We start from the raw sequence: 143,342 nt of genomic DNA, 5'->3' as shown, positions 1-143,342 counted from the left end.
GGAGGATTTAGGAGTTTTTGGTGTGTGTGTGTGTGTGTGTGTGTGTGTGTGTGTGTGTGTGTGTGTACGTATGCACCCAGCCACTCAACAGTTTAACTTTCCATTGGAGAAAATGCCAAGCTTCCATCAGGGTCAGAGCAATAGTCCATCTGGGAGGACACCTGCCTTGTCACATCACATGCGAGTCCCCCCCCACTACAGGGAGCGCTACAACCCTTGGGAAATCCTCAGTGCTGTGGGGCCCCTTCTTTCTGTCTCTCCCTGCCGTCTCTCTGTCCGTGAGAAAGGTTGATCTGCACCAGTGAAATTGTGCATGATTTTTGTCATCAGCAATGATGACAAACAAAAAAAAATACCAAGCAGGGGACCAGGCAGTGGCACACTTGATTAAGCATTCACATTACAGTGTACAAGGACCCAGGTTCGAGCCTCTGGTTCCCATCTGCAGGGGGAGAGCTTCATGAGTGGTGAATTCAGCAAGGCTGCAGGTGTCTCTGTCTCTCTCCCTCTCTATTTCTCCTCCCTTATGAATTTCTCTCTGCCTCTATCCAGTGATAAACCAACAAACATTTAACAAATGCCAAGCATTCTAGTAGAGTGCACGTGTTACCTTGCACAAAGGGACAGGCTCAAGTCCCCATCTCCACCAGTCGGGGGTTGGCTTCACATGTGATAGAGCAGTGCTGCAGGTGTCTCTCTTTTTCTTCCCCTTTCTATCTCTCTGTCTTTCACCCTTTACCAAAAAAAAAAGTTTTATTTTATTTATTTTATTTATTATTGGATAGAGACAGAGAGAAATTGAGAGGGGAGGGAGAGAGATAGAGAGGGAGAGAGACAAAAAGACACCTGCAGCCTTGATTCACCACTTGTGAAGCCTCCTCTCTGCAGGTGGGGCCAGGGGCTTGAACCTGGCTCCTTGCACATGGTGATGTGTGCGCTTAACCAGGTGTGCCACCACCCGACCCCTAAAAATAAGGTTGTTTTTTTTTCTCTGCCTCTTCAAATATCAAACACTTACAGGAACAGAAAGAATCATGTGATCAGCACACACTCAGCACCTAAATTTGACAATGATCCAATTCATGAGCGATTTTATTTCTTTTTTTAAAAATATTTATTTATTATTTATTCCCTTCTGTTTCCCTTGTTGTTTTATTGTTGTAGTTATTATTGATGTCGTTGTTGTTGGATAGGACAGAGAGAAATGGAGAGAGAAGGGGAAGACAGAGAGGGGGAGAGAAAGACAGACACCTGCAGACCTGCTTCACCACCTGTGAAGCGACTCCCCTGCAGGTGGGGAGCCGGGGGCTTGAACTGGGATCCTTACGCTGGTCCTTTGCACCACGTATGCTTAACCCACTGCGCTGCCACCCGACTCCCGATTTTATTTCTTTTAAAGTCCCAACCATTGCATACTAGGTTACACTATACTCTATTTTACTATGGAAAGTGTCAAACATACCCTCGTTGAGACAAGCAGTACAGAAAGCCCCCACAGAGTGGCCTCTCAGCCTTATAGTGACCGCACAAGGCCAGTGTCCTGGTGTCTTTGTCCCTCCAGCTCCAGCTGTCCCTGTGTTATTGGCCAACTCTCCTCAGGCATCCAGCCATCATCTGTTGGTCTGCTTCTAAATTCTGCTTCTAAAACCCCTTCTGTTTCATTGGTTTAATCCCCCCTGTTTAACACTCTATTCTATTTACATAACCACTGTTAACGAAGCACCGCCCTGCCTCCAGGGCATTGGTTTAATCCTCACTGTTTTGCTCGCTTTTTCCTTCTCCCCACCCCCTATCCTACATACATCCTTTTCAGACCTGACACTTCCACCTCAGGATATAGAAGGACAAGATTGTGATTAGAGTTAGCTTAGATTGCACTGTGTTCCACATGAATAAAGACTGAACTGCGTACCACTCAGCCATGAGTCCCTGGTCATTTCTCTCTCCCGCCTGCGAAGCTAGCCCGACAATCATCTCCTCTGCAAAGACTCTGCTGTCGCAAGAGGTAAGGACTTTATTCTTTAAACACAGCCACCAGACCATGCTCACACCCCCAAGAAAACTGACACTTCCCAAATATCGCTAGGTACCCAGTTTGTTCTGACTTCCATTGGTGTTGTCAGTGACCAAAAAAATTAATCAATTAATTAAAATGCATTTTAAAGAGTTTGTTTGAGTCAGGATCCAATAAAGTCTCACACATCGCTGTTTGTTGTTATTTGTGTCTCTTGAGTTTCTTTTTCTTATTTCTTTAATCTGCAGGCTCCCCATCCCACTCCACCCCCACCCCTCTCTCATTTTTCCCTTATCGCTTCTTTGCTGAAGAAACCAGGTCACTTGTCTGTATAGCTTTTCACCGTCAAGTATTTACAACACTATTTTAAAATAACAAACCACTGGAACCAGTTAGCTAGCCTGTTGGTAACTGGCCCTGAGCGTCCAGCTGACCCCTCGGAAGCGCCTGGCTTGAAATAATCAGAAAAATGACCCGTCTCCTGTCCTGTTTTGACATAAAGGCTCTTCTCCCTTATTGTCTGGAGGATCAAGAAGACATGACAGTTCACACTGAGGGCAAACCCTGCTAGGGCAGGGTTAAAAGGGGTGAAAGGTGTGAGAAACAGCCCAGTTGGTTGTAGCCTTTTCATTGATGTCTATCAATCGAGTCCGACTGCAGACCCCGGACTTTTACATGTCTTCGTGACTACAACCATGCCTTGTTTTTCTTCCAAATTAGCTTAGGCTTCCCAGCCCCCTCCTCACACTTCCTTTCCCATTATAGCCACATTGTCCCGGCCAAAATCCCCTTCCTCACACTTCCTTTCCCACTATAGTAGACCCCTGGCTCCCTCCTAATATCTGCTCCCATCCCCTTTTCCTGAACGTGGTTAGATTGTGAGCCAATTCACTCTTGCCAAAGGGGAAGAGGGCAGGTTGTTCCCATGTCCAGTAATGTATAAAAAGGCTCTGAAGATTGTCTTTGGTGTGCTTGCTGGCTTACACCCTTGCATATGTGTGTGTGTGTGTGTGTGTGTGAAACTTTTGCTTTGCTCATGACTCTCGGTGTCTTAATCCTTATTTTAAGGCATAGACAAAGTGTGTTTTGCACTGTTTGCCACAAAGGAAAGGTACGGTTGCTAGAACACTATGAGGGACAGAGAGAGTCTCAGGGACGCCCTCCAATCAGGAAGTGGTCTCCCACCAACAGGAAGTGGCCTCCCCATAAAAGATTGTGAATAGCATGGGCCCCTGGTGGCAAGGGAGTTCCTAGAGGCCACAGTCCCAGCACTGGATGCTCTGAGGAGTCACCTGACTCCACCGGCACCTGAGTTGGGACATTCATCAGAGCAGTTGAGGGAGCCTCTTGCTGTGTCTGGGTCCTGAAAAGGGGTGGGGTGTCATCCATAGCTACAGAGGTCCACACAGAGATAGCAGGGGCCACAGAATGAGTCCTAATAGGGTCACTTTCAAGTGTGAGAGGAGATGCTATTAATCATGATGCTGGACAGACTGGGCCTGTCTCTGGCAAACTGGATGGATCGGGGATGACTGTCTACCCAGGACAAGAGCTGACAGCAGAGAAACAGAGAAACTGGGCTTCTCTGAAACTTTTTTTTTCTAATATATTGTTTAAAATAGACATTTTTTCCCCCCTGCCAGGTCTTTACTGTGGCTTTGTACTTATGCAATTCCAACACTCTCAGCACTTTTTTTTTTGTCCTGTTTTTCTCCTTCTTCTCCTTCTCCTTCTCCTCCTTCTTCTTCTTCTTCTCCTTCTTCTTCTTCTTCTTCTTCTTCTTCTTCTTCTTCTTCTTCTTCTTCTTCTTCTTCTTCTTCTTCTTCTTCTTCTTCTTCTTTCCAGATAGAGCAGATAGAGGGTGAGCGATAGAGAGAGGGAAAGGAAATAGAAAGGAAAGCTAGAACAGCACCACTCCACGGGTCATAGGGCTTCCCTTCCCCATGGTGCTCCCAAGCCATGAGAGGGACTTGAACTTGGGTTCTTGTCCATGGTAAGGAGTCAACAGTTGTCCAGTCCCAATACAGACTTCAGATTTTAAAGCAGTTTTGTTTGTTTGTTTGTTTGTTTGTTTTAACCCGAGCACTGTTCAGCTCTGGCTTATGGTGGTGCGGGGGATTGAACCTGGGACTTTGTAGCCTCAGGTATGAGAGTCTGTTTGCATAACCATTATGCTATCTACCCTCCGCTAAAGCAGTTTTAAGTTCTCAGCAAAACAGAGTAGAAAGCATAGTAAGCTCCATGGCCCCCACCCTTGCATAGCCTCCCCCACTTGCCACACCGCCCCCCTACCCCAGAATGGGACATTGGGCAACTTATCTGTGCTGACACACCATTCTCACACAAGTTTATCCTTTTAGAATAGTCTCCCTGTTTTCTAAATCCTCTGTCCACTTCCTCATCATCTTTCCCTCTCCTGGAATCTGTATAACCCCTGATCTTTGCCACCATGGTTTGCTTGCTCCAGGATGTCATGTCATTGGAATCCAACCTCAGGAAACCTTTCAGATGAGCTCCAGTAGCTCAGTGATAGGCAAGTGTCAACTCGGCTTTGACCTAGCACGTTATGATTGGGCCCTCCTCAATCGCTATCGAACAGGCCATGGCCGGTGCGCCGCTATGTTCCATCGCTGGGGAGCCAGAGACGACCCGAACTGCCCCTGCGGCTCCAGACAGACTATGACCCACATAGTCAACGACTGCCACCTCTCCAGATTCAAAGGAGGTCTCGAAACTTTACATCAGGCTCAACCTGACGCTGTTGACTGGCTACGGAAGAAGGGCAAACGCTAGAAGAAGAAGTGATAGGCACATAAGTTTCCTCCGTGTCTTGTCATGGCTTGAAAGTTCATTTGTTACTTTAATTATTCTGTTGCTCTCCCCAGGGTTTCATTGCTCCGAGCTGATTTTTCCAGACTGAGAGATAAAGATAGAGAGAAAGAGATAAAGACAGACATCATAGCAGCAAAATTTCTCCCAGTGTGATGGGGCCTGGGCTCGAACCTGAGTCATGCACAAAGGAGGTGTACCACCTGAGTCAGCTATCACGCCAGCCCAGTTCATTTCCTTTCATTTCTGAGTAACAGCCCACTGTATGGATGTAGCACCATTTATTAATCCATCCAGTCACTGAAAGACACCCTGAGAGCCTCCAAGTCTTGGAAATTCTGGATAAGATCATCCTACATGAGTGTGCCCATTTTTTGTGTGGATTTGAGATTTGGACACAAAGGAAAATACCCAGAACTCAATCAGTTTTTTAAATTTGAAACAATTTCGGATTTTAAATCAGAAGTGCTTTAGAGTTTCAAGAAGTATTCCATTGAAACTGGAAAATCTTCAAAGGTGTCCTGTCGTCAGCATCTGTCATCACCGTATGCACTGACTACGGCTAAACAGCCAAGGCTGGTGCTCACCTGCCAGTTACGCTCCCAATTTCTTGCTTTTCACATTTCCAGTTCCAGGAACCCACAAACGGCACTTCCGGTTCCAGAAACCCCCATACTAACCTGGTATCCTTGGTCACTTCCGGTTCCGGGAGCCGACATTCTATCTTGGCGTCCATCTCTCTAGGTTCCCCCAGTCTATGATGGTTTCTCAGTCCTTTGTTTCTTAAGGTATGGAGGGCTCTGTTGGGTACTGGTTGGGCATTTTATAGTGTCCCTTTATGGGACCTTCCCCCCCCCCTTTTTTTTCCTCATGACTAGACTGGAATTATGGGTTGGGGGAGGGACCACTTGTTTTTTCCAGATCATCACAGCAAAGGGGCGTATGGCATCAAGACGACACTGGTGAACCTTCCTCGGGTTAATATACAACTTGCCGGACGTCTCCCCTTTGGGTCACCTTGTGTTTTTGTTTTGTTTTTGATGAGTCAGAGTCTCCTGCACTGAACCTCTTTTCCATTCAACCAGAGACAGACAGACAGATACCACAGCACCAGTTTCTCCTGGTGTCATGCGGTGCTGGGACTTTAACCTGGGCTGCAGACATGACAAAGCAAACACTCTAGCTGGTGAGCTATTTCTCTAGACTTAAGCAACATTAGCTCCCTCCTCTGGCCTTCGCACACACACTCCTTTACATACTCCAGTCTTTGGAAGCTGGAAGCAAGTTGCCAAGTCCAGCACATACACAAAAGAGAAGTAAGTAAATGCCACAGTCCAGATAATGGTAGATTTCAGCCTTGGAGCCATCATATCTGAAGCCAAACATTCCCAAGTCTTTTCAGTTACATGAATCAATGTGTTTGTTTTTTTTTTTAATCTTTTTAAAAAATCATTTATTTTTATATTGAAGAGACAGAGATATATGAGTATGGAAGGGGAAGAAGACAAAGAGAGAGCAAGAGACTCCTACAGCACTGCTTCACCACTCATAAAGTATCCCCCTGCGGGTGGGGACCAGAGCCTTGAACCTGGGTCTTGAACATTATAGCATGTGTGCTCTACCAGGTGTGCCACCACTCAGTCCCCTGTCAATGTGTTCTTCTACTGCTGGAACCCATCTGAGGTTACACTTCTCTCATACGGGTTCTATTTCTCTCCTCTATAAATGAAGAACTTTGAGTGGATGCCTTATACCAGGCCTCTCCTCATCCTTCCAACCGACCATCCATGTAGAAGTCAGCAGGATACTTTAAGTGACCTGAAATTCCTAGAACCACTACCGGGTCATGGTGTAGAGTGGTGTCCATCTGGGTGATGAACATCCTTGCAGCTCCTAGAGCGATAAATCGCCACTGCTTCGACCCCATCTCCCTCTTTGGGAGAATCCACTCTGTTGTCCCAATCCCCTGAGAGAAAGCAGCCTATTAGACCTGCTGTTCTACCACCACCAGAAGTATTTCTAGACCCCGTCTCCATTACAACGGGGGCATAGGAGCCCTTTGCCAACATCAGTGGCCCAGATAGGAGGTTAATGATCTTGCTGAGCCTGTTACATTCAATCTTGTTATTCCGTATATTTCAAAGTACTAAGGGGAGCCCTGAAATACTGGAAAGGTCAGTTCCTTGATCCATGAATTTACTCATTTAATCTGTCAATCAGTTCGTGACAACCCACTGAGTTGGTTACCTGTTAGGTTCTGAGTCAGGCTCAGAGGATACGATGGTAAGCGAGGGCATATCCATGTCCTTGGAGAGTTTAGTGTATAAGCACCATGAAGACATAAATGGAGAAAGCAACCAGGTAACTTCAGATAAAAGTACCACAAGGGGAAGCCAGGCGGTGGTGCAGCAGGTTAAGCACATGTGGCGCAAAGCACAAAGACTGGCATAAGAACCCCGGTTCGAGCCCCTGGCTCCCCACCTGCATGGGAGTCACTTCACAGGCAGTGGAGCAGGTCTGCCGGTGTCTATCTTTCTCTCCTCCTCTCTGTCTTCCCCTCCTCTCTCCATTTCTCTCTGTCCCATCCAACAACAACGACAGCAGCAACAACAACGATGATAAACAAGGGCAAGAAAAGGTGAAAAATAAAAATAAAAAGTACCACAAGGAACATAAAACAGAGACCTGGTACAAGAGGATCTGAAGGCAGGAGAGGCCAGGAGGAATTGGCACGGTGTCATACGGGAAGATGGCTCTAAAAGCCAAAAGGAGAAAAACACCCAGGAGAGAGCTCCCTAGGCAGAGGGGAGAACAGCGTAAGGTCTGGAAGGGGAGAAAGGGTTCCAGTGTTCCCGAAGGAAGAGTACAGGCAGCGGAATGATGGGGCGGGGAGAGATCAGATCCGACAAGTACACTGGGACCAGCGAGGAGGAACTCCGTAGCCATGGAGATGGGGAGTAGCGAAAAAAGGAAGCAATCAGTTTCTGATTTGTGTTTTTTAAAGACTGTCCTGGTGGCTGAGGAAAGGGATTATGGGGGGTGGGGGTGGGAAGACAGCTCCAGCCTGCCAAAAGTCAGGCAAGAGATGGAGGTGGTGACTAGATCCAAGACGTTGGCTGTAGGCTCAATGCTGGGGACAAGTTAGATTCCTTTCTGGACAACAGGACTTGCTGGTGAATTAGTAGTGAGGGGAGAATTCAAGCCACTTCTGGGTTTTGAGTTTGATGATGGCACCTGGATAGAACTGACTGGGAAGTGGTAGGTTCATTCCCTTTGGAGCCACGATGGCCAAGATGATTTTCAAGGCATCTATCTGTCGAGAGGGTGGGCTGGGGGAAAGGAGGCGGGTTTGAGAAAAGGAATATTTGAACTTGGAGTCTCAGAGAGCTACGGAGAAGGGACATATGATGGGCTTCTTCCACTGGGTTATATATCCAGCTGACCTATGTGCTCCTGAAACTAAGGTGACGCCAGGCAGCCCTGCAGTATGGTGCGTCTCCTGGAGCAGGGCAATTGCTTGAGTTTAGACGGCTGGTTCATGATGAACAATGATGAGTCAATGATGACCTGGATGTGTAGACTAGAGAAGAGTGGCAGACATGTGAAACACTGTGATGATAGTGATGAAAACTCTGAGGAGAGGAATGGGGATAGGAAAGGATGAGAGGTGGCCTGGGAAGTGGCACAGTGGATTAAGTGCTGAATCTAAGTTCTATCCACAGTATCGCCTAAGTCAGTGATTTTATGGTTCTCTGCCCCTCCTCCTCCTATCTCTCCTCCTCCTTCTATCTCTAAGAAAGGAGAGAGAGAGAGAGAGAGAGAGAGAGGGAGAGAGAGAGGTAGAGAGAGATTCTAAGGCTGCTCTTAAGAGGTTGGATGGAAGCTTAATTAGGTCAATGAATGAGAGTTGCTCTGTCCAAAATGGTGGACACTGGCAATTGGTTTCCATGGCTATGGAGTTCTTGGTTGGTCTGGATTGAGATGCACTCTAAGGGGCAAGGGTTGATAGCATAATGGGTATGCAAATAAACTCTCATGTTTCAGGCTCCAAAGTCCCAGGTTCAATCCCCTGCACCACCATGAGCCAGAGCTGAGCAGTGCAATGGTATTAGAAAAGAGAGAGAAATGGAGATTCACTCTAAGTATAAAATGCACACACTATGTCCAAAGATAGAGTGAAAAGCAAAATGTGGAAACTGCCATTCATGTTTTATACCGGTTAAAAACAAAATCTCTAATTTGAGAATAGTATCCTGGGTTCATTGAATTAAATAAAATTATAATTCACATTAATTTCAGGGTCCAGTAAGCTCACTCATTCATCAGGGAGGCTGCCTGCTTTCTCATGCATGCAACACTGGTTCAAGTCCCCAGCACACCACGTGGGAATACTTATGGCACTGGGGCAAAAGACTTCGGTGCCTTGGTGCATGTATCTCTCTCTCTCTCTCTCTCTCTCTCTCTCTGTCTGGGAGCAATGAAAAAGAAAATTAATTTCAGCTCCTTATGTTTATTGTGACTGAGAGAAAATTATAAATGACCTGTGTGACTGGTGTTATATTTCTATAGCACAGAGCTGAGCTAAAGGTCTCCCTGAGTTGAGGAAATAATGCAGTGGAGGGATTAGCAGAAACAGTGAGCAGAGAGTAGGAAGCTGGAAGTCCCCACGTATGAGTCTGAATGGTTCTTGTCAGTGAGAAGGCACCAGCCTGGTGTGTCCAGCTCAGCACAGGCAAGTTTTCTTTTAAATACTTTATCTGTTGATATGTATTTATTTAGTTTGGATAGAAACAGAAATTAAAAGGGAAAGTAGAGAAAGAAGGAAGGAGGGAGGGAAAGAGAGAGATACTTGCTGACCTGCTTCACTACTCATGAAGCTTCCTTTCCCCTGCAGGTGGGGACCAGGGACTTGAACCTGGGTCCTTATAGATTTCAACAAGTCTACTCAACCAGCTGCACCACTGCCTGGCCCCTCATGAGCACGTCCAAAGCAGGACTCCAGGTGGAGAGCCTCGAGGGGCGGAGGGTTCTGGCAATTTCAGAAGCTACTGATGGAGCGCGATGAACACCCTCTTCACTTAGGTACCCTGTTGTTTTTGTTGTCGTTTGACCTCCACAGCTATTGCCTGGGCTCAATATGAACCCACTGCTCCTGGAGGCCATCTTTTTTCCCATTGTTGTTGCTACTGCTGCTGTGTTGTTTAGGAGAGGAGGGGAAGACAGAGAGGGGGAGAGAAAGATAAGACACCTGCAGACCTGCTTCACCGCTTATGAAGCAGAAACCCCTACCCCCTGCAGCTAGGGAGCCAGGGGCTCAAACTGGGGTCCTTGTATAGGTCCTTGTGTTCTGTACTATGTGCGCCTAACCTGGTGTGCTTCCACCCAGCCCCTAGGTCCCCTTTCTAAAGGAGGCGATCCTTTAGAAATCACTTAACTCTTCAGTTCCTTACACCTTTTTGGATCTTCCCCCCACCCCCCATGCCACAATCAGCCGCAGCTAGAACTGGTGACCTTTCAGCACAGGTCTGCTAAGACCCCACCACTGCCGTTGCCCTGACACTGGGGTCCCACTTGCCCTCTGTGTGTTCCCACCCATTCACTTTTGTTGATTCACAGGCTCCTGCCATGCTGGGCCTCCTACATGGGAGCAACCCCCAGGATAAACTCATAAACTAAGCTCAGCGTGGCCATGGGGAGCTCAGGATACTCCAGGGACTTAGCTTCCTGCACACCAGCTGATAAGAATTTGAGCTCCACCCTCACAGAAGATGGGCCCTTCCCGTCCCTTCCTGCAAAGCTGCAAAGCTTTACCTCAAATCTATGTCAATCCACGCCTTCTTCACCCACACCCTGGCCTCATTTTCAACACCACTGAACCCCACTCTTCTCTTTGGGGAACCGTCACGAGCTTTAATATCTGCCAACCCTCCCATCTGCAGACCAGCATCTCCACGAGGGCATCTGTTCATCCCCCTGCCAGGTCCCAGGGGCCTCAAGCTTAAGGTTCTCAGGACCCATGGCTAGATGAGTGACATCTACCCTTCATCCAAGACCCACCATGCTTCCGACTCTTAATCCCGCCCCCAGCCCCCGCAAGCATTGTTGGACACCTGGCTACAGTGAGGTCCTCCCCAAAACACAACATTAAGAGCTCACTTATGCCGCTCCCCCACCCTAAGGTGAAGGTTTGAACACGCTAAGCATCATGTAGACATGGAGAAGGATTCCAAGATGGCCCTGTGACTTCTTACTCTAATCCCCAGGATGGTGACTAGAAGCAAAGCTGCACCTGTGAGCCCAAGTCCACAGGCAGCAAGCGGGACTTGGCAGTTGGAATTCGGTTCCTTATTGTTTGGTTGACTTTCAGGTAACCAAAGGGGATATCGGCTGCAGGGCCTAATGCAGTTGTGTGAAGCCTTTAAAAGTGCAGGGTTTCCTCAGACTGATAAGAATACATCAAAGGGAGTTGGGTGGTAGCACAGCGGGTTAAGTGCACATGGCTCAAAACACAAAGACCGGCCTTGGGATCCTGGTTCAAGCCCTCGGCTCCCTGCCTGCAGGGGAGTCACTTCACAGGTGGTGAAGCAGGTCTGCAGGTGTCTGTCTTTCTCTCCCTCTCTCTGTCTTCCCCTCCTGTTTCCATTTCTGTCAGGTTGCATCCTGGGGAGAGAGAAGAGACCAGATACTTGTGGCGGAGTGGGAACGCAAATCTTTATTCACGTGGACGCCCCAGAATTGGATGTGAGCACAGCGGTTCAGGCCACACAGAGCTAGGAAAATGGCCACCTCCCACTATGCCCACCAGCCCTTTTCAGGGTTGGGTCACGGAAGAGAAAAGAGCAAAGAGAGCCAAAGAGGCAACAGGAGAGGCTTTTATAGGAGAATTCCGGAAGTGGCAAGTCGGGATGGGATTGGCTAGGAAAGGGGTGGAGAGAGGCAAAAGGCTGTTGGGAAGGTGGAAGTGTCCTTAGCAACTGTTGCAATGGTTTTAACTGAATTAGCAATACCCTGAGGGGATAACATGGTAGAGATCTGTAAATAATACTTGCATGGAAATATAGTGGTTTGTGGGCCCTGCCAGTGTTCGACCACATCTGCACAATTTCCCAACAATTTCTCTCTCTGTCCTACCCAACAATGACAACACCAACAATAATAATAACTAAAACAACAAGGACAACAAAAAGGAAATAAATATTTTTAAAAATCAAAAAAAAAAAAGAAGAATAAATCAGAGACTCAAAGGATGAACAGCAGCCATCACTGGCTTTGAATGTGAAGGAGGTGATGCATAAGGACCAAGGAGTGGTACTGGGGAGGTAACAGTGACCCGTGGTGACAGCTGGTAAGGAAACTGGGACTCAGTCCCACACCCTCAAGGAACTGGATACTGGCCCCACTCTGCAGGTGATGAATTTTCTCCCTGGGTTCTCCAGATGAGAGTCCACACTGATATTTTGGCCTTGGGAGACTTGAAATAGAGAACCCAGACAAGTTTTGGAAGTCACCACCCCAAGTTTCAGAAGCAGTTCAGGGGGTGCTATTTCATGTGCACTTGAACACCATGTGGGTACCCAGGCCCCTAAGCACAGGCTTTGCCCACTGTGAGATGATGAGATGGACAGAGAAGGCAGTGATCTGACCACAGGGTGCCCCCCCATCCCCACATAGCCCTGCACTTGGGGGATGCTGTGGGCTGAGATATCTCTAAGCAGAGACACAGAGAGGAGGAAGAGAGGGGATCCCCAGGAGAAGGCTGGCAGAGGAGAGGATTGGGAGGAGAGCCAGGGCTGATTATCACCATGGCAACCAGGACTCAGCCCCACTGCCCACACACAGAGAAACTGCCTTCCTCTGCCCCCTCCCCCCACAAGGGCCTGGGGCATTTATCCACCACTTCCTACTGGTTGAGGGCAGAGAAACAGAGCTGGGGGGGGGGGGGGTTGGACTCTGGAAGGCTTCAGTTTCAAGCCTGAGAACTGTCCAGCACAGCCACGGCTGAAAAATGACTGAGAACTGTCCAGCAAGGCCACTGCTGAAAATGACTAAGGCTGTGGATGCCGTGTGGGCTGGCCTGGAAACCCCCACTAATATGTCTTCATTGTGATCACCTTGCCCTCGAGCATATAACACGGGGCAGGGGGGCTAGTGGATATGGGGTGTTAGGCTCCTGGGTCGAGACCCAGCTAACCGTCAGCTCAGATCACTCGCAAATATCATCCATCAACAGCTCTGCCTTCTGGAGCTGAAATAAATGCATCAGAGCTTTGCCTGGCCCTCAGCACAGCAGTTCTCGCTAGCTGGAGGGGTTATGAGCAGCCCAGCTCCCATGAAGCAGGCTCCACGAAGAGCCATACAGAAGCTAACATGACTGGGCCCCGGGTGTACATGCTATCATGTGCCAGGACTTGGGTTCAAGCCTCTGGTCCCCACCTTGAGGAGTCAGGGAGGGAAGGGAGGCTGTGGTGAAACAGTGCTGCAGTGTCTTTCTTTCCCTCTTCTCTCTCTCTCTCTCTCTCTCTCTCTCCTTTTTTCCCTCCAGGGTTATCGCTGGGACTCAATGCCGGTATTATGAATCCACTGCTACTGGTGGAATTTCTTCTTTTCTTTCTTTCTTTCTTTCTTTCTTTCTTTCTTTCTTTCTTTCTTTCTTCCTTCCTTCCTTCCTTCCTTCCTTCCTTCCTTTCTTTCTCTCTCTCGTCTTATTTTATTCAATAGAATAGAGAGAAATTGAGAGGGGAGAGGGTAGACAGGGAGAGAAAGACAGTGAGTGACCTGCAGAACTGTTTCACCATTCATGAAGTGTCCCCACTGCATCTGGGGAGGTGGGGCTTGAACCTGGGTCCCTGAGTGGTTTTCTTTCCACACAGTACTATGTGCGCTTAACCAGGTGTACCACCGTCAGGCCCCTTTCCCCTCTTCTCTGTCTCCTGCTCCCCTCTCAGTTTCAGTCTGTCTCTATGTGATAAATAAAATATTTAAAAAGCCTTTAAAAATAACAAAATGAGGGGTCGGGCGGCAGCGCAGTGGGTTAAGCGCACGTGGCGCAAAGTACAAGGACCGGTGGAAGAATCCTGGTTCAAGCCCCTGGCTCCCCACCTGCAGGGGAGTTGCTTCACAGGCAGTGAAGCAGGTCTGCAGGTGTCTGTCTTTCTCTCCCTCTCTGTCTTCCCCTCCTCTCTCCATTTCTCTCTGTCCTATCCAACAACAATGACATCAATAACAATGATAATAATAACCACAACAATGGTAAAACAACCAGGGTAACAAAAGGGAAAAAAATGGCCTCTGAAGTAGTGGATTCATGGTGCAGGCACCGAGCCCCGGCAATAACTCTGGAGGCAGAATAAAATAAAATAACAAAATGAAATAAGCAACAGAAATAAGAGTGTGATTGTCTTCATGGTCCTGCAGAGAAAACAGAAGTTGCTCAGACCCTGACCAAGTTGGTATAGCCATTAAGTGGCAGAAGCTGAGTTCAGACACAGATATCTCTCCTAAAAAGAAGTGCCCACTCCCCAAGCTGGCACTGGTGACATTGGACCCCACATGTCCCAAAGATGGGTCTCCAGATGGCCTGTCCCTTTCCTGGGGATCATCTGGCTTTCAAACCTTTGAACCTCTGGAACCCTTCTGGGAAGATCTTCCAAACACAGGCCAAACGGGCTTCCCTCACTTTCTCATTTGTGGGCAAGGGATGTGAATACAACTGAGTCACCTGCATTAAAGCAGACAGTTTTGACCTTTGATTCCAGCTCCCTGTCCCCCTCAGCGCCCACCCCTGCCTCTCCCCCTCCCATCTCTGACGCACTCGGGCCCCCGAGGCTCAGCTCAGCTCAGCAGCTGTAATTGGTTTGTAACTTCCCAGAATGTCAAAGCCGAGATGGAAATCTCACGTATTACTCCATCACTTTCATCTCGGCTTTAATAATCAGTTGGCAGAAGGGAGAGGCAGATTTACAGCGGGAGAGAAACGTAATCACATTTGGAGGTGAATGCAATAAGTACAAATGCTAGTTTTCATTTGGAAGCGTCCCGGATAAATGTGACCTCAGCCAACTCCCCAGCACAGTCTCTTGTTTTGCTTCATGAAGCACCAGAGAGATCTGGGGGAGTGCAAACCCACAAAGGGGGCGCTGGGATCTGGGATCCCTCACACCACAGCCCCAACGCCAGGACTCTGGTAGATTGAGAGGTGAAGGAGAGAGAGGGAAGGAGTCAGAGAGCTAAGGCTTCACAGGGATTTTCAATAAAGTGAGCACTGGAGGGGAGAACAGAGCTAAATACTTGCTAGACACATGTTAAGTGTCTTTTTATTTTATTTATTTATTTGTTTATTTATTTTACTGCCTCCATGGTTATCACTGGGGCTCGGTGCCAACACTACAAATTCACTGTTCCTGGCAGCCATTTTCCCCCTTTTTTAAAATTAAAAAAAAAATCAATCATGTTTATTATTTTTTAATTATTTTTTTCAATCATGTTTATTTATTATTGGATAGAGACAGCCAGAAATCAAGAGGGGAGAGGGACATAGAGAAGGAGAGAGACAGAGAGACACCTGCAGCCCTGCTTCACCACTCGTGAAGCTTCCTCCCTGCAGGTGGGGACCAGGGGCTTGAACCCAGGTCCTGGCACACTGTAACATGTGCACTCAGTCAGGTGCGCTACCATCCATCCTTATGCCACTCCTTGTGCTTTGTGCCACGTATGCTTAACCTGCTGTGCTACCGCCCGACTCCCAGGAAAGTCTTTTTTGCAGAACCATTATTTGACTACCCAAGCCCACTAAAATAAATCTTTAAAAAAATTCTAAAGTGCAAGAGAAGGCACTTATTTATTTATTTATGTATTTATTTTGCCACCCTTTATCATTGGAACTTGGTGTCTGCAGGACAGATCCACTGCTCCTGGGGGCATTATTATTGTTGTTGTTGTTATTATTATTATTTGATAGAACAGAGAGAAATTGAGAGTGGAGGGGGTGACAGAGAGGGAAAGAGACAGAGAGACACCAACAGCCCAGCTTCTTCACTTAGGAAGCTTTTCCCCTGCAGGTGGGGACCCAAGGCTTGAACCTGGATCTTTCTGCTTGTTAAGGTGTGTGTTCAACCTGCTGTGCCACTGCCCAGACCCCAGGTACAGTATTTTCGAGAAGCTAGGTCAGCATGGACAGGAAGTGGGGATAAGAGAGAGTGCTCAAGGGGACAGGTGTTGAGTGGAGAGGAGCCAACTGGGGGGTGGGGAGCAGGGTGGTGGCAATGACCTCTGTCCTCCTGCCCTCTCTCTCTCTCTCTCTTGCTCTCTCACAAAGAGGCAGGCTGGAAGGCGAGGAGATGGGGCCTCCCCAGTGCCTTTCTCATCCTCCTCATGATGCCCTGGCCAGGGGGGTCAGAGAACAGGCACACCCCCCTCCCCAGGGAAAACCCCCAAATGAAGTCACAGTGTATGCAGATGGAAGCTTAGCTGAGGGGAGGAAGAGGAGGGGAAGGGGAGGAAGAGGGTGAAAAGGAGGAGAAAGAAAGGAGAAACGGGAGGAAAGGGAGAAGGAGGAGGAGAGGAGGGGAAAGAAGCAGGGAGGTGGCAACAGCAGGCAGGAGGCAGTACCCTTTTTACGCAGTAGCGAGATCCGGTTCCCAGGAACACCTGCCCTTTCAGTCCAGAGCACGTGACACAGTCCTTGAATCCAGGATGCCAGCATCCGGGGGGGGGGGGCGCAGAGACCCCACAAGCACCGCAGGCAGGAGCTGCCCAGCTGGCCCAGCCTCCTCCTGGCAGCCTCTGCTGGTGAGGTCCCTGCTCCCAGGTCTGCCTTCTACCTGAGGGGTCAGGTGGAGGGTTGGGGAGTCAAAAGCCCCCCCCCAGGTCCACCCTCTGACGTCCACCCGGGCCTCTCTGTCTCTGACTGGACTGCTCACAGCCCCGGACTACGCCAGCTTTGAAAGTTTTCACATTTCTCTCAAGACGGGTGGTCTTGGGTGCATCGCCTGACTAGAAATGCCAAGGCTGGGCTGGGTGGTGGTGCACTCAGTTGAGAACACACGTCACCATGCACAAAGACCAGGGTTCAAGCCCCCAACCCCACCTGCTGGGGAGAAGCTTCACTGGTGGTGAGGTGGTGTTGCAGGTGTGTCTCTCTCCTCCTCTCTATCTCCCCCTTCCCTCTAAAAATGGGGAGAAAAATGGCTGCCTGGAGCAGTGGATTCACTGTGCAGACAGCCGAGCCTCAGTGATAATTCTAGTGGAAATGAAAACAAAAATGGAAAAGAAAGAGAGAAGGAAAGAGAGAGAGAAAGAGGGACTGGATGGTAGCACACCAGGTTAAGTGCACATGGTGCGAAGAACAAGGACTGGTGTAAAGATCCTAGTTTGAGCCCCCGGCTCCCCACCTGCAGGGGAGTTGTTTCACAGGCAGTGAAGCAGGTCTGCAGGTGTCTGTCTTTCTCTCCCCCTCTCTGTCTTCCCCTCCTCTCTCCATTTCTCTCTGTCCTATCCAACAACAATGATAAACAACAAGGACAACAAAAGGAGGGAAATAGCAGGCACCGAGCCCCAGTGATAACTCTAAAGGCGAAAGGAGGAGAGGAGGAGTGAGAAGAAGAAGAATGGAAGGAAGGGGAAGAAAAGGAAAAGAAATGCCAAAGTTCTGGGGGCTCAGGGGTGCACAGTGGTTGGAACACTGGACTTACAAGCATGAGGCCCCCAAGCTCTTTCCCCAGCCTCATTGCATGCCAGAGTGACACTCTGCTTCTCTCCCTTGTTAATCAGCACATATGTTTCAGAAAGAGATGCAAAGACTCGGCCTCCTGTCCAGACCTGCTGAAACAGCACCTGCTCAGACATGCCAGGCTCCTCAGTCTCTTATAACTTCAGGTTCAGGAGAGTGAACCACAAGCAGACCTCCTCAGAGGTGGCACAGAGAGTATTCCTGCCACCAGGCATCGGAGTGCCTTCCGCTGTCTTCCCACTAGAACTAAGCTCTCCCAAGGTTTCCATTTTCTCTGCTAGCTTGAGAGGCTCCATTTAAATCACACCCCCCACACTGCGTGCGCACACACACACACACACACACACACACACACACACACACCAGGGTTAGGTGCCTGTAAAATGAGTACACTGTTCCTAGAGGCTTTCCTCCTCGTTTTTACTTGATAGAAGGTGAGAACTGACAGAAGTTCTTGGTTCTGCTTGAATCTCTGAGGTCCCAGGTTCAATCCCTAGCCCTACCATAAGCCAGAGTCAATCAGTGCTCTGATTTACTTTTCTGTCTCTCTCATTAAAATTACATATATATATATACACAAAAACACACACACACAGTGACTGAAGGTTACTCTCCTGTGTTGGGGCTGGGAGTCTGTCAGGCCAGTGGCCCAGCGAGTGAGCTCAGGCTTGGTGACAAATGCCACCCAACCGGGCCTGTGACCACTCTCCAGGTGGGAGGAACTCGCGCTGGGAGATGCTCCCCCTCGTGGTCACGCCTGGTATGGCGTCTGGGCTGCAGGGCCCTGAGCACCCTTTGAGCCTGGATGTAAGACCCTCCCCACACTCTCCCCCCAGGTCTTGCTCCCCACACAGGGCGAACCGAAGCAGGTATTCTCCCAGAAAGAGCTGCCCCTTACCCCCCCTGGCCACGGGGCAGCGTCCACACAGAGCAGCCCTGTGTTATACCCACTACCCACAGATCTCTGAGTCTCTCAGACTCACACGCTGGGAGGCCCCAGTGAGGCACAGTGCAGAGGCTGCTTCTGGTTCAAGGCCCCTTCACCCTACCTGGCCCTGTGTGCTGATGGGGGAACAGGAGACCCGAGAGGGGCTGATCTTTGGGATGGGCAGGATGACAACCCTCCCAGCATCCACCTACCCCACCCTCCATTCAGCAGAGAAGAGGAGATGGTAGTAAGTGCTCAATACTCAGTTCACCCTGCACCCCAAGGAGAGGTGACCTAATATGTTCTGAGAGAATTAAAACTCTCTGAAGAAAGAGAAAAATAGAGATAAGGAAAAAGGGATGAAGAGCCCAGGACGTGCATGCATGAGGTCCCAGGTTCAATCCCTGGCACCCCTTCTGCCACGGCCATGGGGGTCTCTCTCCCTTTCTTTCTCTCTTTCTCTCTCTGGGAATTCACAGAGATGAAACTTTTAAACAAAGTCCAACCTGAATGAATTATCCTGGGGGAAGGAGAGCTGCTATCAATTTAGTTGAACTGCTAAGTAGATAAAGAGCCAAGCGGGGATAAAAAAAAAAAAAAAAAAAAAAGCACATCCGCTCAGAGGCTGCAGACACACCCCACCCCCTCTGTCCAAGGCGCAGGCTCATCTGTCATGGCCAAGGTGACACCTTGCTCCCTCAAGAGCCTGTACACACGTTCAATCTTAGAAATTGGGCCTGGATGGTGGCACACCCCGGGACACGTGTAAGGACTTGGGTTCGAGCTCCCACGCCACCCCTGTGCTGGGGGTGGGGGACTTTACAAGCAGTGGAGCAGGACTGCAGGTATCTTTCTTTTTCTCTCTCCTTCTCTTCTCTCAATTTCTCTCTGTACTATCCAATAAAATAGAAAGAGGGAAAGAAGAAGAAGGAAAGAAGAAGGAGGAGGAGGTGGAGGAGAAGGAGAAAGGAAAAATGGCCTCTGGGAACAGTGGATTTGCAGTGGGTCACTGAGCACCAGTGACAACCCTGGTGGCAGTAATAATCCGATTCCATGTGTCTGCGTAGGGTCATCTGCCTGTGTGTTGCCCTCATTCTAGAGCAGAAGGTATGTGGTGATAGGTCCTTTTACATCCTGTGAGATGTGAGGATTGTCAGGACCTGCTCACCCCCAAATGGCCTAAAATCTTTGTAAGGTGCAGAGAGAGACCAGAGAGGAGTTTGTGAGCTGTGGGGGGATGCTAGGAAGACAGCTTTCCTCACGCAGTGCCATTCACTTGGGAGCATTTCTGAGGTATCTCCCTCAGTTCCCCGTTCATTCCGCTGAAATGCCATCCAGGCTCTGACAGTGGAGTCACTGCCCTGAGGTGACCATCAGGAAGAAGACAACACCAGTTCACACCTCAGGGTTTCTGCTGACCCCGTGAGGAATGCCGGAATTCCATCCAGCCGGGGGCCTACCCAGCACACGAGGTGCTGCAGAGAGAGCCACGGGGAGGCAGGGCCACAAGCTAAGGTGTGTCCCTTGAAAAGACCACAACGAGAGGGAATGTGCCGCATTAACCTGTCCCACGGCAGAGCTGAGTCCGGTCTGGCCCCAGTGCCTCTGGCTCCTCCACCAGCTGCCGAAAATCCCCACAGATTCTCAAGAGAAAGAAAGTCCCAGCCAGGCAAAACAGATAAGCAAACAAATATCGCCCTTTGTACTGAAGGACTTTTGTCTCGAACCTAAATCTTTTGCCGCAGTCTACAGATGGGTCCACCTGTCCCCCCCACCACCACCCCCTGCAGCCAATGTATCTTCATTTGTGGTCCTAGCTCCTGAAATTTTTTTTTTCAGACAAAGACAGAAAGAGACCACGGCATCGAAGCTCCCTCCAACATAGTGGGGACCAGGGCTTGAACCTGGGTGGCACACATGGCAAAGCATCGCATTGCATTTTTTTAGAAAAAGGATTTATTTTTTAAATTCATTATGAGAGAGAGAGAGAGACAGAGAGAGGAGCCAGAGCACCACTCTGACACATGCGGGGCTGGAGACTGAGCTGGGAATCACAGGCAGGTAAGTCTGAGGCTCTAACAGTTGAGCTGTCTCCCGGCTTCTGTATTTACCGCCTGGTCCTGGGGCCCGTGGGAGTAAAGTGGCCACAGGAGGACCTGGCCTGCTCTGTAGGATCCTCAATGCCCTTGAAGGCAGGCTGCCTCCAGGGCGCCCTCCAGGGCTGGCAGAGGCCAGCTGAGGTGAGCTCCTAGGCTCCATCAGCCTCCTTCTCCTGGTCTCTGGTCACAGGTGACTATGATAGACAGAAGACAGAAAGCCCTTCTCTGGAAGCCCTTCACACTCCACTCCATCACAGCATCCTGAGGAGTCCCTACTGGGTGCACCCCAAGGCCCTGTACTGGGTGTCTGCAGCGGGGGTCTCTCCAGTCTGGGAGAACCGCATTTCTCGGTGCGACACTCTGAAGGGAGTTTAGATCCTCAAAACTGAGCAGCCAGGGGTCCTTCCAAGACCCCTCACCCCACAAGACTTCTAGAACTTTATTTCAAGTCGCCTCTCCTCCCTCCCGGGCACAGCCTTCCATGTTGCTTCTCGGACCAGAAAAACAAGATGAAAAGGCCTCTGTTGTGCAGGTTCCAATGTCATGCAGGTTCCAACCAGGCTGTTGGCTCTCAGACACACAACACACAACACACACACACACACACACACACACACACACACACACGACTGAATCCCTGAGGCCTGGTTTCCACCTGCTGTGGCCACACTGTTCACAGGGGAGGCTCCACCAGGCTGGGCCACAGTCCCCAAGGACTCATTTTCCATTTTCATTGCTAGCAGGCCTTCCTAAGGAGTCTTGCTGATCTGCAGCTTAAATGGCTTAAGACTGGCTGTGATTCCACATGGAATTATTCGCTTGTCCGGCTCACCAGGCCCTAATTAAATAGCACTTGCAGCAGCTTACACAGTGATGCTACTATCTATCTATCTACCTATCTATCTATCTATCTATCTCCCTCCCTCTCCCTCTCCCTCTCCCTCCCCCTCCCCCTCCCCCTCTCCCTCTCTGGAACTGAGGCAGAATTCAGATGAGTCCCTGTCTTGCTCCCCTCTGGTCCTCATTATTTTCTTTCCTTTTTTTCCCATTTTGTTGCCCTTGTTGTCGTGCTTGTTGTAGCTGTTATTTTTGTCATAGCTGTTGTTGCTGTTGGATAGGACAGAGAGACATGGAGAGAGAAGAGGAAGACAGAAAGGAGGAGAGACAGACACCAGACCTGCTTCACCGCTTGCGAAGCGACTCCCCTGTGGGTGGGGAGCCAAGGGCTCCCTCATTGTTTTCTGTTCAAGCCGAGAGCAGAGCCCTCTGGAGAGACAAGTGGAGTTGAAGGTCTTTGGAGATGGTCTCAGGCCCAGAGGAAGGCAGTAAGAGATGATTTACGCGGCCCGGGAGCTGGTGCAGCGTGTTAAGCACTGGGCTCTCACGCTCGAGGTCTCAATTCAATCCCCGGCAGCTCATGTCTTAGAGTGATATCTTCTGCTCATGGCCACCTCAGCAAGATGGTGGAGGCATGGTCCATGAGCTGGACCATGCAAGAAGTTTCTCATCAAAGCACCCTGCCCAGAGCTGCTCAGCCAGCAGAAGCCTAGACTCAGCAATGACCAACAATACCATCCCGTGGAGGACTCAGCCAGAGCACAGTGAGAGAGAGGGAGCAAACGCTAAGGTCATTCACTTTATTTCTGCAATCCAGGGACCCATGGGACCAAGGTCACACCGCCCATCTCCAGGGCCCAAACGAGCGCACATGTTGGCATGCACAAAAACCCAGGTTCAAACCCTCAGTTTGAAGCAGTGCTGTGGGTGTCTCACTTCCTCTTTATCTCCCTCTCCATCTCAATTCTCAATCCAATAAATTAATTAATTAATATTAAAATGTTTTTAAAAGGCTCTTGGATGGGATGGGGAGATAACTCAAAGGAGAGCCCAAGATGCATGAAGCCCCAGGTTCAATCCCTGGCACCAAACACGCCAGAACTGAGTGGCACTCTCTGCTATTATATGAAAACAAGTAAGCGCACATGGTGCAAAGTGCGAGGACCGGCGCAGGTACCCCAGTTCGAGCCCCCAGCTCCCCACCTGCAGGGGAGTCGCTTTACAGGCAGTGAAGCAGGTCTGCAGGTGTCTGTCTTTCTCTCCCCTTCTCTGTCTTCCCCTCCTCTCTCCACTTCTCTCTGTCCTATCCAACAACAGCAACAGCAATAACAACAATGATAAACAACAAGAGCAACAACAACAACAAAAGGAGGACAATGGCCTCCAGGAGCAGAGGATTTGTAGTGCAGGCACCGAGCCCCAGCAATCACCCTGGAGGCAATAAAATGAATGAATAAATAAAGTAATAAGTAAATAAACACTCCAGGTGAAAAATGATCACTTATTTTCAGAGACTCTTAGAGAAGGGGTCCCACTTGAGTCCATGCATCAGGTCCTGGTTCCCAGAATTCCTCCCAATAGTCATTTGAGAACCTCGTTCAGTTCCATCCAGCATTTATTTGTTGCCTCCATTCTCAAGGTGGGCACATCTGACGCTTTTGACAGCTGTGTCAAGCTGGAAATGATCTGCCAGTTTGTCCTACCCCTCCATCACACCCAACACTGAGAATCTGCCTTGCTGTTCACTTGCTTCCAAGGGGAGTCACATTTGCCCGAGATTTGTCTATTTGATCCAAGAGTTTTGGTTCTTGGTTTGATTAATCAGTTCTGCTGGCTTTTTGTTTCATGATGAATGTTTGCTCTTATCTTTATTTTCCCCCTGCTGTTTTCAGTCTACTTTCAGTTTAAAATTTTTTAGTTTGGGGAGCTGGACAGTGGCGCGGCGGGTTAAGCGCACGTGGTGCAAAGCCTTCCAAGCACCGGCGGAAGGATCCCGGTTCCAGCCCCCGGCTCCCCAGCTGCGGGGGGGGGGGGGGGGGGTCGCTTCACAGGCAGTGAAGCAGGTCTGCAGGTGTCTGTCTTTCTCTCCCTCTCTCCATTTCTCTCTGTCCTATCCAACGACGACGACGACAGCAATAACAACAATGATGATAAATCACAAGGGCAACAAAAGGGAAAAAATAAATACATAAAGTTTAAAAAAATTAAAAAACCTTTTTAGTTTGAGTTCACTCAGTTCGTGTCTTCTCATAATTCAGCATATGACCTTTCATGATACTAGCTTTCAAATGTGGCTTTTTCAAATAATTACTTTGGTCACACCCCTCCGTGTGTTTTATACATTGTCTTCAATGTCAAAACAGTCTACCCTTCCACTATTGACTGTCATTTTGCTAGAAGTTGTTTTTCATTTTGTTTAATTTCCAAGTGGCCATCATTTACCTTAATTTAGATACACCCTTTCTACTAATGTACTCAGGAAGTATATAGTCCAGGAAACTTTGATTTGGGCATTTCTGGTGAATTCTTCAACCTGACACATCGCATCAGTCAAAACACGTGACTCTAAGTCAAGCAAGTCTCTTGGTGTTTTCTTTAAAAAAATTTTTTTTGTTAATATTTATTTATTCCTTTTTGTTGCCCTTGTTGTTCCATTGTTGTAGTTATTGTTGTTGTTGTTGTTATTAATGTCGTTGTTGTTGGATAGGACAGAGAGAAGTGGAGAGAGGAGGGGAAGACAGAGAGGGGGAGAGAAAGACAGACACCTGCAGACCTGCTTCACCGCCTGGGAAGCGACTCCCCTGCAGGTGGGGAGCCGGGGACTTAAACCAGGATCCTTACGCTGCTCCTTGCGAGTAGTTTTTTTTTTCTAGGACTTGGTTCTTTTGGTCTTCTTTATCGACTTTGCTGGGTACTTGCTTATATCTTTTTATTTCCATAATATTAGTAGTCACTTTGTAAGGAGAAAAAAAATCCCACTTCTTCTCTCAACATTCTGCTACTACTTTTAAGACTTCACTCAGTTATGAAACCTAAAATATGAGGGTTTTTTTTTCCTCCAGGGTTATCACTGGGGCTCGGTGCCTGCACCATGAATCCACTGCTCCTGGAGGCCTTCCCCCACCCTTTTGTTGCCCTTGTTGTAGCCTTGTTGTGTTTATTATTGTTGTTGTTGATGTCGTTCATTATTGGATAGGACAGAGAAATCGAGAGAGGAGGGGAAGACAGAGGGGGGAGAGAAAGACAGACACCTGCAGACCTGCTTCACCGCCTTTGAAGTGACTCCCCTGCAGGTGGGGAGCCGGGGGCTCGAACCGGGATCCTTATGCCGGTCCTTTGTGCCACATGTGCTTAACCCGCTGTGCTACCGCCAACTCCCAATACGAAGTTTTTGTTCCCCACACCAAACAATTCTCTATTTATTTCTGGACACCAGTGGGTGCCTTACTATTCAAATATTATTCTTCTGAGGTTGACACAAGCAAAGGTTCAACCACTCAAGACTCAGCCTCCTCATACCAAACAGCTGAGTCGAGTTCAGTTGGTTACTTACACTCCTGGTCAGCTAGCTATTAAGTCAGTTTCTTTTCTTTTCTTTCTTTCTTTTCTTTTTCTTTCTTTTTTTTTTTTGCCTCCAGGGTTATCACTGGGGCTTGGTACCAGCACTACAAATCCACTGCTCCTGGAGGCCATTTTTTCTCCCATTTTATTAAATAGGACAGAGAGAAATTGAGAGAGGAGAGAGAGATAGGGAAAGAGAAAGATACATGAAGACTTTCCTTGCCACTTGTGAAGCATCTCCCATGCAGGTGGGGAGCTTGGGGCTTGAACCTGAGTCCTTGAGCAGGTCCTTGTGCTTAGTACGATATGTGCTTAATCAGGTGTGCCACCACCCGGCCCCCATCCTAACATTTTATTTACACTTATAATTCTCTTTATAAAAATGCACAAAGCAGGTCCAAGTGCAGACTTTTTTTTTTTTTTTGCCAGTAAATTCTGGGTCCTTTTGATATGGACATATAAGTGTTTAAGACAAGTACATTTTCTTCTTGGATTAGTTCTTCTGCTGAACTATGTATTTCTGCGATTCCTTTTACATGAATATTAAACCACTTGGCTTAGTCTCACATCTTATTTCTTTCATTCGTCTTCTTTCTTTGTCTTGGATAGCTGAGTTCTAGAGGAGGCTTCTTGGCAAAAGCCTTTTAAGTCGTTCATTTGCTCGAGCTAGTCCATTTTCTTCAGTCATGCCCCCAATTCCTGTGCTTCTCAGGTAATAGCTTTTTCCCAGCAGCCTGCATTCACTTAGAATGTTGCTTCACCCTCTGAAATCTCTCCACACTCCTTTAGCTTCACAACGTGTCACTTGTTCAAAGTCCTCAGGGTGATGTCCCTCTCTCGCTCTGGGTGAATGGACGTCCTTCTCAGAAATAAGGTGGCGGGAATTCCGTGCTGGTAGCCAGGAGTGAGCCTCACTCCCAGTCTCTTCTGTGGATGGATTGGATGAAGAAGCTTCTCTGTGATTAAGGCTGGTGATCAGAGGCACCTCACTTGCAGAAAGCTAAACGTACTTGTCTATCTAAGGCATGTGACCGACCGTCAGTCTGTGAAGAGCCTCCTCTTGTTTTCCTAGATGCAGGTTGAAGTTATTTATCCTTCATGGCTTCTTAGCAGGGGCCTTTCTGACTCCCCCTACAGGTTGAGAATGAAGGTTCTGGGCACCCCTGTTACTCTCCACTCATGGCAGCTGTCAGAGAATGTGTCCCTCCGTTCTGCACTTACTAGTCCTTGTTAGTCTCCTGACTCAACAGATGCTACAGGACTTGGGGAGGAGATTGGAGGTGAGGTGGGGGAATCCTTCTGGAACTTTCCTGGAAAATACCTTCTCAGGAGTCAGTGGGCTGTGCTCCCTACCCCCCACTCCCAGTGAGATTCCACTTCTTAGGGTTTAAGGGACAGAGTGGCTCCAGCTGTGTTCCTTGGGTGGCTCAGAGCCTCCCTGTTAGCTAGTACGTTTCTGTGGATATGAGAAGACAGGCTCAGACACCTGCTTTTCAACTGCCATTTGGTCTGTAGAAACCCCTTCTTCAAGTTTATTTCTTTGCTATCTCAGCAGAGGGGAAAAATTAACGAGAATCAAAACTGTTAGTTATTTACATAATCACTGTTTTGTCTGAGACCCACCCTGTCTGCAGAGCATTGGTTTAATCCCCACTGGTTTGCACTCTCTTTTCACTCCGCCCCCTCTCCTAGTCACACCCTGTTTTTCACCCTACCACTTCCTTCCTGGAAACTATAAATGCAGATTCTTTTCTCAATAAACATTGAATTGCTTCCCAGCTCAGCCATGAGTCCCTGGTCGTCTGTCTCCTACCTGCGAAGTTAGCCCGGCAAAAACAACCCTGGAGAGCTTCCCTACTTCCAAGAGGGAGGCTACCGATGGTTAACAGTACTCTCTCGTTTTTCTGACCAGTTCCTGAGTGGAATCTCCTGTGAAAATCTCCAGGCTCCAGCTGGACCTGTAGTTCTATGTTTTGACATCAAGAATATGGAGCCTGGCTGCAGGTTAACTGCTTCCCCATAATGGAGGGGCAAAGGGACCCAAGCGTTCCCCCTGCCCTGGCCGACTTTGGACAAGACCTTGAAGCTGAGCCAACCCCAGTTGAGAGCGTGAAGCTGAAACCAAGTCAGAAGGAGCCTGTGAAGCTGAAACTGTGGTGAATGCGATGAATGGGCCTGGATGGAACCAGAGGGGCATCTGGGAGCGGTGCTGGAGGGCTGGACCCAGCCACGGAGTCTGGGAGGACTGAGAGGGAACAATCCTCATCTTTGGACTCTGTCTGCTCTGTCCTCTTCCTAGAATCTTGAGTGTGCCAGCATCAGTACCGAGGAAGCGACTCTCAGTTCAGAACCAGGTTCAGAAACAGAGGCTTCTTGTGGTGAATACAAGGAGACCACACTTTTGACTTTCCACAGAGGGTAGAAGCATTTTGCTCTTTTGTTGTTGTTGTTTTTCTGTTGTCGCCAGAGTTTCACCATTCCAGGTTGACTCTTTTATCAGAGTGAGACAGAAAAAGAGAGGCAAAGACACCACACGACTGAAGGCAGAGAAAAAGAAGGAAGAAGGTCTGGGGAGACAGCATAATGGTTATGCAAATGACTTTCATACCTAAGATTCTGAAGTCCAAGATTCAATCCCCAGCATCACCATAAACCAGAGAAAAGGAAGGAAAGAAGGAAGGAAGGAAGGAAGGAAGGAAGGAAGGAAGGAAGGAAGCAAGCAAGCAAGCAAAGAGAGGAGAAAGAAGGAAGCAGTGTGCTTGCCCTGGCTTGGTTTGCCCTGCACACCAAACATCAGCTTTGTGCTCCAGCCTGGAGGAATAGGAAGGTACCAGAACTTTGTCTTTGCAGGGGGTCTGCCAGATGGAAGAGGATGTGCGTTTTCCAAAGCCCACTCTGCAAGTCAGCGAGCCCCTAACGCCACATTACAAATGCCAGCCTTGTGACTTTTTGCTTGTTTGTTTGTTTGTTTGTTTTTATCAGAGTACTGCTCAGCTCTGGTTTAGGATGGTGCTGGGGATTGAACCAGGGGCCCTGGAGAGTCAGGCATGAGTTTCTTTGTAAAAAAACATTGTGCTATCTCCCCAGTCCTGTGAACATTTATTTATTTTCTGCTGCCACTTTTTTTGTTTGTTTGTTTGGTTGGTTTTGCTGGGGTTTCGCACCTGCATGATCCCACCACTGCTAGTGGACTCTTTTTTTTTTCTCTCTCCCTTTGGAAAAAAAGGGAGAGGGACACCACAGTACCACTCCAACACTTGTGAAGTTTCCCCTTTTCGGGGCCAGGCGGTGACGCACCTGGCTAAGCGCACACACTACAGTGTGCAAGGACCTGGGTTCAAGTCCCTGGTCCCCACCTGCAGGGGGAAAGCTTCACAAGTTTCGAAGCAGAGCTGCAGGTGTCTCCATCTTCCTCCCTCTATTTCCCACTCCCCTCTCAATTTCTCTCTATCCTATAATAAAAATAAAGTTTCCCTTTTGCAAGGTGTTCCCATGTTGTGGCTGGGGGCTTGAGGGCCCCTGGATAAGCCATCTCCCAGGCCCCCATGACCTCTTCAATAGAGGTCAAAGCTAGGGCAGAGAAGCAACCCAGGTGTCCAACAACAACTGAGTGGCTGAGGAAGCAGTGGTCTATATACACAGTGGAATACTATCAGTTATTAAAAATGGTGATTTCAGCTTCTTCACCCCATCTTGAATGGAGCTTGAAGAAATCATGTTAAGTGAGATAAGTCAGAAGCAAAAGGATGACTATGGGATGACCTCACTCACAGACAGAAGTTGAAAACAAGATCAGAAGAGAAAACACTAAGCAGAACTTGGACTGGAGCTGGTGTATTGCTCCAAAGTAAAAGACTTTGGGGTGGGGAGTCAGATGGTAGCGCAGCGGGTTAAGCGCACCTGGTACAAAGCGCAAGGACCGGCCTAAGGATCCCAGTTTGAGCCCCCAGCTCCCACCTGCAGGGGGTCACTTCACAGGCGGTGAAGCAGGTCTGCAGGTGTCCTGTCTTTCTCTCCCCTTCTCTGTCTTCTCCTCCTCTCTCCGTTTCTCTCTGTCCTGTCCAACAACAAATGACATCAACAACAACAATAATAACCACAACAAGGGCAACAAAAGGGAATAAATAAATATTAAAAAAAAAAAAAAAGACTTTGTGATGGGTGGAGGAGGGTTCAGGTCCTGGAACAGGATGGCAGAGGAGGACCTAGTGGGGGTTGAACTGTTATGTGGAAAACTGGGAAATGTTATGCATGCACTAACAATTGTATTTTACCGTCAACTGTAAATCATTAACCCCCCAATAAAGAAAAGAAAAACTAAGGCAGAGTTCCATAGCCCCTTTGTCACCATTTTGGATGAAAAATCTAAGAAATAACATAGCTTCTATTCTACCTCTTGGAGGATCCTGGTTCGAGCCCCTGGGCTCCCCACCTGCAGGGGAGTCGCTTCACAGGCAGTGAAGCAGGTCTGCAGGTGTCTTTCTCTCTTCCCCTCTGTCTTCCCCTCCTCTCTCTATTTCTCTCTGTCCTATCCAACAACGATATCAATAACAACAACAATAACTACAATAAAAAACAACAACAACAAGGGCAACAAAAGGGAATAAGAAAATAAATATTTAAAAATGTATTTTTAAAAAAATTCTTTCTAGAACATTCCACTCTTGGTGGCTGCTCTGAGAACTTCCAGGACGCTGCATTTCTCCTCCTCCAAGTCCAGACAGCTCAGCAAAAGCTGGTCAAAAAACTGGTTTCCCAGCTCTGCCCACAGTCGCTCCTCCTACCCCATCGGGGGTTGGAGGGTCCCAGCGTGGTGCCAGTTCACCAGGGCTGCTGACACATGGCAGGGGCCACAGCCTGAGCCAGGCTTGCTGTCCTCGCCCCTGGGGAGGTGCTGGCATGGTGGCTGGGAGGAGGCTTGCAGGGAGCTTGAGAGGGAGCATCTGCTAAGAGAGAAGCACTGGCCTATTGCCCCTCTGTCCTTCCCTTTCTGCACCGTCACTGAGGGGCTGAGCCTGACACAGGTTCATTTCTCAGGCCACCCCTGGCCTGCCTCAGATGCACAGATCTGTTTGGCTTGATGATAAATGAGATGCAAATGTGGCTGAGGGCTGAGGAACGGGTCACTCCCCACCCTCGCCAGGCCCCCCCAGGATTCCACTCCCTCACCCCGAAGTCTCATCTCTTGTCTTCATCCAAACCCTCCTGGGCGGACATGTCCTTGCTGCCAGCCAGCCAGCCAGCCAGCTACCAACATTCTGCCCTCCTCCCCAGAAAGCCAGCAGGGCATAAATTAGAAAATAAATAAATGATTAAGAAACATCTCGTTACAGTGATTCTTTTCTCACTGGCAGGGACTTGCGAGTGGCCTCTTATTAAAGTCATTTATCAGGCGGCCTTCCTGGAGGGCCAGCGCCCAGGACTGGGCGGGACGCGGGCAGCCCTGACGCTTAATAAACACGGTGGGCATGGATGGCAGCTCCTCCCGCGGCCCAGATCCTGACTTGATGGATAGACGCTTCCCCGAGGCCACCAGTCCCTCTTTGGCCGCCATTCATCAGCCCCGCCACCAAGGCAGGGGTGGGGGGTAGGGGGGTTTGGCAGCCTCACCCTCGGGGGGGGGGGGGCCCTCGGTGCCTCCCCCAGCGCCCACATGGAGAACAGCCCCGTTTGCTGCACCGGGCCCTCATTCATTTTTCATGGGCCGCAGTCCCTTGACTTATTAAATATTTATAGCAATGTCATTATTTACCAAACAAGTCGCCAGGCTGTGGAGGAGGCCCCCAGAGCCTGGCAGCCCCCCACCCCTGGGTGTGGGGAAAACAGCCTCCCTAGGGACTCCCACTGTCTCTGGGAGCCTTGGTGGCTCAAGGTGGGGGGGACAGTCTGTCTCCTTCCCAGCCCCCCCACCCCCACCAAGAAGGCTCTCTCTGTCACTTCTCTCCAGGTTTTGGGTGAGGGGACCACAGGAGTGATGCCTCGGGCCACGGGCGAGGGGATCACGGGAGTGAAGCTCGGGGATACTGTCCCCACTGACCCTCAGAGCCACTCCTCAAGCCACTCTGCTCTCAGATGCCTCAGCCAAGGCCCAGGACAGAGCAACAGCCCTGCAACCCCCCACCACAATCTGCTGAGCTCCTATAATGATGGCTACATTGTGTCAGACATGGGGGGCAGGGGTCTTCCCCCCCCAAGATCATTCACCTCTTACCCCCCTGCCTCCCACACTGGCAGGAAATGTCACGTGCATACTTCCTTCTTGTTCCTTGCAGCCCAGGTCCCGCTCGGTGGCATCTGGGGGAAGTTTGCAGAGAGCAAAGAGGAGCCGGGGAATGTCCTCCCGACCTGCTGGGGGACAAAGGCAGAGAAAGGGCCCACCTTCTCTGAGTTGTCAGGACCTGTGACAGGTCCTGCAGGTCACATGTGAGGACAAGGACTGACACTGAGGTTGGAGAGGAGGAAGAGGAGCCCTGCACCCTGACCTCTTTGCTTCCATCATTCTCGCTAAGTAAGGTTGGAAGACAATTAAAAAAAAAAAAAGGGAGTTGGGCGGTAGTGCAGTGGGTTAAGCGCACAGACTGGCATAAGGATCCTGGTTCGAGCCCCTAGCTCCCCACCTGCAGGGGAGTCGCTGCATGGGTGGTGAAGCAGGTCTGCAGGTGTCTGTCTTTCTCTTCCCCTCTCTGTCTTCCCTTCCTCTCTCCTATTTCTCTCTGTCCTATCTAACAATGACAACAACAATAATAATTACAACAACAGTAAAAACAAGGGCAAAAGGGAAAATAAATAAAATTAAATTTTAAAAAATTACTTATTTTGTGAGTGAGAGAGACCAGAGTAGCTCTCTGACCACACACAATGCCACAGACTGAACCTGGGTGTCAGGCTTGCAAAGCATGAGCCACCTGCCCTGACAATAGGTCTTTCTTGTACCATCAGAAGACCACAGAAATAAAACAGCAAGGTCAATTAACTGGCAGATCCTGACATCAGTGGGCCAGAGTGTGAGAAGAAGTGGGGTGTTTGTACCACCTAATAGCATTTCTTTTAATGCTGGGGGTGAGCTAGAAACTAGTGGAGAAGCCCAGAAAACACCACCTGGACCAAAGGGCCAAGGTTCTAACATCACCGGTGATTAAGACGTATTAAGGTCCCCTCTTCCCCGTGATGGGGGAGAAGGGGATAAGGCTTTGGGGATTCTTGTCTCCCAAACGCAGAACTCCAGGCTACTCATGACAAGGCCTGAGACAAACTCAGACTGAGGGACATTCTATACAAGGTCTGGGCACCACTCTCTAAAAACACCAACACTGTGAAAGACTATTAGAGAGCCATCACAGGCTGGAGGAACCAGGAGACAAGACAGAGGCATCATGGGATCTGGGATTGACCACTACAGAGGGGAAAGAAAGAAAGAAAGAAAGAAAGAAAGAAAGAAAGAAAGAAAGAAAGGAGAAAAGAAAAAAAACACTAGTGTGATCCAGGTGAAGTCTGTGCACTAGTCCATGTGAATCTCAGAGCCTGAGAACGATACTCTAATCAACTTGATCAACTTGTTCACGTTATTAGGGAGGCTGGGTGAAGTGTGTGTGAGGTAGATATGCTATGTACTTCTTCCTTTTTACATTTTTTTTACACATCTCATTTTTTAATGATATTTCTTTCTCAAAAAAAAATGAGTTATGATTTCCTCACTTCCTGAATTTGCTGTAATAAAAATTACTCAGAGGTGACAAACAGCAGGATTTTATATATTCTAAAGGATCCTCCTTCTACCAACTGCACTTAATATAGATTAACTGTAGGTATTAATTTTTCAATTCACTATATTATTCAATATAGTGAAGGGGACAGGGATCATAACGTAAAAAACACTCACTAGGTGAGCTATTTGCCCTCTCTGAGCCTTAGTACACACGTTAGACTGATGGAGCCCACTTTGGTTGGATATTTTCTTACACACATGATATACTAGTGAGGAAATCAGGACTTCCAAGGCTGAGGTGCTATGGCGGTTAAACAGGATGATGAGATAAAGAATGACTGTGGGGGTGGTCCCTGGAAGACTTCCTGGAACTCCACTTGAGAGGAGGAAGGAGGAATACCCGACAGGAAGAGCATTCCTGGCAGAGGAAGCAGCAAGTGCCCTCTGGTCAACAGGCCAGAAAGTGGGCATATTAAGAGACTGATACAGAAGTCTTGTCGAGAGACTACAGAGACTTGGACTCAGGCTTGGCAGTGGAGGAAAAAAAAAAAAAAAGTAGGTTGCTTCAAGACACAGGTATGGAAGCAGAGCTGCACAGGCTTTTGAGTTGTGATGTGTGGAGATGGGGGTTGGGGGAAGACTCCCCAAGGATGGCTCCTTTGTTTAGGGCTTGAGCAAAGGGAGTCTGTAGATAGTGATGCTATTTAACTGGTCCCATCATGATAAAATTCCTGGAAAAAAAAAAAACATAAGGAGAAGCCACTTCAAAGCTCTTGGAAGGAAACTATGTACAAAGGAAGGGCTCTAAGATTAATTTGTGATTCATCAACAGGAATAGAAAGGAAAGAAAATGACCTTCAACCCAGAGTTCTATCCCCAGTGAAAATACCCTTTAAAAGAGAAGAAGGTGAGGCAGTTTTTACTAGGACGATGTGCCATTAGCACAAGCTTAAAAAAAAAAAAAAAGCAAATGTTAAAGGGACTTCTTCAGGTAGAAGTATCATTACTGCACAAGCAGCACTGACTGCAGGAAGAAAGAGTGGTGGAAATTAAATATGTCGGTGAGTCAAATATTGACTTGCAACACCACTATATGTAAAATACACGTAGGATTTGTGCCTACGTGTAATGAGATTAGATAAACCTTGGAATTCGCAGGAGTTGGGGAGACAGTATAATAGTTAGGCAAAAGACTTTCATGCCTGAGGCTCTGAGGTTCCAGGTTCAATCTCCATCCAGCACCACCATAAGCCAGAGCTGAGCCGTGCTCTTGTCTCTTTCTCCATCTCTCGTGCATTAAAAATGAATGAGATAATAATAATAATAATAATATGGAACTCATAGCTGACACGCGCGCGCACGCACGCGCGCGCGCGCGCACACACACACACGGAATGCATGGCGACAAGTAACAAAACAGTGGAAAGGGAGAAAGTATTTCAGAGCTCAGGAGCAGTAAAAGATCACTAATAGTAAAGAGTGCATGCAGAAATCATAGGGGAAACCTATGAAAAGATTCAAAGAATGAATGTGTGAACCCTGCAAATGAACGATTAGCTCAGGGGAGGAGTTCTGAACATAGTACAGTCATTTCTGTCTTTAAAAAGAAGGAACTGGGGGTTGGGAAGTAGTGCAGTGGGTTCGGCGCATGTGACGCAAAGCGCAAGGACCAGCGTAAGGATCCCGGTTTGAGCCCCCGGCTCCCCACCTGCAGGGGAGTCGCTTCACAAGCCGTGAAGCAGGTCTGCCTGCAGGTGCCTATCTCTCCCCCTCTCTGTCTTCCCCTCCTCTCTCCATTTCTCTCTGTCCTATCCAACAACGACGACATTAATAACAATGATGATAACCACAACAATGGTAAAGCCACCAGGATAACAAAAGGGAAAAAAATTGGCCTCCAGGAGCAGTGGATTCGTGGTGCAGGCACTGAGCCCCAGCAATAACCCTGGCGGCCAAAAAAAAAAAAAAAAAAAAAAGGAATTACAAACAACCTAACAAGAGGTGAAAAAAAAAGTTTTGTTTTGTTTTTAAGTGCTAGACTGATCTGAAAGAAAGGCAAGAGGAAAAAAAAACGGGGGTGGAATAAATAACAAGGAAACAGATGACAGATAAAAACTAACCAAGGAAGGCATCAGTGATTGAATGTAGATAAACCAACCATCCCAAGTAAGTTTCCCCAGGAGAGGCACAGAGAGGTGGAGTAACCTTGCCTGAGGGTGCTGGCTGGCTAGGCTCAGCATGAGCTTTTGAAACTTGCAGCCTGCCACCAGGGTCTTAGAACGTCACCTCTTCAGTCCCCCTCCTCTGCGTCCACGCAGCCCTTCTCCAGAGGACACTCTGATCCCTGAAATGAGTTCCCGTCGTTGCCATGGTGACTGTCCTCAGGCACAAACTGGACCTCATCTCTCTTTCTCTCTGAAATTAAAACCGTCTGCTGGATTCTCACTGACTTTAGACTAGAAGTAGCGGTTCATGCGGGGTCTGTCTAGAGGAGGTTTCTCCCTGTGCTGCTGCCTCCTCATCCACTACTTCCTGTCCCGTGTTCTCAGACCGTGTCCCCCAGGACCCCCTTCTCTGCACAGCTCCCACTCCTACTGTTAGCATCAGGCTAACAGGAGTAGCAGTAGTAGCAGGCTCTACTGAATGGTACATGTACATGCCCTGTTGGAGCCCCCAAACACGGCGCAGGGGATGCTCTCTCTCTATCATCTTGATCTATTTACTGTGCAGAGACAGCCAGAAATCCAGAGGGAAGGGGGAAATAGAGAGGGAGATAGACAGAAAGACACCTGCAGCCCTGCTTCGTCACTCATAAAACTTTCCCCCTGCAGGTAGGAACCAGGGGCTTGAACCCAGATCCTTGCATGTGTGCTCAACCAGCTGCACCACCACTTAGCCCCAGGGCTGCTCTCTTCCTCTCTCCCTCTCTCTCTCTCTCTCTCTCTCTCTCTCTCAGCAAAGGAGCAATGAATTCTCTAGGCAGATCTGCTCATTCTGTTTTATTTTTTAAATACATTTCTGTTGCTTTTGGTTTTTAGTTATTGGATAGGACAGAAATTGAGAGGGAAGAGGGAGATACAGAAGGAGGGAAACACCTGCAGCACTGCTTCACTGCTCGTGAAGCTTCCCCGTCCCTGCAGGTGGGGACTGCAGGTTTGAACCCAGGTCCCGGCACACAGTACCATGAGGGCTCAACCAGGTGCGGCACTGCCCAGCCCCTGCTCACTCGGTTAATACACATCAACCAGTAACTGCCCTGCACCTGGCTGTCTCTGGGCCAACAGCCCTGCCCTCCTGTGGGCTCGCACAGACGGTGGCAGCTGGCGATCCGTGACAGGGGACGTCATAGGAGAAGGCAGGTGAAGAACGGGAAGCAGCTGCCAGGCTTTAGGGAGCGGGCAGGCAAGGCCTTGTGGAGTCGCAGGCACTGGAGCGAAAACCTGTAGGTGATTAGGAGATGGGCCCTGCAGACAGAGCACTAGGAACTGGAGGTGGAGGGTAGGTTGAGGGGCGGGGTGTCTTGAGAGAGACCATGAGTCCCTGTGAACCAACCCGACCCCCTGGCTAGGGGGTATGCTCCCGGAGGGAGGGGTGTGAGGTGGGGCACCAGCACTTCTGCACAAATGGACCTGGACTTCAGTTCTGAGCAGTGCAGTTAAAGGGGTACTATCCCCTCCACAATCCCCTTCTAGATTTGGAACCCAGAACGCCCCGGGTCCCCAACCACTGCACCACCTTCCCGCCCCTGTGCCTTCCCTTCCCAGCTTTGTGGGGGATCTGACACGCTGGCCCCGACTCTTGGGAAACTGGGTCTGTATCCTGACTCCTCTTCCCACACCAATGCTGTATCCCTGAATTCGGGAACAAACGGGTGGCAAAGATTGTGTTGTGGGCAGTCTCAACAGAGTCTGAGCTTCAGAAGGAACAACAGGAGGCATGCCCACCCCACCCCACCCCACCCCAGAAAGGTGGAGATGCAACCAAGCAAGCTGGGACACCTCTCCGGGAAGATTAAGGACACACTGTGGCCTGGACGGGCTCACTGGACACACAGGGACGTGTGGGGCTCAGGACGAGGGGCCTTAGCATGCCTCTGCAGCTCCAGAGGAGGGAAGAGTCAAGTGCCAACAGGAAGTCACCATGATCCTTAAATATGTGCGTGGATACGGTGCAGCCTCATGAGCGGTTAAGTGTACGGCATGGCTCAGCTCTCCAGGGAAACCAAAGCCGAAACTCGCCACTTGAAATGAGACTTGGTTAAGGGCTGGAACTTGGGCCTTATGGGACAGGGTTCACACCTGTCCTGGCCCCAACCTGGCCGAGGGTTGCTGCTGGGCTCCAGGGAAAGATGATTTCTGGGGGTACGTACAGAAAGCCCCCTCCCCCTCACACACACACACACACACACACACACACACACTGATGAAGCAGCATACACACACACACACACACACACACACACACACACACACACACACTGATGAAGCAGCGTCCACCCAGACCCAACAAGCCTCTCGACAGAGAGGCCAAGAGCTCACACTAGACTTTTTAAAAATACATTCAACAATGGCAATCTCTAGTGCCCCCAAGTGGTCAAAAGAGATATGACATCCTCGACAGGGAGTCTTGTCCTGTTAATTCTCGTTAAATCTGGCGAGTAAATAAATATCCTCAGGACAGGATGGTTAGTAACAAAGCTTTTTTTTTTTTTTTTTTGGTTGTTTTCTTTCTTTTTTTTCCCCCTATTTCTGGAATTTTGTTTTTATTTCATTTGTCTGTCAAAAGAAAAATCTTCCCTTAAGACTATCAGTCATGGCTTTACATTAACATTTGCGTTTAGCTCTTTTTGATGTTAAAACTGGCTCTTGAAGGAGTGTTTATTTACTAGATATTGGGACTTGGGGAAACTGGAATAAATACTTGAAAAAGCAAACAGAAAAAAAAAAGGAACCAGAAAAAAAAAAAAAGGTCTTTTTCTACTGTTTCCTCCCATCAAGAGCTTATGGGGCAAGTAATATAGAATAGAGTCAGAAGGGGAATTCTAGTCCCTGACCTGAGGAGAATTTGCCTTCTGGAGGAAAAGAAACTTAAATAAGCACGGACGTGACAGTTATTCAATTTTAAGTTTTACAGATAGAGTACTTGCTTATCCTTCTGAAACTTGGTTTTGCATGCCACCCACAATTTAAAAAGCATTTTGTATAGATCAGAGCAGCACAGACACCATTTCTGCTTAATTCCCAAGGTTAGGCATAAAAAAAGGGGTGGGTGGGTGGGTGGGGGGTATAGGCTGGCAAAGGAGAGAAAGAGGAATTGGCTTGAAGAGGGCATCATGTAATAAATTTATTATATTTTGTTACAGTTTCCACTTTTCTCCATTGCAATGGCATACTCATATCAGCTGCGGTTCCAGAAATAAAGTGTCATAAACATAAAAAATATAAATTCTGCTTCTTAGAAAGTGCATACAACCTTGAATAATAAAACATACAAATAAGTAACAGGAGCCAGTGACATCCCATGCATTTGTTCTGTAATAACTTCAAGAGGTGGTGATACAGCTTCCTCCCTGCCTCAGGGGAAGGCCTCCCGAGCTCCGTATCACCACACAGCACAAAAGCCCGAGACAGGGGTCGCTAGGAACGGTGGCGCGAGCAACACCAAAGCATTGTGGGTCCAGTGATGTGACATGCAGCTTCTTCTGAGACAGCTGTTAGAAACCGCAGTATGGAACCGCTGAGGGTAGCACCTAGGAAATGTCATGGTGCCTTTTACACAATGACAATCGCACGGTGACCTTGCCCTGGGGTGGCCTTTTCCAATGTGGAGTTTTTATTTCTATCACTGTTCCCTGGGAGGACTGAAAACACCCAGGGTTTCCTCCCCCCGCCCCTTTTATTGCTTGTAGGTGGTGTGACGGACAGCTCAGAAGGATGAAGACATACCCAAGAGCAGGGCAGATGATTCTGAAGCTGTTACAGTGCGTGTGGTTCGACCACAGGCTAAAACCCAACGTCAGCTGCCTCCACAGGCAACGTGCTATCAAATGTGTGGGCAGTATGGACTTCTAGCGACATGAGAAATCACTGAACTAACAGGTGTGTGTGCGTGTGTGTGTTCCCAAGAAAAATGCTTCCTGGTCATTTAGAAAGTCAGCATCAGTCCAGCAACTACATCCTAAGAAGAGAAGCAGCGAAGAAGGGAATCCAGCAGCGGCTTGCGGCTTTTCTGAGAGTCGCTAGAGAGAGAAAGTCGTTCTATCCGAAGCAGGGACAGGATTCCCAAGGCTGTGGAAGGCCTTCCTTCAGCATTTTTATGACTCAGGGACTTCCTGATTTCCCCCAGGAGGACCCTGAGAAAGGACACAAACCCACCCCCACCCTATCATGTGATCCAGCAATGTGCAGACCACCCATTCCCACCAGACCACCGAGTGCTAGCCCACCTCCCACAGGAAGCCCTCCAGCCTCCCCAGTCAGGTCCCCTGATTTCAAACTGGAGGTGATGGTATGCTCAAGCCTTTTTCTTCCCCTACACAATAGAGGGCCAAGTCAGTCACTCCTGAGTACTTTGTATGGCAGTGATTCTCACCACAGTTCTTAGCAAGGGGAGGGTAACAGTCTTCATCACAGTGGTTCTTGATTCTGTCAGGTGGAACCTTCCAGAAGACCTCAAGTAGCTTGGGAATTCCCAGGGCCTCCCCCTCATAGTTAGGTCAAAAGCTTGGGAGTAGAGCCTAGGCATGTTTATAAGTGCCCCAGTGGATGCTGGGAACAGTCTTGAGTGAGTCACTAGAAGAGGTTGGACGAACTTTGTAGGATCTTAGAATCTTGGGGAGAGTGGGCATGTGAGTCTTTAAAGACTCCCGAGTCTGTGTGGATGCCCCCTTCTCCCCCACAATGGAAACCACCAGTTCTAACTGAACGTGAGGTGACCTAGAACTTAACCCACAGTGTGACCTCCTCCTCTATCCCATGAGCCTAGTCTTACTGTGACCTGTGGTTAGAAGCTACAAAGCTGTCCAAAGACAGCTCTAAGTCTCTATAAAAGCATTTTAAAATTGTTAGCACTATGAGAAGCCGCATTCTCTCCCTGTGACCACAACAGAACCCTGGAAGATATATATATATTAAAAAATTGAAATCTATAGAAAATGGCAGGTTGTTTGTAGAACAAAACACTTTTAAGAAAGTCTTCGGGCTAAATACAGTATATAAATAAATCAGTGTGTGTTCAACGTGGCCAACTACACTCCCTGCTTGCAAGACACTCAGTTTCCACGCGATCTTGCCAAGTAAGAAAGAAATCAGTGTCAACACGTGAAGGCAAATCAAGAAAATCACACTCATGCTCTTCTACACGAATATGACTGAGCCAGAGTTACAAAACTACAGGTTCAAAAACAGAGCTCTGGAAAATCGAAGAGTTGCCTTGTGTTTTACTTTTTTTTTTTTCTTAAATGAGTTGCCTGCATAGGTGGCTAAGAGCGTGCTTTCTGGGTTAGCCAGAGGCCATGCAACATCGCTTTTGTAACTGAAAGGGGGGAGGGGGGCTGCGCAAGATACAGCTGCAAAGACAAGACACTTTGATAGCTGATCAAAGACAGACAAGAGTAAGACACCGAGTGTCCGCTTAGACCAAAGCTGGGAATCTCCTCAGAATATACCTGGTCAGGTTTGGTGTTTACGCACGTGCCTTTGCTGCCATGACAACGGAGTCTACTCTGTTGTGACGGCTGCTTTTGTGTGTTTGTGGTGACAGAACAGGCACCAGCCTCACAGCAAATGTTATTCCTCTTGGTTTCAAACGGCACATAGTTCAATCAACGAGCCCCAGAGAATATGCTTTGTGGAAGCTGTGCTTATGATTTGCATACTCTCTCAAACTGCAACCCAGAAACGCTAGCTTTCCTTTCTTCCTTTCTTTCTTCTTTTTTTTTTTTTTTGGGTAGCCAAATCATTTTCATAACCTACATGGGAAACAATGACTTGAACTGCTTGGTTCCTATCAGAATGAAATGTAAATCCAGATAGCAATCTACTTTTAAAAACGTTTATTGGAAATAAATGAGCTTTGCTCACAGCCTCGCCCTGCTCCATTTCCCCCCTAGAGGCTGCCTCTGCTGTTCCCTTGATGGCGCTGTGCTGTGCCAAGTTGTCACGACCGTTATTTTTGAGGGATGACCATTTTTTTTCTCCTCCCCACTCCCCCACAAAGGAGCCCCCCCCCACGCATCCATCTCGCAGACGTGGAGGACCAAGCAGTTAAGTATCAACAGTAAGACGAGCTCAGCCTAGGAAAGTGGATGGAAAGAGTCACGTCTCCAAAGATGAAGAAGGGCACTTTTGGTTTCCAGAACAGGACAGAGTTGCTCAAGCGCACCATGGGCCTCAGCCGATTCCCCAGAATCTACTGCACCTTTCGGTCTGGGAGGACTGTCACACCTTTTAGGACAGCACTGTCACCACCTGTGTCATAGGCCAGATTCCCCAGACTCCTCAGCTACAGTGAATTCCTGACATTTTCCAGGCAAGGCAGGCCCTCAGGGAACATTTGCAGAACGAACGAACGAATGAATGAATGAATGAATGAACGGATAACAAAAGGGCCAGAGAAATACACTATTTCACCAGACGGCAAATCTCCCTAGCATCTAATTTCTATTGCTCCAGCACTGAATGCGTTCACTTCCGGTGAGGCTGCATTTGGGGTGAGGAAACACAAGAGTCGGAGAGGTGAGACGGGACGGGGGTGCTCCCACGTCACCTAGGGCATTGACGAGGGGAGGCGGCAGGCTGCCTTAGGGAGCAAGTGCCCCAGGCTCAGTGCACAGCATGAGAAATAATCCAGGCTGAGCAGTTCGTCTACAAGCAAACACGTCTTGTAGCCACAACAGTTATTACCAGTATTTTGCGCCCACCAGGAGCTGGCTGTTCTATTCGGGCTTCCTTAGCTGTCACAGAAAAACCCCACCCCACCATCTGCAGCAGAGGTTTTTAGCCAAAAACAGGGACTGATGTGTAGTACCAAGTATCACCAAAAAAAAAAAAAAGAAAAAGAAAAAAAAAAAGAAAAAAATTGTTTTGAGCCCAGGAGTAATTTTCCTAAAAAGGTCTTTAAACCTCTTGACAGCACCTCCCAACTTTTGGAGAGAACATTCTTTTCTGCGGCTTCACACCGGACCAAGCGATGAAGAGGTGAAATGTTCACTGTCTACCAAGCACAGAAGTCTCACAGCTGAAAGACGTCTGAGCAGGAACCCGATACTTCCCTTTCCACTGCAAACAGGACTAAACGCTAGGGCCAAAGAGATGGGAGTTTTCTTGCCTAGCTCTCCTGGGGAAGGAAAGGGGTCTGCAGAGTTATGTCTTGTTTCTGTCTGTTTGCTTGCTTAGTAGACACCGGACATAATCAAAGAACCATTTTGGGAGAGTTAAGAAAAAAACCGCCATGGAGGATCAAAACCAGCTTTTGAGAATACCATCCTGAATCCGTCATTTACAGCTGTGCTCTGATTCTGAGACTGCTTCAGCTAAGAAGGAGATTTCCCTTGAAAGTGAGATGATGGGATGAACTATCGGAAACCTGAGGGACACGGAACATTCTAGAATCGGGAACGACCCAGGAAGGGGGGAAGCCACAGCCAGTCACACAGCAGCAGCAGAGATGGTGCAGCTTTGGGAAACCACAGGGTAGAGGGACAGGAGGACATACGGGGCAGGGGACAGGAGGACACCCAGTGCTGAGGGGCGTGCCTGGCTGTGTATAAGAGGCCCACAGGCTTGTGAGAAATGTACTTCCTGTGGCCCTTTCTCCTGCAAGGCTGAGTATGTCAGTGTCACGTTCAGCAAGGGTCTAAAATTCCAGCTGTCCTCCATCAGTGGCCAGTTACCTGCTCGTGCTCTAACTAGCAGCAAGTAAAGTTAAGAAACCTACTGGAAATGCTGCCCAAGAGGTATTCAAGGGGGAAAGAAATGGTAAAGGCAGCACATGTACATTCTTCAAGTTCTTCCCCACCCAGCAATACATCTGAGGCAGATTATAAATACGTCTGCACACCAATTCAGGAAGAACTAGAATAGTCTCGAAGAAGGAGAAGGAGGAGGAGGAGGAGAGTCGGGCGGTAGTGCAGCGGGTTAAGCGCAGGTGGCGCAAAGCCCAAGGACCAGTGTTAAGGAACCCAGTTCGAGTCCCCGGCTCCCCACCTGCAGGGAAGTCTCTTCACAGGCAGTGAAGCAGGTCTGCAGGTGTCTGTCTTTCTCTCCCCCTTTCTGTCTTCCCCTCCTCTCTCCATTTCTCTCTGTCCTATCCAGCAACAACAACATCAATAATAACTACAACAATAAAACAAGAACAACAAAAGAGGATAAATAAATAAAAAGATCAGGACCATGACTCTCTACTTAAAAAAAAAAAAAAAAGTGGGAAAGGGAAAAAAAAATAAAGCTTAAAGTCAGGAAAACCATCTTCCTAATCTGTTGAGTTTTTCTGTGAAGTCTTTCCCCCCCCACCCTTTTTTCCCCTCTAGAACAAACAATGCAATTTGCACTTGACAGATCTTGATGAGCCTTGCTCCAGCCTTGCTTGTGAGTTCTGGGTAGAAGATTAAATCTTAAGCACAAAGAAGATCGGCAAGACTGCCAGGCACGACGCTGGAAGTGCCCGTGGAACAAAGCGTTGCCACACGTCACTTGAGCATGACCATTCCCCCACCCTGACTTTTGCTGACTTCTGGCATTAGGCAGCCCGGCTGCTTTCCATGTGACAAGGCATGCGCCCCGGGGCAGCAAGGCAAGGGCCTCTACCTCTGAAGCAGAAAAACAGCAACAACAGAGAAGGAAGTGGTGCAGAAACCGGTGTCGGCTTTACAATCCACCGTTTTCCAGAACGCCTTTCCGAGGCATTAGCTGCTTGACTGCAGTTCATAAATACCAAGAACCTTAGCCAGCATGTTCAGGAGGGAAGGGGAAAAAAAAAAAAAAATCCCCAGTGACTGGCTTTCTGGCTGTCTGTTTCACAGCCTGCTAGGACAGAGCTCGAGTTCAGGAGCTCATAGTATGCACATTTCTGCAAAGGCGAAGGTCGTGAGAGATTCCACCTCTAAAAAAACGTCTTATCTGTGGTGCTAGGAGGAATGGGTTACCCACCGGCCACCTTCCGGTTTCTTCCTTCCTCTTCCTGGTGCACAAGCCCCGTCAACTAACTGAGTATATACCTGAGAAACATTTTAGTGTGGACGTACTGCCCTTGACGAAGACTGGCAGATGGGGCCCAAGTGCAGAAAGCAAGGTTTCCCTCGGTTGTCCGCCTGTTAGTGTCACATACTGGTGCCGAGTGACAGTCTGCAAAGAGGACATGTCCTGCTTACGTGAAGCCCCTCCCACCCCCGTCGGATGATTCCCCCTTGTCCAGCGCACACGAGTGACAGCATAACTGGTTCAGTGTCCAACGACAGTTGTTAGAGTTCCCTACAAAGAAATACATATAAGGGACTGTCCAGGGTATTGTCTACGATTCCAGTTAGCTTGGTGTCAATATTTTGCCTATGGCTGTTATTTGGTTCAACGGCAGAATAAGGCGACGCTTTTTTAACGATTTGCAATTAAACTCTCCTCTCGCGCGCGCACACACTCACACACACACACATGCACACGCTCGCGTCAGACATGTAACCCAGAGAGTACAAAAGCAAAGAGGGCTTTGGTGGGAGGAGGGGAGGGAGGGAGGGAGGGAGGGAGGGGCTCTAAATAAATAAACAAACGTCTTTACAGAGAAAAACACTCAGCCTGCAGGGGGCGGTCACTGAGGTTTCTGAGAAGGCCGTGCAGAGGTTGGCATGCTAGACGGTAACTTTTTCGAGGGTTTCTCAGCAGGCTGCCTGCCACCAGGGGGAGAGGACACCCCAAATTCCAGCGGGGAAGACTTAGATCTGCGAGAGGACAGCAGGGAATGTTTAGCGGCAGGGTCCCTGGAGATGAGCTGCTCTTTGCCCAGCACAGTCGAGTTTGGCTGCTGGGGCCCTGGAGGCTGGTGGGCCTTCTCCGCCCTGTCATCTGTGGCGTTCCTGCAGACCGACTTGACGGAGCCCCCACCTGCCTTCTTGGAGAGCAGGGTGGTCTTGCCGAGGTCGGTCGACCGCCGTGTCTCCTTCTGCCTCAGGGCCGACTTGAAGAAGGACAGCCCCTTGTCCTCCAACTTGCCGTCCCGCTTCAGGCCCGACTTGAGGCTCGTGCTGGGGGAGCGCAGGCTGGCCACGGAGGAGCTTCGGATGTGCCTGCCGTCCCCCCGGCCCTCCCCGGCCCTGGCCTGGCTCCCCCGGGGGGAGCTGGGTTTGGAGCTGGAGGTGACGCTGGCTCTGTCGGAGACCAGGCTCTGTCGGGAGCCCTCCCGACTCAGGTTCTGGTCTGAAGTCCTGCTCCTCCCGACAGGGAAGGGGCCCCGCGGGGTGGGGCCGGAGGCTTTTTTGGCAGGTGTGGCGGAAGTGGACCTGGCGGAGGAAGAGGCTGACTTCTGCTTCTGCGGTGAAGGAGAGGATGCGGAGTCCTGGGACCTGGGGGAGCTCTCCTTCTTGGGCTGGGAGGGGGCAGGGGACGAGTGCCGCCCACCGGCCCTGGAGGAAGCTTCTGCTTTGCTTCCGGATCGGGAGGACTTGAGAGAAACTTTCACGGGGACAGGAGAGGACGGGGACGTACTGGAGAGAGAGGACTCCTGGCTGGCCAAGACTGGCCTCCCCTTCCGCAGGCTTCTGTCTGCCTCAGAAGCACCTTTGGAGGCGTGGGGTTTCTTGGCTGTGCTCTCGGGCTTCTTTGTGAGGGAGCCTGGGTGGCTCGGGGGCTTCGCCTCCTTGACGGGAGAGCTGTCGACAGAGTCGCTCTGATCCACGTACGCGATCTGGTTGTTGTTATCAAACGGGTCTGAGGTGGGGGGCAGGCACTCCCCTTGTGCTGGGTTTCTGCTCTGCGTGTCTGCAGCCCCAGGGTTCGACTTGCGGGCATCGGGGTCGTCTCTGAACACGCCTTCCATCACCGCCAGGGGGGCCCGGCCGGTGGTCTTGTGCTCGCGGCGAGTGTGGCTGCCCCCGGACTCCTGGTAGCTGCTGGAGAGGTTCCGCAAGCTCCCGAAGCACGAGATGGACACCTTGTCGTCCGCGGCCTCCCCGATCTTCTCCAGGGTGGAGGCGGAGCTGTGGATGGGGGAGTCCCCCGAGAAGCGGGAGGGAGAGTTGGAGCGGATCTGCAGCTTGGCAGACAGGGACCAGGAGGGCCGCATGCAGTTCTCGTTCACGACCAGGGGGCTGGTGACGGAGGATCTGCAGGACAGGCTCTGCCGCTGGACACTTCTCACGAACGGCCGAGTTGAGAAGCCGCCTGGACACAGCAAAAAGAACGTCGTTAGGCCCGGCTGATGGCACACTACAGGGCCAGCCTCAGAGACGGGGAGCGGTGAGGGAGCGGGGCGCTGAGAGCTAGCACATCTGGGCTCAAGGGTGACTTCAACTTTCCTGCGCCCACTTCCTTTCTGTAGAAAACAGGGACTTTCTTTTCCTTCCTTCCTTCTTCCCTTCCCTTCCTTTCTCTTTGCTTCTTCCTTCTCTTTTTCTTTCCTTCCTTTCTTTCTCTCTTCCCTCCCTCCCTTCTTTCCCCCAGAGCACTGATCAGTTCTGGCTTATGGTGGTGCTGGGGATTGAACCTGAGGCCTGGGAGCAGAAAGTCTTTTTGCTGCACCACTATGCTGTCTCCCCAGGCTCACAGGGGCCTTCTACCTCAGGAATCAGCCAGCATATTTCCCTTTACCTTCTTGTTCCCATTCTGAGACTTTCCCCCTTAAAGACACAACAGTGGACATGTTTGGTTTTAAGGGATGGCCACACTTCCACTGTCACACGAGAGCAGCAGCAGGACAGGAGCCAGTGGGCACGGCCGTGTGTCAGTAAAGACCAGGAAAGGCAGGGCCCGGCCCGTTTGGCCGGTGGGGGTGGGGTGGGGAGGCATTTGCTGTTCTCTGGACTTACTGCTCTACCACAGAACGAGACCAACTCTGAACAGGCCTGTGGCAGCCAGGCCCCCGGCAGACCAGACGCTCTTTAACAAGAGCGCTCAGCTTCCTCACGTCACTACATGCCGACGGAAGTACAATCCTTGCCCCAAATCACACAAAGGACTGAGGGCAGAGCTGACGCATGGCCGCAGCCCCTCTCCCTAGCCCCCCCCCCACCACCACCACATGCGGGTCTCTTAACAGCTGACTCCAAGTACGAACCAGGGGAACAGCTGAAGAGAGGGAGTGCGCATGCCCAGAGACAATCACTACGCGGGGAACACCCCAGACCCTGCACGCACACCTGGCAGCCCAGCTGTGTGCTCACCAGACGCCAGGTGAGACCCTAAGAGCTTCTGCTCTGTGGACCACTGCGTGATGGTGCTTTGGGGCTACTGGCCTGGTCTGCAGTGAGCGCGGTTTAAAAACACATGGGGGCAAAGCACGTCAGACTCATCGAGATGACAGTGAGCCCTGCAGTGAAAACAACCTTCGTGTAAACGGGCAAAGATTCGCCGGCCGGTTCTTTGTAAACTAGTCAGGAGACTTAGTAAACCAATACTTTGTGCTAAGGGAGAGGCCGCAAGGCAGAAGTTGGTGGGTGGGGCCGGGCGGTAGTGAAGTGGGCTTAGCGCATGTGGCGCAAGGATCCCGGTTCAAGCTCCCGGCTCCCCACCTGCAGGGAGGTCGCTCCACAAGCGGTGAAGCAGGGCTGCGGGTGTCTGTCTGTCCTTCTCCCTCTCTATCTCCCCCTTCCCTCTTGATTTCAGACTGTTTCTATCCAATAAATAAAGATAATAAAAAAATAATAATTATAAAAAGTTGGGGGGGGTGGGGAGCAGAACTGCAGCCTAGGGTAGGGGTTGGTACTCTTCGTCCGACCTGCTGCCTTTCCCTCTACTTCGGAACAAGCTGTCAGTAGGAGCAGCAGATCACAGGGTCGGGAACACTGGCCCGGGACTGCCACTTGCTGGGAGATGCGTCACCGCGCTCATTATAGAAGCTGAGCTCACTCTCCTCCCCTTCCAGCTCCCAGCCCCTTGGAACCAGGAGGCGGTGCTCCCACGCTCAGGTAGAGACGCAGGGCCTCGCTCCCCCTCAGAACTCTATACAGCGGCTCTCTTCAGGGACCCTAAAAGCTACCTTTACGCAGAGACAGCAGTTTTGTCTGGACACACCCGCACCTCAAAGAGCACATCCCAGACTCCCCTAAGGGAGGCGCTCAGAGCGCAGGGGCACAGACACGCCTCACAACAGGCCCTGGCCTCACGTCCAGCTACTCTGAGGATTAGTAAAAGCACCTTGAGGGAAAACAAAAGAAGGGGGGAATGCATTATTAGAGTTAAAGATTCAGCCTGCAGAGCAGACCTGGGGGGGGGGGGGGTAAGGGAGCTGAAGGGAGAAGCAAACCCTGGGGCTCCACAGCCCCGCCTGTGTGACTGTTTCTTCACTCTCCCATGAGCCTCTGGGGACTCAGGTCCAAAATATCAGGGCCTCTGTGCTGTGTCCCCGAGCTGCCAATTTTGGAAGCCTGTCACCAAAACGCAAAACCCACCGTCATCTTCACTCCTTTCGCCGGTCATTTCCACAGACTCAGAGAGTGAAGCCAGGGAGGTGCGTCTGGAGGAAGCCGCAGACGTCCCGCTGGCCTGCTTGCTCCCCGGAAGCCGGCTCACCCAGTGTTCACACAGGGAGGAGCTTGTGGAGCCTGCGGAAAAGGAAGGAGACGCTCTGGTGAGCACCATGGCCCCTGCCTGAGGTCAACTCTGCTAAGATGGAGGAGAAGGCGCACTGCCTCCCGCGCACAAGCAGAAACACCTGGCGGATCTGAAGCCCACAGGGACCCCAGGAGGCAGCTCTTTACACCCACGTCAGGGTGATAGGCACACGGCTCGATGAACACACAACTCAGCCCAACCAAAACATGGAAAACTGAGTCTCGGTCTTACTTCCAAACCCATCAGTTGTAGAGTAACAAGCGGGGCTGCTTTTTATTCGTTCGTCCATTCGTTCATTCGTTCATTCATTCATTCCACAAGCAGACATCATGAGCTTACTTTGCACCAGGTACCACTCCCCCTCCGCGAGACTCTGTGCCGGTTCACCTCACCTCCATTTGCTCCATCACAAGCATCATGGTGTCCAGGTAAGAGGCAAATGTGAGATTTCACCCCATCAGACAGACGGACTCAGGAGGCCTTCTAGAGAAGCCCTCTCTGTACCGCCCACTACTCTCTTCCGCTCCGGGAACCACCCAGCGTGAAGCCGTCCTTACCCGCCACGGAGCTGTTGGCCGACCAAGATGGGATAGCCGTGCGCCGCTGGTAGAAGAGGATGTAGGCTGTCTGCGTGCAGACCTCATCTTCCGAAAGCGGCTGCACATCACTGTCGTCGAAGCAGTACCAGAGCCCGTCCACGGAGTTCTTACAGAAGGCTGCCGACGAGAGCCAGCGTCAGTCCCGGCGAGGGTGGAGCCAGTCACCCAGCTGCCCCAGATACCAAGCATCCCCAAGTTACACAGAAAGAGGCTAGCAAGGTTATGTCCAAAATCCCAGATGGCACAGGCCAGATGTTCCAAGAACTCCCCGACTATTCCAGACAGGTGAAATGCTGGGACGATTCCTCTTAGAAAAATGCACACACAGGGACCCGTCTCCACCACCAGGTCTACAGCGGTGTCTGACAATGAGTGGAGACTTGATTGTCATAACGGGGGTGGGAGGCCGCTAGTGGTGCCTGAAGGGGACAGACCGGGGGTGCTGCTGAACACGCCGCATGGCTCAGGACAGACCCTGTGACAGAAGTGAGGTGTGAACAGTGCTGGGGCTGAGAAAACCCGGTTTAAACAACTCGGGACCTTGTCTATTAGGGAAAAACAACGGCACTGATATGACAGTCAGCAGCAGCAGCAGCAGCTAATATCTGCTCGGCATTTTTTTTTTTTTTTGCCTTCAGGGTCACTGCTGGGGCTCGGTGCCTGCACCATGAATCCACTGCTCCCGGAGGCCTTTTTTTTTTTTCCCCTTTTGTTGCCCTTGTTGTTGTAGCCTTGTTGTGGTTATTATTGTTATTGTTGATGTCTCTCATTGTTGGATAGGACAGAGAGAAACGGAGAGAGGAGGGGAAGACAGAGAGGGGGAAAGACAGACACCTGCAGACCTGCTTCACTGCCTGTGAAGCGACTCCCCTGCAGGTGGGGATCTGGGGGCTCGAACCGGGATCCTTACACCGATCCTTGCACTTTGCACCACGTGCGCTTAACCCGCTGCGCTACCGCCCAACACCCAGTTCGGCACTTTTTATGTGTGCCAGGTATTTCATTCAGCCCTATGAGGTTTGTCCAGCTTTCTGCCCAGTCTGCAGAGAAAGGTTCAGAGACATGAACCAGCTCTCGAACCCCTTCACTCACACCGGCACCCGAGCCCACCCAGCTCCCCTCAGCAGCAGCCCCCACAGTGCCCCACGGACATATCCCCCAGCCAGCTGAGAACACCGAGCTCATGGGTGCATGGCGCCTTCTCCCCAGGTCAAACGCTAAGCCTGAGAGAAATGAAAGCACTCAGGTAGCAAGCAGCAAGGAAGGACACGAGCTCATCTTGTAAGGATGTATCGCCGCAGGGGTGTGACAAGCTTGCTCCAGAAAGGCAAATTCTTCTCACACTTTGTAATAATAGCCATTTGACTGGGGTGAGGAGACAGGAGTGCGAGGACTTTTAGCTGACTTCTGGCACAGGGGCAGGGCACCAGGAGCTACAGTCCCTGTGGAGGAAGGAACCCCAAGAGGCACAAAGGACCCAGGCAAGGAAGGGCTCCCCCCGCCCCAAACAAAGAAAGAAAGACAGATCGATGGTTGCGGGGAGGGAGCTCATTTCCAGCAATGGACTCATCAGAAGGAAAGCCAGATGGTGGGAGGAGACAGAGAGAGAGAGAGAGAGGCAGGGGACACACAGGACTACACGTTTTCTCAGCCTGGTTCTCTTCAGGATGAAGACCTGTTCTGGTGTCAAGGGAAACTGGCTGCACGGTCATGAGTCATTAGTGGATTAGCGATGTGCGTAATCAAGTTATCCTATCTGCTCATCTTCCTACTACTATTTCTCTCATCCTCTCTCCCATTGCCCCTCCTCTCTTCTTTTCTCTCCTTTTCTTTCTTGGGGCAGAGAGGGAAAGAGGCAGAAGAAGACAGTGAAAGAGACCACAGCATCGAAGCTTCCTTCAGAGGGGTGAGGGCCAGGCTTGAACCTGGGTCTCAGACACGGCAAAGGAGTGCACTATCCAAGTGAGCTATTTCGTCAGACTACTGCTCTTTCTTCTAAGCGTTTTCTAGACCAGTGCCACTCACATTTGGGGTTCGCAGACTGGATGCCGGCCCTCAAGACAGCCACCGAAGCCGAGTGAAACGTGTGGAAAGTTGTCCAGCCCCCTGGTAGTGCCATGGCGGTGTGAAGGAATCACTTGTTTTCTATGGGATGGAGGCCACAGCATTGCTCAGCTCTGACTGATGGGCTTGAACCTGGGTTTTAGGCACGCAAGCCTGGGGCTCTAACACAGAGATATCTCTCTGGACCTGTCATGTGTTTTCATTATATTTTTGCAAAAAATACCAGTTGATGAAGGAATGGAAAAAAAATCTGTTAATATAATTTTTCTGTTTGCTTTTTTTCCCCCTTCCCTTTTTTTCTTTTTACCAGAGCACTGCTCAGCTCTGGCTTATGGTGGTGTGGGGACTGAACCTGAGACTATGAAAACACAGGCATGAGTTGTGCTATCTTGCCCAACTGAAAAAAGGAAAAAAAAATTATAAAGGCTCTACCTTCTAGGTAGTTTGAAAAGCATGGCTCTGGGATCCTGATACAAGTCCACTACACAACCTACAGTAACTAGCTGTAGCTAGCGTAAAATGAAAGGGCACGGCAAAACAATCACTCCGAGTGAGAACTTAGAAGGACCATCAACATGGAACCTTGAGGTATTTCAAAATCTTCTGCAGTTGAGACTGGAAGCGAGCTGTGCGGGGCGTCAGGCTCCCAATGCAGCGCTGGGGCCCGAGAGCTAGAGAGATGTGTCTCCACGTCTAGCCCCAGCTTTGCACTGAAGAGAGCTCCAAGGTAGCTGTGGGCCTTCAGGCATTTTCCACCATCCTTTCTACACAAAGACCCGCACCCTCACTGGAATCTAGCACGTCCTTGTTTTCCTCAATGACTTCCTGTTGGAAACTGCGAAGCGTGCCAGCCTGGGTTTTCCTGAGAAGCAGCGTTAGCAACAGGAGACGCCTTCTTCCCCGAAGTGGAAGCGGCAAGGCCACCAGCCGGGGCTGCCGGCAAGGACAGGATGGCACCAGGCGACGGGCGACACTGAGTCGCCTGAAAGACCCTTTCCATTCTCAAGGTCCCTCCCTGTCCGTCGTGTTTATGTTGGAGTGCCAAGGGAAGAGAAGACTAGTGATGCCACAGAGGCCAACATCCAATTATCTGTGGCTCTCATCAAACGCAAAATACAGAATCTGCAGGACGCAGCGTCAAGTACTGTCAGAACTTACTGGGTCCAAAACAAACTGCAAGGGAGAAGGTCTTTAGTGACGGCCTGTGAGGACGATGTCCGCTCTGCAGGCGTGAGGCCCCAGGCTGGAGTCCTGGCTCCACGTGACAGTCATGACTGAGTCGGGCTCCAGAGTCTACCTCATAACTCAGTCGATCTGAACACGCACACACATCTATGCATATATATTTAAAGATCTGACTAAAATTGATTCTTTCTTCTATGGTCACGGGACCCCTTTGAGAACTTCTGCCTCCATTTTCCCCTTCAGAGTGTCTCCTGGAGCAAAGCAGAGGCGACACAAGCCACTCGGTCATGAGATACACCCGCAGCTGAGGTCGCTCCTCTCGCCAAGAGCTGCTGCCTACAACGTCCGACTACTGGAAGACCTTGACCCAAAAGGGTTTCAAGCATAAAAGGGTCCTGCACTCTGGACTGTATCCAGTTACTTCCCCCTCCTCCAGGTCCGGGAGGCAAGCGCAGGGTGAGAGAGTGAGTGTGCAGAGTGCTGGGGGATGGGGGTCCAGCAGACTCCTTGGCCTTGTTGGGGTCTCAGGGCTATGAAAGGAAGGGCCTCAGGCTTCGTTCTCCTCCACTCTCCCCGAACCGAGGTCCTGGTGTGGGGCCCGCTAACCTGGCCTCCCTGAGAAGACTGAGTGTCCAATCTGCAAACACCCCCGTCCCACCACCCCTGCACACAGAATTAACAACAGTGCCTGCTGGTCTGCTTCTAGACCTGCTTCTTTTTTTTTTTTTTTTCCTCCTCCAGAGTTATTGCTGGGCTCGGTGCCTGCACCATGAATCCACTGCTCCTGGAGGCCATTTTTCCCCCCTTTTGTTGCCCTTGTTGTAGCTTCATTGTGGTTACTATTATTGTCCTTGTTGACGCAATTCGTTGTTGGATAGGACAGAGAGAAATGGAGAGAGGAGGGGAAGACAGAGAAGGGGAGAGAAAGACAGACACCTGCACACCTGCTTCACTGCCTGTGAAGCGACTCCCCTGCAGGTGGGGAGCTGGGGGCTCGAACCGGGATCCTTACGCCGGTCCCTGCGCTTTGCACCACATGCGCTTAACCCACTGCGCCACCACCCGACCCCCCCAGTCCTGCTTCTAAGACCCCTTCTGTTTTGATCATCCCATTAGGTTCGCTTGCATTGCTCAACGCTGTGGTCTATTTACATAATCGTTGTTTTGTTTGAGACCCGCACTGGTTTAATCCCCACTGGTCCGCGCTCTTTTTCCACTCTGCCCCCTCTCCTAGTCACAGCCTGTTTTCCACCATTTAATCCCCACTGGTTCGCACGCTTTTTCCTTCTCCCCACCCCCTACTCTACCTACTTCCTCCTCTGACCTGACACTTGCGCCTCAGGAGATATAAGGACAGGATTGTGATTAGAGATATATAGCTTGCACTGCATTCCTCATCAATAAAGATTGAACTGTGTTCCCAGCTCAGCCGTGAGTCCCTGGTCGTCTGTCTCCCACCCGCGAAGCCAGCCCGGCATTTGGCATCTGAACAGCGACCTGCAGGTGCCGGCACACCTGCTCAGACAGCTGCAAAATCTCCCTGCCTAGAATGTTCCTGCAAGTTCTCAGTCCAGTAAGTCCACCTCTGAGCCTCAAGGAAATACAGAAAAGGCAAAATGTGCACAGAGATGTTCACCAGGGTTAAGACTCAAAAACCAGGGGCCAGGCGGTGGCATACCAGGTTAAGCGCACACATTACAGTGCGCAAGGACCTGGGTTCAAGCACCTGGTCCCCACCTACAGGGGAAAAGCTTTTCAAGTGGTGAAGCAGGGCTGCAGGTGTCGCTCTGTCTCTCTCCCTCTCTATCTCCCCCTCCTCTCTCAATTTTGGTCTCTATCCAATAATAAATTAAATATTTTTTTAAAAAAGGCTCAAAAACCAGAGTCAACATCTGTGCTCAGCCGTCAGGGTGTGGGATGGGGTGGCCACAGATAAAATTAAGAGTTCTAGCGACACGTTGTCCCCGGGTGGTGAAGATGGGCGTTTCAACAGCAGCAGCATCGATACTCTCACGGTACAATGCCAGGTGTGAGGGTGAGGATTCCACCCTGTGTGTACACACCCAGTCCGTCCCTCAGCACTCCTGGGTGGGGAGCCTTGACCTTCGTGACCGACACCAGCACCCCATCCACCCCTCCTCCCGCAAAGGTCCTGAGTGTGCCTGTGACAGGTTACTGGTCCCAACAGCGCCTCCTGTCTCCCCTCAGCTTCCCGCCCACCGGAGATCCTGCACGCTACTATTTCATGCCGGGTGCTGGCACCCTGAGCCCCACGCTTGAGATACTGAGGCTGGGGCTCACATTTCTGAAGGGCCTCTACTGAGGTGTGACGCCGGGACAAGCTGTGTGGAGGGTGTTCCACAAACGGCTGTCTGAGGAGAGCACACCAGGACCGTCACAAGTGTATCAGAAGGTGGCCCAAGCTGACAGAGCAGACAGGGAGTGAAATGTCACCTGCACATGCAGGACACTCCTCTGCCTGAACTGGGAAGGACACGTGGACACATGCAATGACATGGGTGAGTCTTAAACGAGCATGCACTACCTCAATTCAGAGAACGGATGATTATCAAAGGGAGGAGGGAGGGGTGCATGGTGAGTCCGTACTTAATGGTATGGAATTCCGCCTTATAGAGATGGAGGGGGTGGTGATGGCTGCATCACAGTGTGGAGGTGCTTAGTGCCACTAAGAATGGTCACAGCGGGGCAGAGGGTAGATAGCACAATGGTTATGCAAACAGACTCTCATATCTGAGGCTCCAACGTCCCAGGTTCAATCCCCCGTACCACTATAAGCCAGAACTGAACAGTGTTCTAGTTAAAAAAATAATAATAATAACGGTCACAGCACTGACTTGTTAGGTGTGTTTCACCATAAAAACGTTTGTTACTAGTGGCCGTTCTGAAGTGGGGAGCTTTTGGGTGATGCCACTGTTCTACACTCTCTGGAGTCTCCAAGTCTCCTATGATGGGTGTAGTCACGTTTACCTATGAAAAAGTGAATTTAACCTTAGGACAAAAAAGGGAAAAACTTTTCTATGTTGCCTGGAGGACATTAGAAAAGTGATTTTACGGTCGCTCCGAATCAGCGAGCAGCCAGGGCCTCTAGGGTGTTACTCGAGACCTTGAACAGGAGGGGGGAGGCAGGGGAGGTGGACCCGGGAAGCCTCGGTGAGTGAATGATGCCATCTGTCCGTCTGTGCACACCACCCCCTCTCGGCCCGACAACCTCTGAGTGGCGCACCCCAGGGAGAGGAGGGAGAGCTTTCCTTCTTTGGCTCTTGGGTGGAGACCCAGAGCTCCACATCAAGCGCCCCTGCCCAGCAACACACGCCTGGAGGGAGCATCCGCCCAGACCCCCAGCCCCGCGCACTGCAGACCTGTGTAGTGCCCCCCTTGCATGGTGCCATGGTGATTGCACACAGCATACAGGTCATAGACGTAGTCCTCAGGGTCCCTCCCGAGTCCATAGGGCCGGCGCCACGGAGACCAGTGGGATGGCAAGCTCCAGCTGCTCTGGCTCCTCTTCACCACGTGCGGGGTCATGTCCAGGCCAGTCAAGGGGAACTTGACCATGTTCTGAAGCTTCATGCGCCTGTCTCCTTCCTGTGGTAAGAAGAGAAGGAGCTCTAGTGATCAGTTTAATGTGGATTTGGCGCCCGTGTTGGTGGAAGGGGGTCGAGCTACTGGCCTGACGTCTCTAAGACGTGTGAGGAACAGGGGACAGGCTGACAGTTTGAATGATCTGGAGGGGGACGGTTTTCCGGTCGCTGAAAGTGGAACCTACCCTCGTCCACATGAGGTGTAATGAATGGGTCGCTCAGAGTCTTCATTTCTTTATGTGATAAGGGATTGGGGGGGGCCAGTATTGGGAGGTGGGGGAGGCAATCTGGGGAGGTTTCACGCCTCTCACAGAGGCATGAAAAGCAAAGGGGTAGCGGCATCTGTGCAGGGCCAAGCACAGAACGGCCACTCAGTGAGCAGCGCCTCTTCTCCCAGCTCCCCCAGCAAAGACATGAAACATCAGCACTGAGTTAACGTGGCCTAGTCCCGCGGTCAGCGGTCCCGGGCCGGCAGTCGGCATGTTCCAAATTAAGCCCATAGGGAAATCCTCTGAGAGCCAACCTTGCGCTAAACAGTCATGCACTGCATGTTCGCTGCACCTATGGAGACCTGAAAGCTGGGGGTGGAGGGAACAGCCGCCCCAAGAAGCTATAAGTCTACTGGGAGGGGAGGTGGTGGTTACAAGAGTGAGGTAGGATGGATCTTCGATGCTCAGGAAGGTCTGGCTGTCACCTGGACCTTGTTCTGTAGCCGAGGGGAGATGCACGGAGGCTGAGGGAGGCCTAAAACCCCGGCGCTGTGGGTGAGGAGTCGCGCGTGTGCACAACACGGCGTGAAGGGAAGAGGCGTGTGGGGCAGAAGTCAGCTTAAAGGTGGTGCAGCTGAAAAGTACAGGAATCTGAACTGCCAGGGTGGCCGCAGGCATGGGGACAAGGGGATACAGACAGGAGGCGAGGGAAAAACACCAGTGCAGCAAGAGGCGCCTGCCTGGGGGGAGAGACGTGGAAGAGGCCAGGAGTATGGGGTGCTAGGAGGGGTGACCCGCTTCTAGGACAAAGAGAAAGCAGGCCGGGGAGGAGGCTCGGTGGGTAGAGAACACAGTGTGCGTGCCTGAGGTTCCCAGTTCAATTCCCAGTGCTGCAGGCATGGGAGTGGGGCTCTAGCTTCTCCATCCCATGTGAAACTCCTATATATATATAACATAATTAAGATTGGGGCCAGTGGTGGCATCCTGGTTGAGCGCACACATTACAATGCACAAGGACCCAGGTTCAAGCCCCCAGTCCTGACCTGCAGGAGGAAAGCTTTGCAAGTGGTGAAACAGTGCTGTAGGTCTCTCTCTCTCTTCCTCTCTATCTCCTCCTTTTCTCTTGCTTTCTGACGGGCTCTACCCAATAAATAAATAAAGATAATAAAAACTAAACAAAATTAACATCATATATGAAGAGAGCCAGAGAGAGAAATAAAAAGCAGAGGTGTGTCTGTCACCATACAGGCAGGTGCACAGGATGCAGCCAAGGGCCCTAAAGAGGCCCCACAAGCACAGTCACAGCTCCCCTGGGGCAGGGGCCAGGGGCCAGGGGGCAGGGGGTGGAGGGCAGAGGGCATGCTCACCTGCCGGAAGCGCTTCAAGTGGATAATGAGCACGTCAGGCAGAGTCCAGAGGCTCAGGGTGATGCTACCCTGCTGCAGCTGCTTGCAGTGTGGGCAGCGCCAGGCGTCGTCCGGAGCGAGCTTCCAACAGGGAGCACAGCGTCTGTTAGGTGCCTCTGAAGGCAACACTTTCCTTCTTCCCTCCCTCCCTCCCTTCCTTTCTTGCTACCAGGGCTACCGATGAGGCTTGGTGCTGGCTCTACAAAGCCACTGCTCCCGGTGGCTATTTTTCCTTTTATTTATCTTCTTTTTTTATTAGATGGGACAGAGAGAAATTGAGAGGAGAGGGGAAGGAAGAGAGGGAGAGAGAAAGAAAGGTACCTGCTGATCTGAAGCATCCGCCCTGCAGGTGGGGAGCCAGGGTTTGAACCCAGGTCCTCCTGCATGGTACTGTACGTGTTCAACCAGGTGTGCCACCACCTGGCTCCATAAGTCATGACGTTCTACAAGAACAGCTGGACTTGTTTCTGAATGTACCTACTGTAACTGAGGAACCGCCAACTAACAGGATTGTTGAATTTTAGCTAAAGTTTTCATTTAAATAGGTCCTGGCACCTATGTTCCTAGGCCCAAGGAGCTGAGAAGCCCTGTTGTAACTACTATGAATAATAACTGAGAATTCTGAAATTGAAATGAAGAAATTAAATTTACCTCTAACCATTTTTTCTTTTATTTTCCCTTTTGTTGCCCTTGTTATTTTATTGTTGTTGTTATTGGATAGGACAGAGAAATGGAGACAGATGGGGAAGACAGAGAGGGGGAGAGAAAGATAGGCACCTGCAGACCTGCTTCACTGCCTGTGAAGTGACTCCCCTGCAGGTGGGAAGCCAGGGGCTCAAACTGGGATCCTTACGTGGGTCCTGCTGCACTACCGCCCGGCCTCCTCTAACCATTTTTTTTTTTAACATTTGGATGACTCTTATTTTTTAAAATATTTTTAATTTTTTAAACTATTATTATTGGATAGAGACAGACAGAAGTTGAGGGGAAAAGATAGAGAGGGAGGCAGAGAGATACCTACAGTCCTGCTTCACCTGCTCTCAAGCCCCCCCCCACAAATATTTATTATAAAGTTAACTAGGGCTGGCTGGTGGCACACCTGGTAGAGCATACACATCCCTGTGCATAAGGACTTGGGTTCAAGCCCCCGGTCCCCTCCTGCAGGGGCAAAGCTTTATGAGGAGCAAAGGAGTGTTGCAGGTCTCTCTCTCTCCCTCTAAAATTTTTTCCATGTCTTCATGTCTCTCTCCCTTTATCTCTCTCTCTTTTCTCTCCCTTTCCACCACCTCCCTCTTTCTCCTCAATTTTTGTCTCTATCCAAAATAAATAAATAGATAAATACAATATTTTTTAAAAGTCATCAAGCTCTTCTAGGGACTTGAGCTCTTTTTGGTCAAAGGCATTAGAGGGGTGACATCAAGAAGCTTATTACACGAGCAGAACTCTGTAAAGGCAAACTTCCTCAGGAGTGTGCCACAGGCGTGTGATCTGCTTCTCCGCCACCATCTTGCCGGGCCCATCCCCGACCACACTCACCACCCAAAAACCCACCCTCCGACCTCACCCGCTCCTCTTTGGTGTACAGCTGGAAACACTGGGATAAAGTGCAAGTCTGAGGCTGATGGTGCCGCTCCTTCTGCAGGCGCACGCTCTCCGAGTCAGGGATGTACTCGTCTTCCGTGTTGACGAACAGGCTGCGTCGGGAGAGAAGGATGTCGGTCAAAGAAGCGTCTTCCACACTGACAGGAAAATGCGATTACGCTTTGATGGTGCGGGCACAGCTCACTGCCCAGAAAAGATGAAGGTGTAAGACAGCGGAAGTGACCCTCCAAAGCTTCCATGCTGCAGAACGTTATGACAAGGTCTCCAGCAATGGATTTGCTTTCAGGGGATAAGCCGGAGTTGGGGGTTTCTGAGTTCAGCTGTCAACTCTACTGGTTGATCTACACGTTCTTGTCTTTTGCTCCTGAGGGCACACATTCGACGAGACTCACTAGAGCTAGTGGGCCTGTCCTAAAAATCAAGCTGCTCTACCTAGGCGGTGGCTAATGAACATACAGCTTCTGTCACACTGGCGGCAAATGCTCTAAGGTCTCAGACTCTGCATGTCGGGGTGTGGGGGGGGGGATAATAACCAGCTGAAATAAAGAAATGGCATCAGACCTGATTACTTCCGGAAAAAGAGGAGCTGTCTGAGTGGATTTCAAAGATCAGAGGCATGCCACAGAAATGCTAATTAGAATGGTGATTCTACCAAGATCGAGGGCAGGAGTACTCACAAATCTTTCGTTTCCTTGTCCCATTCGACCACCAGTTTCACATGAGCTGTGCCACCTGGTCCACAAGACTTTAATGCCCTACAGGACAGAGAGGGTGGGGGAGAATTCACACGTGATTTTCTAAATCATTTATTTCAATATGATTATGTCTGCAATAGAAATGTGACTACTGGGAGGCTTCATCACAATCTCCCATCAGCCAAGTCCTAGCAAGCTCACCATAAATAACTTCCTGTTTAATAGATGGGTTACAGACTAGCAGGAAAAACAAAAAAAACTTTAATTAAAAAAAAACAACATACAGAATAAGACAGTGAACAGTGAAAGAAAGGTAGTGCAAGCAATCTCAGAGGTTCTTTATGACCTCTCGAACTTTTTGTCTGATTTCCTGTCAGCCCAATTGAGGAGGGTCCAGAGTCCCCTAGATTGAAGCCTGCACCTCTCCGGTGGCCACATCCGCCATGCCTAGAGGCCCTTCCAAATCACTGCCATCTCCTGAACAAACTTAGTAGTGACAGTCAGTACTGTGCATCTAGAACTTTCAGAATTGTGCTCTGCATCTTCCTGGAATCCTGGGATGCAGGCACCACATCCCTTGTTGAAAAATAGCTTTTATAATGAGAATGGAATGTTAAGACACTACAATTATGTAACCAAATATGCACAGTGTGCTTTTGAATGTGTTTATCCACTTCTAGTAACACAGAAGAGTGCTGGATTACAGTACAAGTCTGGAGGGAAAACAGAGGAGATGGACTAACTCTACAGTGTCAAGAAAGGCTTGAAAAAGAGTTATCAGCAAAGGACACCACACGTCCACGGGGAGTGGGGGGAATACATAAAAGGTACTGTAAACTCAAACGTTCTTAAGTCCTTTGAAACTACTAGAGGTTTAAGAAGGCCTGGCTAGTGGATAGTTGTCAATCAGTGTTCAGACTGTAGCAATTTGTACAATTTGGGCTTTTTTTTTTAGGGGGGGACAGAAGAGGGGGGCAGAACATGTACTGCAGACATTAAAGGGACTCAAGTAGATGCAGAAAGGTAAGCCACACTTTTCTGTACCTCACGCAACACAAGTAGGGCTTCATCTTTTAGGTCAGATGTTGACATACAAAGATCTCAAGGAGAAAAGTAGACAATTCAAATTCTACTTGGGAAAAGCCCCATTCTGGAGAATATAAAGATATGACGTGTCCCTAGACCTGGGACATATACCAATCCACTTTTCGAGCATTAAGTACCCCCAGGCTTTTCTGATCTCAAAAGAGAAAAGAAGATCATAAAACACATCACGCTCTCTATTCCTGCTTTCTGGTTCCTGTTTATTATTAAACAATTTGTCTCAACTCATATCTTAACTGCCTTTCAGACAGCAAGCTGCAGACACTATAAAGATTCCATCCTGACTTCCCTGGGCAGACGACCTCACCAGTGCATCCTGGTGCCCCACCTCTCCACAGTCCTGCCCCACTAGAGAAAGACAGAAACAGGCCAGGAGTATGGCTCCACCTGCCAACACTCATGTCCAGTGGAGAAGCAACTACAGAAGCCATAGCTCCCACCTTCTGCAACCCCCCAAAATAATTTTGGTCTGTATTCCCAGAGGAGGAGATATGTTAGCGGAAGATGACTAGAGGGCTCTGAGACCAAATTCCATCAGGATCCAGAGAGAGGAGAAAAAAGTTAAGACATTAGGAAGTAGTAGTAAATGTATGTCTAACTTAGAAAGGAAGAGAAGGCAGGACCATGGGGGGGGGAATGGGCAAAAATAGAGATGCATAGACAGGTAGATCATTAAAGAAGTAACAGTCAACCCCTACCTGTGACCTTGGGAGCATGAAGGTCATACCAAGCATAACTAGAAGTGACATATGAGCATCAACAAAAAGCCGGCAGTGACTTTTTCTCTATTACCTTTTTTTTAAAAAAATATTTATTTAAATATTTATTCCCTTTTGTTGCCCTTGTTCTATTGTTGTACTTATTAGTGTTGTTGTCGTTGTTGGCTAGGACAGAGAGAAATGGAGAGAGGAGGGGAAGACAGAGAGGGGGGAGAGAAAGACAGACACCTGCAGCAGACCTGCTTCACCGCCTGTGAAGCGACACCCCTGCAGGTGGGGAGTCAGGGGCTTCTCTTACCTTTCTACTGTCGGGTGGCAGAGCGGTTGCTCCTCCTGGGGCAGCAAGTATGTGATCCCCACAACGCTGACCACACGCAGACTGAAGGGACACACCTGCAGCAGGAGGGGAAGAGTATCAGCTGAATCCCCTCCAGGGCGCCAGCAGAATCAGGGAGAGAAAACTGGTTTGCCATGTTCCCTCAGAATATTCTATTAGGTTGCGCAGCCATCCCAACAGACTTTGAATATGACATATCCGAGGGCGTTTTACATATCAAATATGCTGGAAGCTGAACATCTGCTTAATGTAAGCCTCCCGAGGACACTTTAACATAGTGAATGATTTGAACATATGCAGATAAGAAGGTCTGTAAGACCTTTCCCGACGGATCACGTGCTAAAGCTTATGAAACAAATGTCAGTAAGGACCACACAGTAGTGTAAGGAAAAGCTTGCGGGCGCCAGCACCCTTCATCAAGCGAGGGCTAGGTCCTCACTGAATGGCGAACTCTTCACCGGGGCCTCCAAGCACCCAGCTCAGGGACGAGGCTCCCCCAGTGCCCAGGGCTGGGTTTCAGTTTCCTGCTGCTGCTCTGCCAGAGACAAAAAGACCTGCCCTGCTGGCACAGCAAGATGTCACACACCTGAATGCAAACTGTGGGCCTCAAGAAGTACTTCATCTTCTCCAAGATTTCCTTCTGCAGAAGGTCCCACGCTACTGTCTTCTCCAAGTGCAGCACAAAGGGCAGTCCAAACCTGAGACACAGAAACGCTGTGATCACTTAAGGGTATGGCCTTTAATGCTGTAATTCTGTCTCCACCATTTTTCAAAATGGAATCATTTGTGTGACTAGTTTTTAGGACAGTTCTCAAAATAAACAGAAAATTTAATAGGAACTCCTTTAAGTGGATGAGCAAGTCAGAAGGGAAGCTTAGCTTTCTAAATTAAATTTATAGCCCAGACAACAGAATGGCTTCTAGGAAAGTACGGTGCTTGGCAGACAGCCAGGGGTCAGAGTTGGTGGCGGGAGTAAGGAAGGAAGGCAAAAGGGGCCACGAGACTGGCACAAAGCAGGGGTCAGCTACACGAGGGGCCAGAGGAAGGACAGGCTGGAAGCCTGACAGGCAGAGGACACTCATCTCGGCGGGAAGCCATGTGCCCCTGCCAGGTCTCCAGTGCCTGCACCGGGCTCACAGGTGACATTTCCAGGCAGGACGGTAGCCCTGATCGCACACTGAAATCACCGAGCACAGCCCACCAAGAGTGGGCCAGAGGGGTTCTGGTGTGCGGCTGAAGCACTCTGAGATTTTTTTTTTTTTAGGAACAGGGGGCTCTTCGCTAGGTGAGACCCTGCGGTTTGCTCCCAGTGCTCTCCCACCCCAGCAGCAACGGCCCAAGTCTGTCTGTGTTCCTCCACTCCAATAGGCCGGGAGCGACGACGCCAGGAGCTGCCACGTCTCTGTCAGCAGCCCGAATCGCCAATGCCAGGAGCACAGTAACACTTAATACTATGAAATAAAACTACAGGAGGTCAGGCGGTAGCACAGCAGGTTAAGCGCACACGGTGCAAAGTTCACGGGCTGGCATAAGGATCCCGGTTCGATCCCCCGGCTCCCCACCTACAGGGAGGTCGCTTCACGGACAGTGGAGCAGGTCTGCTGGTGTGTCTGTCTTTCTCTGCCCCTCTGTCTCATCTCCTCTCTCCATTTCTCTCTGTCCTATCCAACAACAATAACAGCAATGACAACAATAGTAACAATGACAACAAGGGCAACAAAAATGGGAAAACAGCCTCCAGGAGCAGAGGATTCATAGTGCAGGCACCAAGCTGCAGCAATATCTCTGGAGGCAAAAAATAAATAAATAAAATAAAAACCGCGAGGAGCAGACAGGTAAACCCCGACTCAGGCTCAAAGAGAAGTGCTGAGAAGGCCAGTGAGCGCATTCCTGGCTCCTAGAAGTGGCCCAGCAGACGCAGCGTGTGCCTTGTGCCTTGCCCCAGCACTGCAAACACGACGGAGTGGTGCTCTGTCCTCTAGTTCTCTCATTTCAAAAAATCTGATGAAAAAAAAATGAGAGCCGCGGGGCCGGGTGGTGGTGCTCCTGGTTGAGTGTATGTAGTACAGTGCGCAAAGACCCAGGTTCGAGCCCCCAGTCCCCACCTACAGGGGGAAAGCTTTACAAGTGGTAAAGCAGGGCTGCAGGTGTCTCTCTGTCTCTCTCCCTCTCTACCACCCCCTGCTTCTTGATTTCTGGCTGTCTCTACCCAATATAAGACAATAATAAAATTAAAAAAAATTAAAAACAAATAAATAAATAAATGAGGGCCGGGAGGTAGCTCCCCCGGGGAAATACACACTTTACACGCACAAGGAGCCCAGTTCAAGCCTCTGGACATAACAGAGGAGCCACGAGAAGGCTAAGCTTCACGAGCGGCGGTGGAGTAGTGAGTGCTATCTCTCCTTCTCTCAATGCATCTTTTCTCCCTTTCTGTCTCTCGCCCCATAGCTTATATTAAAGAGAGAGAGAGAGAGAGAGAAAGAGAGAGAGAGAAAGAAAGAAAGAAAAGAAAAAGCATTTAAAAGGAAATCTGTCCTAACAGCCCTGAGCCACAAGGAGGGCAACACTTCCAGTGAAAGTCTCAGACTTTTAATGTCCCCAGAGGGCAAGCTGCTCTTACCTCTTCCCCTGCTGCCCGGTGCTGGCCCGGTTACACACCAGCAAGACGATCTTGTCGGCCCCTGCTCTTGTGGGGGCTGAGTCCGCCTTTCCCTGCTTGGCTGCTGTGTGTGCGGGAGAAGACAGTCGATGGGGATCCAAGCCGAATTTCATGTGGTTTAGGTTGTCGCTCAGGTAGATTCCTGAAACGGAATAGACACACCATTTTCTCATTCATTGGTTGTGAAGAAACGGACTCAACGAGAGAAGTTAAGAATTCCTCTTTCTGGGAGCCGGGCGGTGGTGCAGCGGGTTAAGCTCACATGGCGCAAAGTGCAAGGACTAGCATCAGGATCCTGGTTCGAGCCCCCGGCTCCCCACCTGCAGTGGAGTCACTTCACAGGCGGTGAAGCAGGTCTGCAGGTATCTATCTTTCTCTCCCCCTCTCTGTCTTCCCCTCCTCTCTCCATTTCTCTCTGTCCTATCCAACAACAGCAGCAGCAATAATAACAACAACAAACAAGGGCAACACAAGAAAAACATAAATAAATTTTTAAAAAATTTAAAACAGAATTCCTCTTTCTGCAACTTAAACCCTAATCCACAAAAGGCGGGGATGGTCTACTTGAGATCATTCATTGACCAGTAGCGTGCTCCCTTTAAGAGCCATGATTTCCTTTGAGCTGATGATATTTAGCTGGCTTAAAAAGCTCACAATTAGAACTGCAGACTTCAGTGAATATTGGTCACAGTTCAAGAAGGGCAAATTTGCTCCAACAAGACAGAATTGGCTGCTAGGGCCCTTGTCTTCAACAGCCCCTCTCGTCCCCCCGCCCCCCATCCTTTTTTTTTTTTAAAGACAGAGAGGCAGAGAGAGGGAAAGAGAATGCAGCATCAAAGCTCATTGCAATGTAGTAGGTATGGGGCTTAAATCCAGTGGCAATCGTGGCAAAGCAGCACAGTATCCAGGTGAGCTATTCTGCTGCCCACCACTCCCTCTTCCTGGATCCTTTTCCCCAGGGACTCACTGCTCGGGCTGCTTCCTGGGTGAGTTCCCACCTCCCTTTCTAAAAGCAGGGCTGCCAGCCCTCGCCAACACACTCTGGCGCACTGGCCTGTTTTTAACATCTCCAAAATGACTGACTGAATCCTAATAGGCTCACTGATTGAGAGTTGTTCTGTCCTAAGCAGGATAGAACTATATAAATACATAAAACTTAAAAAAAAAAAAAAAAGAAAAGAAAAGAAAAGAAGAGATAAAAAGAAAGATAACTACATGTGGAGTGCCCCTCAATATTCCAACGAGACATATAAACTGTATTTACTAGGCTCGGGCTCCGACACAGCCCATTCACATTAGTCCGAGGAGCCTGACTGCAGTAGGCTACTGAGTTAAAACAAGGTCCATGCTGTGTGAGTCTCACTTTCGTTCACTTACTAAAACGCAAATGCCGAGAGATCACTTCTGACATGCTGCGGCCAAAATACTGGCCCTCTCACCTCCACAAGGACAAAGATGTGGGTGGTGAAGTGTTGTATGCTCTACATTGGGTTGTTCTAGCTCTCCCCCTGCCAAGAAAATTGGTTCAGTCCTGCTAGTTTCGTGGGCCTGCTTGTCCCCTCCCCAAGGAACCCCGAGAGAGTTCCAGAGTTGCAGAGTTCGAGAGTTCTTGGCGCCGCCGCGGGGGAAAGAGGCAGCAGAGTTCTGTTTGGTGATTAGTTTGGTTTAGTTTATGAATCGTTGTTCCTGAATAAAGAAATACAGCTTCCCTGCCCAGCCGTATGTCTCTGGTCGTCTCTGTTACCCGCCCGTGAAGCTAGCCCAGCCAGCTGGAGCCTCCGAATTTTAACAACAGTGAAGTTCAGTGCAGGTGAAAGTGGTGGGTTCTCGGCCCTCTCCCTCACTGGGCGCTCAGGCTGCCACAACCAGGCCGCCAACAAAAAGCAGAGTCTCTCCGGGTCCCTGCGCTGCCCGGGGATGAACGAGCTGGCAGAGCTGGCCGGGCGGGTTCAGCCAGAGCATCCTGCGCTACAGCTTCTGGTCAAGGAGTCCACCGGGCTCTCAGTCCAGTTTCCATTCAACTCCTCAGGCTCCACATGTAAACAGAAAGCAGACAGCAGAGACCCAGCTTGTTTAAGAAGTGAGGAATGCTCCCAACAGGAATGACAGGTCAATGCAAAGAGGCGAGAGAAAGTGGGGTAGGTGGACTTAGTGGGAACAAACAGATGAAAGCACCCCTAACATCCTTAGAACCTTGGACCAGAAACAAACCAGTATTTAAAAGCCAAACTGCCGCTCTCCACTGTAACAGAGACGTTCTCAGAATTGCAAATATGAGAGCAAACAATGAAATCTCAGGGGTAAAGTTAGGAAACCAAGTGAAGAAATTTCTAATAGAGTACGCAAATGAAAGAAGTGGAAGATACAAGAGAACAGACAGAACAAGAGATTGATAGGTCAATGCATCAATCCCATCATCCAAGTGACAGGAGTTTCAGAGGGAGGAACCAGAGGAAAGAGAGAGAAAAATCCTCAATTGAGAGGCACAAGCAATGCACCAGTGTTTAAGTCTCTCCCCTGAGCTTCCAGGGCTGAAGGTTCACAGAGAAATCAGTAAAGCAGAAGGAAGAACTCTCACTCCCATGCACATTATCACACAATTTCAAAACATTTGGAATAAGGAGGTCTTCAAAAAGCATCCAAAGAGAAAAGAAACAGACACCACAAAAATGAATAGGGGTGAACTGATCTTACAGTTCTTACCTGGGAAGCAGAAGATGACAGAGAAACAGCTCTGAAATCCTCAAGAGAAATCACACACGACCTTGGCCATTACTCTTAATCCTACTGCCACTCCAGTCAGAGGCAGACGAGAGATATTTTCAAATTCTCAAATGATTTACCTCACTTGCCCCCCTTTCCCCAACGACTGTTCAGGTGGTGTGATCTCCCAAAATAAGTGAGAATATGAAACTTACAGGTAACAAAGAAATAGCACAAGAGAGAGGAGTCTCTTCAATGCTGGCTAAAAATCAGGCACAGAAAGCAGACAGTGCAGACCATACATCTCATGAAGCGATCACAGACAAATGCATAATGCCCCTGACTCTCCTTAGACAACATGTCTGACTGAGGCTGGGCAAGAGGTTTAGGGATGACTTGGCGGATAAAGCTTCTAAAACTGAACCAGGTCAACAATCTGGACCAGAGTGGTATTAACTGCAGGAGAAGAGTAAGGCAGGAAATTAAAGTCCTTAAGAAAATCATACTAATGTAAACACTAAGCACTACACCGATCAGAATCATGTCGGAACTATGCTGGGCAGATAGAGGGATAAGAATACGCAGCACAGGGAGGGCAGGGAGCACGGGAGCTAATCCACGCCTTCTTCAGTGGAAAGTCAACAGGTAACGCCTAAAGCCAAACACCGAAACCGAACAAACCAAACCCAAAAAAGCAGCCATGTTATCTTAAGACCTGGCGGCAAATACACCCAGAAGCAGCTTAGGAAGGGGAGTGGTTGCCTCCTGAGCCGCCAGTTTCCTCAGCCAGTGGCAGCAGAAGTCATGGGTTTGCCGCTCTTTGTGACAATCTTGGGCGGCTGTGCTCATGGAACTTGGAATGTGAAGATACAAATACCCTAAGTATTTAACGTGGGTTTCTAGCTGGGTGTATAAGAAACAGTTGCTGTGTCAAAGGGAGTAATCAGGGAGCAGGACAGCCTTCGAAATGAACCTAATTGCTCAAGTGAACATTCATCAAGCTTCTACTGAACAGGAGGGACCAACTGGGAGAACCAACTGGGAAACATAAAAGATCAACTTGGGATGTTCTCCCAGAATATATTTTTCACAAACATGTGACCAAATTGTCTCCTTTGAATTATCTTATCACTCCTATCTTCTGTGTCCCGGGATTTTTTTCCCCCCCCCAAAACCACGCTATGTGGTGCCTGGAAAACAGCTGTGTGTTCAGTTCCGGTATTGCTGCCCCTGGGTATAGAGACAGCTTCCGGTTTCTATCGCTGCATGGCAGGCGGCCAGTCTGTGCGGGGATCCTCACGTGTGTCTTGGCCACTTCCCAGAAGGGGGCTGAAGGCCTCAGACGTGCCTGTGGTGCCTGCCTTGTGTCATCAAGACTGTGCTGATTCTCGCTCCCAGAAGCAATGAACCACAGTGCCCTTCTCTCAGTAGTCCTGCCCACATACTAAGAACTGGTTCAGGAGAAGGGCAAATATCACAAAATCAGCAGTTGGCAGCCATCTCGCTAGGTGACGCAGGCAAGATGGTCCAGCAAGTGCTGACCTAGAGGGAGAAAGCTTGGGGGAAGAGAGGCCGTCTACATCCTCCCAGAGCAGAGCCTCTGGCCACGAGGTGTCTGAAAGCCACTGAGTGTACGGCGACTTCTCGGTGGGGAAGCCTGGCAGCCACCTAAATTCATGGGAATGGCAGGCACGGCACCTTGCGCTTCCTCATGTGATGCCCTGGGAAGGGCACCGCCGACTCTCCCAGTGTTCCCGGAATAAGCACAGATCCTGGATGCAGCCATGTAAGGTCCTGCACAGCTGCATGGCAGATCCCAGCTGAGGCTTGAGTCATGTAAGGGCCCAGGCGAAGACAAGCAGATGCAACGAGGAGTGTGAAAGCAGAGCTGTGGCAGTGGCAGCAGACCGGAGAGGAAAATGCAGAGTCAGCCCTGAGGATCTGTGAGGGGCCAGTCAAAACTCGAGGGAAAAGGGCTGGGGTAAGGGAAAGGGAGTCTCCACAGAGACTCCGGGAGAGAGCTGGAAGCCGGGTAACAGAGCCAGAAGACTAGTGGGGGCTGCAGCGGGGACCTGGCTCAAAAGTCTTCTGGAGTAGAAAATACTGATAAAACACCAAGTAGAGCAGCAGGTCACCAAGCTGTAGCACAATAGTTCTGCAAAAGGCTTTCATGTCTGAAGTTCTGAATGCCCAGGTTCAATCCCCAGCACCTCCATAAGCCAGAGCTGAGCAAGGCTCTGGTAAATAAAATAAAATAAAATAAAATAAAATAAAATAAAATAAAATAAAATAGCTGGGTCCCACACTAAAGAGTGTCTCATCAGGCAATTCTAGGGTCAGGTAAAGAGTGTCCCTCCAGCGGCAGACATGTACTGACAATGGTTGGAGTGAAACAAAAAGAAAGAACAGAAGCTCCAGCACTTGGAAGAACACTAAGGTCAGGAACAAAGTTCAAGTCCCTGGCTATGCTCAAGACTGAAGACAGTCTCCAAGTCATGCAAGCGCCGTGAGAGGCTGAACTCCAAACCACAGTGCCAACAGCAGACACGGCGCCACTGTTCAGAGTATTACTCTTGTTTCTTGCCTCTCAGTGAGGTGAAACATACCAATTTCTCGGGAGCAAGTTAAGAAAGTGTTCTCCCCAATTCTCATCTGCTCTGTTCTTACCTCTAGGTTCCTGGTTATTAAACATTTTGTTCTGCTTTATATCTTAAATGTTTTTCAGTCACCAAGTTGCAGGTGTTACCATGACACAAATCTGACTTCCCTGGGCAGATGACCTCACCCGTGTCCTGGAACCCCACCTCCCCAGAGCCCTGCCCCACTAGGGAAAGACAGAAACAGGCTGGGGGTGTGGATGGACCTGTCAACGCCCATGTCCAGTGGGAAAGCAATGGCAGGAATCAGACCTCCTGCACCTTATAGAGGTCTTTGTTCCATGCTACCAGAGGAATAAAGAATAGGGGACTTCCAATGGAGGGACGGGATAAGAACTCTGGTGCTGGGAATTGTATGGAATTGTACTCTTTTTTTTTTAAGTTTTTTTAAAAAATTTATTTCTTCCCTTTTGTTGCCCTTGTTGTTTTTTATTGTTGTAGTTATCATTGCTGTTATTGATGTCGTCGTTGTTGGATAGGACAGAGAGAAATGGAGAGAAGAGGGGAAGACAGAGAGGGGGAGAGAAAGACAGACACCTGCAGACCTGCTTCACCGCCTGTGAAGCGACTCCCTTGCAGGGGGGAAAGCCGGGGGATCAAACCGGGATCCTCACGCTGGTCCTTGCGCTTTGCGCCACCTGCGCTTAATTAACCTGCCGTGCCACCGCCGGACTCCCAGAATTGTACTCTTATTCCATAACCTTGTTGATCATGATGAAATCACTAATTAAAAGAGAGGAGGAGGAGGGGGAGGGGGAGGGGGAGGGGGAGGGGGAGGAGGAGGAGGAGGAGGAGGAGGAGGAGGAGGAGGAGGAGGAGGAGAAGAAGAAGAAGAAGAAGAAGAAGAAGAAGAAGAAGAAGAAGAAGAAGAAGAAGAAGAAGAAGAAAGTGTTCTACAGCCATGCTTTTGAAATTCAGAAATAAAGCACCAGAGTCAGTAGTCACGCACAGTCCACCTTCCCAGGGTACTAGAAGCCACCTTGGGGGAGACATAATCTAGTCCGGCATCACAGAAGGGGGCGTCCCTGACTGGAAATGTGGGTGCTTGTTACCTCTTTGGCTGAGAATTCCTTCAGGCCTGAATATTTCTGGAGTCTCAAAGGCAAAAATGCAGTCGCTTTCATGGACTGTTTCCAGGTCATCGGTGTCACAGAAGGAACGGTGGAAGCCATCATAGTACATTTCCGTTAACACGATCTAAAAATATGAAAAGAATAAATGTTGATAGTCGGGTGGCTGAAAAGTCAATGCGAACTGATCTCCCAATTCTACCCTGAGCTTCTCCAGGCCACCAGGACCTGCAGGGAGCCTTGAGGGTTCTGACACAGCTCGCAGAGACCATGTTCCTGCCTTCAAAAGAGATTCTTGGTAGCACAGTGTCCTTGGGTCACTCGGTAAGAACATACTCTAATTTCAGGGTCCTCTGACACAAGATTCAGAGTGCTTTGGTTCTCTCTCTAAAAAAAATAAATCTTAGAAAAAAAAGATATTTTACAGGATGAAGGAACAAAAGAGACTTGAAATGCCTTGGTTAAAATTATACAACTATTCTAAGTCTCCATAGATGATTTCAAAATCCAAGACTGTCCTACATTCTTAACTTTTCACCGTTTCAGGTTAAGGAAAAGAAAACTGTCAAACAGGGCCCGGGAGGTAGTGGAGTGAAGGCAGCTAAACTCTCAGACATGAAGCCCTGAGCCTGACCCCCAACTCCCCATGTGCCAGAGTGATACTCTGCTGTTCTCTCCCCCACCCCACACACACCCCCGGTTCTCTTTAACAAATAAATAAATCTCACAAAAAAAAAAATCAAATCATCATGAATATTTATATAAAAAAATAGGAGCTAGTCAAGTATAGCCCTGCTGGCATTGTAAGTTATTACAAAGCATGGACTACATCTATCTGCACTGACATGGAAAAACCCAAGGAGATGCGCATCAGCAATTCCATTCTTGGAAAGTAATTAATACAGTATTATGCACAGGGGAAAAGGAGACATGAACATATAACACGGGGATAGAGCTAGTAACCAGGCCCTCAGTACAAAGATATTTTTGCTTTCTCACTTGCTTCTGAAATGGCTGAGTACTTCACAATGAGAGAGAAAGACAAGAGGGAGGGGACAATGGCGGCATTTAGCGACTTCATTACATGCTGAGCAGCACAGTCCAGGGAGATAGCACTGGCCTGGGCAGAAAGAAGCAGGTTCCAGTCCCAGCCTGCCACCAACCAGCCCTGGGGTGACCTCGAGGAAGTCACATGGTTTCGCTGGGCCACTTTCAAATGAGGGGGTTGGACTGAAGGCTGACTGTCCTCTCTACTTATGCAAACATGCTATTTAGTCTGATGCGGAAGGATCCAGTGGCTTATTCCATAGAAAGTCCAAGAAAAATATTTTTGGCCTACTTTCCTTCTCATGATTGTAATATTAACAACCACATTCTCCTTCTGCAGGTAAGTAAGGTTCATTTTTTTCTCCAGCCAAGCTGAGGTAAATAGCAAGCCTGTCATTACATGGCCCATTCCAATCAATCACAGGCTAAAGGTCCCAGACAACTCTGCAAACTTTATAGGTGCAAGCCAGTTTGACTTGGACGCACACTTAAGCCTCCCTCCTTCTCTTTCTGGCTTTTCCTCCCATCCTGAGGGGGAAAATAATAATTATCAATGAGTTCTTCAGAGTAAGGAAGAATATGATTATTTTATCAATGTGCTAGTACTCGGCCTACAAAAATATGAAATATTTGCTATATTTAGGGCGACACTGCTGGTTGTATTTGTCTTAGTGTGGTGGCTTCCCAAGTGAGGCCACAGGAGGACTAAGTACAAAGCACCTTTATTATCTGAGTAATTACACAGCAGCTTCCAGAAGCTACCCAGGGAAAAGCATCTTTGGCCATTGGGTCCTCTTGCATTAGGTAAGTCTTAACCAGGAAATGTTTTCTTCAGATGTGACCATGGGAATGAACTGAACAGAAAACATATTCAGGAACAGGTTAAGTCACAAACAGGTCCAAAGTGTTTGGGGTCAATTTAAACAGAACTGCTCATAAAGATCTTACTCTGGGTAGAGAGGGTTGAGGTGGGGAGACATAGCTAATTTACTTTTCTCTGGCCTCCATGAGATGAGGGAAGAGACTCCAGCTTGAGTTAGAGGGGGGAAAAAAAGATCTGGCTGGAGATGTGGCACAGAAGAAGAGTTGATTTTTGCAGGAAAAGGGTCCTCAGCGCACCACAATCAAGCCATCAATAAACAAAAAGAAACATGAAAGAAAGAAAAACAACTTGACATCTACCGCAGACTGCTCGATGCTCACCTTCGTCACCATAATGGGAAACGGTTTTGAAGAACTACTGAGTGGATTTCTTCTTCTTTTTTTAATTGTATTATTTATTTATTTTTAGCATTTTTGTTCTGTTGCGTTTTACAGAGACAGAGGAACACTGAGAGAAGGGAGCAATGGTATTGGGGGGTGGGGGGAGGAACACCTGCAGAGCACTGCCTCACTACCAGCGAAGGTTCTCCCCTGCAGGCGAGAATGGGGGCTTGAACCTGGGTCCTCGCACAGGATCATCAGGTGTGCCACAGCCCAGGCCCCAGCAGGTGAATTCTTTTGAGTCTCTTTCAACGTCAAACCCCACTGGCTGCTCTTCCTACCGCCCACGTCAGCATTCAGAAGAACGACTTAAGAGGGGCTAAGTCGTAATCACAGCTTCCCATTTTGAACATAAACATAATGAAATGAGGCATGAAAAGGCTTTCTCTTTGGGGTCTTGATTTCTTTCTCTCTCTCTCTCTCTTTTCTTAATACTCGATGCCGACTGGCTTTCTATTTCTACCAAACCATATTTGGCAGAGCGCTTGTCTAAAGGATCCGAGAGGAGAGGAGCACGGTTGTGGCTGGTGTGTCACCGGTCTGAGCCGGCTTCTTACCTGATCAGTGGGGATTTTTGTTTCCATGGACACTGCTTCCCGGAGTCTGGCGACAGTCCCAGACAGAGGCACGGCCACGCCGATCCTCATGCAGTGCGAACATTTCCCTTGATACACTACAGTGACATAGAGAGGCCTGTACAGACCAAAGCCACATCTTCTCATTAGTCACAGAGTTCAACTAGAGTACAGCAAACCTGCTCTGAGGCCAACACGGGACTGCACTGCGCTGGGGCGGCACAGGGAGAAGCTTCTTTTGGGTCTGACTGGAACAGCCAATAATCGAGAGAGCCTGTGGAAAGGCCGTCTTCACAAAGCAGAGATCTATCGCTAGCTACCAGGCGCTGTGCTCTCTGCCTCCTTTCAGACAGCGTTAACTCCGACATTTGGAAGGAGACTTCGAGTCAAGCACCTAACTGACATCCAGCCTAAGTAATCTAGACACAACCCGGCCAGCTCAACAGAACTGCTTGCCTCAGACTCCCGCTCAGCAAACGTTTAGACATTTCGGTGAGGTGGACACAGTGCCCGTGGGATGCTGAGAGTCTCACTGACCCCATTACTGGCCTAAGTAAGTAAGGCACCCCAGCAGCAGCAGCCTGCGGAGGGGACACTACAGAGACTGTCAGTCTGAATTTCATTACGTCTGTTCTTACCTGGTGTGGGGCAGAGGAATTGGCAAAGAAATGCAGAGGAAAGGGTCAAAGGTGTTGCTCTGCTTCTGACAATGAGGGCATGTCAAAGAAGATCTTCGGAAAGAAATAAAAAAGGAAGGTGCTCGAGTTCAGATCACCCCGAGCCACGTTAAGCCAGTAACGTCAGGGGAGGGATGATGTGCTTCATACCTGTACTGGGCTTGAAAAAGTTCTTGTACAAAAGTGCTACAGACAGGAAAAGATGGTCCCTCGGGCATCATGTCAGTCTCTGACGGTGGCTGAAAAGACAAAACAGACAAACAGAAACGCTACGCTTTCCGTCCGACCAGAATCCCAGTTCTCACTTGAGGAGAAACCCAGAAGAGTTATCTGTCACTACTTTCCAAGCTACAGGTCAGGGCCAGAGTTCCAGGCGTCTGCTAAAGGAGCCAGGACACAAGTTTCTGATTGTGAGTCGCATGAACCCATCTCCGCACAGACTCTCCCTCTGGGCCGAAGGACAGTTCTTCTCCAAGCTGCTCCGATCTCCCTCCAACTCTGAACCCCCACCCAACCTCTCCCAGGAACTAATTCCCCAGGCACTGAAAGTGACAGTCCCATCCATGCCCAGATTCCCCGGTGCCTAGAAGCTCTGCTGTTCATCCTGGTGCCTAATGTCTCTACTACGCTTTTTACTCAGCCTCTTCACATCCACACAACCCCCACACACATACACACACATAAAAAAAATACTACTCGGCATGTGTTCTCAAAGATAAAAAGACACAGTGCCTGACCTTGAGTATGTCTCAATCTTTGGGGACAGTGAGTCACAAGCACACAGTTGTATAATAATACAGTGTTCAGGCACAAAGGGCTCTTGAATCAGAATGACTGCAAAACTTACCAAGATGAGACATTTAAATTTTGTGGTACAGAGTGGGGAGGACAGCACAATGATTACACAAAACAAAAACCAGACAAACAACAACAACAAAACACCTTTCTTGCCTGAGGTACCAAAGTAGAGCTGAGCAGTGCTCTGGTAATAAAGTAAAATAAAAATAAACAAATAATAACTTAAATGTGTGGTACAGAGCAGATCTATCAAAAGCTGTAAAGGTAGCAAAGGTCTCCCTCCAAAGAGATCTGTGTTCTACGTGTTCATAGCAGCGCCGTGTGTAATAGCCACCTGGAAGCAACCCAGGTGTCCAACAACAGACAAGCGGCTGAGAAAGTTGTGGTCTAGATACACTGTGGAATACTACTCAGCTATTAAAAATGATGAATGCACCTTCTTCACCTCCGCTTGGCTGGAGCTTGAAGGAACCACGCTAAGTGAGATAAGCCAAAAAGAGAAGGATGAATATGGGATGATCCCACTCATAAACCAAAGTCAGGAAATAAGAACACAACGGGGAAACACAAAGCAGAACTTGACCTTGATTTTGGTGTATCGCACCAAAACAAAGGACCTAGGGGCAAGGGGGGGGCTTTCAGGTCCTGGGGCATGGTGGTGGAGGGGGACCCAGGCTGGGGGCTCTTGAGAGTGTTTTGCAGAAAACTGAGCAATTTTACACATGCACAACAACTGTATTTACCATGAACCACTCACCCCCCAATAAAAATCACATAAAAATAAAATTAGCAAAGGGAACCAACTTCCTAGTCCTGGTTACTTCTGTTAAGTAAGCCATTTCAGTCATAGTTCTAAGGCTATATGCATAACAATTGAAGGTAAAACCCTGTTTCACGGTAAGAATATTTACTAGGGTCTGTGCCCATACTCAGAGCTGATCCTAAGAGCAGAGATATGTTTCCTTTTTTGATTGTGGCTTTAACCCTGCATTCTGTGGATCACATGGCCCGCACGATGTCTAGTGGTATGGACTTTGTCTTAATATAAAGCTAGTCACATGTGCAAAGTATGTCCCCTCTCCTGAGACGGGCTCTCTTGCTCCATATGCTGCAGGCACGGAAGTAAGTATCTGCTGGGAAATACCCATAAGCGCCTGTGAGCTTTCTGCCTGCCCAGAGCTTGGTCGACATCACTCGATGAGCTAAATGCAAACAGAGATGCCTGGGTGAGGCTGGAGAGAAGACTCCCCACTGTCCTGCACCTGCTCACCGAGCAGCCGCCGAGCGAGTGCAGGGGGCTCACCTTCAGAGGGGGCTGGCCGCTCTGCTTCACGGCGTGATTGAGGTCTTCGTGAACTCGGTCTAAAAGCCACAGCAGGAACTCCTGGGCATCGTGCTGGGAATTTCCCCGATACTGCAGCGCGTTCTTGGACACGATACTCTGTAGAGGGAAAGAAAATAGCCCGAATGACTCTGTGTTCACAAGCTTTTGTCACAACAAAACACTGTCATAATGTGAACATCTTGAAAGTTAAGAGTGGACTGGGAAAATAAACCAATGGACAGTAAAAATGAACTAAGGGAAGGGAAGGAAGGAGGAGGAGAAGGGAGCACAGGGCATGCAGGGAGGTAACACAGTGGGTAGATTGCCTGACTTGCAGGCATGAGGTTCTGCGCTTGGCACTGCTTGTGCCAAAATAATGCTCTGGTGCTCTCTCTCTCTCTCTCTCTCTCTTCCCCTCAATAATCAATATTTGAAAAGTGAGATAGCAGGGAGTCGGGCAGTAGCGCAGCAGGTTAAGCGCACGTGGCACAAAGCACAAAGGCTGGCATAAGGATCCCAGTTCGAGCCCCCGGCTCCCCACCTGCAGGGGAGTCGCTTCACAGGCGGTGAAGCAGGTCTGCAGGAGTCTGTCTTTCTCTCCCCTTCTCTGTCTTCCCCTCCTCTCTCCATTTCTCTCTGTCCTATCCAACAACAACAGCAATAATAAGAAAAGAAAAAGGAAAGTGAGATAGCAAATAGTTAAAAAATAACAGTATCAGATTATGAACCAAAGTATAAGAGAAAGAAGTCTACACTGAAGGTAGCTGAGTGGTAGGTGAGTGAGTCAGTAGGGTGAGACAGAACTTCTGTAAGGAGGAATTGCAGACCATTTCTGTCAACCGTCCCGCAGCCCCAGCCCAGAGCAGGCCTTCAGCCTCCAGGAGCAGGGCACGTGGAAGGCTGGAAGAGCACGGGCTGGTTCAGATCACCAGGGGGCTCTGGACAGACATTCAGACTCTACTCCCACCTGTCCCACCTCCGACCCTTGGTGAGACCTGAGCCTGCTTTGCTCCGAGGAAAAAAAGAATTACAATGATTTAGTGTGCCGGAGAAATGGAAACAGATGCAAAACACTTCACATGTAAATGACATCCAGATTTGGAAGTAGGGGAGCCAGCTACAGAGAGAGAGAGAGAGAGAGAGAGAGACTGAGACTGGGAGACAAGTGGAATGAGGAGGCAAGAGATAAAGAGGCTGTGAGAAATAAAGATACTGAAGGCTGTGCGAGCAGGAATGAGGGCGAGTTAAGTGTCCAGACAGCTGGCTCAGTAGACGTGTAGCCCAGTGAACGCGGAGAGGGAGGGAGGAGGCACCGATGTCACTGAGGTGACAGACAACTGGCGATGTCCTTCATCCAGACAGAAGGCAGCAGAAGCAGCTTGGGAGAGAGGGTGATGACAGCCCTGCTGAATGCGGCGCGCCTGAAGTTCTGCTGAAGTGTCGAGGGGAGGCGGCCGGTGGATAAGTGAGCAACAGATGAGGGGCCAGGTGGAAGTGGCAAAGGCTGGGGGTCAAGAGTGGCCCCCGGGACCATGGGCGCGGCTGACGCTGTCCAGACACAGCCTTGCAAAATCAGGTCAGGGGACCCCGCGATGTGGAGAATCTTCCCAAGCGGCCAGACAGAGGTCAGCAGAGACGTGGGAGTAGCCGCCGGACACCGAAGTCCCCGGAGGGAAGCAGAGGCGAGCGGACTGCTGAGCTGCAGAGTGAACGACCCGGTCGGCCAGAGCACTGAACACTGCTCACTGTGTCTTCACATCCAGACAGCACTGGGCTCCTTCCCTTTCTTTCTTTCTTCCTTTCTTTCCTTTTCTTTTCTTTCTAACTTTATTTCATGTGATAGGACGGGGAAGAAATTGAAAGGGAGAAGAGGGTGGAGAGACACTGCTTCATCACTCGTGAAGCTGTCCCCCTACAGGCAGGGACTTGAACCTGGGTCCTTGAGGATGGGAACACTTACTTCGTCAGGTGCGCCACTACCTGGCCGCAACCACCGTTACTTTCCAGAGACGGAGAGGAGGGCTGGACTGACAAGCGGGTGTGAGGCAGGACCATCACAGCCTGGTGAGTCAGGCCAGGAAGGGAGCGGATGGAGGGCTCCAAGCGACTGGAGGGACGCCCCCTGCACACGGCTCGGGCGCAGGAGCAGCCGTGGGGCCTCACTAGGAAGCCCTCCCACGCGGCAGGTGCCGCCTCATCACCCGCTCCGTGTCTTCTTCCTCAGGACGGACCTTACTCGACCTCCCCGTTGCCATCTTACTCCAGCCTGAAGGGCTTTGGCGTGGGAACACCTGTTCTCCTTTAGGAGAATCTGAGCCAGGCTCACTGGGTGTGCAGTGAAGAGACAGGCCTCCTTGCAAAGGAAATTGGTTGGAGGGACGAAAGAGAGAGAGAGAGAGGAGACACTCATCAGGGAGAGTACATGCCTTGCCTCCCACCTATGGCCCAGGTCTGAGCCCCCACACCACATGGGAAAACCACTGGAACTGGGAGCAGGGGGGCTGCTGCTATGGTGTCTCTCCTTTCCTCTCCATCTAAATAAAATAAGTAAATCAGGCCAGGAGCAGAGAAATGAAGTTCTTAGCAGACCTCAGTTATACACACACACACACACACACACACACACACACACACACACACACACACACACACACACATCAGCATAGCTGATGGCATGGCCAACTTAGGAAAGAAGGGAAACAGGTGACTGGAATACTACTGACGGATAAAGGAGAACCAGGAGCAGAGGCAGAGGTTGGGGACACTGTTGGGGACACAGTGTGAGGTGCCCCAGGGGCCCTGACTGAGACTGAGACTGAGCCTGGTGCCCAGCAAACGTGGAGCAGGAAGGTCCAGTCAGAGCAAGACCCCTATCACCTGACACAGAGGGAGCAGCCCGGGAGACGACGGGCGAAAAGAAGGGGGCGGCAGGGAGGAGCTTGAGGGGGCCGGCAGAGAAGGGACAAGTCAGAGGAGAGAAGCAAGTGCCAGGAAGAGGATGGGGGGGTGGCCTTGAGAAAGACAGGAATGTCGCAAAAGCTGAAGCCCGGAGCCTGCAGGAGGGCGAGTAGACGGAGAGGTTGACTGCGCCGCTTCAGGGAGGAGAATATTAACCCGAGGGGGAAAAGGGGGAAAAGGAGGGAAGGAGACAGAGTGACTGCCAGAAGACAGCTTTTCATAACCGAGAAGCCTCCATAGAACGAGAAGGGGGTGGGGGGCTACGACAGTCCAGAGAGGGGAAACCTCCCCGGGAAGGACACGCCTGAGGAAGGATGGTTTGCCAGTGAGGGAAGGAGGAAGGACTCAGAAGACACAGGACTCAGAAGACACAGGCTCCACAGGAGGTGGGGCAGACAGGAGGGAAGCAGAGTCAGGAATCCTGACAAGTTGGATGAATGACACGGCGAGGGAGATGTCTTGGTCATTTGTCCTGCGCCGTTTGTTTGATGGCGGCAGCAAAGGCCAACCGCCAAGCCAAATTCTCAGGGGCCGCATGCACTCGGGGTGCACAAAGTGTCCACACACAGTGAGCTTCCGTCCATGGCCTTCTCATCACAGCGCCGATGGGGGAAAAGACAAATTCTGGGCCTACACGTGGCAGCACCCAAATGAGCTGGCATCAGGGGCATCGTTCTGTGCCCAGGCACGCGCCACAGCGCAGGGCGAGAAGCTCCCCGCCTTTGTCAGGACTGCATCCAGTCGAGAGCGTGCTTCCGGCCGCTCCAACACTTACCAGGCCATCGCTGTGCACAGGTGACCCGGTGCTGGCAAGGTTGCTCAACCAGATTCTGTTGGGCATGACTAGACAGGCCGCAGGAATTCCAAAGGCCTCCGGAACGGGGGCACAGGGTGCTCTGGGTCAACTGCACCGTAAATCACTATACCAGAGATGGGGGGAGGCTGTGCACAAGAAACCTCACAGAGCCCCACTTCCTGCCTTTCTATCCCTTCCCAACAGTGAGCACCGCAGACACCACAGAAAATATTGCTTTCACCTCTTCCCCAGATAAAATGCAGAATAACTGGATGACCATCGTCAGTGTGTGGTACAGAAGAAAGAAAAATACATAAATAAATAACAGGGGTTAAGAAACCTGGTTCAAGCCCTGACTGGGCCCTAAACTGGGATTCTCTTAGGCAGCACCTGGATTCTGTGGCTCTTGCTTTACAAAATCCATGGCTGGGCTGGGCCAACGAGACGGCTGGCGTCGAGAATCTTCACCAAAACTCTCCTCCGGAATCCCACCAAGAAATGTGGTTTCATTTGGAGCCACATCTGACATTACTTTGATTTCCTTTACGATCTTTTTCATAAACAAACCTTAAAGATTTGTTTACTATGAGAGAGAGAGGGAGATCCCAGAGTACCACTTCAGCAAACCCGGACCTCATGCAGGCAAATAATAAGCTGTATCCTCTGAGCTGCCTCCCTGGTTACCAGTCTTAGTTTATTTGAGGTCCCCAAACCAATAAGTCCACATTTTTGTAGTTGTTGTTGATTATCACTGGTGCACGTTGTCTCAAAGTAAAAAATACTGCCACAACCTGAAAACTGATTTAGATTTGCTGCCAGAAAAATACTAAGCTGGGTCTGCTGACTTAAACGTGACACAGCCTGCTGTCCTACCATCTCCCAGCTCCAAGGGCTGGTGTCTCGTGTATTCAAGTTCTCGTAGTAAAATGTCTGAAGTCTGACCATTATGCCAACAGCCTCCTCACAGTGATTCTTAACATCCGGTTACAAAACGAGAGCAAATGTCAAAACATGTTTGCAGGGGGTAGGTAGTGGCGCACCCAGCTGAAACACACTTGTTACCATGTTCAAGGATCCGGGTTCAAGCCCCTGGTCGCCGCCTGCAAGAGGAAGCTTCACGAGTGTTAAAGCAGTGCTGCAGACAGCTCTCTTTTCCAATCTATGGCCCCTCCCCTCTCAATTTCTCTCTGCTCTATCGAATACAGTAAAATGAAAGTAAATTGGAAAAAATGGCCTCTGGCAGCAGTGGGTTTATTGTGCAGGTACTACGCCCCAGCAATAACCCTGGTGGCAATGTAAAAAATAAATAATAGCGATAACAGATTTGCAGGACTTTCAGGTTTCATAAAGCTTCTACTTGCCCTTCAAATAAAATCTTAAGGCTAGAACTACAAATAGAGAACTTTGTTTTCTCTTAAAGAGAACAAGAAGAAAGGAATTGAAGGCATGGCCTATAAAAGTAAGTTGAATTGTTAAGGAATTATGTTAAGTGAGCTAAGTCAGAAAGACAAAGACGAGTATGGGATGATCCCACTCATAAACAGAAGTTGAGAAAGAAGAACAGAAAGGGAAACTCAAAGCAGGATTTGACTGAATTTGGAGTAGGGCACCAAAGTAAAAAAAAATCTCTGGGTTGAAGGTGAGGGTGGACGTTCAGCCTCATGGTGGGGGAGTGGGACATGGGACACAGTCTTCTGGTGGTGAGAATGGTCTTTATGTACACTCCTATTAATCTGCAGTCAGATAACTCACTACTTAATTAATATGAGGGGAAGACTGATTGAATGTCTCAAACTTTTTAATGCACAGACCATAGGCTGAGTCTCTGATATGTTGACTCTCTTAAAAGCTTAGACCAGGGAGAACAGAAGCAACGGTGGCACAGCTATATACAAATAATGTCAAAGGACATAAATTATGGTGATGTTGTATATGATACAACAAATCTTCACAAAGGGATTTTTCAAAGTTAACCCAATTGCCAAATAATTTTGATTAAAACAATATCTATTGCCTTCTTAAGCCCTAAGACAGCAGGGACCTCCCGCTTCCTCTACAGCCTATATTTCCCCAGTCCTGGAACCTCTAGGGTGGGGCGCACTTTCCCGCATGCTTCTCTCAATTCATACAAATGATATTGCATCCGCCGATCCCAACCTAATCAATGCAACAAGTACCACCTCAGCATGCTTCGCTTCAGACTGTGTCCAGAGACATCAGGTGTGGAATGACAACCCTTCAGCTTCATTACTCAGGAGAGACCTTTCCTTTCACAGGATTTTCTAATTCCAATCCAGGTGGTTCACTTTCTAACAAAGTCCCAAAACCCAGATGTAGACCAGGTCCCATGAGATAGGGCATACGTTCACATGTATCCATAAGTTAGGGCAAAATATATACCTGAAAGCAAAAGTACACAATAGTCTGCAGTGAGTCAGTATGAAGTTCATAATGAAATAGTGTCTACTTGGACTTAGATACCCCCTCACCTACTTCCTATTACACTTCCCTCACTCAATAAAGCAAAATAAAAGTAAGTTGAGGCCTACCCACCTGAGCTTCTTTCTTCCCAGGGGACCTTACTAAGGAAGCGGCAGTGTCCTGGCCTCCAGGGAAAAGACAGCAACTGTTTCGAGACACCTTCTGCCTCAACCCAGTAAGACAACAGCAGAGCACTGGCCACTGGTGAGTCCCGCCCGTGGCAGTGGAGACGGCAGCACTGGTCTGGAGCTGGCTTAGGGGCACGCGGTTTGCCAAGACTCCCACAGCCAATCACAGCCCCCTTTCCCTAATTCCATGCCGAGAGAAACGCAGAATTTATTTTCAGTGCTTCTGGGTAAGAAGCAGAAGAGCTGGGCTGGGGAAATAGCACAGTACTTGTGTAGAAAGACTTTTCATACCCAAAAGGCTCAGAGGCCCTAGGTTCAATCCCCAGCACCACCTTAATAAGGCAGAGCTGAGCAGTGCTGGGGGAGGGGAGGGCAAGGCTTGGGAGTCCAGCTACAGCTTTTTTTATTTCACAGCAAGATGAAATGTGAGCTGCTGGGGACAATAGATGGTAGTGAAATTGGTTTCCAGAATGTGCCACAAAGAACAGAATGATAAGCATTTGTCTTGAGGAAAGTTCCATCTTCTGAACCGGTGGAGAATGAGCACCCAGGTGGTCGAGCTGGTGTGAAAGGAGGGGTGCTGGAGTACAGGTAGAGCCGTGAGGAAGCGTGGACGAGTCCTCAGGACGTTCATCCTTCCATGCCAGGGTCTGGAGCACAGCCAGGGCTTATCTCTGTGCCCGTCATCCACCTCCCTCCTCACGGCTGCCCTGACCGGGAGCTCTCATCACTCACGGTCCTGCCAACAACGGGAACCTGAAAGCAGCAGCCCAGGCTTCCGAGCATCTGCCCTCCTTTCACAGCATCCTCTGCTTCCACCCCACCCAGCAGGGCAGAGCTGGGACTTGGGGGGGGGGGGGGGGGAGAAGAGAGGAAAAAAACAGGAAGGAGGCAAGGGAGAGGAAGCTCTGTCCAGGATGCAGAGACAGCCCCACACAAGCTGCCCCGGTGTTGGTATCTGGCCACAGGAAGTGTGAGTCATTCCTGGCACAGAGCCCTTGGATCAGAGGAGAGACTAGCACAGGGCGGGGGTGGGGGGTGGGGGGTGGGGACAGGTGTCCCTATGAACACACAGTCTCCCAGTCCCAACCCAGGAGTGAGACAGACATGGGAGACTAGAGACCCTGGCGTGGTTCTAAGCTTAGCTGTGGTTATTAGAAGGAGCACAGAGATCTGAGGGTCAGGACACACTGCAGAAATAAAGACTAGGAGAGGATCTTTTTTTAAAAAAAATATTTATTTATTTTCCCTTTTGTTGCCCTTGTTGTTTTGTTGTAGTTATTATTGTTGTTACTGATGTCGTTGTAGTTGGATAGGACAGAGAGAAATGGAGAGAGGAGGGGAAGACAGAGAGGGAGACAGAAAGATAGACATCTGCAGAGCTGCTTCACCACATGTGAAGCAACTCCCCTGCAGGTGGGGAGCCGGGGGCTCGAACCGGGATCCTTCCGCAGGTCCTCGCACTTTGCGCCACGTGCGCTTAACCCGCTGCACTACCGCCCAACTCCCGAGAGGGTCTTTTCTTATCTAAAAGCCAAGGCTGCAACGAAAGAGTGGAGGAACGTTACTTTCAGTAATCAGTCAATTCAAGAAGTTACAACTAAGGGTGGAAATATGGTCAAGAGCCTTGTAGTCTAAACAAAACGGGAAAATATAAAAAGGGGTACAGCGACCTGGTGAGACCAGACCAAGAATCAGCAAAGATTCCCCAACAGATCAAAGAGCGAGGCAGGCAGAAATGCAACAGGAAGAGATCTCTGCGTGGCGGCTCCAAGTCTGCTGAAAAAGGCCACGAAACAAGAAGCACAGATCCCAAGGGCCTTGGTTCAAGGCCTCTTACCACCACCTTTCTACTTAATGTATGTTTTCTCTGCCCAGTTATCTTTTTGGGGGAGGGGGGGGAAATGAGGATGATAATGGTTTTCTTAAAAGGATTAGTAAAGAGAATTTAATGAGATCATAAAAGCTCTTAGTTTTTTTTTCTCTTCTCTTCTTTTTGTCATCACTGGGACCTCACCACTCTGAGTCAACTTTTTCTAGGTAGACAGAGATAGAGACAGAGTGGCAGAGAAGAGAAGGAAAAATATCACGGCACCAAAGCTCACACCAGTGTGTGTGTGTGTGTGGGGGGGGGCAGGCTGCAGCTGACGGCACTTATACAAGACAGGTGCGCTGTGTAGGTGAGCTGCCTGGCCAAAGCCTTACCTAGATGTTACAAAAATGAACAAAAAGCCAGAAAGAAATTATCCTGTGGTATTGAATAATCCTTAAAAAAAAAAAAAAAAAAGAAAGAAAAAAAAATGCCAGGACCAGGTAGTGGCGCACCTGGTTAAGCACTCACATTACAGTGCACAAGGATCCAGGTTCAAGCCCCTGATCCCCACCTGCTGGGGCAAAGCTTCATGAATAGTGAGGCAGGGCTGCAGGGGTCTGTCTTTGCCCTCTCTATCTCTCTATCCCTCTCAATTTCTCTGTCTCTGTCCAATAATAAATAAATAAAATATTTTTTAAATTGCCAAAACGGGGAAATCCTGGCTACATATTTGAATCACCTAGGCAATGTTGTGTGTTTGTGGGGTGTGTGTGTGTGTGTGTGTGTGTGTGTGTGTGTGTGTTTTAACGGTTTATTTTATTTTAATGAGAAAGCAAGAGGCCAGAGCTCTGCTCAGCTCTGCATGTGGTGGTGCCAAGGGACTGTTCCCTGAAACTTCCGGGCCTCAGGCAGCAAGCCTGGTGTGTCATTGTGCTATCTCCTGTTCCTCACCTGGAAAGTTAAGGTAAAAAAATGCAATAAAAAGGCAAGTCCTGGCAGTGGCCCAGGGGTGCTGATATCATCAGTCTAATGTGGGGTTTGCCTGGGGCTAATTCTTTCCAAGTGTGATTTCCTCTTAATGGTTTTGTTTCTAACGTGAGGACAAGACAGGAAAGGCGCTCGGACACACGAGGTAAGCTCTAGGCCTCACTTCCAAAAGCATGAGCAGCCATGGGAGGTGCTTTTCTCACTCACGATGTCATCTCCCTGACGACACTGTTATTGGTGTCACCTGTCTCCACCCTAGGCAGTGATCAGGAAAGTCTTTTTATTTTATTTTTGTATCATCTTTATTGGATAGAGACAGCTAGAAATCGACAGGGGAGGAGGAGACAGAAAGGGAGAGACAGACAGACACCTGCAGACCTGTTTCACCACTTGGAAAGCTTGTCCCCTGCGGGTGGGGGCTTGAACCCTGGTCCTTGCACACTGTGACATGTACGCTAACCAGGTGCACCACCACCACCCAGCCCCAGGAAAAGTCTTACTGGAGATTCCTTCTCAAGCACCTGGCCAATGCAGTTTTGGGACACAGAATAAAGTTAATATTTGAACACCTATAATAGATCATGTGTTGTGCAGTTCGCAGGTGTTGATCCCTAGTGGCCCGGGAGGTGGCTCAGTAGCTCTGGGTTCAATCCCCAGCACCAGTAATCAAAGTGCTCTGGTGTCTCTCTCAAGAAGTAAGTATTTTGAAATAAATTCTGTTTAGTTCCTAGAAAGTTCCTTATTCTGGAAGTATGCTTATTATTAGTTACAGATTTTAAAACTTGGGCTCTAGAGCCAACAGACAGCTCATCCAATAAAACTCACTTTACCAACATGACGGGGCCCCGGGTGCGAGCCCCTGGCAGCACCTAGGCATAGCTGCTTCAAGCACAGTGTAGCAGTGCTGTGACGTCTCTCTCCTGCCTGTGTCTCTCTCTGAACTTGAAGGAAAGAGTCCCAGGAAGGGCAGAACAGGCAGGTGTGACATCCCAGCCACAGAAGCCAAAAACCTGGAGCTCACGTAAGAGAAGTAACCTGAAGTTCCTCCTCTTCTTCAGTCTCGCCTGGTTAATACCCCTCAGGTCATCCTCGCCCACAATCCTCCAGTGACTGTTTCTCCCCTGCCACAGCTCTGAGTCACACCGGGCTGGAGTCGCCTCCTGAGTGTCAAGAGTTCTGCATGAGACAGAAAACGTGCTGGAGGCTGAACCGCAGCTGTATGGAGCCTTGGGCTCCCGAGAGTTTGTTTGCTTTTAAATGAATCCTTGTTAATCACTGTTGGTTCTGTTGTGACGTTCATTTCTTCCTGTGAGTGAGAGGCAGTTATCTGAGAAGCCACTAGCTGAGAGGCAAGGAGGAATGTGGGTGATGTCAGGGGGTCAAGTGGCAGCATGTGAAAAGCCAGGTCCTGCCAGTGTGCCGGGGTGTGGAGACAGCAGAGGAGGCAGCCAGGCTCTGCAAAGCTACCTCTGCTCCCAGCAGCTCAGCTCAGAGAGGGAGGGGAGCTGGCCCTCTCCACCGCATCCAGGAACACTACACCCTCTGCTGCTGGGCCTGGCTTCTCATCCCCCCACCCTGTCTTCCCCACCCAACCCGAGTTCAAGGTCAGCTCTGCTCACAGAAATGTGTTTATGTATCTGCCAAATACCTCTGCTGTGTGTTCTTTCGGGCCACCTTGTTATTTCCAACACAGTAAGACTCTTGCCAACTGTCAGAGTAAGATACAAGTGCCTCCCTATCCCCACCCCACCCCCACACAGAGAGGCAGTGTGTGAGAGAGGGCAAAATACACACTACCCATGTGAGCTATCTTGCTGGCCCTAGAGTAGAATATGCTTTCAAAGGCCTTTTTTCTTAAGGAAGATTGGGGGATGGGCTCCTTGACTAAATAAGAAAAGGAAAAATAATCTTCAAGAAAGTCACCCAAGACACTTCCATATAATCCTATCATAGAATGTTATAACTAGGGCCGGGCGGTGGCACATCTGGTTAAGTGCACATAGTACTATGAGGAAGGACCTGTACAAGGATCCGGGTTTGAGCCCCCACTCCCCACCTACACGAGGTACGTTTCACTAGCGGTGAAGCAGGTCTGCAGGTGCTGATCTTTCTCTCTCCGTCTCTCTCCACTCCCCCCTCAATTTCTCTGTCCTATCCAATTAAAAAAAAAATGGAGGGGCCGGCAGTGGTGCACTCAGTTGAGCGCACATGTCACAATGCACAAGGATCTGGGCCCCCCAGTCCTCACCCGCAATAGGAAGGCTTTGCAAGCGGTGAAGCAGTGTTGCAGGTGTCTGTCTCTCTCCCTATCACCCTCTTCCCTCTTGATCTCTGGCTGTTTCTATTCACTAAATAAAGATAATTTTAAAAAAGAAGATTCTAATCATAAAAAAAAAGGAAAAAATGGCCACCTCGAGCAGTGGATTTTTAGTGCTGGCCAAGTTATAACTAGAAGCATTAGAAAACACAGAGAAATTAAATGGAAATATGATATATAAACACACACACAGAGCACAGATAAAGAATTAAGACTCTTAAAATAGAGTCCCAAGTTCGATCCCCAGCATCGCATGTGCCAGAGTTATACTCTGGTTCTACTTTTTTTTTTCATTAAAAAGTTTTTTTAGGGAGTCGGGCGGTGGCGCAGTGGGTTAAGCGCACGTGGCGCAAAGCGCAGGGACTGGCGTAAGGATCCCGGTTCGAGCCCCCGGCTCCCCACCTGCAGGGGAGTCGCTTCACGGGCAGTGAAGCAGGTCTGCAGGTGTCTATCTTTCTCTCCCCCTCTCTGTCTTCCCCTCCTCTCTCCATTTCTCTCTGTCCTATCCAACAACAAAGCAACGTCAACAATGGCAATAATAACTGCAACGAGGCTGCAACAACTAGGGCAACAAAAAGGGGGAAAAATGGCCTCCAGGAGCGGTGGATTCATGGTGCAGGCACCGAGCCCAGCAATAACCCTGGAGGGAAAAAAAATTTTTTTTTTAATTTTTCATTAAAAAAAAGCTGAAGAGTGTAAAACTACTGTCCTAAAAGCTCCTGATTTTGTAAATTGCAATTCCTTCCAGAGGAGGGAAGCGAAGGAGAAACAAGGGCTCAGCCTCTCTCTCCTATGACCTCTCTCTCTCTCTCACACAAGGGGAACATGCACCCTCTTGATTTTGACTGTACCGATATGTGAGACACTATCTAAAATGTTTTCCAAAGTTTTAGAAAGAGCTGCCAGGTGCTCTGCAGATCATCGTGCTTTGAGCCATTACACCATTACTGCTCTTCTGATAACTAAAACATCGACCCATAGTGACAGAGAGAGATTACTCACAAGCAGAGAGAGATCCAGCAAGTCTCACTATAAATTATGCATCTGGACGGACTGCCATTGAGCCCAGAGTGCTCCTGAGAAGTTTTGAGCATTTCAAGTCACGGATCTGCCAAGCTCACTCTTCACGCTGAGCCAAGCTGATGCAGCAAGGCCCCACGCAGATGCGTCTCCAGACCACTCACCCCTCCGACTCAGCGGGCCTCAGGCCAGGACAGGTGCTGGCTTCCGGCTCACCCTGGCTCCGGGCCTTCCCAGCAAAGCCCAAGTCAGCACCACTGAGGCCTGGGCTGACCTGCCCCAATCCTGACCCACTGGCCAGCCCAGGCCTCACGCAGTCATTTGCCTGCGGTAGGAGGAGAAATTCCGTGTGGGATCTCTGAGATGGCAAAGAGCAGTGTGGAATTCCGTAGGCCATGCAAACATTAGTAATGTCTAGGCTCCCGTTTCAAAGAAGAGACGAAGCTGTCCTATCGCGCTTGTAATCACAGAAAGGCAAAATAAAACAGAAATGCTATTCCCCACTTAACGAACTCAAGATTTCTGCTTTCTTTCTGTCCTTCCTTCCTTCTTTCTTTTTTTTGCACAGCATGACATTCTTACACCTACTAGTAGCACAGTACTTCTGTGAAATAAGGAAAAAGTATGATTTAAGAACTTCCAAAACAGACAGTCACTGACCCAGGAATTTCACTTTCATGTATCCTAAAGAAACAGTCAAACGGGGGCCAGGTGGTGACGCACCTGGTTGAGCGCACGTTAGTGTGCAAGGAGCCAGGTTCGAGCCCCTAGTTCCCACCTGTGGGGGAAGCTTCACGAGTGGTGAAGCAGTGCTACAAGGGTCTCTCTTTCTCTCCCTCTATCACCCCCTTCCCTTTTGATTTCTGGCTGTCTCTATCCAACAAATAAAGATAGTACCAAAAAAATTTTAAAAATAGTCAAACATGACTATAGTCCTCTTGCTAATAGCCTATTTGTATGATTCATGATAAAAACATTTTATGCTCGTAAAAACATGCATGCAAAAAAGCATGTTCACTGCAACCAGAAACCACTCAAAATGAGGTTACAGTACTATCAACTGAAGGATTTCTGTGACAGAAATTACTAATACATGGGAGTCGGGCGGTAGCGCAGCGGCTTAAGCACATGTGGAGCGAAGTGCAAGGACCGGTGTAAGGATCCTGGTTCAAGCCCCGGCCTCCCCATCTGCAGAGGAGTCACTTCACAGGCGGTGAAGCAGGTCTGCAGGTGTCTATCTTTCTCTCCCCGTCTTCCCCATCTCTCTCCATTTCTCTCTGTCCTATCTAACAACGACGACAGCAACGACTACGATAACAATAAAAAACAACAACAAAAATGGCAACCAACAAAAGGGAAAATAAATAAATATTAAAAAAGAAATTACTAATACGTTATAAATCTAAACAGTCGGGTGGTGCAAAATGAGTCACACAATTTCATCCCACCTGTGGGAAAACACACAGAGGAGGGGAAAAAAGCAAGAATGTGAACACAGTCAGTGTTCCTCTCCTTCAAGCTGTATTTCACACAGAGCCAGAGCGAGCTGAGTGCTCCCGGGGTAGTGTGCTGCCTAGCCGCGCACGCGGCCCACATCTGCACCCAGCTCCCGCCGCAGGGCTGTGGGGTCTTTCCCTCTCTCTTTCCCAAGGCCTTTTGCATTGCGTCTATGTCTTTCCCCCAATATATACTGGCATGTCTAAAAACGTCGGCTCACAGCAGTGAGTACCCCCCAAGCCCCCCAAAAGTGTTGAGTTTGAAAAACTCTAAAGTTTCTTAACTGAGCTGACTCTCTCATGCTAAATTCTACTTTAGTCTTAGATTTGGTTCCATATCTGGTTACTGAATTAGGAGCAGGCTAGAAGCCCCTAAATTATAGGAATGAGGAAGTTGGGGGTGGGGGGAGGAGATGGGACAAGAGAAAGCTAAGTAAAGGCTGTGCAGGAGTGCAGTAAAAAGCAAGGTAAAAAGAGGTCTTATAGAAAAAACAGAAATGTTGCTCAACAATTTGTTTGCCTTTGTATGTTAACTCTCTTTTCAGTCACCAGGTTCCAGATGCCATCAGGATGCCGGCCAGGCTTCCCTGGACTGAAGACCCTACAATGTGCCCTGGAGCTCCGCTTCCCCAGAGACACACCCTACTAGGGAAAGAGAGAGGCAGACTGAGAGTATGGACCGACCAGTCAACGTCCATGTTCAGCGGGGAAGCAATTACAGAAGCCAGACCTTCCACCTTCTGCAACTCACAATGGCCCTGGGTCCATGCTCCCAGAGGGATAGAGAATGGGAAAGCTATCAGGGGAGGGGGTGGGACATGGAGATTGGGTGGTGGGAATTGTGTGGAGTTGTACCCCTCCTACCCTATGGATTTGTTAATTTACCCTTTCTTAAATAAAAAATAAATAAAAAAAAAAAAACAGAAATAAGAATTCAAACAACAGTGGTCTGGGAGGTGGCACAGTGGATAAAGCTTTGGACTTTCAAGCATGAGGTCCTGAGTTCAATCCCGGCAGCACATGTACCAGAGTGATGTCTGGCTCTTTCTCTCTCCTCCTATGTTTCTCATTAATAAATAAAATCTTAAAAAAAAGAGGGCAGGGGTAGATAGCATAATAGTTATGCAAACAGACTGTCATGCCTAAGGCTTTGAAGTCCCAGGTTCAATCCCCTGCACCACCGTAAACCAGAGCTGATCAGTGCTCTGGTTAAAAAAAAGAATTCAAACAACATAGCATTCCAGATCCACTCACTAGGTCCTGTACAGTCCCAGCAGGCCTAGAGAAATCTGTTGGAGAACACAGGGACAGTGCGGATGGTACTCTAGATTATTAAAGCAGGTATGTCCAGGAGTCTCTCCCTTGCAAAGTGGGTGTGTGAAATATACTATCAAAACTAAATAAATAATAACAGAAAAAAAAATCTCCCACAAGGGCCAGATGAGTGGGTTATTGCTGTGTTATTTTGAAACAGCTCGTGATGTGGTCCGGGAGGTGGCACAGTGGATAAAGCTTTGGATTCTCAAGCATGAGGTCCTGAGTTCGATCCCTGGACAGCACATATACCAGAGTGATGTCTGGCTCTTTCACTCCTCCTATCTTTCTCATTAATAAATAAATAAAATCTTGAAAGAAAGAAAGAAAGAAAGAGAGAGAGAGAGAGAGAAAGAAGCAGCTAGTGACAACACTGGCACAGTGAGAATCCTCTCCAGGGGGAGAGATTGCTCCTTGGTGAGTCACTTGGCACGGTGACACTCCAAAGGTCAAATCCTAGCAGGCACAGGCCTGGGGTGGACATCACCTCTCTCTAGCACTCTAAGCTTCCTACAGGGCCCCTTTCTTATGCCCAGTCTACTGGGCAGATGGGCTGGTAGGCTGGCAGGCTGGTTCACTCCCACCCAAGTGTCCTCAGCACGCCAGTGGAGGGGGAGCTCTGTGACCCAGAGGGCAGTGAAAAGGCAAGTAGGCAAACAAGGCTCCAGGACCCATCTACCAGCTCCCTCCTGCACCATGATTCTGCTTCAAGTTCAAATTCCTGGGTTAGAAGGTCTTCAAAAAAGAGAACAGTGTGGCCTGGGAGGTGGCACAGAGGTAGAGCTCCAGACTGGCAAGCATGTACCAAGTTCGATTCCCGGTACCTCATGTGCCAGAGTACTACTGCTCTGGCCTCTCTCTCTCGCTTACTCTCTCTATCTCTCATAAAATAAATCTTTAAAAAGCAAAGAAAGAGCACAAAGTGCAAGGACCAGCGTCAGGATCCTGGTTCGAGCCCCCGGCTACCCACCTGCAGGGGAGTCGCTTCACAGGTGGTGAAGCAGGTCTACAGGTGTCTATCTTTCTCTCCCCCTCTCTGTCTTCCCCTCCTCTCTCCTTTTCTCTCTAAAAAAAACCAAAATAAAATAAAATAAAATAAGCAAAGAAAGAAAGGAGCAGCCCTGGATGCTGGCGGGCCCATCCTGCCCCAAGCAGGATGCTCTGAAGCCAACAGCCCACAGCCTGCAGCCCCAGAGAATCCGGGCTCCTCCCAGCAGCCCCTGAAAGTCTCACAGCTGCCAAGCCCCACACTGCTCTCAAAGGGAAACAACCAGCAGGGCTCCAACCTGCTCGGCCCCCTCCTCCCACTGGAAATCAGAGAAAACCCTGCCAGGGCTCCATTCCCTTCCCCAGGAGTGAGGCGACGGTCCCCTCTCCTCCTGCCTGCCACTAGCCAGACCCTCCTGAAACCACTGACCACTACCTGCCAGGGCCTGTTGCTTTGAAAGCAGTTTGTCTCTCCTTTAGCTTCCCTGGCTTAGTATGACTTTGATGAAAGAAGGATGTTACATGAAGGAGACTTACTAAGTTGCCACTTGCATTGCTCAAGAAAAAGAGAGAAACAGAGACAGAGACTGTTACTTCAGGATACGACTAAAGGATATTCCAAGTCAATACAGCTTTATAATTACTGTGCTGGGAAGACAGCATAGTGGTTCTGCAAAAAGCCTTTCATGCCTGAGGCTCCAAAGGTCCCAGGTTCAATCCCCAGCACCATCATAAGCCAGAACTGAGCAGTGCTCTAGAAAAAAAGTAAAATAAAATACACACAGGCACATGCACACACACAGACACACACACACACACAAACACAGACACACACACACACAGACACACACACAAAGACACACGCACACACACACAGACACACACACAGACACACGCACACACACAGACACACACACACAAACACACAGACACACGCACACACTGACACACACACACAGACACATACAGACACACACACACAGACACACGCACACAGACACACACACACACAGACACACACACACACACACACGCACACACACACACAGACACACACACACAATTACTGGGAGCACTTCCAGTCAGCAAAGTTCTTCCTTTGATGCTTCTCCAACTTCAGAGAGCTATGGACGTCAAACAGAAGATCGAATTTCCCTCTCTCGACTTTCAAGGCAGCCTTTCTCTGCCCTCTCATTGTCCCAAAGCCAAAGAGAAGTCAGAGCCTCACTTAAATTCACTCAGACCGTGCTCTCAGAGGACAAGACACAGAATTAAAGGTCCACAGGAATGCCTCTGCTTCTCCCTCTGAAGGGCAAATGTACTGATGTGCGCCGGCCTGATGGTGGGTGTTGTCCTAAGCAGAGCACAAGGCGAACTCTCCTAAGTTTGCTGCTGGACCAGAACCTGGGAGGAAGTTACACAGTGTGCTACCATTCATCTAGAGTAGAGGGAAAGCAAAGAACATGCACACAATCACAGGCTTCCTCATATTAAGGCAGTGAAGTGATAAATGATCAAATTTAGGGAGAAACAAATGAAGTATGGACACCAGACACAGAAACTAGACTTCTCTGAATAGGCCTGACTTTATAGACTTGACTCCAGGCCCTATGTACATATTTCTACATAAGGATGCAGTAGAACTAAATTTTAGAAAGCAGACCCTCAAAATCAAAAGCAAGCAGCAGCCTGATTTTGATGACATACCCAGCTGGTAACAAAACCACACTTGGGACTATCCCAAGCGACTTCAAAACAAAGTAATCGGACAATCCTTTCTTCCTAGTGGACAAATCCTAAGTGCAAAAAGGCAAATGCCAAGAGGCTGGGCACCTGGTTAAGCACTCACATTACAGTGCCCACCTGCAGGGGCAGATCTTCATAAGCAGAGAAGCAGGTCTGCAGGTGTCTATCTATCTATCTATCTATCTATCTCCCCCTTCCCTCTTGATTTCTCTGTCTCTATCCAATAAATAAATAAGCGATATTTTTTAAAGAGACTACTTAAAAAAAATCCCCAAATCTCCTGAAATTTGTTTTCTGCAGTGCCAGGTCACTGCCCCTGAGAGCCAAGACCTACTTTTCCTTTTTCCATTCCAGAGTGGGAACAGGAGAACCACCAGGGCGGTCCCCTCCACCTGTACAGCTTCCCCCAGCATCAGACACCCTCATGGGGTACCACGACTTGAACTCGGGGCCCATGTGGTGAGGTGTTTGCTCTACCAGCTGAGCTATCTCCTAGCTTCCCCTAAACAAGTCTTAAGTCTATTGCAGAAACTTCATAAGGTCCTAAGTAGTGCTGGCGTTGACATACTGAGACTTGCAGGTGTGCTCCAAGATGATGCAAATAAGAATTTACACTGACATCAAGAAAAGAATTTGCAGGGGCCAGCAAGACAGCCCAGGTAGATAGGGTGCCTGCTTTGCCAGGAGCACAGCCCAGGTTCGAGGCCAGTCCCCTCAGCAATGGAGGGAGCCTGGGGGTGTGTGGCCTCTTTCCCTCCACCTACGGAGACAGAAAAACACTTTGATTGAAACGGCAACAGAAAAACCCAGGCTGTGGGAAGCTCGACGGCAGTCCCTGCAATGTGTGACAGGCAGACAGGTGTCCTCAGTCCCTGCAATGTGTGACAGGCAGACAGGTGTCCTCAGTCCCTGCAATGTGTGACAGGCAGACAGGTGTCCTCAGTCCCTGCAATGTGTGACAGGCAGACAGGTGTCCTCAGTCCCTGCAATGCGTGACAGGCAGACAGGTGTCCTCAGTCCCTGCAATGTGTGACAGGCAGACAGGTGCCCTCTGTGAAGCACTCAGCCAGCATCCTGGAGGAGGGGAGTGCAGAAGCTGATTGGATTAGATACTGGATGGAGACAAAAAGACACTGAGATGGAAGGAGTGAGGGAGGGAGTGAGGGAGTGAGGGAGGGAGGGAGGGAGGGGGAGAGAGAGAGAGAGAGAGAGAGAGAGAGAGAGGGGAGCTGCTTCAGCACTCATGAGGCTTTTCCCCGTGCCCTCTGTGAAGCACTCTGCCAGCATCCCGGAGGACGGGAGTGCAGTAGCTGATTGGATTAGATACTGGATGGAGACAAAAAGACACTGAGATGGAAGGAGTGAGGGAGGGAGTGAGGGAGGGAGGGAGGGAGAGAGAGAGAGAGAGAGACAGAGGGAGAGGAGCTGCTTCAGCACTCATGAGGCTTTCCCCCTGCAGGTGGGGACAGGGGGCTTGAACCTGAGCCCTTGAGCATGGTGACATGCACTCAACTGCGAGCCACCACCAGCCTCCCCCAACAGTTTGTTGTTGTTGCTTTGTTGTATTTTAATGAAGCTGACTTTCTATTGTCTTGCCACCAGAGTTATCACTGGGACTCAGTGGCTGTATGATTCTACCACTCCGGGCATTTCTTCTTTTCTTTCCTTTGGATAGAGGGTAAGAGACAGAAGGACAGACACCATGGTACTGCTCTTGAAGCTTCCCTCCCGTGGGTACTCCATATGGTGGCCTGGAGTTTGAACCCAGGTTCTCAGGCCAGGTGACAAATGCTCTCTGCTGAGTGCTCACCTGCTGGCCCCCACATATGGGTATTGGGGTGTTTTGTTGTTGTTGTTTTCAAAGACTCGTTTTCCTATAAATTCTTACAAGCCAAGAAATGTATGCTGAGATTTTTAATATATATTTAAAAAAAAAAAAGAAAAGGAAAATCAACTTATGGGAAGGGAAACAATGCATATACTGAAACTTTCAGAAGAGCCACCTGATGGTACCGGGCGGGAAGGTGGATCAGGCGGCCCCAGGCGGAGAACAAGCACTTCGCACCTCCTATACACTCGGATGCTTAGCATGCAAATTGCTCTGGCAAGCCCTTAGGTAAAGCTTCTCACTGAATGGTCCTAAAAACCGGCAATGGGGCTCTTGAAATACCTCAGCTGGATGGAGCACCTGCTACTCTGCTCTGGGTGTGAAACAGGTTCGAGCCCAGCTCCCACCAAACCAGAGAAGTGTCTGTGCTGTGCCTGTGCTTTCTGTCTTTCCCTCTCTGTTGAAGTCAGCCTGGGCCAGTGACGCCCCAGTGATGACAGAACAAACAGACAAGCAAAAACAGGGAAGGCTGGATGGAGTCTTGCTTGTGCGCGAGTCTTAATATCCAAATTTTTTAAATAGAGTGAGAATGCCTCATTCACAGACAAAGACGGAGTGAGCAGTACAGCAGAGGGATGCATTTTCCTGTCAAAGTGCTGGAGTGTTTTCATTATGTGATCACTGCTATCCCTTAAGTCTCTTGAGACCCAGACAGCTCAGACCTCATTGTAGAAACTGGAAGGGCAGAGCTATGACCCCAAGGTTACTGAGCTGGCAATGTGCTTACAAGAAGGTTCCTTGCAGCAGAAGCGGACAGACCCAGAGGCACTTTCTGACCAGCCCTACGCAGCCTTCTAGAGCGTGGGCTCAGTGCTTGCTGCCATCCAAGCTCAACAGCTGGAGGGGAACAGCAGCAGATGCCGGGTGGCTGGCCAGTTCCTCTAGGAACTGCCACGGCTGGGGCGTGAACAATCGTTTCTACACAGAGAAAGATTACAAACAAGTGGGAGGCAAGACCTCCCCCTGCCCTGATGTGCCCCACTGCAAGAATGCTGTTTGTTCAACAGAAAAGGTCATTTGAGAAAGAGCGCAGTGAGTGATGAATTGGCAGAACAAACAAGAATACTTTTGAAGGGAGAAGTGAGAGGACAGAACTTGAAATTGCTCCGCTTTCAGCCATTGCTTTCCCACTATTCTATACCAAAGGGTCTTTTTGTGCTTTTTGTTTGTTTGTTTGATTTTTTTTTTGGAAACTATGAGGTCATTGTTTTCCAGAGTCTTTACTACAGGAAACAGCTGTGGGGAACTAGACAAACAGAGAACACTGCCCTACTTAGTGGCCCCTTAGTGTGACAAGTGTAGGGATGGGGGACAGGAAAAATCCATCAGGCCACTGGCACTAGGAACAAAAGGGGCAGGGCAGACTAAAAACTTGAAGCCACAGAAAAGATGTAAAGCAACCGAGCAGGGCAGGCACTGGTGCTATTCCAACAGGCGCCTCGTTGTCGGGACCAGACCAGCTCCACGCGGGGTACACAGGGAGCCTGACTGATCCATTTCGCACAAGTTTTCTCAGGATTCTCATATTTCAATACTATGTGAAAAGTCTATAAGTGAACTCATCTTAACACCTGCAGAACCATTCCCCATTCTGGACTTCCAGCTTCCTCCCAAGACACCCTGTTTCAAAACCTTAAAATTATTTGCACTGGAGGCCAGGCGGCGGTTTGCCTGCTAGCATGCGTGTAACCATAGACAAGGACCTGGGTTCAAGCCCCCGGTCTCCATCTGCAGGGGAGGAAGCTTCAGGAGTGGTGAAGCAGGGCTGCATAATGTATGTCTCTTCTCTCAATCTCCCCTTTCCTTTTCTATTCCTGGCTCTTAAAAGGGGGGGGGGGAGGGCCACCAGGAGCAGAGCAGTGGATTCAGCATGCAGGCACTGAGTGCCAGCGATAATCCTGATGGCAATAAAAAAAATCAATTAATTAAAATTAAATAAAAATTATTTGGATCCCCTCCTTACTGACCTTCCACACACCCAGAAAGCTGCCAAGCACTGTCAAGTCTGCTTCCAGTCCCGAATGTGTTTATGTTACCAGATCACAGCGGAGGAGCAAAGGAGAGAAGTCAATGAGTCCAGCCCACCTGACTTCAGAGCAGCGGCACCCATGACGTTGCTGAAACGTGTGCCCAGTGACACACAGACTGCTACATGCGGCAGCTCACCCAGTTTGCTTTCAGACAACCTGGTCTGGCCCAGAACTGGCCCAGCAGCTGAGGCTTACGTCTCCCCCTTCGGTTCAGACTGGCCAGCCACTGGTGGCCACCTACCAGTCAATGCAGACGCAGACAGACTGGCTCCCTGCCCTGCCCGGGACTCTCAGTGAAAAGAGACAGGCCCAGTGGGCTCAGGGATCTGGAAAGTCACACTGCATGGGGACTGTCCGATGCTGGCAAGATGCATGAAGGAAGTCATCCACTCCCAAGAATTAAAAAAAAAAGTCATCCACTCCTATTACCTTGGGGTGAGAAGAGGGAGATCTGGCAATTCTTTATTTGAAAGGACAGACAGAAATTGAGAGAGCAAGGGGAGATAGATTAGATAGATAGATAGATAGATAGACAGACAGATAGATAGAAAGACAGACACTGCTTCACTGCTTGTGAAGCCCCGCCAGAGACGGGGGCCAGGGGTTTGAACCCGGGTCCTTCGGCATGGTGATATGTGCTCCACTGCCTGCCCCCCCCCCCGCCCCCAGCAGCTCTTTATGACCTCGTTCAGTTTCTTCCTCAGTGACCGGCTGGCTCAGGCTTCCACATCCTAACACCACTGTTAAGCTTTTCTGCAAAGCTACTGATTTGTAGCAGGGTGGCATTCAGGAAAGAAGGCTGTTAGACCCTGACCAATCTAGATATTTAGTGCGAAAACCCACCCTAAATCATGCTGTATCTTGATACCTGACTACGTGACTCTAAACACTGCAGAGACACCTCAAGAGAGCTCGCCTCTAATCCCAAGCACTTAGCGCTTTTCTGCACAGCTATTACTCACACTTAACACTGCAAAACAAAAATAAGTGCTTCACGTAGGAGAAAGACAAGAACATCATGAAAAGAATCAGCAACAAGGCCAGGAGGCACCAGTAAAGATAGTGATAAAAAGAGAACACAAAGCTCAGAGATGGCCCACAGAAATCTAAATCTGGAGGAGCATTTTATAAACATGCGGACACACACACACACACACACACACCAGCAGTTCATACTTGCTGCCATGCTAAGCTCTTGATCTCACTTTCTCCCTCTCTCTCACTCATCTCTGCCACCAGGATTACCACTGGGGCTCAGTACCTGCATGATGATTCCCAGCAGTCTCTTTTTTTTCTTCCCCCCTCTTCTGATCAAGACAAAGAACAAGAAAGATGCATGTAGCACTATAATCCAGTGTGTGAGCTTCCTCCCTGCAGGGGGAATCAGGAGCTTAAACCTGGGTCCTCACTCATGGTACTGTGTACATGATACCAGGGTACCACCACTTGGCCCCTCTCTTATTTGTTTAAGTATTTATTATTATTTGATAGGATGGAGGGAAATTGAGAGATGAGTGGGAGAGAAAGAAAGAGAGAGAGAGAGAGACCTGTAGCACTGCTCCACTACTCAAGAAGCTTCCGCCCTGCAACTGGGGACCGGGGGCTTGAACCCAGGTCCCTGCATCTGGTAACAGTGCACTCAACCAGATGTGCCCCTGCCCGGCCCCCTTTCATTTGTTTTTAAAGCAATAAAGGAGGCAGGGTTATTTTCTCACCGTCCACTTCACAGATGAGGAAACAAGTCCGGAGAGTTCAGGGACCCATCCCCTCCCGGCCTAATCAGAGGCACAGCCAGGATTTGAACTTGGGCTGACTGGCTTCCCAGCCCTGGCTCTCTCTACACCTCTCAAACCTTAAAATAAATCCCCACTTTACACATGCACCCAAAATTAGTGTCAAACAACTGGAGAGAAATACTTTGAGACCTTAGCAGAAAATAACTAATAAAAATGACCCCGTGTACAAGAATAACTCCCTCAGCAGCTCAGTGGGGATGATCACAATTACAAACTGAAACCGCCCACAGTGTGAAACGTCGGAGAACAACAGCAGCAAAAGACTGAGGGCGATACATACAAATGTCACATGGGTCAAGGACTGAGTTAAGTTAGCTATACCAGGGTGAGTGACTGGACGTTACGTCAAGTGAAATAAGCCTCAAAAGGAGTGCATTTTATATTGTATAATTCCACTCGTGCAAAAATATCTAAAATAAGCAAATCCACAAGAGACCAAAATAAAAGAGGTTAGCACCGAACTCAGAGGAGTCACTGCTTAATGCACAGTTTCTGTTTGGGGGTGGCGGCGAGTTCCTGAAAATGAACAGTGCGGGTGGGGGCACAGCAGTGTGAATGCACTTACTGACAAAGACTCGTAGCTAAAATTGGTTAGAATAACAAATAGCGTGTCATTTTACCATGGTAAAGAAAAGAAAGAGAAAAACTGGGGGAAATGAAAATAGACAAAGTTGTAAAACAAGAATATAGTTGGCAGTAACAAATTAAATTACTAAGCCCAACTCATGCTACCTCTGGCCTGGAACACCCAGCATGCACCGTTCACAAGGCAGGGTCAAGTTCATAATCAATCTAGCAGCAACATGATTTGCCTTTCTAAAAGCAATGCTATAACATACGTAATGCCTGGGAGGTGGCGTAGTGGATAAGGCACTAGACGCTCGGACACAAGGTCTGAGTTCGATCCCTGGTAGCAGATGTGCAGGAACAATGCTCTGGTTCTCTCTCTCTCTCTCTCTCTCTCTCTCTCTCGTAAATAGAAGGCCAGGGAGGGGCTCATCAGGTAGAGCACAGGACTTGCCTAAGTAAGGCCAGACCCCGAGTTCAGGAGCTGGCACCACATGGAGTGCTCTGGTCTCTTTCTCTCATAGAAAATACATTCTAGGGGGTCGGGCGGTAGCACAGTGGGTTAAGCACAAGTGGCGCAAAGCACAAGGACTGGCATAAGGATCCCGGTTCAAGCTCCCAGTTCCCCACCTGCAGGGGAGTTGCTTCACAGGCGGTGAAGCAGGTCTGCAGGTGTCTGTCTTTCTCTCCCCCTCTCTGTATTCCCCTCCTCTCTCCATTTCTCTCTGTCCTATACAAGGATGACATCAATAATGACAACAATAATAATACAATAATAAAAAAACAGCAAGGGCAACAAAATGGAATAAATAAAAAAAAGAAAATATAAAAAGAAAATACATTATTTAAAAGCCAAAGTCCATCAGCTGCTGATGCTCAAAGAGACATGTCTGAAAGTTCTACTAAACAGACAACAAAGCAAAAAGCTATACACATGATTCATGTTCCAACAGTAGTAAGGAGTTATGACAGAGGGCTGGATGAGTAGTTACCAAGGGCAGTATGATGTCATATAAAGCAGTAACCAATGGGGCCAGGTGGTGGTGCATCTGGTTAAGTGCACACAGTGCACAAGAACCCAGGTTCAAATCCCTGTTCCCCACCTGCAGGGAGAAAGCTTCACAATCTCTCCCTCCCCCTCCCCTCTCAATTTCTCTGTCTCAAATAAATAAATAAATCACTAGACAGTATAATGAGTAATATTTAGAAACACAGGTGTTTTAGAAGTAACATAAAATAATAATAATAACAATAAATCACAGGGGCCAGGCAGTGGCACACCGAGTTAGGCACATGCTGTACCATGCATAAGGACCAGGGTTTGAGCCCTACTCCCCACCTGTAAGGGGAAAGCTTCATGAGCAATAAAGCAGATCTGCAGGTGCCTCTCTCTCTCTCTCTCTCTCTCTCTCTCTCTCTCTCCTCTTCCAGTTTCTCTGTCCTATCCAATAAAATAAAAAGAAAAAAGGAAAAAATAACCACCAGAAGCAGTGAATTCACAGTGCCAGCAACAAGCCCCAAGGACAGACCTGGTGGCAATAGTAAAGAAGTAACCAGACATCACAATGCAGAGCCCAGGAGATGGCTCAGCAGGCCAAGTGCCCACATCCAGGCCTGAGGCTCTCTGGTCAGAGCCCTGCTCAGTGTGAAAGCGCCACGGGCAGCACCAGGGGAGCTCGGGGTGGTGAGGCAGTGCTTTGGTTGGTGTCTCTCCTTTCTCTCCCTGTCTCTGCCTCACCCCACCCCCCAACAACACATACCAAATGGAGAATAAAAAGTGGGAGGTAGCTTAGCGCTCTACACATTCAAGGCTATGGGTTCACTCCCCAGCATGCAACTTGAAGCCGAGCCCTGCGAATCCCAGCTCAGATCTAAGTAGCACCTTTACTGCTGCTGCTGCTGCTGCTGCTGCAGAGACGAGATCAAGTCCCAGAGCAGCGTCTTCAACAGACGCAACACTTGAGGCCAAACGCCTGCCTAACCTACTGAATGTTACCACAGGCCAACAAGTGTTGATAAAACGGAATTGAGCGGTGTTTTTGGTAAAGTTCTGAGCTTGCTGTGCTCCAGCTGTGACCAGCCTCACCTTCTCCAGGGCCTTTCTCGACATCACCACCCACCCTCCAGGTCCCCAGCCTCCGAATGGCCCCCTAGTTCACTCGCCCCAGCACCAGCCCAGCTCCCTGCCCCCACTACCCCAGACCCAGAGGCTTCCCAGAAAAGCCAAGCTGCTCTTTGTACTGCTCCATGTCCAGCAGTGTGCCCCAGCCTGGCCCTTGCATCCCTCGAGGTCTCTGGGGCTCCTCTTCAGCCCATGCCCCTGACCGGCCTCTCCCAAGCTCGATGCCTCCTCCCCAAGCTCGGCTTGGCTCCCCAACACGTCCTTGGCACCCAGTCAGTACCAGCACAGCTCCAGGAGCACCGGCTTAGTGGTGTGACAGCCTCGCAGGGCTGCCTGTCATTAGGCCCCCTCGTTGCACTGGCCCCTACATTTCCGTCACCCTCTCTCCACACCAGGGGCAGGTCTGCACCCCAGGGTACACTGCGCAATGTCCAGAGACGTTTTTGATCATCCCCCTCTGCCTCAGGGGGACACCAGACCACAAACCCCGCAGGAGTCATTCTTAGCAAATCCTGTGATGTCGGCTGCCTGCAGGGAGATCTCCAATCTCTTCGTGTCTCGGTCTACCGCTCTGTCACCTGCTGTCACAAAAGCTACCTCTCTGGTCTCTCTCTACTTCTGGTCTACACACTGCTCGGCTCTCAGGAGACTCATTCCACATTTCAGCAGGAGAGTCCCAGAACTTTAGAACCTGCACCAGGTGCCCACAGTGCTTAAACTCAAATCTGAATTCCTTATTTGACCTCCAAGGGCCCGAGTCGGCCTACCTGGCCCCCTCTGCCGCCGGCCTGATCTCAGCCCCCTCTCCTAGCTCTCTGAACCACTAGCAAGCCCTGCCAGGTCTGCCCCCAGTTCCTGCCTTTTACCCTTGAAAGGCCACACCGTAATTCCTTCTTAGGTCTCAATCTCAAGTTTCTGCTCAGCGGGACCTACTCGCGAAGCTCTGCCTGCCCTGTGACAGTGAGGTCCCACGCCAGATGGGACCACACCACCTTGCACTGTCTCCTCGGTGACTCCCACAGCAAGCGGCACGCAGGCTGAAGTCTACGAACTTGTAGCAGCTTAACTGAGATGATGACTGGACCTCCCCTCCCCTTAGCTCCCCTAGTCAGCCTCCCCATAAGCAGGTTAGGTGCTCTGAGGACAAGAATCTTGTCCTACAATCCTGCTTCCTCCCTCAACTAAGGCTCTCTGCCCACAGTACTTGCTCAGCAGATGTGGTTTAAGTCAGCACACAAAAAGTTCCACAGATTTCCTGTGTGTTTTAGAAAATTTGAGAAACAGCTCCCTTGGAAGGGAGGCTTTTGGGATTTCCCTAAGCAGCTGGTAAGAGACCAACATGCACATCTGGAGTGGTGTAGACATAGCCCCAGGAAATAACACTGACCTGTGTAAGGGAAAGAGGGTTTGAGTCTGAATAAAGAAAGGGAGAGCCATGTCAGGGGCTAGGCCCAAGCATGTGCATGGATGGTTGAGAACCTTCCCCTAGAAAATGTTTAGCTGGGGGGGGGGGGTGTGCAGGAGGTAGCGCAGTTTGTTAAGCGCACATGGCGAAGCGCAAGGACCAGTATAAGGATCCCAGTTCAAGCCCCCGGCTCCCCACCTGCAGGGGAGTCGCTTCACAAGTGGTGAAGCAAGTCTGCAGGTGTCTATCTTTCTCCCCTGGCCCCTGTCTTCCCCTCCTCTCTCTATTTCTCTCTGTCCTATCCAACAACGACAGCAATAACAACATCAATAATAACAATAACAACAATAAACAACAAGGGCAACAAAAGGGGAAAGATGGCCTCCAGGAGCAGTGGATTTGTAGTGCAGGTATCGAGCCCCAGCAATAACCCTGAAGGCAAAAAAAGAGAGAGAGAGAGAGAAGAAAAGAAAAGAAAATTTAACTGGATGATCTGATGCAGGATCTTAAACACTCCCTTTGGCTGACAAGTGCCACTGCTAAGACTCATTCTTTGCTTTTTCTTTCTTTCTTTTCTTTTCTTTTTTTTTTCTTTTTTACCAAAGTGTTGCTCAGATTAAAAAGACAAAACAGAAAAGGAGACTTGCTATATATGCTGCAGAACTGGCTCTAATCACTAAGGCCTTGTACAAGCTAAGCATCTGTGTTAAAAGGAACGGGCAGTTGTGCCCCTCTTATCCTATGGTCTTGTCAATATTTCCATTTTATAAATAATTTTTAAAAATAATAGAACAGGCGGCCTTGGGTGTTGCCACCAAATAAACAAATGGGTAAGAGCACAAACAAGGGACTTTTCCTGAGCTGTGAGGGCAGATTGTCTGCAGCCGCAGTGGGGTCAGGGCTGGAGGGAAGCTCCCTAAGTGAAAGGAGCTGCCTGCAGGGAGAAAGAGAAACACCAGCTGAGTTGATCTCGCAGGAGCGGGACTCAAGAAACAAGAGCAAAGAAAAGGTTGGGTGAGATATTGATAAGTGCTTGGTCTTTACCAAAAGATCTGAGGACAATAATGAGGGGAGGGTCAGATTAGGGAGGGTGGGGGGGAAGGGGCTTGGGGCGGTTCCTGCGGAGGAGGGAGGGGGGAGGGAGGGAGGCGGCACTTTGGTGAGTGTGAGGTGTGTTGGCTGGTTACTTTAGGTGTGTTACTTTAGGAAGATGGGAAATGACCCTTGAGATAACAACTGTTCTTCCCAACTGGGAAGAAAGAAAGAAAAAAAAATCAAAAGAAAAAGAAAGAAAGCTCTGTGGTCCACAACATACTGTAAAGTCCAGGGCAGGGCGATGGGAAAAGCTCGCCACAGAGATACAGAGCACCTTGAGGCCAACAGAGGCAGAGCTCCCAAGGCTGGCTCTTGAAGTCCCACCGAATAAGAAAGCCAAGGCTCAACTAAAACTGTGTGCTCCTCTCACCTCTCTTCTCCTTCTCAGAGGGTCCCAAGAGTACCTGACAGGGGAGGGAATGGTCAGAAAGCCAGCTACTCTCTCCAGTAGCCTCTGCCACAGGTCTAAATGGGGCCTAGATGACTCCTGGTGGGCTCTCGCTTCCATTCGCATGAACTCGGAGGCGACACTGACAGACAGACAGAGCGCTTCTCTCGAACCAACCGGGACCTACTCTTTCTGTTTGTCTGTGCAAAAGGGCTTTCCCGACAGCGTCACTGTTGTCATCTGAGAGAACTTCTTCCCCACGGCATCCAGAGCCCCCTGGCATAAGCTCATGCCCTAAGGTGTGAGGCGTGAGCCAGCGTAGATTCCCCAGCTGCTAATTTGAGGGTCGCTGCTCCCACACACACGTTTATTCCCTGTGACCTAAAGACTCTTCGCTAGCAAAGGGGCCAGTTCGAGGGGGAAAAGAGGGGGGACATAAATCACTGATAAAAATATATATATATATATAAAAAATCATGCACAAAAAAAAGCAGGATGTCGTTTTAAAGGATGTAGCTAAATATAAAAATGTAACTACAAAATCAAAAGAGTAAGAAATAAATAAAAGTAGGGGAGGGGAAATTCTACTCATCTGTTACTTTCTGTTGCGCTGCAGACTTGGAAGGAGCCTCACGCTTTTATCAGTACGATCACTCTGTCCTATGGGCTTTCTGGAAAACTGCTACAACAACACTTACCACCTTCATCGCTGGAAAAATAAAACAACTTACTCTGTCTCTTACAGTGAAATGGCACTGAGGACCAGCAGTCAGAGAGCATCTTTAAGAACCTTGAGCGAGGGGGCACGGGCACAAAGACCTGGGTTCAAGACCCTAGACCCCACCTGCAGGGGGGGAAGCTTCATAAGTGGTGAAGCAGGGCATTCTCTCTCCTTCTCTATCTCCCTTTCCCTTTCAATTTCTCTCTGCCGCTATTAAACAAATTAATTAGTTAATGCAGGGGTCACGCAGTGGTGCACCCAGTTGAGTGCATACATTACAATAAATAAATAAATAATCTTAAAAAGAAAGTTCATTGGGGGTAGGGCGGTAGTGCAGCGGGTTAAGCACACATGGCACGAAGCACAAGGACTGGTATAAGGATCCCGGTTCGAGCCTCTAGCTCCCCACCTGAAGGGGGGGGGGTCTCTTCACAAGTGGTGAAGCAGGTATGCAGGTGTCTTTCTCTCCTATCTTCCCCTCCTCTCTCTCAAGCAATAATAACAACAACAAAGGCAACAACAATAAATAATAATAAACAACAGGAGCAACAAAAGGGAAAAATGGCCTCCAGGAGCAGTGGATTCGAGTGCTGGCACTGAGCCCCAGCAATAACCCTGGAGGCAAAAAAGAAAGAAAAGAAAGCTAGTTAAAAAACAAAGAGAAACTCAGACATGTCAGTGTCCTCTTAAAGTTAAAAGGATAAACTGACTTGCTCCATAGAACAGCATTTTGAGGAGTCACTAAGAAAGTGAACCAAGGAGGGGTGGTCGGGCAGTAGCGCGGCGGGTTAAGCGCACATGGCGCAAAGCACAAGGACTGGCGCAAGGATCCCGGTTCGAGCCCCCAGCTGCAGGGGAGTCACTTCACAGGTGGTGAAGCAGGTCTGCAGGTGTCTGTCTTTCTCTCCCCCTCTCTGTCTTCCCCTCCTCTCTCCATCTCTCTGTCCTATCCAACGACAACGACATCAATAACAACAACAATAATAACCACCACAACAATGATAAAACAAGGGCAACAAAAGGGGAAAAAAATGGCCTCCAGGAGCAGTGGAATGGTGGTGCAGGCACCGAGCCCCAGCGATAACCCTGGAGGCAAAAAAGAAAGTGATCCAAGGGGTCCAACTCCAGGGCTGCTGCGAAAACAACTGCACAGAAACAGTCACAGGCAGAAAAGCCAAGGCAACTAAGGGACTGTTCTCAAGGCAGGAGAATGGAGGGGAACTCGCAAAGGAATGTTCCAAACTGTCTTTAACTCGGTCCCTCCACCTCCACACTGCACTCTGGGCTAGACAGTACTTGCAACAGGGGGTAGGGGGGCATGGAGAAAGGAAGGGAAGAAAAACACACAGAAGGTGATTCGATGAACGCAAAGTTAAACCGAACAGTTCAAAAGATCACACTTTTATTTTAAAAGTCTGTAAGAATCTGTTCAACTTTGCCGAAACATGTTTGTAAATCAGACTCTGCATTTTTCTACTTTTTTTTTTAAAGTCCTAAGAGTCAGTCCAACCTTGCTAACGCATGCCTATAGACTAGTCTCTGTATTTCTAGAATTACTGACCGATTTTTGTTCTCCAACTTGGCGTACAAAGAAAAGCAACGCAAGGAGGGGAGAGCAGGTAGTGGTACGCCCAGTAGATCACACCAAAGGACTGGGTTCAAGTCCCAAGCCCCACCTGAAGTAGGGGAAACTTTAGAGCAGAGCAGAGCAGTGCTGCAAGTGTCTCTCCTCCCTCTCAGTTTCCCTCTGATTAAAAAAAAAAAAATGCTGTTAGGAGCAGGTACCGAAGCTCAGTGATAATCCCAGTGGCAATAAGATAAATCTAAATAAATAAAAGCAATGGAAATGTTCACATACAAAGATGATGCTGTCAAGTGGCCTAGGAGTTCAATCCCCAAGAGTGCGTGTACCAGAGCGATGTCTGGTTCTCTCACTCTCTTCCCCCTTCTCATTAATCAAGAAATAAAATCTTAAGAAAAAGATGCTATACAAAACTGGTTTCTGAGATCAGCCAGCAACCACTTTTTCCTTTCTAAGAAAACCAGGACAGAGCAACACAAGTAAATGCAAATACTAATAATAGTAATGATAATGATAATAAAAGGGGAGGGGTGCACCCCGGCAGTGCTGACCCCCAGCCAGAAAGCAGATCTGAAAACGAAGTCTGACCCCTCAGACAGTTTCCTACTCTTGAGTGGTAACCAAGTCTTTGGTTTTTTTACTCCAATGCATGTACTTCTGAGACCCAGGGAGTAGCTGAATGGCAGCACACAGAACTTGCACGCAAGCAGTGCTCTGGTTTCTCTCTTGTCCACAAGCTCTCTCGTATGACAGAAAAATGTCTAGGGAGTCAGGCTGTAGCGCAGCGGGTTAAGCACATGTGGCACAAAGCGCAAGGACCGGAAGAAGGATCCCGGTTCGAGGCCCGGCTCCCCACCTGCAGGGGAGTCGCTTCACAGGCGGTGAAGCAGGTCTGCAGGTGTCTGTCTTTCTCTCCCCCTCTGTCTTCCCCTCCCCTCTCCATTTCTCTCTGTCCTATCCAACAATGATGACAACAATAATAATAACTACAACAATAAAACAACAAGGGCAACAAAAGGGAATAAATAAATAAATATTTAAAAATTTTTAAAAAGAAATGTCTAGAAAATGCGTTTTACCAAGGAACTTTATGACATCAACAAAAAGCCAGTACTGCTTGCCATAAATAGAAGACGAATGTAAAAACAAACCCAATGGAAGCATAACTTTACTAGATTCTAGCTGCTGGTGTCTGCCAGAGCCTCTGAACTGGAAGCTTGTTCTCCCTTTGTTCAAAAAAAAAAAAAAGTGACGGACTGAACAAGAGACAAGAGGTGTTAGGCACACCCTAACACCAAGCAGAGACTCTCTCATGGTGTGATTGGGAAGGGGAGAGAAAGAGAGAGAGAAAGAACAGAAAATGAATTCGCTTTCTTGCTGTGTGGTTTCTTTTTAAGACCATATCCATGTCCAGCCTGAAAGCCCCTCTTCCACCATCCCAGGGCCTCTGCCCTTTCTGCACAGAGTAAGAATCCAAATCCTTGCTGTAGCCACAGTGACCGTACACCATCTGGCTGCAGCTTGCTCACAGCCCTCCAGCTACAGTACCGGAAGCAAGACCCCCAGTCACAGGTAGCCCACCGTCTGTGTCTGCCTGGCCAGGGGAGCCGAGAAGGGTTTGCAGAGATGCGTATTTCTCAGCCACGTGGTGAAAGGCCACGCCGAACGAGAACTCCAATTTGGTTACCCATGATCCCTTGCCAAAAAAAATAAAATAAAATAAAATAAAAAATGCATTCCATTCTTTTCATCAGAATGCACTGCAAAAGTCCTGTGCCGACTTCTCACATTTCTATGCTGGTGGCTAACATGCTGTGGAACTGTGTGTTGTCTCTGCCTCACATACTGGCCTTGCTCTCACATCCCGACGAGCGAAGCCTGAAACCCTTCCTGCCTAGTCCTTTCCAGGAAAAGTCTGTCCATCCCAGAGCCGCGCGGTTCCTCAAGTGCATCCAGTTCGTTCCTGGCTTGCTCCCTTTCCTGACCCCTGGGAGCTGCTTCCTCTGACCTCCTTCAGACCGTCTCTGGCAGCTCCCATGGTGGAATGTCACCTCTTCCTGATGGGAGCTGACTGGAACCCTGCCTCCCCTCTTCACTGAAAGTTCCTGTCCAGCCCGGCAGCAGCCACCACGTGTGGCTTCACTTTCTTCAAACCCAGATGTGATGCTCTTGCTACCTCCTGAACTGACTAAAAACCTGTGACAACACGCTGAATCGTTAACAGTTTCATTCTGACACAATTAATAGCAAATGCATAGGAAACTGGGCACAAGAGCAATGATTCACAGACCAAGTGAACCCCTGTCAAAGTGTCCATTGGTAAGGCCGAAAACATGGCTGATTCACGGAGTTCAGCCTCATGCATCAATCACCTTCAGAGCTACGAAAGGGAAGGCTGGGTAACTCGCCTGGGGTTGCCGCCCGGAGGCAAAACGGGGGTCTGAACCCAGGTTCAACACACCCAAAGCTGGTCATCTCTGCTCACTGTTATATCCTGTCCCAGAGCCCCTCTCAGGGCCTGGGGCACAGCAAGTCCTTAGGAAGGCAAGGTGGTGGGGTGAGTGGGTGGATGGATGGATGGATGGATGGGAGGGTGGAGAGATGAACAGGGGGTTGGTAGGAATAGAAATTTGATTGGTTGATGGAATAGAAATTTGGATAGACAGATGAATAGGTGGATGGAAGAATCAAAGTTGAACATACATGTTACAATGTGCAAGAACCAAGGTTCAAGCCCCCGTTGCCATTGGCAGGGGGCAAGCTTCATGAGTGGTGAAGCAGGGCTGCAGTTGACTCTATCTCCCTCTTCCCTCTACATTTCTGTCTCTAGCTCATAAATAAATTATATATATGATGGGGGGGCAGGAGTAAATAACATAATGTTTCTACAAAGAGACTCTCATGCCTGAGGCTCCATAGTGCCCGGTTCAATTCCCTGCATCACCATAAGCCAGAGCTGAGCAGTGCTCTGGCAAAAAGAAAAAAAAAAAAATCAGATGGGTGAGTGAGTAGTTGAATGGAAGGATAAGAGGGAGGATGGATGGATGGATGGATGGAAGTTTGGATGCACAGATGCATGGGTTGATGAATAGAAATTTGGATAGACAGATGAATAGGTGGATAGAAGAATCAAAGTTTGAATTTGATCCTCGATACGGATGGGTGGATGGGTGGATGGGTGGATGGGTGGATGGATGGGTGAGTTCAGAGATGGATGGGTGAATATTTGGATGAAGAGATGCATAGGTGGGTGGATGAAAGTTTGGATGGATGGAAAGTTGCATGGATGAAAGATGGAGATTTGGACAGATATATGGAGGGATGCATGAATGATTGGATATTAGAATGGATAGATGGATAAGTAGATGGATAGAAGTCTGGATGAACAGACAGGTAAAAATCTGGAAGGATGGATGGATGATGGATGGGGTGGATGGATAGACAGGTGGAAATCTGAAAGGATGGATGATGGATAGATGGATGGACGGATAGGTGAAAATCTAGATGGAAGGGAAGGATGGATGGGTGGGTGGGTAGAAATTCGGATGGAGTGATGAGTGGAAGTTAGAATGGAAAGATGGATGGACAGATAGGTGGAAATCTGGAAAGAATGATGGATGCTGGACGGATGGATGGACAGATAGATGGAAATCTGTAAAGACTGATGGATGGACGGATGGATGGATGGATAGGTGGAAATCTGGATGGATGGATGGATGGATGGATGGATGGATAGATAGGTGGAAATCTGGATGGATGGATAGGTGGAAATCTGGATGGATGGATGGATGGATGGATGGATGGATGGAAATCTGGATGGATGGATAGGTGGATATCTGGATGGATGGATGGATGGATGGATGGATGGATGGATGGATGGATGGATGGATGGATAGGTGGAAATCTGGATGGATGGATGGATGGATGGATGGATGGATGGATAGATGGATGAATAGGTGGAAATCTGGATGGATGGATGGATGGATGGACAGATGGATGGATGGATAGGTGGAAATCTGGATGGACGGATGGATGGATGGATGGATGAATAGGTGGAAATCTGGATGGATGGATGGATGGACAGATGGATGGATGGATAGGTGGAAATCTGGATGGATGGATGGATGGATGGATGGATGGATGGATAGGTGGAAATCTGGATGGATGGATGGATGGATGGATAGGTGGAAATCTGGATGGACGGATGGATGGATGGATGGATAGGTGGAAATCTGGAAGGAGCATCGGGCGGAAGTTAGAATGGATGGGTGGATAGAGAAGAACATGAATGGGCAGGTAGATGAGTGGACGCAGGAAAGTCTTTGAGTGGATCGACGGCAGTCTGGACGGCCGCATGGATGGGTGGATGGGTGGACGGATTGACGGAAATCAGAATGGACAGATGGAAATCAAAACGGGCAGATGGAAGGCCGAGCGGGTGGTCAGAGGGCTCCGAACAACCCGGGGGGGGGGGGGGGGGACGCTTTGGCCAAGGAGCCCCGGCGCATGCGCAGGCGCAGCCCCCGGCCCGGTGCGCGGGGCTCACCTTGAAGTCGCGGCTGTGCTGCGGGGTGTACTCCAGCGTCCAGAGCGCGCGCACCAGGTGCGCCAGCTGCTCGGTGACCTCGCCGTGTCCCTGCGCGCCCAGGCCGGCGGGCGGCTCCGGCTCGGGGTCCGGGTCCGGGTCGGGGTCGGCGTGAGCCGAGGACTCGGGCCGCCCCGCCCGGTACTGACCGAGCGCCAGGTACTCGGCGAAGAGCTCGGTGTTGCTGAGGCACTGCAGCGTGGCGTTCATGAAGCACGTGTTGCCGTGGTTGCGGAGCCCCGCCACCCCGGGCACCGGCTCGGCGGCGCAGGCGGGCGGCGCGGGCGCGGCGGGCGGCGGCGGGCAGGGCGGCGGCGTGGGCGCGGCGGCCGGGCCGGGCGGGAAGCAGCTGCGGAGGCCGCCGCGGTCCGGGGCGGCGCCCTCGGAGCTGAGGTGCGACAGCGTGGACAGCGTCTTGAGGACGCGGCTCATGAAGCTGCCCACCGAGCGCGCCGACGAGGGCGACGAGGACGCGGCCGGCCCGGGGCCCCCCGCGCCGCCGCCCGCGCGGCCGCTCCGGAACAGCCGCTTGCTGAACGAGCGCTTCTCCTTCCCGCTCGCCGCCGCCGGCGGCCCGGACCCGGGCGCCGTTACCTTGGACATGGCGGCGACCGCCGACGCTCATCACCGCGCCCGCCCGCCCGGCCCGCGGCCCCGCCACGGCCGCCGCCGCATCCCGCCGCGCCTCGCCGGCCAGGGGGGTGGGAAGGGGACCCGACGCCCCGCACACCGCACAGCGCCGCCGAGCGAGCCAGCGAGCCAGCGAGCGAGCGGCAGCCGCCGGGCGAGCGGAGGGGCGCGCGCGCGCGCGGGGTCCGCCCAGCTGGGCGGCTCACGTGACCGGCCTCCCGGCACCGCCCGCCCCGCGCTGAAGCCACTGAGGCCGCCATGTTGACTAAGGGCACGGAGCCGCCTCGCGGGCTCGTTGCGTTGACTCGGCTCCCAGGGAGGTCCTCTGCGGCGTGAAGCCACAGGGAGGCCATGTCTGGTGTGGGCATGGTCCAGGGGCTGGGTGGGGGGGATCCTCCAGGGTGGATCTAAGTTCTTCCGCTCAGCTGTTGGCAGAGGCAAGGGAAAAAAAAAATGCTAGAATCGGAATGCCATCCTTTACTAGATGCTGGAGGAGGTAGGTGATGGAGGTGGCCCTGACTGCGTCCTTTGGTGCCCTGAGTCTTTGCGCCATCACAGAGCCTGACACACCTGGCAGGTGACTTCCAGGCTTCAGCCTGGAGTGACAGTGAGAGGGTCTCATCAGAATCTCCTTCCTTTTCAGACCAGCCTTTAACACCCCTCACCCCAGCTCTACCATCACTCATTCATTCATTCATTCATTCAACAAAGAAGTTACTGTTACGCTGTGTCAACTCCTGTGCTAGGCTCTGAGAATAGGGCGAAAGTATGAAAGTGACCCTTTCTGCTGCACGCCCTGCAAATTCCACTCCCAGTGGGTGCTGGGAAATGGGTGCCCTGTTGCCAGTATGCTGCTAAGTTTGCAGCTTCTTTTTTTTTTTTTGCCTCCAGGCTTATCACTGGGGCTCAGTGCCTGCTCAGTTGGGATGCATTGGATCGACCTTCCCGTGGTGCATCCAGTGAGGACCCATTCATTGGGGAAACTGACGATCCTTCCTAGCCGACTGAATCCACATGGATCCCAGTCACTTTCAAAGCCAGCAACAAGCAGCTCCTGACAACTTTCAAGCTGTTGGTCCCGCTCTTCGAGTCCTCCAACTTAATGTTGAGGGGCTGTCCTTCGCCAAACGTGTTATCTTCGCCCACCCTGTTCAGCGCTTGACGTCTCGTTGTCATCCAATCTGGTCTCCTGCGCCTGCACTGAACTTCTCTGTTCCAGACTCTTGGAAACAGAGTTGGCAGTCAGCTGAGGTAAAGAACAAACACCTCATCACAGACCCCTGCAAGCGTCAACCCGGCTTTGACCTAGCACGTTATGATCGGGCCCTCCTCAATCGCTATCGAACAGGCCATGGCCGGTGCGCCGCTATGTTCCATCGCTGGGGAGCCAGAGACGACCCGAACTGCCCCTGCGGCTCCAGACAGACTATGACCCACATAGTCAACGACTGCCACCTCTCCAGATTCAAAGGAGGTCTCGAAACTTTACATCAGGCTCAACCTGACGCTGTTGACTGGCTACAGAAGAAGGGCAAACGCTAGAAGAAGTGCCTGCACGACGAATCCGCTGCTCCTGGAGGCAATCCCCCCCATTTTTGTTGCCCTTGTTGTTGTTATTGTTATTGCTGTTGTTGTTGGATAGGACAGAGAGAATCCGAGAGAGGAGGGGAAGACAGAGAGGGGGAGAGAAAGACAGACACCTGCAGACCTGCTTCACCGCCTGTGGAGCGACTTCCCCTGCAGGTGGGGAGCCAGGGGACTCGAACAGGGATCTTTATATCCCGCGCCATGTGTGCTGAACCCGCTGCTGCTACCACCCGATCCCGTGCTACTTTACTCTTAATCTTCAGTCCAATGCCTTTAAGATCAGTACAAAGTATTGGGTTCACACCTAAGTTTGTTACACATTCCCTCGACCTGGCTACTAAATGGAAGGTCACAGACCCATGCTAGTAGTGGAAGACACCAGATAGTCAGAGCGGGAAGGGAAGAACCCAGGGATCTTGCTTTGTCAGTCCTCATAGTGACCCACTAATGCTTAGAGTGACCTGACTTTCCCTGTGTGGGAGAGTAGAGAAAATAGCAAACTGCAAATCGGCATTCTTCTGGAGCAGATGATCCTCACCTAGCTCCAGCCAACTGTTTTCATGCAGAAATTAGAGCTCAGTGTTGCTAGATGGTGTGATTAAAGAGAGAAAGGGAGAGAGAGAGAGAGAGAAGGTGGAAATCCTGTTTTGAAATGTTGGTGCAGTTTTTCAAAAATAATGCATGAAATGTGAGGAAGCACTTCTTTGGACCATTTTCAGCCCCAAAGTGACCTCCTTTGCTACCTAGCTCTTGTTACTACAGAAACAAGAAATCAGAAAAGGGAGAGAACCCTTCCTCTTTTCCTTAAAAAATAATAATCATCATTTTATTATTATGGAGGCCAGGCAGTAGTGCAGCAAGTTGAAGCGCAGTGACCGTTCTAAGGATCCTGGTTCGAGCACCCGGCTCCCCACCTGCAAGGGGGTTGCTTCACAAACAGTGAAGCAGGTCTGTAGGTGTCTATCTTTCTCTCCCCCTTTCTGTCTTCCCCTCCTCTCTCCATTTCTCTCTGTCCTATCTAACAATGGCGACAATAATAACTACAACAACAATAAAAAAAAACAACAAGGGCAACAAAAGGGAAAAATAAATAAATAATCAGACAAAGCAACCCCCTTGCAGGTGGGGAGCTGGGGGCTCGAACCAGGATCCTTAGAACGGTCATTGCGCTTCATACCATGTGTGCTCTCCCCCTCTCTGTCTTCCCCTCCTCTCTCCATTTCTCTCTGTCCTATCCAGCAATGACGTCAACAGTAATAACTACAACAATAAAACAACAAGGGCAACAGTCTGTCTTATCCAACAGCAATAATAACAATAATAACAACAACAAGGGCAACAAAATGGAAAAAATGGCCTCTAGGAGCAGTGGATTCATAGTGCAGGCACTGAGCCCCTGGAGGCAAATATATATATTATTGTTATATATTATATAGTAATATATATTATTGTTATCTGAATCACTGCTCAGCTCTGGCTGATGGTAGTGCTGGGGTTTGAACCTGGGACCTCTGGAGCCTGAGGCATGAAAATCCTTTTGCATGACCATTATGCTGTCTCCCCACCCCTTACATTTTTAATGCAGAGCTTGTCTTTCTTCACAATTCTGTCAATAGCTTTTGCCTCTTGCCTCCTATCCCATAGTAAATAAAACCCTGAAGGTGACACCCCAGAGTGTTCCCCACCAATCAACAGACAACTTCCACTGGCCCAGCCTCGTCAGTAGAGTCACTCCTCCTGGCTTCTTGATCTCATCTGGACATTAGCAAGAAAGCAAGCCAATAATTCAGGCTAAAGTGTGAGTGCAATGGCTCTTAATCTCCGTGAGCCATGTTTGCACTTTCAAATATGAAAACCGTGGAGGAGTGAGGCAGAAAAAAGGAGGGGGGGGTGTTGGAATTTCAGGCAGTTTGATGAAATGTTGTAATATCCAACCATTGTGTGTGTGTGTTTTTTAAGTGTTTTGGGAAGTGGGAAGGGCCTGGGGATTGGGGGAATCTCCCTTTATAGCAAACCAGCTTGGAAGTTAGTTCCTAAACAGAGTATGTCCTAAGTAGATGGCTGCTGCTTCTCGTCCTCCTCTTTCGTCTACCTTTCTTTTTTGGGGGGGCGGGGCACACCTCTATTTTGAACTAAAATGCTCATATCACCCATCAAGTTGGCCCAAAAGCTATAAAAGAGGGAGTTAGAGATAGCTGATCTGGTAGAGTGTTTACCTTGCTGTACATGAAGCCCTGTGCTGAAGCCCCAGAACTAGAGAAAGGTCTGTGGATGGCGAAAGAGTCCCCTCCCCACCCCCAAAGAATGAAAAGGGTGGCCAGAGAAGGGTAGTAGTGTGGCCAATCAAACCTGGCTTATTGATATACAGAAAGCCAATACTGATAATAAGAGGGTCCTCATAAAGGAGAAGATGCATTTTTCGTGGGGTGGGGGCACCTCTCTGGGAGAGCATCCTGTTAATATATCCTGAAATTACTGTTGACCATACTGGAAGACAGGGAGGGTGTTTCAAAAGGGAGAGGAGAAGTAGGTGTGTGTGAGAGTCCAGGGAAGTCTTTGATCATCCTCTGCTGGTCACTGTTAGACTTCCTGGAAAAAAAAAATACAAGTAAAGATCCAGATTTTGTAAATACATCATAGTCTAACATCCTAAGAAAAAGAGGGCATTCACATTTCAGTGCCTCAAGGAAGTTGAGGAGAGAGGGATCTCAAAGAACGTTAGAAAATAATAGGCTTTTTTTTCTTCTAAATTTAAAACACACTTCCCTTATACTAAAAAAAAAAGAGGAGCGATGATATTTACATTTAATAAAGAGAAAAAGCACAACTGTAAGTTTAAATAATTACAGAGCAGAAGAGAAACCTCTTGCCTGTGTCAAAAACTTTCGGAGGTGTGTTGGTAACAATTTCCCTGGCTTACAAGAGGATATAGAATTTTCCTGCCTGGCTTAATTCTTTTTTTAATGGTAGCATGCCTGAACAGGCCCTGACCACCACACACACACACACACACACACACACACACACACACACACGAGCTTCTTTCTTTTTTTTTTTTTTTTTCTTTTGTCAAATGAGATTGGGCATGTTCAGGTTGGTATGACCAAGATTTTTTGTCCTTTTTTCCACTCCAAGACTTTTCTGGGACTTAAAACTTACAAGGGATGGGAAAACTGGGTTGTAACAGGCAGAAGAATGAAATTGAACCACTTTATCTCACCAGAAACAAAAATCAACTCCAAATGGATCAAAGACCTGGATGTCAGACCAGAAACAATCAAATACTTAGAGGAAAACATTGGTAAAACAGTTTCCCACCTACACCTCAAGGACATCTTTGATGAATCAAACCCAATTGCAAGGAAGACTAAAGCAGAAACAAACCAATGGGACTACATCAAATTGAAAAGCTTCTGCACATCCAAAGAAACTATTAAACAAACAAAGAGACCCCTCACAGAATGGGAGAAGATCTTCACATGCCATACATCAGACAAGAAACTAATCACCAAAATATATAAAGAGCTCAGCAAACTTAGCACCAAAAAATCAAATGACCCCATCCAAAAATGGGCAGAGGATATGAACAAAACATTCACTACAGAGGAGATCCAAAAGGCTAAGAAACATATGAAAAACTGCTCTAGGTCACTGATTGTCAGAGAAATGCAAATTAAGACAACACTAAGATACCACCTCACTCCTTTGAGAATGGCATACATCAAAAAGGACAGCAGCAACAAATGCTGGAGAGGCTGTGGGAACAGAGAAACCCTTTTACATTGCTGGTGGGAATGTAAATTGGTACAGCCTCTGTGGAGAGCAGTCTGGAAAACTCTCAGAAGGCTAGACATGGACCTTCCATATGATCCAGTAATTCCTCTCCTGGGGTTATACCCCAAGGACTCCATAACACTCAACCAAAAAGAGGTGTGTACTGCTATGTTCATAGCAGCACAATTCATAATAGCTAAAACCTGGAAGCAACCCAGGTGCCCAACAACAGATGAGTGGCTGAGAAAGCTGTGGTATATATACACAATGGAATACTATGCAGCTATCAAGAACAATGAACCCACCTTCTCTGACCCATTTTGGACAGAGCTAGAAGGAATTCTGTTAAGTGAGCTCAGTCAGAAAGATAAAGATGAGTATGGGATGATCCCACTCATCAACAGAAGTTGACGAAGAAGATCTGAGAGGGAAACTAAAAGCAGGACCTGACCAAATTGTAAGTAGGGCACCAAAGTAAAAACCCTGTGGTGAGGGGTAGACATGCAGCTTCCTGGGCCAGTGGGGAGTGGGAGTGGGTGGGAGGGATGGGTCACAGTCTTTTGGTGGTGGGAATGGTGTTTATATACACTCCTAGTAAAATGTAGTCATATAAATCACTAGTTAATTACTATGAGAGGGGGAAAATTATTGTATGTCTCGAAGTTTTTTAAAACACAGACTGAATCTTTTTAATATATAGGCTGTGTAATTGATATGCAGACTCTCTCAAAAGCCTAGACCAAGTAGATCAGAAGCATCCAATAGCACAGCTATATACAAGATACTGTGTACTGTACAGCAAACCCTAACAAAAGGACTTTTCAAAGTTAACCCAATTACCAAATAATGTGATGATAACATTAACTATCGATTGTCTTTTGGAACCTTAAGACAGCAGGAACCTCACATCTCCACTATCGAGCCTCTACTTCCCCCAGTCCTGGAACCCTTGGATAGGGCCCACTTTCCTGTATGCCTCTCCCAATCCATATCAAATAATATTGCATCTGCCTATCACAACCTAATCAATGCAACGATTGCCACCTCAACATGCTTCACTTCAGATTGTGTCCAGAGACACAATTCACACAATTCACGTGTGGAATGACAACCCTTCAGCTTCATTACTCAGGTGAGACCTTTCCTTTCATAGTATACTCTAATTCCATCTCAGGTGGTTTACTTTCTAACAAAGTCCCAAAACCTATATATACACCAATTTCTGTGAGAGAGAGCATATGTTCACACGTATCCATAAACTACTGCAAAATATATACCTGAAAGCAGAAGTACACTAGAGTTTGCAGTGAGTATCCCCCCAACACTTCCTCTCCACTATGCCAAGCTTTGGGTCCATGATTGCTCAACAATTTGTTTGGCTTTGTATGTTAACTCTCTTTTCAGTCACCAGGTTCCAGATGTCATCAGGATGCCAGCCAGGCTTCCCTGGACTGAAGACCCCACCAATGTGTCCTGGAGCTCCGCTTCCCCAGAGACCCACCCTACTAGGGAAAGAGAGAGGCAGACTGGGAATATGGACCGGCCAGTCAACACCCGTGTTCAGCGGGGAAGCAATTACAGAAGCCAGACCTTCCACCTTCTGTTGAATTGTTGTATGCTTTACATTGGGTTGTTCTAGCTCTCCCCCACCAAGAAAATTGGATCAGTCCTGCTAGTTTCGCGGGCCCGCTTGGCCCCACCCCTAGGGACCCCGAGAGGGTTCCAGAGTTCCAGAGTTAGAGAGTTGGAGAGTTGCAGAGTTCCAGAGTGTTTGGCGCCGTCGTGGGGCAAAGAGGCAGCAGAGTTCTGTTTGTTGATTAGTTTGTGTTAGTTTATGAATCGTTGTTCCTGAATAAAGAAATACAGCTTCCCTGCCCAGCCGTATATCTCTGGTCATCTCTGTTACCCGCCCGTGAAGCTAGCCCAGCCAGCTAGAGCCTCCGAATTTTAACAACAACCTTCTACAATCCACAATGACCCTGGGTCCATGCTCCCAGAGGGATAGAGAATGGGAAAGCTATCAGGGGAGGGGGTGGGATATGGAGATTGGGTGGTGGAAATTGTGTGGAGTTGTACCCCTCCTACCCTATGGTTTTGTTCATTAATCCTTTCTTAAATAAAAAAGAAAAAAAACTTAGAGGATTCCACTGTTCACAGCAGACGTTTCCCCCCTGGATGGAGTGTGTGTGTGTGTGTGTGTGTGTGTGTGTGTGTGTGTGTGTGTGTGTGTGTGTGACAGAGAGGGAGAGAGAGAGAGAGAGGTGGGGGGGTGCCACCACATTGCCCTTCCACTGGCGAAGCTCCCCCTCGGCATGGTGTTGCTGCATGATGGCCAGGGCTCAAACCCTCGTCCGTGTACATGGTAAAGTCTCTGCTTTACTGGGTGAACTATCTCTAGGTTCCCAAAACGGTCAGTTCTTGAATGAAAGGCTCACTGTGTTTGAGTGATGACAGGTAGATGCCCAGTGCTCCTTATGAGTCTAGAAAATGTTTGGGCCAGTGAATCTTCTGTCCTGGCTCGGAAGGAAACGGAACACAGCACAGTTCCTCATCCCCCGAGTCTCGTGCTCAGAGCCCACCTGTGACTGCATTGGATCGACCTTCTCGTGGTGCATCCCGTGAGTACCCATTCATTGGGGAAACTGATGATCCTTCCTAGCCGACTGAATCCACACGGATCCCAGTCACTTTCAAAGCCAGCAACAAGCAGCTCCTGACAGCTTTCAACCTGACCTGTTGACTGGCTACTGAAGAAGGGCAAACGCTAGAAGAAGAAGACTGCAGTGATGGCGGTGAGCTGTGCAAGCCTATGCGTGGTGACAACCCCTACGTCGCGTTGTTTATCTCTTTGTTTTTCTGCCTGAAGATTTTCTCCAGTGAGCCGGGAAACTCATTCGTTGAAGCTGGAGTCACAATCTGCCTCCCCAGGTAGGGCAACCCCCAAACAGTGGACATACCCTCCTTTGTGCTTCTGAGAATCTTCACAGAGTCCCCAGTGGGACCAAGTCCTGTTTAAGTTATAGTAGTAACCACCAAGCCTAGAGCTCCCTGTCTCTCTCTCTCTCTCTCTCTCTCTCTCTCTCTTTCTCTCTGCTCTCTCACTCCTGCCCCCAGATAATCTACCTGCACCAAGCACGATCAGAAAAACCACACACGAGGTCCACACCATGCACCTAGCCATCACATGGGAGCACCATGCACAGGGGAAGCTTTGTGAGCAGTGGAGCGGTGCAGTGGTCTCTCTTCCTCTCTCACTGTTCCTTTTGCTCATTGTCAATATACGATGTATTAAAACGGGGGGAACCTCAGTTTTAAAACAAAAAAAAAAGGGAGGAAAGCTTCATGAGTGACAGGGAAGTGCGGCAGGTGTTTCTCCTCCTCTCTGTCTCTCGTCCCTTTCTATCTCTGTCTCTGTCTCTTACCCTCTTATCAAACCATGGCCACCAGGAGTGGTGGAGCCATGCAGGCACCAAGCACCAACAATAACCCTGGTCTCGAGAAAAAACAAGAGCCAGGCAGTAGCACACCAGGTTGAGAACACATGCTACCTCACTCAAGGACCCGGGTTCAAACCCCCTAGTCCTTACCTACAGATGGGACATTTCACAAGCAGTGAAGCAGGTATGCAGCAGGTGTCTCTCTTTCTCTCTCCCTCTCTGTATTCTCCTCCCCTCTCAATTTCTATTCTAATTTAAAAAAAAAAAGGTGGTCCCGGAGGCAGCACAGTAGATAAAGCATTGGACTCTCAAGCAGGAGGTCCTGAGTTCAATGCCTGGAAGCACATGTACCAGAGTGACGTCTGGTTCTTTCTCTCTCTCCTCCTATCTTTCTCATTAATAAATAAATTTTAAAAAAGAAAGAGAAAAAAGGGGGTCGAGTAGTAGCACAGTTGGTTAAGCGCATGTGGTGCAAAGCGCAAGGACCAGCAGAAGGATCCTGGTTCGAGCGCCCGCTCCTCACCTGCAGGGGAGTCGCTTCACAGGCGGTGAAGCAGGTCTGCAGGTGTCTGTCTTTCTCTCCCCCCTGTCTGTCTTCCCTTCCTCTCTCCATTTCTCTCTGTCCTATCCAACAACAACGACATCAATGACAACGATAATAATAACCACAACAATGGTAAAACAACCAGGGTAACAAAAGGGAAAAAATGGCCTCCAGGAGCAGTGGATTCGTGGTGCAGGCACCAAGTCCTGGCAATAACCCTGGAGGCAAAAAAAAAAAAAGACTCCAAGTGTGGTAAATTTATTATGCTGGCACTGAGCCCCAGCAGCAGCCCTGGTTGCAATAAATAAATAAATACAGCCAAAACAAGGAGATATTTTGTCAGATACCAGATTGTTTCCCCCATAACAACACTAAATGTTAATTTTAAGTTGCTTATTTTATATGGCTTGCAAATATCTAAATACGTGGCAGGCAGAGGCACATCCAGCAGTGGAGTGTACACATTATTATTCCCAAGAACCTGAGTTCAAGCCCTTAGTTCCCACCTGCCAGGGGGGAGGGAGTTTTTTGTTTTTTGTTTTTTTTAGTTGCCCTTGTTGTTTAACGTTGTTGTGGTTATTGATGTCATTGTTGTTGGATAGGACAGAGAGAAATGGAGAGAGGAGGGGAAAACGGAGACGGGGAGAGAAAGACAGACAGACACCTGCAGATCTGCTTCACTGCCTGTGAAGCGACTCCCCTGCAGGTGGGGAGCTGGGGATTCATCAGGCAGGCATGGAACCCCAGTTATAAACCTGGTGTCAATAAAAGTAAATAAACATCTTAAGTGGCCATTGGCAGAATAAAGCTTCCCACCACGTACGTGTGTGTGTGTGTATTATTTCATAAGTATATATTCATGAATAAAATGGACAGAAAAGTCAGCCCAGGAGCCACGAAATCACACATGTGTAGGGCCCTAGCACCACTGAAAAAAAATAATAAAAAGTAGGCAGGGGTAAATAGTATAATGGTTACGCAGGAAGACTCTCATACCTGAGGCTCCAATGTTCCAGGTTCAACCCCCCTGCACCACCATAAGCCAGAGCTGAGTGGTACTTTGGTTAAAAAAAAAAAAATCAATTAAAAGAAAATCAAACAGCAGTGCAATAAATACCAGCATGTTCTAAACTAGGCCGCTCCCTGCCATTCCAGCCTCGAGCTGAAGAGAATGCAAGTTTCGTTTCGTGTTTTGACACTATGTCGGCCTGACCTCCAGGAAGGTCTTACTCTGCCAACATCGACCATGTGGAGCAAAAGACAGTGTCTGGGTGTTCTCAGACTTAAACGACTGAAGTCGAACATCGTCGATGCCTTTCAGCCCTCTCGGAGCTAATTGGACTTCCCAGATGGAGACAATACCACCTTTGGCAATCAAGCTAGAGCTCCCATGATGCAAAGTGGGGAGAGGCAAGCATCTTCCTTCCCACTCCTCCTTCCCACTCCTGGAATCAAGGGTCCAGGGAGATGACCTATGAGGAGAGGCTCCCACCTGGACCTTGGTTCTGGCACTACTGCTTCAAGGCTGGCCGGAGCTAATACAGCAAACGGCTACGGGTCCGGAGGTGGCCCTGCCAAGAAGGATGACAGTCATACCCAGTTGGCTGCACAGGTGGCAAGTTCTTACTGGTGTCTGCCTCCCCCGGAGTTTCTGCCCGGCCTGTTTCTCCGGCTCTGTTTATTCTGGGAGCTAACGCGATAGGCTCCTGTAAGCCCTATTTTGCTGAAACTAGCCAGTGCCCATGTCTGCTTTGTCCCCATCAATCCAACGTCTCCTAAGGCCTTTTTGTTAGCCATTCGTGTTTTCTTCTTTCTTTTTTTTCTTTTTCTTCTGGACTGGTGTGACCTGTGCACTTGGTTTGTGTTTTGTTTTGGTTTGGTTTGGTTTGCTTTGCTTTCTGCTGCTACCTACATTCCTTTCAAAAATGTCAACTAACAAGAATGCTTTGGATGTGGATTTTCTGACTGCTCGGTCCAGAACATTCCATTTGGTTACATTCCATCTTTGAGGTGTGTTTCATATTAGAGAGTGTAGCCAGAGAAGTTTAATTATTTTACATAGTCAAAGTGATGAGAGGAATTTTTTTTCCACAGAAACTCCCCTTGACACACTTACGTGGACAGCCTTTCTCAACTTCAAGACTATAAAAATGCTTTTTCCAGGGGGGGTCGGGCAGTAGCACAGTGGGTTAAGCACACGTGGCGCAAAGTGCAAAGACTGGCTTAAGAGCCCTGGTTCGAGCCCCTGGCTCCCCACCTGCAGGGGAGTCGCTTCACAGGCAGTGAAGCAGGTCTGCAGGTGTCTGTCTTTCTCTCCCCCTCTCTGTCTTCCCCTCCTCTCTCCATTTCTCTCTGTCCTATCCAACAGTGACATCAACAACAATAACTACAACAACAATAAAACAACAAGGACAACAACAAAGGCAACAAAAAACAACAAAGGCAACAAGGGGAACAAAAGGGAAAATAATAATAATACATGCTTTTTCCTTTCGTGCTATTACATATATATTTGCTTTATTAATTATAATTACTATTATTATTTTGTTTTCAGTGTTTACTCCATCTGGAGTTCATTGTTGTGTAAGAAATAAACAAGGGTCTTGCCTCTTCCCCACCCCACTTGAATAACCAGGAGAGACACCACAGAGAGAAAGGAGACTACAGCACTGCTTAAGTAGTGTAATGGCTCTGCAGAAAGCCCTTCATGTCTGAGACACCAGAGGTTCAAGTTCAAACCCCAGTTCTACCAGAAGTCAGAGGTAGGCATGCACCTCTGATGTAAACAAACAAACAAACAGACAAAAAAACCACTTTGGGGGCCAGGCAGTGGTGCACCCAGTTAAGTGCACGTAGTACCAAGCACAAGGACCTGTACATAGATCTGGGTTCACGCCTCCAGCTCCCCACCAGCAGGGGGGACGCTTCATGAGCTGTGAAGCAGGTCTGCAGGTGTCTTTCTCTGTCTCTCTCTCTCTGCCTGTCTTCCCCTCCTCTCTCAATTTCTCTCTATCCTTTCCAATAAAAATGGCCACCAGGAGCAGTGAATTTTGTGCCTGCACCAAGCCCCAGCGACAACCCTGGAGGCAAAAAATATATATATATATACACAATGAAGCTCCACTGCCTGTGAGGCTTCCCCTGTGCGCAGTGCTCCCATGTGCCTCAAACCCAGGCCCTTATACATGGTGAAGTGTGTGCTGTGCCCAGCGAGATAGCTCCCAGTCCCCAGGAATGTACTTCTAAGCAGTCTTTTCTAAATCAGGGTCGTGGGTATGGCCTGTCTTTCTTGGTTTTGGAAGTGTGTGTGTGTGTGTGTGTGTGTGTGTGTGTGTGTGTGTGTGTGTGTGTTTTGTCTGCTTGTCCTATCATGACACCACTCGGTCGGTTCTGGTCGTTGGTGGTATCAGAGGTGGAACCTAGGACCTCTCATCTGCAGATCTTGTCTGCTAATTGCTGTACTAGTTCCCCAGACTTTCTTGAAAGATTTCTTTATCTCATATGAGCACGAGAGAGAGAGAGAGAGAGAGAGAGAGAGTTATTGAGATAATGGGACTGAGAGAGAGTATCCAGAGTAACCCTTTGGCACTACAACCCCAGGCATCAAACTGGACTCCTTAGGCATGAAACTCCTGTGTTCTAGCAGCGGACCTGCTTCATTGGCTGCTGGCTCCGGCACTTCCCTGATGCTCCTGGGGTAGCCTGCCTTCCTATAAACTCCTTTTCTGCTTCAGTTGACTGAAAGCAGCTCATGCTGTTGACTACCAAGATCTGTGCTCGTCTCTCTCGATGCTCTGAGGGAAATTGACAAACTTCAAGATCCATTTTGGGTAGCCCTCTCTGAGATAGGAATAAATGGATACCACTTTAAAGCAATAAATAATATATATCTCAAACCAAAAGCAAGCATCGTGCTTAATGGTGAAGTCTGGGGAGCATGGTTATTAGTGTCAGGAACAGTGCAGTCTTCCTGACTCTCATTACTATTACTTAACAGAATTCTAGAAGCAATTAGAGTGGACAAGAAGAGAGAGAGAGAGAGAGAAAAGACAAAGTACAAATGTCATAAAGAAAAAGGCCGGAGGTCAGGCGGTAGCGCAGTGGGTTAAGCAGACAGGACGCAAAGCGCAAGGACCGGCATAAGGACCCCGGTTCAAGCCCCTGGTTCCCCACCTGCTGGGGAGTCTATTCACAGGTGGTGAAGCAGGTCTGCAGGAGTCTATCATTCTCTCCTCCTGGGCTGGCTGGTGGATCCAGGGGTTCTCATGCCAAATACTGAGGCCCCAGCCTTGCTGACTTCTGTTCTCCAGCCTGTTCACCTCCCCGCCTGGGAAGTTTCTTCAAAGAGCTCTCCCTGAACCAATCACCTGTATGTGGACTCACACACTCAGGGTCTGGTCCTGGTCAAAGACAAAGTTTATCAGTTTATCAGTTAGTTCCTGCCCCTCAAAGACTGGAAAAGCTTCTAGTGGATTGCACTCTGACCACCCCCCATGTTGTCATCGAGATACAAACAAGAAAGTACAGGAGACAATGTCTGTAACTCAAGTGGAAGGAGACAGTGGTGCCATCACTTAGAAAATGCTAGTCTGGGTTCTTAAGGTTAAATAAGGAAGGGTTGATTGGAAGAGAAATATAGTTTGACACTGGAAGGGTTCCAAGTAGAGACTGGCTGAGCACAGACTGGTCATTTTAGATAGCATGTGGGTTGTATGCTTTAGTGCCGGGCTAGCGTGGGGGTGCCTCTTCCCGGGCTCATACTCTCTGGGTTGGAGAGAATGCAACCAGAGCCAGCCTGGGCTGCTACTCACTCAGCGACATGAGAGAGATAACTCAGGAACAGACTTGTGGTGACAAGGCAGTTCGATTCTTTCTTGATCAGAGAGCCAAGGCTTTTAAAGGACAGATCTGGAAGTGGCAAGTTGGAGATGGAAATGGCTAGGAAAGGGGCGGAGAAAGGCAAAAAGGGTTAGAAAGGTAGGAACTTCCTTAGCAACTGTTATGAGGGTTTTTTTTTTTTTTAATATTTATTTTATTTTTTTATTCCCTTTTGTTGCCCTTGTTGTTTTATTGTTGTAGCTATTATTGTTGTTGTCGTTGTTGGATAGGACAGAGAGAAATGGAGAGAGGAGGGGAAGACAGAGAGGAGGAGAGAAAGACACCTGCAGACCTGCTTCACCGCCTGTGAAGCGACTCCCCTGCAGGTGGGGAGCCGGGGTTCGAACCGGGATCCTTATGCCGGTCCTTGTGCTTTGCGCCACCTGCGCTTAACCCACTGCGCTCCAGCCCGACTCCCCCTGTTATGAGGGTTTTAACTGGTAGGACTAATAATACCCTGCAGGCAGGGAGGGTCTTGAGGGTAGAAAGAAGATAGATCAAAGGAATGGAATGGGTGGGGATCTTTCAGGCAAAACAATGATTATGTAGATAATAAGTCTGATAAACGAGAGGATGGATGTCCCCTCAAGTCAAGCCCTGCCAAGCTCAACCACATCCTCACAATTTCCCGACACTTTAGGGATTCAAAATGAGGTGAGTGAACTTGAGAAGCCAAACAGGATTCAGAGAAAGGATAATGCACGGGGATCGATAAGGGCTAGAACAAACAAAGACATTCTCGCCTCAGAGATTGGAGCTGGGTTTGGAAGGGTGCAAACCAACTCTCTAGGCAGACTCAGCTGGTACAAGATTGCACGAAGCCAAAAGTCCATCAGGGAAGCAGAATTCCCTGTGTGGACTTCAGCAGGAAGGGGAAGTTGAGGTGTGTCTTGGCTTTGGAAGGCAGAGGCATGAAGGACAAGCAAGGCCCTGTCACTGGTGTCAGTTTGTATTCCCAAATTGATGGCCAATGGTGACTTTCAGCCACTGTTCTAGATCTGTGCAGCCCAAAGGCAAGGCTGAGGATAGTTCAGTCTAAGGAGGCCCCTGATTTTTTGTGTATTTTGTAGCCTGCTTCTATGTGTGCATATCTGTGTGCCTGTGCAGGTCTGGAGGCTGAGAAGTCCCACCGCCTACTGTACCCACCTCACCCCCCCCCACCACCACATGATTCCTGTAAGCTGCAGAGCTGGGAAAGATAGCGCTGGGAATCAGTCCAAGTTCAAGGGCCTGAGAGTCACAGAGCCAAAGGTGTCAATCCCAGGCTAAGGGCGTCAAGAGTTTGAAGACAGGTGAGGCGATGTTTCAGCTCAAGCCCTAGCAACCCAGTTCACCCTCTTCTGCCTTTTTAAAAAATCCCATCCAGGTGTGGGTGAAGACGTCTGTTGCTCTATTTCACAACGAACATGCTAATCTCCTCAAGAAACACCTTCAAGGGGGATGAGCAGTGGTGCCTGGTTGAGCACACACATTATCGTGTAGGGATCTAGGTTCAAACCCCCAAGTCTTTTTTTTAAATCTTTATTTATTTATTGGATAGACACAGCCAGAAATTGAGAGGGAAGGGGGTGATAGACAGGGAGAGAGACAGAGAGATACTTGCAGCACTGCTTCACCACTCATGAAGCTTTCCCCCTGCAGGTGGGGACCGGGGACTCGAACCTGTGTCCTTGTGCACTATAACATGTGCACTCAACCAGGTGCACCACCACCCAGCCCCCAGACCCCCAAGTCTTCATCTGCAGTGGGGAAGCTTCACTGGTGCTAAAGCAGTGCTACAGGTGACTCTCTTTTTCTCTCCCTCCCTAGCTCCTCTTTCAACTTCTCTCCGTCTTGTCAAATAAATATGAAGGAAATTGAGAGAGAGAGAGAGAAAGAGAGAGAGTGTGTGTGTGAAAGAAAAAGTGTGTGTGTGTGTGTGTGTGAATGAATGAACCTCAGAGACATACCCCCAAAGAATGACCAGTCAGTTCCCCCGGTCTTCTCTGAACCCAGACAAGTGAACACATAACATTAACCATCACAATCTAGCTACTACAAGAAAGCCTATTTTTGAAGCTCTGTTTAAAAGAGATCAGCTGACCCAAAAAGTCATCTGCCATGAACAAAATGCCAGAGATATTTTGCTAAGTGGAAACAGAAGCTTCCCCTGCCCTGTGTGGCTTTGCTCCCTTCACCCAGCCAGCCTGGATCAGGAGCTTTGAGAGGAGCTGGATGCTGCCCTCTCAGCTGCCTGCAGTGCTGTGCCTGCTGGGAAGCTAAGGAGAGCCCCAGGTCAGCCCTGCACTCATCTGCCCACAACTGCAGCCAAGAGCAGAATGGCTTCTCTTTTCATCTTCCCAATCATTTGCTCTCATTAGCTGACTCCAAGGAAGAGATTCTTTGGAAACAGAATGCTGGGTTTCTTCACCAACGTTGCAGAGGAAGCAACAGAAGAGGGGAGGGAATTCAAGTTAATAACGGAGAGCCAGCTGAGAGGTGTCAAGATGCCGGGAGACAGGTCAAGATATGAGCAGAGCTGAGGAAAATGAGCATCAAACGGTGGCAAGGAAGAAGCAAGCCGGCAACCCAGCCTGACCAGTCGGTCAGCAATAGTGTTTGAGCCGGACTACTCCCATTTCCAGAAGGTGCAACCCTAGCACTCAGCTTTTCAGAAAGTGATTATATTTGGAGCGAGGGTCTTCAGACAGAGGCAGTTAAACTGAGTGACATCATTACGGTGGATCCTAATCCAATAGGACTGTTGTCTTTATTATTTTTTGTTTTTCAGCTCTGGCTTGTGGTGATGTTGAGGATTGAACCTGAGACCTTGGAAGCTTAGGCCTGAGAGTCTCTTTGCATAGCTATAATGCTATCTGCCCCCCTCCCCACTGGTGTCTTTATAAGATGAAGAGATGAGGGAATAGGCGGTGGCACACCCAGTTAAGTGTATACATTACCATATGCAAGGATGCAGGGTTCAAGCCTTCATCTCCCGATCTCCACCTGCGGTGGGGGGTGCTTCACAAGCAGTGAAACAGGTCTGCAGGTGTCTATCTTTCTCTCCCCTCTCTGTCTTCCCCTCCTCTCTCCATTTCTCTCTGTCTTATCCAACAACAATGACATCAATAACAACAACAATAATAATAACCACAACAATGATTTTTAAAAAAAGGGCAACAGAAGGGGGAAATGTAGCCTCCAGGTGCAGTGGATTTGTGGTGCAGGCACTGAGCCCCAGAAATAACCCTGGAGGCAAAAAAAGTATACTCAATAAAGACAATAAACTAGAGAGACTTCAAGTTTGGAGAAATGAGAGACAATAAAGAGTTGGGGAAGGGCTGGGGCCCTAGTCGGGGAGTCCTGAGATTCCCAAACAGACTTGATGGGCCTAGACCTCAAATAAATCCCTCTCTCCATTGTTTCCGGTCATCTCTATCAGGAACAACAAAACAGACGCCTTTGTGGGCCCCCATAGGATCTTGCCCTCAACCTGGATCAACAAAGGTAGAGAATGTTCCATCCTCCGAAGGGAGGATGGACAACATACTCTGTGCTACACCTGAAGAAGATAGGTTGCTATTGGGGCAGCTTGGAATGTTCCTACTCATGACCACAGAATGTGAGCTCAGATCTAGAAGGATGCAGAGGTCACACAGGCTCCTAAGCTAATCATGGGCCCCAGATCACATCAAATCGATGGGGTTTACAGTCAACAATATTTATACCCCTTTCCCATATTAGGGAGCTACTCTCTTCCCTGATCCAGCTTTCTTGTCCTTTTCCCAGCCATAACATCATCTTCCCCAGACAATAATTAGGATTCACCTGCATATCAGATTTCAGGCTCAGGCAAACAAAACAAACAAACAAACAAAAAAACACTAGTATAGCTATAGGCCCTTTGAAATATAACTAAAATATGTCTACTAGCTATCTACAAAATCGAGGACCCCCCAACACTTCACCTGCACTATTCCAGCCTTTAGGTCCATGATTGGTCAACAATTTGTTTGGCTTTGCATGTTAACTCTCTTTTCAGCCACCAAGTTCCAGATGCTAGCAGGATGCAACCAGACTTCCCTGGACAGACAACCCCACCAATGTGCCTTGGAGCTCCGCTTCCTCAGAGCCCTTCCCCACTAGGGAAAGAGAGAGACAGGCTGGGAGTATGGATCCATCTGTCAACACCCATGTTCAGCGGGGAAGCAATTACAGAAGCCAGACCTTCCACCTTCTGCATCCCACAAGGATCTTGGGTCCATACTCCCAGAGGGATAAAGACTAGGAAAGCTATCAGGGGAGGGGTTGGTATACGGAGGTCTGGTGGTGGGAATTGTATGAAGCTGTACCCCCTCTTATCCTATGGTTTTGTCAATGTTTCCTTTTTATAAATAAAATTTTTTTTAAAAACTAAAAAAAAAAGAGTAGGGGGAGAGGGGGACCAGGTGGTGGCGCACCTGGTTAAGCACACATGTTACAATGCGCAAGGACCTGGGTTCGAGCCCCCAGTCCCCACCTGCAGGGGGAAAGCTTCACAGATGGTGAAGCAAGTGTTGCAAGTGTCTCTCTGTCTCTCACCCTCTCTATCCCTCCCTTCCCTCTCGATTTCTGGCTATATCTCTCCAATCAATCAATAAAAGATAATTTTAAAAAAAGAAAAAAAAGAGTAGGGGCAGAGGAACAATTCTGAAAACTGGAAAACCAAGTAAAAGAATGCAACTTTCAGACTGAGACACATGCCTGCTTAGTGAGTAAGCTGCCATCTTGCTCTCTGTGTACACACTTGCTGTACTTTCTCACCCCCTCTGAACTTTGCCTTGTCTCCTAACATGAAGAAGTGTTCAGTTAGGAGCTAAGCATGTCGACCTCTGTGGAAAGATGTTCCATAGTAATGTTCTCTCCAAGTTTCACAGGGGACAGACTGGCATGCCCTGGCATCTTTGATGACAGCCAGACAGCGGCAGGATTCAGCCCCTTCTCTCCTATTAGTCCACGACCCTTTCTGACTCTCATTCCTTAGCATGATGGGGGTACGGGGGGTGGTGGTAGCAATTGATGGAGTCTGTTTCTGTTGCCTACATGGAATATATTTAATATTTTATTTATTTATTTATTCCCTTTTGTTGTCCTGGTTGTTTTATTGTTGTAGTTATTATTATTGTTGTTATTGATGTCGTTGTTGTTGGATAGGACAGAGAGAAATGGAGAGAGGAGGGGAGGACAGAGAAAGGGAAAGAAAGACAGACACCTGCAGACCTGCTTCACCACCTGTGAAACAACTTCCCCGCAGGTGGGGAGCCGGGGGCTCAAACTGGAATCCTGACACTGGTCCTTGTGCTTCGTACCATGTGCGCTTAACCCACTGCGCTACTGCCCAGCCCCCAGTCGTACTTATTTCTAGTTTGAGAAAGACTGTGTGTATTGTACGTGCCAAGAGCAACCAGCTCTGGACTTGCTAAGGCTTAAAAATGGAACAAGCGATTTTCCATATTAAGGAGTTTGGCTTCAGGGTCACCTGGAACTTGGGTTCAGGAGAAAGATCATGTGACCTGACTCTCCTACTTTAACTCATAGCTTGACTTTCTCCATGTGGAAATCCGCCTCTTATAAGTGTAGTCACAGCATAGCTGCATTAATTCCAGCCCCTTCCAGGGATACAGCTGAGTTCAACAGAGCTGATGGCTCAAGCCTGGTCAGTTCTGACGTCTACTGGGCTGTATTACCTTGCTTAAGGCGTGTTTCAAACCCATGTTGCACACCACAATTAGAATAGTGGAAAACACTGATTGGCATAGAGTTGTATCACACGTCCTACCTTTGAATAGAATCTACTTCATACAAAACACATAAATTATAAATAATGAAGAGGGGGCAGGCAGTGGCGCACTGGTTAAGTGCACACATTACAATGCACAAGGACTTGAGTTCAAGTCCCTGGTCCCCACCTGCAGGGAGGGGGATGTTTCACAAGTAATAAAACTGGACTGCAGATGTCTCTCTGTCTCGTTCCCTTTCTATCGCCCTCTTCCCTCTCAATTTCACTCTGCCTCTATCCAGTTCTTCTTCTTCTAGCGTTTGCCCTTCTTCCGTAGCCAGTCAACAGCATCAGGTTGAGCCTGATGTAAAGTTTCGAGACCTCCTTTGAATCTGGAGAGGTGGCAGTCGTTGACTATGTGGGTCATAGTCTGTCTGCAGCCGCAGGGGCAGTTCGGGTCGTCTCTGGCTTCCCAGCGATGGAACATAGCGGCGCACCGGCCATGGCCTGTTCAATAGCGATTGAGGAGGGCCCAATCATAACGTGCTAGGTCAAAGCCGGGTTGACGCTTGCAGGGGTCTGTGATGAGGTGTTTGTTCTTTACCTCAGCTGACTGCCAGCTCTGTTTCCAAGAGACTGGAACAGAGAAGTTCAGTGTAGGCGTAGGGGACCAGATTGGGTGACGAGACGTCAAGCGTTGAACAGGGTGGGCGAAGATATCCGCGTATATTGGCAGGTCCGGTCGAGCGTAGACGTGGGAAATGAACTTAGATGATGCCGCATCCCGACGAATATCTGGCGGGGCGATGTTGCTAAGAACTGGCAGCCATGGAACCGGGGTAGAACAGATGGTTCCAGAAATGATCCTCATGGAGGAATATAATTTGGAATCGACCAAGTGGACATGGGGGCTACGGAACCATACTGGGGCATAGTATTCTGCAGTGGAATAGCATAATGCCAGAGAGGATGATCGTAGTGTGGAAGCGCTCGCGCCCCATGAGGAGCTGGCCAGTCTTGCAATGATGTGATTCCTTGCGCCCACCTTTGCTGCAGTTTTTATGAGATGTTCGTGAAATGACAGAGTGCGATCGAGAGTAACGCCAAGATAGACTGGCTGGGCTTCATGCCGGATTCTCGTATCGCCAAGCTGCACATTAAGCTCACGCGAGGCCGAGGCATGGTGTAGATGGAAAACAGATGATACCGTTTTAGCAGTGCTATCCAGTAATAAATAAATAATGTTTCAGGAAAAAAAGAGGAAGAAGGGAGTCGGGTGGTAGTGCAGCGGGTTAAGCGCACGTGACGCAAAGCGCAAGGACTGGCATAAGGATCCCGATTCAAGCCCTCGGGTCCCCACCTGCAGGGGAGTCGCTTCACAGGCGGTGAAGCAGGTCTGCAGGTGTCTGTCTTTCCTCCTCTCTCCATTTCTCTGTCCTATCTAACAACGACAACATCAATAACAACAACACTAATAATAGCTACAACAACAACAAAAAACAACATCAATAACAACACTAATAATAACTACAACAACGACACAAAAAAAGAGGAAGAGGTTGGCTTCCCCAAAAATCAGTCAGACAAGTATAGATTACAAAACATCTTTTCTTCCAGCATGTCCTTTTATTTGCCTTCACTGGCTCTTGCAATCCATTGACAGTTGTTTTCAGTGAGACACTCTTCTCTCAGCCTCTCTGGTGTATAATTTTTTTCCTCCTGATAGATTTATTTATGATGCTTGAAACCTTTTAAACTATTTTATTTATTTATTAGAAATGATAGGAGAGAGAGAAAGAACCAGACATCACTCTGGTACATGTGCTGCTGGGGATTGAACTTGGGACCTCATGCTTGAGAGTCCAAAGCCTTATCCACTGCGCCACCTCCCAGACCACATGATGCTTGAAACTTTTTGTAATACCTCTGCAGAGCTTCTGGGTTTGAGAGAATCAACGGTGTTGGTCCTGGGATTCAGGAAGCAAGCCAGTTGTCAGAAATGGCAGGAGACTAAATCTGGAGAATCAGAAGAGATCCAGAGCTATCTAAAGTGAGGCACATCTGTGTTCATTGCAGTGGTATTTCTTTGTTTTTAATTTTTTATTATTTATTTTCCCTTTTGTTGCCCTTGTTATTTTATTGTTGTAGTTATTGTTGTTATGCCCAGAAGCTCGAGTCCCAATGTCACACAAAAAAGACCAGATTCACATGCAATAGCAAGAGCCTTTATTATCAAGCTTAAGCTTGGGCTGCCCCGACACCCTTCCAAGCAAAGGGAGAGTCTGCGACCCCAGTCACTTCTCGTCCCACTTTTTTATAGTTATCACAGGGTGGGCACAGGTGGAAACATCCACACGGAACAAGGAACTATTGGCCTCAGGCCAGCAGCTGCTCACAATATTTGGGGTCCCCCTCCAACCCCACAATTATTGTTGTTGATGTTGTCGTTGTTGGATAGGACAGAGAGAAATGGAGAGAGATAGTGAAGCCAGAAAGGGGGAGAGAAAGATAGACACCTACAGACCTGCTTCACCACCTGTAGGTGGGGAGCTGGGGGACTCGAACAGGGGTCCTTACATCAGTCCTTGCGCTTTGCGCCACCTGTGCTTAACCTGCTGCGCTACTGCCCAACTCCCTACAGTGGTATTTCTAATAGTCATGATATGGAAACAAGTGATTCGCCTGTGTGGCTTTTATAAGGTTTTTTTTTTTTTTTTTCCCTGATACTTCTCTTGAAAGGAAGTTGAGTTGAATTGATCAGCACCGTGGACAGCAGCCACAGACAGCCATATTCTTTAATGAACTGTTCCTTTCCCACAAGTACCACTAGACAAAACAAGTTACACACATATACACACACAGAGAGAGAGAGAGAGAGAGAAGAGGAGCAGGAGGAAGAAGAGGAGGGGAGGAGTAAGGGAAGTGGAGGAGAAGAAAGAGGAAGAACTAATCATCATGCCAGGCCTTGGGGTTCAGAATATCTTCTGAAGCTATAGAAAACAAATCACAGGGGGAGTGGGGTGGTAGTGCAGTGGGTTAAGCACACATGGCACAAAGCACAAGGACCAGTGTAAGGATCCCAGTTCGAGCCCCGGCTCCCCACCTGCAGGGGAGTCGCTTCACAGGTGGTGAAGCAGGTCTGCAGGTGTCTGTCTTTCTCTCCCCCTCTCTGTCTTCCCCTCCCTCTCTCCATTTCTCTCTGTCCTGTCTAATAATGACGACACCAATAGCAACAACAAGAATAACTACAACAACAATAAAAAATAAGGGCAACAAAAGGGAAAATTATATATAAAAGAAAACAAATTACAAATGCCTGTGATTTAATTCGCACTTCCTTCTATTGTGTAATAGGGTAGAAGATGAGGTTATTGATGTTGTGATCCTCCTCATATTTTTCATATAGGTCATATCTGGGTATCAGTCTCCTGCTAAGAGCTGCTGAAGCTGTAACCCATAAGATTTGATAAGTTGTGTCTCTGTTTTCCATCATCTCAAAGGAGTTTTTAATTTCCTTTGTGGTTTCTTCTTTGACCTTCGGCTATGAAGAAATATCTTCTTTAATTTCCAAGTCCTTGTGGATTTCTGACATTTCTCTCTGTTACATTTATAATTTTATTCCAGTATGGCCAGAGAATATAGGGTGTATGTTTTCAATCTTTTTTATTGTATGGTTTTTTAACGTTGAATCAGGGCCTTTCACAATTTCAATTGTCCTGCTCTGAGCCACTTTTTTTTTTCACTTTGGGGTGGAGGAAGGGGCAGACCACAGCACTGAGTTTCTCCTGTTGCCATAGCACCTCCTAAGTGGCAGATGACAGTGCAGCCCCCTCCACCCCACCAGTGAGCTATCTCTCTAATCTGCTCCTTTAAATGTCATCAGGTCCTGTTTTATGACTTACAGGGCAGATTGGAACTGACTTATAAATGTTGAATGCTTGAGGGCCAGGCTAACACAGTGGGTTAAGCGCACATGGCGCAAAGTGCAAGGATTGATGTAAGGATCCTGGTTTGAGCCCCCAGCTCCGAACCTGCAAGGGGCGGGGATCCGCTTCAAAAGCGGTGAAGTGGGGGTCGGGCAGTAGCACAGCGGGTTAAGCATACGTGGTGCAAAGCGCAAGGACCGGCTTAAGGATCCAGGTTCGAGCCCCCGGCTCCCCAACTGGAGAGGAGTCACTTCACAGGCAGTGAAGCAGGCCTGCAGGTGTCTGTCTTTCCCTCGCCCCTCTCTGTCTTCCCCTCGTCTCTTCATTTCTCTCTGTCCTATCCAACAACGAATGACATCATCAACAACGATAATAACCACAAGGCTACAACAACAGGGGCAACAAAAGGGGGGGGGGGAAGGCCTGCAGGAGCAGTGGATTCATGGCGCAGGCACTGAGCCCCAGCAATAACCCTGGAGGCAAAAAAAAAAAAAAAAAGCATTGAAGCAGGTCTGCAACTGTCTGTCTTTCTCTCCCCCTCCTCTCTCAATTTCTTTCTGTCCTTTCTAACAACAACAATAATGACAGCTATGGGTGTCCGGCAGTAGCACAGTGGATTAAGCGCCCATGGTGCAAAGCACAAGGACCTGCATAAAGATCCCGGTTTAAGCCCCCGGCTCCCCACCTGCAGGGGAGTCGCTTCACAGGCGGTGAAGCAGGTCTGCAGGTGTCTGTCTTTCTCTCCTCCTCTCTGTCTTCCCCTCCTCTCTCCATTTCTCTCTGTCCTATCCAATAAAACAGGGGAGGGTGGCTGCCAGGAGCAGTCGATTTGTAGTTTAGACACCCAGCCTCAGTGATAACCCTGAAGGCAAAAAGGAAAGAAAAAAAGAGAGAGAGACAGAGAGAGAGAGAGAGAGAAAGGAAGGAAGGAAGGAAGGAAGGAAGGAAGGAAGGAAGGGAGGGAGGAAGGAAGATTAACCAAGTTAATCACATGTGTCTATTGACGAACTAAAGGCACTTCCAGGTTTGATGTGCTTCCCAGATGAAGCTGACAGTCTGTGGCTTGACTAATAGACTGCTTAATAATTAATCCCCAGCCTCTTCTCAAGCACCTTTTAACAAAGAATTAATTTAGACTACCAAGAGGGAGCTTGCTCTTTCAATTGCCACTGGTGTTTTCTACATGATGTTTAAAACATTTTCTTTTTTAAAATGAGCAAATATTCATATATATATATATATATATATATATATATAGAGAGAGAGAGAGAGAGAGAGAGAGAGGGAGAGAGAGAGGGAGAGAGAGAGAGAGTTATAGAAATAATAGTTGGCCCATATCTGTGACCTTGGGAGAGCTACTGCAGCTTCCAATGGAGGGAGTGGGGACACAGAACCCTGGTGGTGGGAATAGGTGTGGCGTTATACCCGTTAATTTTGTAAGCCAATACTAAATCACTAATAATGTTTTTAATTTCTTTAATTTATTATTTTTGGATAGAGACAGAAATTGAGAGGGCAGGGGGAGCTAGAGAAGGAGAGAGAAAGAGAGAGAGAGAAAGACACCTGCAGACCTGCTTCACCACTCATGAAGCTTTCCCCCCGCAGGTTGGGAAACAGGGGCTTTAACCTTGGTCCTTGAGCACTGTAACATGTACGCTCAACCAGGTGTGTCACCACCCAGCCCCCCAATTTCTTTTTTAAAAATAAAACTTTGAAGTGTACTTATAATTTGTCTGATTATGGTAATCATTATGAAAGTGTTGAGCAAAGAGAGAATAAACGAAAGACTTAATTAAGGAGTGCTTGGCATAATCACAGAGTACCACCTCATTATAATAATCTTGTATTCTCTTTCAGACTGAGGCTTCTATATAAATGTGAACATTATTTCTGTTACTTACCTGGGCTGGTATTTTCTGCAACCTTCTCTTTTTTGGCCTAAGTATAAATTTCCATGTGAAACCATAAGGATCTATCTTAGATCTTAAATGATCTCAGCATTTCCTGTACTTCTTGGTCTAGAGATAATTTGTCCCATTCAGCCCACAAGTTTTCATTAAAACAAAATGCAAATAGGCACAAAGTTTTAAAGACAGTTAAATTTAAATTTAAAAGGATAAGATTCTAGGCTCTCTCCAGATTATTCCAGTCAGCTGTATTCCCTCCATCTGAATTCAAACTGCCCAACAGAAGCTTAAAAAAAAAAAAAAAAAGATTGTGTCTATTAATGAGAAAGACAGAAGGAGAGAAAAGGAACCAGACATCACCCTGATATATGTATTACTGGGGCTTGAACTCAGGACCTCATGCTTGAGAGTTCTGTGCTTTAACCACTGAACCATCTCCCAGACCACACCCAACAGAAGCCTTTAAAGCTTCTTCTCTAGAACTTCAGGCCATGATGTGTTCCCCTGGAATTGGGTCAGACACAAGTAACAGACTTCATCCTGCTCTGTGCATTCTTTTTTTTTTTTGCCTCCAGAGTTATTGCTGGGGCTTGGTGCCTGCACTACAAATCCACTGCTTCTGGAGGTCCATCCCCCCCCCTTTTTTTTTTGCCCTTGTTGTTATTGTTATTGCTGTTGTTGTTGGATAGGACAGAGAGAAATTGAGAGAGGAGGGGTAGAAAGAGAGGGAGAGAAAAATAAGTACCTGCAGACCTGCTTCCCCGCCTGTGAAGTGACACCCCCTGCAGGTGGGGAACCGGGGGCTCAAACTAAGGTTCTTAGTACAATCCTTGCACTTTGCGCCACCGCTTGCGCTTGACCCGCTGCACTACCGCCCCACCCTTTGCTCTGTGTATTTAGATCCTCAACTAACAGTGGCTTAAATAACTGAGTATGGACAATGCAGACAAAGCAGTGCTCCGGTGGAAATTATAGTTGTAATGCTCTAGTTCACACCAGACTCAAGTTCTGTGGAGATGACGTGGTGACACAGTGGGTCTTTTTGGGACAGCTCAAGAGGTCTGCCGGCAAGAACAGTCTCACTCCCTGTGAGAGTTCAAGTTCCTCTCTCCCCCTATAGCATGCTGACTCCAAGGGCTTTCTGTCACTCCTCTCTTGGGGCCTGGAAGGGTGAGAGTGGACAGTGAGGTCCCCAGGCAGCGCGGCTTTGATCTGTCTGTTACTCACTATAAAACTAAAGGACAGACAGAATATTCACCACAGAAGAGATCCAAAAGGCCGAGAAACACATGGAAAAATGCTCCAAGTCTCTGATTGTCAGAGAAATGCAAATCAAGACAACAATGAGATATCACTTCACTCCTGTGAGAATGTCACACATCAGAAAAGGTAACAGCAGCAAATGCTGGAGAGGGTGTGGGGTCAAAGGAACCCTCCTGCACTGCTGGTGGGAATGTCAATTGATCCAACCTCTGTGGAGAACAGTCTGGAGAACTCTCAGAAGGCTAGAAATGGATCTACCCTATGACCCTGCAATTCCCCTCCTGGGGATATATCCTAAGGAACCCAACACATCCATCCAAAAAGATCTGTGTACACATATGTTCTTGGCAGCACAATTTGTAATAGCCAAAACCTGGAAGCAACCCAGGTGTCCAACAACAGATGAGTGGCTGAGCAAGTTGTGGTATATATACACAATGGAAAACTACTCAGCTGTAAAAAATGGTGACTTCACCGTTTTCAGCCGATCTTGGATGGACCTTGAAAAAATCATGTTGAGTGAAATAAGTCAGAAACAGAAGGATGAATATGGGATGATCTCACTCTCAGGCCGAAGTTGAAAAACAAGATTAGAAAAGAAAACACAAGTCGAACCTGAAATGGAATTGGAGTATTACACCAAAGTAAAAGACTCCGGGGTGGGTGGGTGGGTGGGGAGAATACAGGTCCATGAAAAATGATGAATGAAATAGTGGGGGTTGTATTGTTAAATGGGAATCTGGGGAATGTTATACATGTAAAAAAAAAAAAAAAAAAAGAAGTAGAAACGCAAAGCAGAAATTGACTGAGTTTGGAGTATGGCACCAAAGTAAGAAAGCAGAAGTACACTAGAGTTTGCAGTGAGTACCCTCCCTAACACTTCCTCTCCACTATTCCAAGCTTTGGGTCCATGATTGCTCAACAATTTGTTTGGCTTTGTATGTTAACTCTCTTTTCAGTCACCAGGTTCCAGATGCCATCAGGATGCTGGCCAGGCTTCCCTGGACTGAAGACCCCACCAATGTGTCCTGGAGCTCAGCTTCCCCAGAGACCCACCCTACTAGGGAAAGAGAGAGACAGGCTGGGAGTATGGATCGACCAGTCAACGCCCATGTTCAGCAGGGAAGCAATTACAGAAGCCAGACCTTCTACCTTCTGCAACCCTCAATGACCCTGGGTCCATGCTCCCAGAGGGATAGAGAATGGGAAAGCTACTGGGGAGGGGGTGGGATATGGAGATTGGGCGGTGGGAATTGTGTGGAGTTGTACCCCTCCTACCCTATGGTTTTGTTAATTAATCCTTTCTTAAATAAAAAAAACTAAAGGAACAGGAACCTTCCCAAGACTCGGTGCTTTCTGTATGTGCCACCAGGGGGCGGTGTTGGCACAGCCGAAAAACCAAAAGTCAGGATAGATTGTGTGCGTGAAAGAAATCAGACACAAGTGGTCCAGGAGATGGCGCAGTGGTAAAGCTTTGGACTCTGAAGCATGAAGTCTCAAGTTTGATCCCTGGCTGCACATATGCCAGAGTGATGTCTGGTTCTGTCTATTTCCTCCTATCTTTCTCATAAATAAATAAAATCTTAAAAAAAATCAGACACATGCTAGTAAGTACTCTGTGACTGCCCTTACAGGGAATTTAAGATTCAAGAAAAGCATCATTATAGAAGTCAGAGCAGATGTCGCCTATGTGAAAACTGAGGAGAAGGGAGGGACTACAGGGAACTTTCTAGGATTTTAGAGGCTCTCTGTTGGTCAGGTGAGTGTACATTTACCAAAAGTCACTGCTTTCGACTCTTAAGATCTATGTAGATATAGTGGGGGTTTTTTTGCTTGTTTTTTTAATGTAATTGTTTTTGGATAGAGACAGAGAGGGTTGAGAGAGGAAAAGGAGATAGATAGGGAGAGAAAGAGAGACACCTGCAGTCCTGTTTCACCACTAGTGAAACCCCTTGCAGGTGGGGACAGAGGGTTTGAACCTGACTCCCTCACTGTAATATGCACACTCAACCAGGTGTGCCACCTCCCAGCCCCCTGTATAAACGTTTTTTAAAAAATATTTTATTTATTTATTCCCTTTTTGTTGCCCTTGTTTTATTATTGTTGTGGTTATTATTATTGTTGTTATTGATGTCATTGTTATTGGATAGGACAGAGAGAAATGGAGAGAGGAGGGGAAGACAGAGAGGGGGAGAGATAGACACCTGCAGACCTACTTCACGGCTTGTGAAGCGACTCCCCTACAGGTGGGGAGCTGGGGGCTCGAACCTGGATCCTTATGCAATGCTGGGGATTGAACCAGGGACCCTATGCTCCAGCATCCCACCCCTTATCCACTCTGCCCCCTCCAGGGTCTCTCTAAACTGTTTCCTGTCGCCCTTAGGGCGAGTCTTATCGAAAAAGCAGGTACAGTGGTCCGGGAGGTGGCGCAGTGGATAAAGCATTGGATTCTCAACCATGAAGACTCAAGTTCGTTCCCTGGGCCGCACATGTACCAGAGTGATGGCTGGTTCTTTCTCTCCTCCTATCTTTCTCATAAATAAATAAATAAACAAACAAATAAATAAATAAATAAATAAATTCTTTTTTAAAAAAGAAAAAGTGGCTGGAGAACTGTGCAGGGGGTGAGGGAGGGGGGCCTGTTGCCAGGAGGCAGATTTCTCCCTGCAGGACTGAGAGAAAGC

General features: G+C 48.9%; 1 protein-coding gene across 1 annotated transcript; it reads right to left on the bottom strand.

Moving 5' to 3' along the window:
- Positions 1-38,018: 38,018 nt before the first annotated feature.
- On the bottom strand, positions 38,019-113,717 carry USP31 (ubiquitin specific peptidase 31). The gene is made up of 16 exons (XM_060172841.1): positions 112,937-113,717; positions 76,733-76,870; positions 74,782-74,870; positions 74,593-74,685; positions 73,937-74,072; positions 71,052-71,196; positions 64,601-64,781; positions 62,564-62,675; positions 61,939-62,033; positions 59,800-59,877; positions 59,085-59,214; positions 57,482-57,601; positions 55,684-55,909; positions 49,013-49,171; positions 48,293-48,445; positions 38,019-46,067 (listed from the first exon to the last, which is right to left on the bottom strand). Exons 1-16 carry the CDS (start codon positions 113,576-113,578, stop codon positions 44,500-44,502), a joined length of 4,065 nt encoding a protein of 1,354 aa, XP_060028824.1. The 5' UTR covers positions 113,579-113,717; the 3' UTR covers positions 38,019-44,499.
- Positions 113,718-143,342: the final 29,625 nt, after the last annotated feature.

The sequence above is a fragment of the Erinaceus europaeus genome, chromosome 15, assembly GCF_950295315.1.
Source record: "Erinaceus europaeus chromosome 15, mEriEur2.1, whole genome shotgun sequence".
NCBI lineage: Eukaryota > Metazoa > Chordata > Mammalia > Eulipotyphla > Erinaceidae > Erinaceus > Erinaceus europaeus.
Note: the sequence above shows the minus strand (reverse complement) of the source record. Positions and strands in the feature narration are given on the sequence as shown.

Coding starts and splice junctions, on each gene's coding strand:
- USP31 (XM_060172841.1), bottom strand. CDS start 113,578: ATGTCCAAGGTAACGGCGCCCGGGTCCGGGCCGCCGGCGGCGGCGAGC. Junction 74,686..74,781: donor CTTTTTCAAGCCCAGTACAG/GTATGAAGCACA, acceptor TTCTTTCCGAAG/ATCTTCTTTGACATGCCCTC. Junction 57,602..59,084: donor TGTACACCAAAGAGGAGCGG/GTGAGGTCGGAG, acceptor CCCTGTTGGAAG/CTCGCTCCGGACGACGCCTG.